A 113,696-nucleotide genomic window follows, 5' to 3' on the forward strand; every position below is an offset into this window, starting at 1 on the left:
GTTATAATATATTTGTTGAAGTAGATGAAAAGAAAGAAGTAAATTCAATCATGATTGAATTAAATATGAAAATAAGATATATTTTTAAATTCTTTTCTTCAGTATGATTAAAAGTTGAAATTTTGGATTCTTTTATGTTTATATTTCATAACTGAAATAATGTGTGAGGGCGGAAACCAAACTTAAAACATTAACCACCACATGAGCTACAAATTCCTTGTAAAATTGGATGTACAAACAAAATGTGTGAAGTCATGCATCTAGAAGGCCCTTGGCTCTTTTGTTTTCACCACAGGATCAAAGCAGCAAACAAACAGCAGCATTTGAAACGATGGCATCCTCATTTTCTAGTGGACTTGGTCAAGAAGGTAATAATATGTGGTATCTTCTCCCATACATGATACATGACACTGTTTAGTGGAACAAACTTGCCTCTTTGTTTATATGACAAATGAGAAGAATCAAACCTTGTTGTTGTTGGACTTAGCACAACCAAAAACCTTCATGAGGCCAATCCCATGATATATTGGATTTATATATCAACGTGGTACTGCCAAAAAAAAAAACAAAAAATCTACATTTCATAGCCGCATCTATAGTTAATAGGTTCAAAGTATAATTGTATTGGTCCAATATCATAGTGGATAAGGTATTATATTTCTACTCATATCTCCTAGGTTTAAAACTCCCTAGTCTCTTAAATTATTGTAATAGTTTAGAGCTCTTAAATTAAGTTCAAAGTATAGTTGTTTTATGATGCGAGATTTGCACATAAATCGGGAGATACATTAAGTGCTTGACCTAGAATTTTGTTCATATGGGGCGTAATCGGGTCAAATGCTAAGACCATCTTCAACTATATATTGAGCTAAATATGTTAAGGTTTGTAAGAATTTCTCAATAATTTCATTCTATTTCATAAGCAAGATTATATTGTAAGATATATTTTGAAATCATAAGAACATCAAGATATTAGGATCACAAATTTAAAAAAAACGGAATTACAGTAAATCTATTATTATGAGAGGTACTCATAATCACAATTACATAATTTATGTCCCACCATAATAAGTCTTACTAGATAAGGATTACGTAATTGGTCAATCAAAGTGAAGACTTTACTATTCTAGCCATATTGGGGTTGTAAGATCGCTCGAATATCAAGTCACTTAAATAATAAGTTAGTCAAGAATCAAGAGATTGATTGACAAGTCACTGATACTCATAAGTATTTCAATTTAGATTTAATCTATCTTTCCAACCAAAATTTTTAAAACACTAGCATTGAGCACGATTTCAAAATGGTGCCCTATCAATTAAAAAACTTGTCGGACCTGCCAGAATTGTCTTCTAATCCGATGAGACTATTAATGTTAAGTGTATCCGACAAGAGAAATCATGGCGGATTAAGCCTTTTTCTTGGCGGATTAAGCCTTTTTTTAACGCAAGCAATCATGTCGCTTCACTTTTCCGCCACTATAACCATTTCCTATCAGATTTTACCTAATATTTGACAGCAATAACCTTTTCTTGTCGGTTTTATTTGTGCCAGTAATGGGTAGTTTTGTAGTATAGTGGTTTATTCTGCTTAAATCAACATTTTCTTTAGTCATCAATTCTGATTATGATGATCATTGTCTTTCAAGACAAAAGTTAAAAAAATGGCATCAATTTACTAATTGGTCATTTTGGTCACTTTCGAATAACAAATAACATGTTTCCATCTTTTGAGAACTTTATTGTTTCATATCAATAACAACATACTCTTGTGTCTGATTTAATCTTTTAAGAATCATTAAGTATCAACAAAACTAATTATTTAATACCTTCTAAATGATTGTTTTGAAAAATTAGAATTCTAATTTATATAATAAGTAATTTTGTCACAAAGGGAATTAGTATACGTAGCAAATCATAACCTACAACTAACATAATTTCAATTGGCAAAAGCTATTGAAAACCATATGTATTTCGTGTATTCCATGTTTTGACTATGCTATGCGGGTATTTTCCTTGTAGTTTGTTCTATTCTCTGCAACTCAACTATATCCATGGTATATTTTGGAAAATCAATAACAAAATAAGTAAATGTGTCAATCTTTTGCCTCAACTTTATCTAAGCTCAAAACTAGGATTAAAATTATAGTTAAAATGTTGATGTTTTTGAGATATCTAAATTAAGTTTTACTTTAATCGACTATGTTTTAAAATTAAAACATAAATTTTGAGTTTGGATTCTCTGATTAGCTGTTATTCTGATTCATTTTAATTGGTGACTGGACCAAATAATAAACACTACTACAAAATAGAGCTTTTATGACACTTATTAAAATTTTTAATGACATTTTTTTATTAAAAACGTTATTAAAATAAATCGATGACGCAACTAAAAAAACCAACGGGAAAGATTTATAAACGCAACTAAAATAAAAGACTGGTATGCGAATTCATCAAAACTTCCCAACCCTCACGACTCATTTGCTCCACTACCCAACCCACTCCCAGTCTCCCAGTCCCAGGCCAACTCCCAGATAGAGAATGAAATATCAACCCTCACGACTCATGGCGGAAGACTCCCTGTCTTTCTATCTCTCCCTGTCTTTCTCTCTCTGGGACGCCCAGAGTCTTCATCACAGAGTCTTCATCACGAACACTCACTGTCTTTCTATCTCTCCCTCTCTTTCTCTCTCTCTCTGGGACGCCCAGCCTTCATCAACCAGATTGATTGTCTTCCCCAAATTTCACTCAAAACCTAATTGTGTAAGGTAAGTTTGTTGGAATGGTTATGGGTTTTCTAGAAAATAATTTATATATTAATCTCTTTTGTGAAGTTGTATGGATTATTTGGAGCTATGTGGCTGGACAGATTTTAGTTTAGCCTTGTCATTTGCTAAAGTAGTTGTTGTACAAATTGTAGTTGAGATTGATTATTTGATTTGATTTGGTTAGTCATTGCCATGATCGTTGTTTTTTTTTTTTTTTTTTTTTTAATAACTTTGTCATCCCCTTAATACCAATTCTGAATTAGATTAACTATTACTTTTATCTTCTTGTTTTTTTTTTAATCTTTAGATTGTGTGTTCTTGTGGGAGTTGGTGCTTATAGCACACCACATGTTTGATAAAACTCCTCATAAGCTCTGTTTATGGTCTTATGTGACATATGAACTGGACATAATAACTCGTGTTGGCTAATAGCAGTATGGTGTCTATCAATGCATTCAATTGTTTGTAGGTAGACAGACACACATATCTAACCCACAAGTGCACATTGGATAAATGAGCTTTATGTTCAGTTTGTCTTGAATTCACTCTCGTCTATTTATACGCTGCTATACACACACACATATGTACATGCAAATCTATGTGCACACACACAATACGTGACCTTTGGCTTGCATTTACTATAGCTGTAAATAATTCAAGAAGTAATAAATTCTTTTTTATCTTTAGCCTGCATTTACACACACATACGTACTTGACCTTTGGCTTGCATTTACAATCTGTTTTAGATGGATAAATCTTGGATGTCTATGGATAGAAGATCACAAATGTATTCTGAAGGGGTTGAAAACTTTTTGAATTATGCGATGCTTCACGCTACTGATATTAACTACATACGTTGTCCGTGCCTAAAATGTGGTAACATTAAATCAAGGACGGTTAAAGAGATAAGAGAGGATCTCTTTTTCAATGGTATAGATCAAAGTTATTGTACATGGTATTGGCATGGAGAAGCTGTTCCAGATAGTAAGAATGAGAAAATGAGTAATCGGGAAGAAATAGTTGAAGATAACATTATCGGGATGGTGGAAGCAGCTTATGATCATTTTACGTCAAATCCTAAACAATTTGAGAAGTTGTTAGAGGATGCAGAGAAGCCTGTATACCCTGGTTCAAACTTCACAAAGTTATCAACCTTGGTCAGATTGTACAATATAAAAGCAAAGAATGGGTGTAGTGATAAACTATTTGCAGATTTACTAGAATTTTTAGGAGTTTTGCTCCCACAGAAGAATGAAATACCCCCCTCTGTGTATGAAGCAAAAAAAACATTGTTTTCTCTCGGAATTGAGTACGAAAAAATACATGCATGCCCCAATGATTGCATCCTATACAGGAAAGAGCATTTAGATGCAATTGCATGTCCTACATGTGGTTTTTCTAGATGGAAGGTTAACAAAAGTTCTAGGGAGCCTAGTAAGGGGGTACCTGCAAAGGTACTATGGTATTTTCCCCCTATTCCAAGATTTCAAAGAATGTTTTATAATAGCAAGACAGCAAAGAATTTGATATGGCATGCCCAAGATAGAGAAGTTGATGGTAAGTTGCGTCATCCGGCTGACTCTCCCTCATGGAAGCTTGTTGACCACATGTGGCCAGAATTTGGTGATGACCCAAGAAATCTCCGACTAGCAATTTCAACAGATGGGATTAATCCCCATAGTGCTTTAAGCAGTAGATATAGTTGTTGGCCAGTGATTATGGTCACTTACAACCTTCCACCATGGTTATGCATGAAGCGAAAATTTATGATGTTAACACTGTTAATATCCGGCCCTAAGCAACCAGGTAATGATATTGACGTTTATATGGCACCACTTATTGATGACTTAAAAACTCTATGGGAGATTGGTGTTGAAACTTATGATGCATACAATAAGGAGAACTTTATGTTAAGGGCTGTGTTATTATGGACCATCAATGACTTTCCTGCTTATGGAAACTTATGTGGGTGTAGTGTGAAAGGATACTCTGGATGCCCTATATGTGGTGATAGAACATCTTCTAAATGGCTAAAGTTAGGGAGAAAGGTAATCTTTACTGGTCATAGAAGATTCCTACCACAAAATCATCATTACCGACAACAAAAAAAACCATTTGATGGTACTCAAGAGTTTGGGTTAGCTCCATCTCCGTTGAGCGGGGAAGAAATATTGCATGAAGTTGAAGGAATCAAAATATCATGGGGTAAGAAGAATGTAAATCTCCTTGGAAAAAGGAAGGTGAGGAGTGGAACAAAGGCAAAAGTAATTGATAAAAAGGCTGATGCTCAAACTCGTTGGAAAAAGAAGTCAATCTTCTTTGATTTACCATATTGGAAGTCACTCCATGTTCGACATTGTTTAGATGTTATGCACATTGAGAAAAATGTTTGTGAGAGTATCTATGGTACATTACTTAACATTCCTGGAAAAACAAAGGATGGCGTCGCAGCCCGGAATGATCTAATTGCTTTGGGTCTACGTACGGATTTGGCACCAAAACATGGAAATAACAAAACATTTCTTCCCCCAGCACCTTATACATTATCTAAGGCTGAGAAGATTTCAGTTTGCAAAGCATTGTCCGAACTCAAGGTCCCATCAGGATATTCTTCAAATTTCAGAAACCTTGTGTCAATGGAGGAGCTGAAACTGTTTAATCTTAAATCTCATGATTGTCATATACTTATGCAGCAACTACTTCCTGTGGCACTTCGTGCAGTACTGCCAAAGCATGTAAGATATGCTATCACCAGATTTTGTCTATTCTTTAGTCACTTATGCAGCAAAACAGTTGATGTTTTAAGGTTAGATGAAATACAAAGTGAGTTGGTGATTACTTTGTGCTTGCTTGAAAAGATTTTTCCACCTTCGTTTTTTGATATAATGGTCCATCTCACAGTGCACTTGGTTAGGGAAGTTCGCTTATGTGGCCCGGTTTATTTTCGTTGGATGTACCCTTTTGAAAGGTACATGAAAATATTAAAGGGTTATGTGAGAAATAAATATCGTCCAGAGGGTTGTATGGTTGAATGTTATATTGCAGAAGAAGCTATAGAGGTTTGTAGCGAGTATTTATCAGGGGTAGACCCAATTGGAATTCCGTTGAAGATTCGTTCACATCATAAAGATGTTGGCCATCCATTATCGGCTGGAAAATTTTTGAAGGCGGATAAAAAGTATTGGCAGCAAGCACATCACTATGTTTTGGATAACACACTTGAAGTGGAACCTTATATCAAGTAAGTTCAACCACTCATACTCATTTATATAGTTTAACTTAGCATTATTTTTTCATTTACTTACAACATTTCCTATCCTTTTGACCAACTCAATGTTAATTATCAGGGAGCATAAGAAATCCTTGATTAAGGAGCACCCCAAAAAATCAAAAAATTTGAAGTGGCTTCAGGATGAACATAATCGAACTTTCATTTATTGGCTGCAAAAAAAGGTATTAAACTCGCATTGTACTTATGTACTAACAGTTTTGTTTATGAACTCAAACTAATTATGCAAACATATGCAGGTTGAGGATGAGCTTAATGTCCCTAATAATCACATATCCGAAACCTTGAGATGGATAGCACATGGCCCTCGAGATGAAGTAACAAAATATTCTGGATATTCCGTTAATGGTTGTAATTTTCACACTAAGTCTCGTGATGATTCACAAGTTACTCAAAATAGTGGAGTAAGCTTAGTGGCCAATACGATGCAAATTTCAAGCGCTAAGGATAAGAATCCTATTATCGCAGATATGACTTTTTATGGGGTGATTCAAGAGATATGGGAACTTAATTATAACGCATTCACGCGTGTAGTATTTAAGTGTGATTGGGTTGAAAATAAAAGTGGCATCAGATTAGAAGAGTTTGGGATCAAATTAATTGACCTCAACAAAATTGGACATAAGTCAAATAGTTTTGTTTTAGCTACTCAAGTGAAGCAGATATTTTACATTGCAGATCCAGAGGATTCAAGGTGGTCGGTTGTACTGCCAGGGCCTCAGTATGATTGGCTACATGATGATGAGCTAGGAGATACTATAATTGAATGTGAATGTCTTACTACTAAATTGCCACCCGTTGAGTCATTTGATGTACTAACTGAGGAGTCTGATGATATCTACATGCGGGATGACTGTGAAGGCATTTGGGTTGAAAATACATAGTATATCACTCAGAGGAATATCTACTCTATTTCATATGTTATTGAATGCTATGTTGAATGCATATTTTAAAATTACATTAGGACTTTATATTTTCTCCATACTTTTGGATTTATCTTGTTTAGTTGTTACTTATTGGTAAGGCTTAATTTTTTAGAGATTATTAGGCTGAGATGAAGTATGATGAAAATGTTTGTGGAAATGGGAGTTGAATTCATGTTGTTATGTTTTTTCGAGTATTGACAATTGTCACTTAGGGAGTATTTGTTTATTGAAATGAACATTGGAATTGAATTGAATGAAGGTTGGTTTTATGATTTTGGAGAATGGTCAATTGCCCTATTTCTTTATTTTTCTTTCTTCCTCAACCAAATATTGGCATGAGCCTATCCGTTTAAGGTTCATTGAAGGAACCAAACATTACCTTTAAGGTTCTTTATATTTCTTTCTTCCTCATCTTACTAATTTGATCATTGTCTTGATTTTAAATGAATCTTGCAGAATATCTTGATGAAATGACAGATTCAGAAGAAGATGAACAAGATTTTGTAACAAGGAAACCAAGAGGTGCAACTCAATTGCAAGAGTTGGTGCAAGGTAGAAGTGATGGGGATCGGTTGGAGGTTGGATATAACAGTAAAGGACAACCGTGTGGACTTGCAGGAGCAAAACTAGCTAGTTTTATTGGTGTTATGGCGCGTACCACAGTTCCAATTACAATTCCAACTTGGAAAGAAGTAGAGTCATCTTATAAAAAAAAGATTTGGGACATGGTCCAGGTATGTCTCCAAAAAATTAAACAAAAAAAAAAAAAGCTTTTACATCTGTACGACTTTGTGAAAGTAATGATTAATTTCTATTATGCATTTGTAGAAAGCCTTTATAGTACATTCAAACAGCAGAGCGGATGTTTTGAAGAGTGCTGCAAAGACATGGCGAACGTTCAAGAGTAGTCTAACATGTGAGTACATATTAAAGTTCAAAGATCAACCTGAAGTCTTAAAGAAACCACCAGAAATCTATGATTTCATTCGTCAGCCGGTATGGGATGAATTTGTGAGGTCGAGATTGACAGAGAAGCATATGGTACGTATATATGATTTCAAAATTAAGTAAGAAGCATTTGGTAAATATTGTGTTTTGCTATTATTAAAGACTAATTATTGAATTGCATTTGATAGAAAATCCATGAAGAACAATCGAGGAGGCGAGCTAAGCATAAGTACCCTCATCGACTTTCTAGAAAAGGCTATGCAAGATTGGAAGAACAAATAGTAATGTCCTGTTTCTTTTGTATTCATTTAATTATCATACAAATAAAAACTATCTGATCTAATTTTGATATGTTCATCCAAATAGAAATCAGCTTATGGAATCACTGCTGACATTGACCGATTAGTGCTTTGGAAGCTTGGGCGTGTTGATAAAAAGGGAAACTATACGAATGAGATGGTGAAAGTACGCGCTGATAAAATAGTAAGTTTTATGTGTAAGGTTGGGAAAGATACTTAATTGATGTATTTCATACTAATGCCAATTGTTATAGGATGAAGTAACTAAGGCCGTTGAAGATGGGACTTTGCGAACGTCTGGTAGTAATGACATATTGACAATTGCTTTGGAAACACCTGAATATTCGGGTCGTGTAAGAGGTGTTGGAACTGGCATCAATCATAAATTGTACTTCAAGACTCCAAGATCCAAAACTCAATCGAGTCAACAACAAATGATGCAAACACATTTGGAGCAGCAAAGTTTACACATTGAGGAGTTAAATAAGAAGTTCAATTTGATTGCTTCTTTGTTAACTCCAGATCAGTTGAGCAAGATGCAAGAGTTAGTCCAATCTAATGTGGTACAGTCCAATCATATTTCTGAGAAAGCTAGTTGCACAGCAAAGAAAGAAAAAAATGAAACATCTACTGAGAAAGTGAAACAGGGTGATCTGGTGGAAATCATGTCTAAGAAGAGAGCGAAACATGACGATGTGCCGGAAATCATGTCTAAGAAGAGAGTGAAACAAAAGGTTAGCAAGAATACTAAAACCATGGATAAGATTGAAGCTATGAAGGTATGTACTAGTCATGCAAGTTTCGTTCTTCTTAACTATAATAGTAGCATGTTAATCTAAGTTTACTTTTCTTAGGTCAAGCAAAAGGATATGCAGGAAATATCTGATTTGAACATCATGGAAAAGACGAACAAAATTGCAAATTCAAACGAAAAAGAAAGTGATATCAAGAAGTATTTCAAGGTACATAGTCATTGCAGTATTTGTTCTTCTTGGCTATTTTAAGTAGCGATTATTAATTTAATTTAATTTTTCAAGGTAAAGCAAAGTGACCAACAGAACATATATGATGTGAACATCAATAATGAGACAAACAAAATTGCAAATTCCATGGAAAAAATATCTGATATCAAGAAGGTACATGCCTTTTATGTCTTCCCTATTTATGCTATAATCCCAACAGTAGTTGATTATTAATGAAATATTTTTTTAAGGTACAACAGTGCAAGCTCGCTATAGACACTGCTAGTAACATTGTTGCATATGGATCAGTCATTCCATTAGACGGGCCAATACATGGAGTTCCACTTGGGCCTATGAATCTACGTGTTTCTATTGATGTAGCAATTAAAGAAGATGCTCTTCTTCCAATACCTAGTTGTGAAGCTGTGAATATCAAACAAGCAATTGGGAGTCACGTAGCTTGGCCACGGCATCTTGTTGTGACAAATGATGAGGTACTCCTACGTCATTTTCTTATGAATATGTGGAAAAAATTATAGTACTAATATGTCTCATTTCACTATATTAATCTATCTATGCAAAGTCGAGAACGAATCCTCCCCTCAGACAAAGATCCCAAAAACAACCTTTGGCTTTACGTTCACTTATGCTCATAGCTCAAAACATGCATAAGGATGTTACAGTGCCTATCATCATGGAATCTGATCTATTTGGAAATGAGCACACAACATTTATTGGTGGAGATGACATCATTCAATTTTGTTCTATGGCTGAAATATCGACTGTTTGCATTTCAATTTACATCAGGTTTGACATAATCTTAAATTTATATACAATACAATCTATTGCATGCAATCCACATTGGGTAATGATAAGATACTAATTGCCTCATTTTTTTGTAGGCAACTTTGGTCAACGTTGAAGAAGAACAATCTTGATGGATTGTTTGGATTTGTAGATCCTGGCAGAATCTCTCAAAAGGCTGGCAGAAAGGAACAAAGATCAAATGCACTGGCTCTTAGATTACAGAACTGCAAAAAAGGACAATTAATTTTTGCTCCGTATAACAAAGGGTTATTAGTACTATGTGTTTTGAATTTTTTGTTCCTAACAGATCAGTAGTTGACCATTGTGTAATAAAGAATGCAATTATCTATGTTTTGTAGGTTTCATTGGTTGTTGGCTATTATTGACCCCTATGAGGAATTAATGTATTATATGGACTCGCTTAATTGGATACAGATAGATCCTGGAATGAAGGACATTGTTGAACTGTAAGTATTTGGATATATGTTTGTCTTTATTTCATGCATTTCAAGATTTGTATATATTCATGTGTTCTTATCCTCTATGTGCAGAGCACTGAAGATGTTTAAAGCTCAAAAGGGAATAAAGGGTCGAAAAAACATCAATTGGAAAGTAGTAAAGGTAAGGAACATTGTGTTTTGACTTTAAATTAATCTGACTAACTTACATTTTATTCTTTTTTATTTGTATATGCAGTGCCCTTTGCAAGAAGGAACTGTAGAATGTGGATATTATGTGATGAAATACATGAAGGAAATCATTAATGATCCAAACTGCTCAATTATTACCAAGGTTAGTACTACTATTACAAAGAGCACTTAAGCGGGTGTATTCGCTACTATCTTATTAGTATTAGTTCTTTGTAGGTAATTTATAGTTCAGGCAAATTAATTTACAGCTAACCATGGTTTTTACTCAAATCATTGGCAACCCATGAAGGAAATCGGCATAACTGAACTAAATTACTTGAATGTTCACACTATTGATGATGAGATGGATTGTTGTTAGCGTGATTTGTAGTGTTTAATTAAAGTTAATTACAATAGAAATTGGAACTTTTGAATCTTCCAAAAGATGCCCAATTGGATTTTAGCTCTTCAAAACCATCCTAGGTATTCGTGTATTGAGTTGATTCAAGTCATCAATGAGTTTGTTTTTTTTTTCTTGTCTGGATTCAGATTCTAATTCTTGATTTTTTTTTTTTTGTCTTCAATAAAATTGTAATGCTAGTCTATCTTTTGTTTACGTTTGAATGTGATAAATAAATAGGTTCAGAGCTGATTTTGTTAAGCCATGTTGTGTTTGAGCTTGGTGTTATTTACCATCAAGATGAGGCCTTTAAAGTTTAAATCTTTTGCTAGACCGCTTGACGTTTTATTAGCTCTATACCAAGTGGAAAAAAAAAAAACACATTAGCGAAAAATACGACTAGAGAACCCTTGTTCTTTCTGGGCTAGTTGATGCTAATTGACCACCTCCTTATTAGTTAAATGATTGAAATTAGTTTTTGTCCTGACATGTTCTCTTTGGTTGTGATTTGTTGCAGTTCAAAGAAAAAGCTACATACACTCAACATGAAATTGATGCGTTAAGAATAGAGTGGGCTGAGTATGTTGATGACTTCATCCCAATAGATGAAACACTAGATTAGCTGGTTTGTGAAATTTTAAATTAAGTGAACTTATAGTTTTATTTTAGTAGGAAACTCTACGCATTATATTGTCTTTTGTAATACTTTGGTAGTGGATGAATTACAAATTTATGAAGCAATACTGTTTAATTTGAGGTAAATATCTTGCTTCTTGGATGAATTATGTAAGTCTTCTTATATGTCATCATACATATTTTAGGACATGTATTGAATCGTTTATGACACGCTTTGTGTGTCGTTGGTAATATTCAATGACACTGCAGTGCTATGGTAAATGACGCTATACAGATGTCATGTTTACTATACCATGACGCTCATTCCTCTGTTTATGACACATATTCTGCATCTCAAATTGAAATAGATGACACGCGTTTTTAATTCAATGACGCTTGTTAGGTGTCTCTAAAAGCTATACATGACACTGTGTGTATGTCATGATTAGTATATCATGACGCTTATTCCTATGTTTATGACACTTATTTCATGTCTTAAATGGTAATAGATGACACAAGTTCTTAATTCAATGACGCTTGTTAGGCGTCCTTAAAAGTAATACATGACATTCTTTCAACGTCATTAAAAATATCTTTAATGACACCCACAAAGATGACGCTAAACCCTTGTGTCATTAAACTTTTAACATGACCCATAAAATGCGTCATGTATGTAAAAATTTGTAGTAGTGAAAGAAGACTTCTTGAGGCATACATTTCGTCAAATTATTTATAGACATGAAATATTTATATATTTGTAGTTTTTCAAAACTGACACAACTGCACAGTTTCTTAGTGCATATTATGTTTTTGACAAATGCATGTTGAGCGACACACCTATGCACCACAAAATGACCTAATTTTGTAATATTAACACATATGTGAGTCTTCTCACATATTAAGGTATTAATAAAAATCCGGGTCATGCATATGTTTTTTATTTATGGAACTTTTATTTCTAACCTACGTTCAGGAAAAAGTCTATGTTGTTTGTTCTTTTCGTCCAACTTACTAGCACTTTTGGTTGTTAATTAGACATTAACACAAGCCTATATTTTTGTTATATGAAAATCAATTCCTCTATTGTATTATAACCTTGCAATTTTGAGGAGTTTTTGCCCAAGTGGAAGAAATAATATTTTATGGGCTTCACACTCATCAAATTTAAATGCATTTAATGATCATGTTTTTGGTAGATAAAACATACATTATCATATTTGTTTATACTTTCTTTGTTATATGCAAATTGACATTGCAGGAATTTTCAAAGACCATACATCTTTGACGAAGATTTAAGGTCGAAGCACTATTATTGTTTGTCAATATTGAACTGATAAATACAATATGACTAGATTCATATCCAAGAAAAAATTAATGAGTACATTCTGCTCAAAACTGTTTTGCTTATTAATTCTTGTTTGTTGTTTAGGAAATTGAACTTGTGATTTATATGTTATTGATGAATAATTAATCTGCTCAAAAGTGTTTTCTTATTTAGTCAAACTATAAATCAATGTATTGTTAAATATAAATTGACAAGATTGTATATACTTCATTTGCTCAGAAGTGTTGAAGTTATGTATGAATGCCCTTGTGTTTTGTGTTTTAACTATGAAAACCCAATATAATTTATGTCTAAAAATGATTATGGAATTATATGTTTTTATTGCAATCAGAAAACATTGACTTAATTTTTTGTTTCTGTCAAATGTTAGATGAATAAAATTGACCATATGATTTTGTATAGCCTTTTAGTCACTCACTTCCTTGCAATATCTGCATAGAGATGAAGTCAACAAAATTAGTAGTTGATATTGAACCCTCAAAGTTCATAATCATGGATCATTTGGCTAATGCTTGATTAGTGGGAGTGTTTAAGAGGTATGTTCGTTATTTTTTTACTCTTTTAATCAGTGGGAGCAACTATGTGTTTACCTATGTAGTATTGTTTCTTTTAATTAGTAGGAGTATGAAATTGCCTTTTGTATTATTAAATTGAAGGGTTAGTAACTGATGGCTTAATAGTAAACCTTTGTTCATAAGTATTAATAAGAGATTCTAAATTTGTAAACAATTAAGTTGTATTTTACTTGTTCTCTTATCCGTATATCAAGTTTTACATTGACAAAAAAGTTGGATTTTGTTACCAACATTATTGAGTTCTTTTATGAACTAATTTTATTATGATTACTGTAATTGAACGCTATCTTTGGTGCCCTAATGTTTTTGGCAGCATATATTATTAATTTGAGTGTGGATGTGATTACATAGTACTGATACAGTAGAATTCATATCAACATTTCTATAATTTTGCATTCAGGTTTTTAGTGACAGTTCTTACAAAGGTTTTGGTTACAGAATTTTGTAGACTCAGTTATCACTGTTATTTTGGTTAATTTGGCTAATTTTGTGTACAAGTTCATTGAAACTTAAGTGGAAGAATGTAAGCATAATTATGAGTATCAATGCTTTTCAGTCAATCACTTGATTCTTGAGTGACTTATTATTTAAGTGACTAACATTCCAGTAATCTTACAGCCCCAATGTGGCTAGAATAATAGTTTAACTCTGAATAACCAATTACATAATTCCTATTTAGTAAGACTTGTTGTAGTGGGACCTAAATTATGTAATTGTGATTAAGAGTATCTGTCATTAATAATAGGCTTGACTTAGAGATATCCTAGCAACTATATAAGGTTATCCCTGTTCTCACAATAATTGTTCTATTATGTGCTAAACCTTATTCATAGCAAGAACATATAGTTTGGAGACAGTAGAAGATATTCTTATGCATGCGTTGATCCCTCTTCTACAAATAAGTTAAATGTAATTGGTTTCTTGCAATTCGGTTTATTGAATTTGTGATCTTAATGTCTTGTTGTTCTTATGATTTCAGAATATATCTTGCATGTATAGGATTACAATATGTGTTACATATAGTAACTACAAGTGAAAATAAATAACCTAAGACGAATAAGAATGGACTCACCTTAACAAAATAAGAATAGAGGACAACCTCATCCTCCTCAAACCACATCATAATCAGCTTCTTTCCACACGCCAAAACTGTAAACATCACTTAATTCCTACGGCGCCGCCCTAGTCACAAACTCAAATGCCAAGTACCCCCAGCGCCCCAACGACACATGTTGTGTTAGGCACTGCCCCGTGTCGATACAATTTCGCCATCCCAAAAAGCCTCCCTCTTATCTACTCGTCCCAAAAAATATTGCTCAACTTAATGTCTTCGTGAACCACCATCTGGTCCAACCCGTGGTGGAGATAATTCAACCCATCTGTCACATCCGCCAGCACACACTCCCATTTCACCCACCCAAAATTGTCTTTGGCTTGCAAAAATCCACCCATCTAGGCTCTCGCTGAGCAAGCAATTGTACACTAGCATCAGCTCATTCCCTTTCTTACATCAACTTTGCATTTAGACCAAGTTCTTGAGGTACAGCCTCCTAATGCTCGCGATTTTCGCCATGAACTCCCCCACCCCTTGTGACAAGTCGTGGTTGATGCACTTAACGATGATTGCGGCGACTTTTGATAAAGTTTCCTCACTCAACTTATCGTTCAAGAATTTGTGTGGTTCTAATCTTCAATCTCATCGATTTCTACAACTTTTGTCGTGTTCTTTCGCCAATACAAGTAAAACTCAAATGCTAAATCAATCCAAAAACTATACCAAATATTGAATCCCAACAATCGCCACATATAACAAGGAAGAAGACGACGAACCCAACTGAAAACATGAGAACTCATCGAGACACTCTCTCTTGCAACGCCGGCATCACTAAAACTCCAAGCTAAAACCCGTTGGACTTGATTGACTCCGTTTTGGAAGCCAAAAACCCTACAAACATCTCGGCCAATACTTAATTTGCAATCTTTGGATCCTTGTAAGTGGGGTGCATTTCTACTCACCACCTTCTATGTGATGGTAATGTTCACCACCCTATTTATCAACGTTGGATGAGTTTAAATTTTGAGATTTGTGTCTATTTACTACATAGATCTAAACATTTGATGAGTTTAAATTTTGAGATTTGTGTCTATGCACTACACAAATCTGAAATTTAAACTTATCTAATTGTTATAAATAGGGTGGTGAGTAACACCATTACTTAAGAGTGGTAAGAAAACATATTCCCTACAAGGGTAACAGTCCCAATATATAAATTAGGGTACTCATATTACTACTCCCAAATATCATGAAATACATACTTTGCTATCATTAGTTTTTTTTAGTCTCACTTTCACACCTAAAGTTAAGTCTTTTTCTCCCATATTCATACTTCTGTTAGCATGGACATCATGGCTTGGTAAAATGTGACGTGGCGCTTGACTAGACAATGACTATGCAAAAACATAGTACTGTTGGCTCCGCCAAAGTGTACGAGATGGTTCAAGTTGAGATTTGAATTAAATTCCTGCCAAATTATTTTTCTTTTTTTTCAAAAATTTAAGAGCAGAATATGATGCTGCATGGACAAAAACCCAATTCCTGCCAAAAATTTGAAATGAAAATTTTGCGGGGCTTTCCCTATGCCTCTGTTCAATAAAAAAAAACAAGAATAAACTATAATTCCTCAAATTTAGGGTTGAACCACCACTTTCACAACAAGTTGGAAGATCCAAAAGATCAAGAACAAGAAATATCAACTAGCACAAATAAAGGGCAACTAGAGTATCAACTATCAACAACAAAAAATATCACAACTCCACAAATAAATATCAAAACTTCAATTGTCATGAATTTAAAATACAAAAGAACGGAACTTTAACAACTAATTCCAAGTTCCACAACATTCAATTCACAAACATTCATATTAAATGTGGAGTAAAAAATAATCAAGAAAATTATGGTGGTACGTGGACTTTTGGGTGAAAATGACATAATTACACTCGAGGCACAGCGGGATTCCCACGCGCATGCAATGGACAATAACGGCTCAATCAATGAAAAGTCAAAGGTGATCAAAATGGTATTTATTCAAATCTCTCTCATATTCCTCATCAAATCCTTATCCAAAAGGTAACTCCCAATTTTCCTATTCAATTTTGGTTTAATTGCCAATTGCAAGATATTGTTTCACATAATATCTTGCAATTACACACACAATTTGACCATATATGGCTAGCCCCTATTTTCCAAATCGATCATTCCCCTATAAATAGCCTTATTCTCCCACTAAAAAAAATGTTATTGGCACTCCAAAAATCTCATTCTACACTTCTCCCAACTGTATTTTTCTTTCTTAATATAGAAAGTTTAGAGTGTAGAATAAGATTTTTGGAGTGCTAATAACAATTCCCAAAAAAAAAAAAAAAAAAAAAAAAAAAAAACCTAAACCACCATTTGGGGCATATATAAGTATCTTCGAAGGCGATCGCGACGAATTGATTTTCGTTTCACTAGGGTTTGGTGGTGATGGAATTTGGTTTTGGGTTTAACTTTTGGAGTTCTACTTTTGAGTGTGGGAAATTAGTTCCAACGTGTTATTTCTTTAATTTTTATTTTGCCAAAAGAACATTTTACTTTTTTTAATTGTTTCAGTACAACCATCGTCTAGTAAAGCGTCATGTCACGCTTCAACAGAGTCCTTAACGTCCAAGTTAATGGAAGTATAAATCAGGAAGTAACACGTAACTTTAAGTATGAAAGTAAGAGTAGTACTGTTTGGATCAAAACTTGAACTTTGAGCTCAAGAAAGGAGCTGGCCCAAAAGGAGGCCCGAAGGGAAAGACAGTCGAAGCTCAGTCAAAGCCCAGAAAGCAGAAAGGGCATTTTCTGACTTGGTGCAGCTCATGAAGACCACATGCTTACCTACCCAAAGGCCAAGTGGTATAGACTGACCAGCTACACAGCCCATAAAGTACTTTATGATGGCAGTACATGTAAAATAGATGATGAGTTATCACCCTTCAAACCGTATTCGGGCAAGGTTGCTGCTACAGGAGACCAAGCCGAGTTGTCTATATAAGAAGAAAGAAAACCAGGAATAAGGACACTCAATCAAACAAACAAATGCAAGCACAAACTCTGCTCAAAGCCAGATTTGCCTTCAAAACGAAGCTGTAGTCAGCCCAAGCCTTCATCCCTCTCGGCACAAGCCTTCATCCCTCGCGGGATAAACCTTCATTTAAACCCTTGTAATAGCTCTGCTACCTTGTTCAACCTTGCTGTAGTATCGATTCATCTTTTGTAAATCTCTCTCTCTCCCTGAAGCTTTCATACCCTTGATAAACCACAAAGATAGGAACCTGCAAGACGACCAGGCTTGCCCGACAAGGTTAAACCTTGCCCGACCTTCTTTGTTTTTGTCTTTTCATTCATTAGCCTAGCAATATGTTGTATACTTCCAGTTATATTCAAGTTATTTCCAGCAAGATGACTATTAAAAGGCTTTCTCAGTACTTGGATCCGATTTGAATATATCTTCAGTGTTCAAACCAGATCCAAGTCCTAAGCCCTCAGGCATGTAAATCTGATTAGTTAAAAGTCTTTGGCCTCAAGGCATAAAAAAGAACCTTATGTGGACTTAACCCATCCACGACAATCCTTGATAAACGAGAAGTCCGAAGTTACTTGGGGCGCAAGTAATCGACCTACCTCTTAGTCTTATTTCTATTACATTATGATTATCATATAACGCTTAAGCATGGGAAGGATTCTGATAGGAAGCATCAAGGCCTACACCTAAGGCCCCACGAAGGCACCTATTTGGATTCATTCCGTTCTGCGGTCTAGAACGTTTGAGTATAAGAACGAACTCTAATAGGAAGCCTCAAGGCCTACACCTAAGGCCCTACAAAGGCACCTATTTGGGTTCATTCTACCTCTCGAACTCGGGTAATCATAAGTATAATAGTTATAAGACTCATGCATTCACAAGAACAAATATGATGTGTTCGAGCACTGGTTTAGTTATTGATAGGAAGCCTCAAGGCCTACACCTAAGGCCCCATAAAGGCACCTGTTATAACTAACACAGTTTCTCGGGTATATACATATACAACCAAAACTCAACATCCATTTCACATCTGCCATACTAAAGATGGCAGTGGCACGCCTGAGCACTTAAAAGTTAACCTTGATTGTGAGCCTCAAGGCCTACACCTAAGGCCCCACAAAGGCACCTCTCAAAGTTAACTATGTCCTTCTCTTTCAGCCTTGCTCGATGAGCCTTGCCCGACAAAGCCCGACAGTGAAGCAGAAGCCCGACAGCAGCCCTCAACCGGCGCCAACCTCCCGGGGAGCTGTGTGCTCATCGGCCAGGAAACATCCCTGACGAAAATTCCTGACGCGAACATAGTTTTGGCACGCCCGGTGGGACTATACACTTTGTGATCTTGCCCGACAGAGGGTTTCTCTCTCCCTTTTTTCCTACGAATGGCGGATCAATCAGGAGATCCTTCTTCCCCATCAGGACGAGTGGTCTTAGAAAGTCCAACCGCATCTGAGAGATCGGAAGGAAAGGGAACTAGTGAAGAACTACAAGCTACTATGATCCAAGTACTGAAAAGCATGAAAGAATCTCCTTGGAAACCAAGGGAGAAGTGAGTAGGCTCTGTACATTAACAGGGAATCTACATAGAAGACTTGATCTAGAGTTTTCTACTCCAAAAGGGGCTCAGCAAAGTGGGATGAGCCAAGTCACCATGAGAAGTGAACCAATCATTCCCTTATTCCTACTATTAGAAGAAGAAAAGGATAAGGGAAAGAATAAAGTGGTTCCTGAAGGGAATCAACCTGTGATAGAGCTAGTTCTGGAAAAAGAGCCTCCCAGCTTCCCATTATTATCTTTTAATAATAGGAGGCAGAGCGAACAAGAGAGAACGAAGTATGGGATGCCTATAATGATAGGGGAGACTAGTAGAAAGGAAGGCACCACTACTTCAGATAAACCTCCACCTTACAGGCCACCCCCGTTGGCTAGTAAGGGAGTGGGAACTAACTGGAGAAAGCCCGAACCAAGGAGAGAAGCAGGTACGGGCAATGACCGGATCCCAAAGATCGACACTGCTCTCATCGGTCATGATGATAATTCAGCTACTCAGTAGCTGAGGGAAGAATTGGCTGAGCTAAGAAGGACAGTAGCTCAAAATGCTCAGCCGCGGGCTCGCCCAGTGTTCAGGGTCACTTACCAGAAGCCTTATCCTGAATATATTGACGAGCTCAATCCATTCCCTCTCAACTTCAAGATGCCTGCATTCCCAACGTTCACAGGTGAAGACAGTAGCGTGTCCTCCAAATACCACATTTTCAAATTCTCCAATCATTGTGTGGCATATGAAGGCAACCCAAATTATAAATTGAGGTTGTTTGGGAATTCATTGGCGAGTTTAGCATCTCAGTGGTACTCTCTATTACCCCCTAATTCTATTGCCAACTGGGGGCAAATGGAGATGGCTTTCCACGAACAGTTTTACAGAATAGAGCCAGAATTGACTATCAATGACCTTGTTGAAGTCAAACAATACGATCATGAATCTACTGAGGACTTCATGATGAGGTTCAGGAAAACAAGGATGAGATGCCAATTCCCCGTCAACCAAGCGCAGCTTATATCAATTGCTCAAAGGGCTCTAAAATTACCTTTGAGGAAGAGGTTTTATGATGCATAATTCAACGAGCTGCAAGAATTGGTAATTGCTGCCACTAAGTATGAGAGGCTGTTGCAAGAAGAGCAACAAGTGAAGCACACTTCCAAGGTCCCTCCCTTCTACAAAAACAAAGCTACAATTCATCGTGTGGAAGTGGGAGAAACCAGGCCAGAGCGTGAGGATGGCCATGATGAAGAAAACATAGATGTATGTGCTGCTGAAATGACTACACCTTTCAAACCACTGACGGTAAAGGGGCTAGTCCAACCTGTCAAAGATCAGAAGGTCGTAATGAACGATGGTGGTTTCGTCCCCATGAAACCACCCAAGTACCAGAGTTATTCGTTCGATTTGGCCAAGGCATCTGAGATCTATGAAGAACTGGTACGGGCAAGAGTAATTTTGCCCGACAATACCAAAAAGATACCCAATCCAGAAGAACTCAAGGGGAAAAAGTATTGTAAGGTGCAGTATACCTTCAACCATTCCATAGTTAATTGTGTCCAGTTTAGAGATTGGATACAAGATCTTATAGTGAAGGGAAAGCTGTTACTTGACTCGCCCCAAGCCAGTATGATGGTGGATACTAACCCTTTCCCTGAGGCTCTTATCAATATGATCAACCTCATTTTACAAGAGCCAGGGTCACCATTTGGTACTGCAGAGAAAGAAAAGGGCCCAGGTTGTCCCAACACCTCTGCATGAATAAAAGTGCCATGAAGGGGACCAAGATCAGGTCCTAAGATTGGTGTTATCGAGGGAAGTAGAAGAAAGAAGAAAAAAGGGGGCAAAGAGTTGCCCGAAGTCAATTCAAACAGTACCAAGAGCAGAGCAGAGGACAAAACACATGTTCATTCCAATAAGAAAGGGGTTACAAATCATCCTATTCTAAAAAATTGACATCTTCACTCAGGGTCACTATTCGAGAATGATATGTCTGCATAATAGCAAATATCCTACTAGGTTCGGCCAAAACAGTATGGCTATTTACAAGTTGGGACCTAGTATGCTCTTACTCCGAGTTTGACTTCTCTACTCCCTCAATTTGGTTTTCAAGGGTATCCATAAGAGTTGCTTGTTTAGCTTTAAGAGCAACCAGTTGTTCCTCCAACTTTTGAATTTCAGAAGTAACAACTTTAACCCTTTCTTTGGTCCGCAAGCTTTCGTCCATCAACCGATCAACTTGAGTGGAGACGCTTGACTCTTTCTCCATAAAGCATCTTGCCCGATTAGCTTGTCTATCAGCTCTCTGGTATTGCTCCCTAAGAGCCCTCAAATTCTCAAAGAAAGAGAGAAAGGAATCATGCTGAGGTTTTGATAGTCGACCAGTTTTGAAATACTCAGTTGTGACCTTTTCTAAATCACAAAGAGCCTTGAGGCTGAATAATGCAGTAAAGTCCTTCCTCGCCCATTCTTGGAAGAATTGTTGTTGTTCTGAAGAACTTGAGGTCGCTGAAGTATGTCTTGAGGATCTCAACCTTGTCTCAAGCCGCCCAAGTGCTTCAAAAAGTCTGGGCAACTTAGCAAGGTTTGGGGATGCAAAAGGAGGAGGATCCTGCACTGCGGCTCCCTCTAATGGAGTAATGCCAACTGGGGGGGCAATCTATGTATGCCTGATCTTCTCAATTCCAGAAGGGGGAATCTTAGTACCTCCAGAAGATAAATGAAGACGGGAGCGTTTTGATTTACGGACCAAATGAGGGGGAGAAGTTTCTTTTGGAACTTGCTGCAAAAAACCAAAAGACCAGGTCAAGACAATCTAAATACAGTTAGAGGCAGAAAGAGGCCTTGGAGAGAAGAAATGTACCTGACTCAGCCCTGGGGTTTCACCAGGAAGAGTACTAATTCCTTGTTGGCGGGAAGATTCTTTACCACCAGCAAGAGAGGATCGAGCTGCACCTGAACCTGTACCAGTGCCCTAGAGATATCCAGAGACAGTAGTAATTGTTAGTAAATAAATTGTAAGAGGAAAACAAGAAGAAAATATTCCTATACCTGAGTTTGGTCATGAGGAGGAGAAGGAGGTTCATCAATATCAACTGTCGGGAAAACAGATACCCGCGAGATTACTACCTCTGAGGCTACAGGAATCTCGGGAACTATGAGTTCATTATCTGATACCATTAAGGGAGGAGGTGGCTCATATACCGGAGAAGGCTGCAGAAAACATGAGCGGGAGTTAATTTGGAAGCAATATACGGGATTTCAATGTGAAAAGAATGGCTCACCAAGTTACTGTCCTCATCCACGAAGTGCAACATAACTCATGTAGATGGATCAAATTAAGAGGAAGGAGTTGCATCCAGAGCAGTAGAAGAAACCACAGACTTCAGAGGAGGGCCATGACTAGGCAAGGAGGCAGATGCCCCAGCCTAAATACAAATAGAAGAAGAGAAAAGATTCAGGCATTAGGTCTAGAAATTTGAGAGTTATCCAAGAATTAGCAAGGAAGAGAAAGCACCTCTGAAGGGTTAACCTGGGAATGAGAGAAACTTGTCTCTCGGGCAAGTTGTGGAGAGGCCTCGGGCGGAGAGAGCTTTTCTTTTCTTGCATCCTGATTCAAAGTAAACAGATTTTGAGTTCTGTGAAATGAAGAAGGGATGTGCGGATAAAAAATATAAATCATACCTCGAGTTCTTTGAGGACGGCGCTTTGCAGTTCTTTAGCCTTTTTGAGCATGGCAGCTCTTAATGGTTCCTCCTTAGAAGCAATGATTGGTCTTTTAGATGCTTGAGTTCCTGTTTTTCAAAGAAAACAAGAAACAGTTAGATAGAGGAGAAAGGTAGCAGTTTGATAAAGGAAAGCATAAACTTACTGGAAAATTGTTGCTTCTTTCTGCCTGCCTCAGGGACTGGAGCAGATGGGGCTGATGACTTAGGAGAGGCAATAGTTTTTGCTCTCTTACTCTTTCTAGTAAGAGTTGGTCGTGTGGTTTTGGGTAGAAGTGCAGGATCAGGATCTGAAGCCTTAATCACAGCCGCTTTCTTTCGCTTGGGTGTTTTAATAATCGCCTCGGGTGTTTCTTCAACTCCTGAATCCTCAAAGGATTCTGAGACATCCACACCTTCCCCAGCTTCTCGTCTTTCAGCCTCTGCGGCCGCCCCATAGAGAACTGCAGCATCAGCTGAGTCATCCTCGGACTCAATGGCTTCTGATTCAACATCCTTTGGGGCTGCAGGGTCAAACAAAAGTAAGGATATAAAGTCTTCAGAAGGGAAACAGAATCAGGTTGAAAGAAAAGTACCTATCAGAAGTGACCGATTCTTCTCTTGGATCATCTCCTTCCAATGTTCAAGCTCGCCCGAGCTGGGGTATGACTTAAGAGAAAGTTGGTTGAAAAGGCGGTCATGAGTCTCTTTTAAATCTCCTCCATATTTCTTGGTCCATTTGTCTTCCCACCAAGAAGAAAAGAGCGAAGTACATTCAAAATTAAGAACGATGGACTGTCGGGTCGCTTAACTCATTACGTCGAGACTGCGACAGGCAGCTCGGAATGTCACCTCAGGTGGAGTTAGTAACCGGAATGAAGTACCACAATGGATAGAGTCGAAGAACGGGACAGGAATGGCCTAAATCCCAACTGCCTGCTGCAAAAGTTAGGATGGTACACCTCCAAACCTCGGTCATATCTATTACCCTGAACTCCCCAGGCCAGGTCTCTCAGTTGAATGCAGCTAATGAATTTCTCCCTGCAAAATGGAGTAGCATCTTCGCCAGGGGCATCTTGAAAAACTTAGTCAGAAAACCAAGGATATCTCCTCAAGACCGATGCACCCCATTCTAAGTCTGATCGAGTCCTACAAACTCTGAAGAAGTAGAAACAGGCAAAGGTGGAGTGGTCTATTGGGGCAGCTTCAGCCAAGACTCGGGCAGGGGCCACACCCTCCGAGAACTCCAAATTTGCAGCCCGAAACTCTGGGAAGTACCATTGAAGCCAAGTTTGTATCATCCATATAGGCCCATTCAAGTTGGTTTCAAATGGCTCGCCTTGAGTCATTTAAAAAAGGAGATGATAAAGATGGGAAAGGAGGAATGGACCTGTAGCTACGTCATCAAAGTTATGAAGAGCTTCTACTAAGGGGATCCATTCAACCCTCACCCCTTTAGACTTGTTGGGAAAGATATGTTTGTTGAGCCAGTATAAGAGGAAATACATGTGCTCTTAATCTTTATCAACCCGAGAAGAGCCCGCCCCAAAATTCTCCTTTACAAAAGGAATGAATCCTTTGAAGGAGGTCCCATAACTCTTGAAAGTTGCAGAGTTATAGTTCAAAGAAAGGAAGGTAGTAGATGAACTTGAGCTTCCAGTGGTAGAGGACGGGACCCAGTCTTGAGTGACGTCCACTATCATGCCTGAAGGCCTTAAACCGAAAACCTGGGCCATGTCAAGGATGGTTGGACACATGGGGCCCATACGGAAGTCGAAAGTATTTGTGCCCGAATTCCAGAAAAGGAGGGCAGAAACAAGCAATTCGGGCTTGGGAGTGATGGAAGTCTTCGAAAGCATGATTAATTCGTAAATACCATTATCCATCCATCTCTTCTTAAAAGTGGGCTCTAATTCATCAATCCACTGAGCCCAGACAGGGTCGTTCATCAGAGGAAAGCCTCGTCGGTATGATGACCATTTGGATGAAGAGATGCCCGACCTAGCCGAATAGGGATTTGGGGAAAACCAATTATCCCTGGGCATGTTGCTTTCTACCACTGAAGGGTCCCGAGAGATCCAGGCGAGAGACCCAATGATTGTGCCCCATGCACCTCAAAGAAAAGCTCGGAATATAAACCTGCCCGAGGGCGATGCAGCCCGTTGAGTAGACAACGCAGAGTGGCGATTCCTTCGCCAGATTCATAGGAGGGTTGGGTTTGGCTAGATTCCGAAGCCATTTGATGAAGTTCGAGAAGGAGATACCAAAGAAGATGATGAGGGTGAAACCTCAGAGAGGGATTTCTTGCTGTAAACACAGGGGATTGGAGAGTTCAAACGCAAGGGATTCGTGGGTTTTAATAAAAGAGCTTTTTCAATTAATATTAGCGCCTGGAATTCCAGGCTAAATATTGATTGAAGGGGGCACTGTTTGGATCAAAACTTGAACTTTAGGCTCAAGAAAGAAGCTGGCCCAAAAGGAGGCCCGAAGGGAAAGACAGCCGAAGCTCAGTCAAAGCCCATAAAGCAGAAAGGGCCTTTTCTGACTTGGTGCAGCTCATGAAAACCACTTGCTTACCTACCCAAAGGCCAAGTGGTATAGACTGACCAGCTACACAGCCCATAAATTACTTTATGATGGCAGTACATGTAAAATAGCTGATGAGTTATCACCCTTCAAACCGCATTCGGGCAAGGTTGCTGCTACAGGAGACCAAGCCGAGAGTTCTATATAAGAAGAAAGAAAAACCAGGAATAAGGACACTCAATCAAACAAACAAATGCAAGCACAAACTCTGCTCAAAGCCAGATTTGCCTTCAAAACGAAGCTGTAGTCAGCCCAAACCTTCATCCCTCTCGGGACAAGCCTTCATCCCTCGCAGGATAAACCTTCATTTAAACCCTTGTAATAGCTCTGCTACCTTGTTCAACATTGCTGTAGTATCGATTCATCTTTTGTAAATCTCTCTCTCTCCCTGAAGCTTTCATACCCTTGATAAACCACAAAGATAGGAACCTGCAAGACGACCAGGCTTGCCCGACAAGGTTAAACCTTGCCCGACCTTCTTTGTTTTTGTCTTTTCATTCATTAGCCTAGCAATATGTTGTATACTTCCAGTTATATTCAAGTTATTTCTAGCAAGATGACTATTAAAAGGCTTTCTCAGTACATGGATCCGATTTGAATATATCTTCAGTGTTCAAACCAGATCCAAGTCCTAAGCCCTCAGGCATGTAAATCTGATTAGTTAAAAGTCCTTGGCCTCAAGGCATAAAAAAAGAACCTTATGTGGACTTAACCCATCCACGACAATCCTTGATAAACGAGAAGTCCAAAGTTACTTGGGGCGCAAGTAATCGACCTACCTCTTAGTCTTATTTCTATTACATTATGATTATCATAGAACGCTTAAGCATGGGAAGGATTCTGATAGGAAGCCTCAAGGCCTACACTGAAGGCCCCACGAAGGCACCTATTTGGATTCATTCCGTTCTACGGTCTAGAACGTTTGAGTATAAGAACGAACTCTAATAGGAAGCCTTAAGGCCTACACCTAAGGCCCTACAAAGGCACCTATTTGGGTTCATTCTACCTCTCGAACTCGGGTAATCAGAAGTATAATAGTTATAAGACTCATGCATTCACAAGAACAAATATGATGTGTTCAAGCACTGGTTTAGTTATTGATAGGAAGCCTCAAGGCCTACACTTAAGGCCCCATAAAGGCACCTGTTATAACTAACACGGTTTCTCGGGTATATACATATACAACCAAAACTCGACATCCATTTCACATCTGCCATACTAAAGATGGCAGTGGCACGCCTGAGCACTTAAAAGTTAACCTTGATTGTGAGCCTCAAGGCCTACACCTAAGGCCCCACAAAGGCACCTCTCAAAGTTAACTCCGTCCTTCTCTTTCAACCTTGCCCGACGAGCCTTGCCCAAAGAGTCTTGCCTGACGAGACTTGCCCGACAAAGCCCGACAGTGAAGCAGAAGCCCGACAGCGCCCTCAACCGGCGCCAACCTCCCGGGGAGCTGTGTGCTCGTCGGCCAGGAAACATCCCCGACGGAAATTCCTAACGCGAACAAGTACAACGAGAATTATGCTATAAATTAATTCGAATAATGAAATAAGAATAGTTTATTAATAATCACTAAAGCACGGTAGTTCGTTGTTCTTAAAACCGAGTTATCTCCCCCCTAAAGTCGTACTGCGGTGCCGTAGAGACAGTAAGTTACGGCGTCCGGTCTCCAGAAGATAATCTAAGAATACTTGGTGACACTCTGCATGGCTATAGCCTATATATTGCTGCGGGAAAAAAAAAAAAAAAAAAAAAAGCCCCGTTGCTAAGAAAGAAATGGCAAATAATGCCATGGTTTGACTGTAATTCAATGACAGTTTCGGTTGAATGTAATTGAACAAACTCAACTGAAAATATTTCCTATCTCAACAAAATAGTAATAGAAGATGGGAAGCGAATATAAATATTAATTATGAAATACATAGTGATGCTCTTAATTGTTTGAGCTTTAATCACTTTGAAAAATGGGGTGTACTAATGACGTGTGAATTCAAGCATCTAGATGGCCTGGGTTCTTTTGTTTTCAGTTCCGAAAATTCCTTCTGGGCTTTTCAGTCTAAATTCTGATTCCTGAATACACGAAGTAACCACAGGATCAAAGCAGCAAACAAACTGCAGTATGTGACAGGAATTCAAGTGTATTTTAGGTCATCTGAATTCTAAACCCACCATATCTGGGAAGTAGTACAAAAAGCTTTGTAAGGAAGGCTTACTTATATCCAGTGGTTTTGGTCAACAAGGTACATAAACTCTGGAATCTTCTCCCCACTCATGAAAGTGTTCAGTCAAATGAAACAAAGTTCCTCTTCGTTTATATGACAACTAGGTAGAAACAATACTTCTTGTTAGTACAACAAAAGCTTTTGTATGGCTACAATTCCATGACTGGATTTATCGATGTGGTACTCATAAAATATAATTTCTCACAGCAAAATCTATTGGTTCGAAGCACAGCTGCCATAAGAGAGGAGATTCTCACCTATTGTCAGGATATGTCCAGTGGCGGACTCAGATATGTCATGCAGGTCATAATGGAAGGCAATTTATACGAAATGAATTTATCACCAACTATATTCCAATAATACAATGATTTGTGTTGAGAAACTTACACATGTTATTGTTTTATCGAGATAAGAATGTCACAATAACAGTAAATCCGTTTTATCTAAGTCTTGAACATCAAAGATGCAAAGGCATCAAAGCACTTTCTAGTCGCAATGGGGTTCAATATTTAAGTACTAAAACCGTCTTCAACCATATATAATGGGCTAAAAAGCACAAGGGACTGAGATTAGTGATCAATATTATTCTTGACCACTTGGTTGTATAGATATTATAATTAAGGGCGTGAATTGTCAATTTAGTTCCTAAATTATCACCAGAGTGAAAATTAGGTCTCTAACCTATTTTTTAAGAAAAATTAGTCCTTGAATTATTAAAATCTACCAATTACATCCCTAATTTTTCGTCAATTTAAAGCACGTTAGTTGCATGTGATACACATTGGAGGGTACATTGGTAATTTTTCATAAAAAATAGTGTATGGAGTTAACTTTAGAGAGTAAATTAGACATTAGATTCGCAACTTATATGAAATGTTAAGGGCTTATAGGCGAGAAAATGATTGTATTATACTCTAAAGTGTGTCAAGTGATTTAAGTTGACGAAAAATTGGATAAAATAGCTTTGAATATAATAGTAGTGGTGAAATTAGCAATTTTTAATGAATTTAGGGACTTATTTTACCGAAAAAAATAATTGAGGAACCTAATTTTCAACTAAAATGGTAGTTCAGAGACTAAATCGGTACTTTACCTTATTATTAAAGGTTGAACACCTTGATTAAGTGCTGGCACATACCCATACTTGGCATAGTATAGGTTAGAAGAAGTTAGCGACATGCTCACGTGATGAGTGCTATAAGGACATGGAAATGTACCCGTGACGTTCAGTTTAAGCTGATTATCCTTAATTATGTATTTCAAACTATTTTTTTTTTTTTTTGTGGATAGCACCGAGTAATCTAGCCTTACAAACTGAGTGTTAATACCTTATGCTCTTTGCTTTGCATGCTTGCTTCTTGTGGCTTTATACTTTGATCTACTCACAACTCAAGCAACCGTTGTTAATCGGGCTCGACTTGTGCAATTGTAATAAAAGCAATTTATAACATACTCGTTTGAGTACTTCATGTTTATGAACTAAGTTGGAGTCACTGAACATGGATAAGATTTGTAGCTTAAATGGAGTTGAGAAGAGATTTTTGCATGTGTAAGGCGCATTGAGTTAGACTCTCATTCATAAAGTTTGAAATTCATGTTTACAAGTATTTTCCTTTACAAGAGTCCATGCAATGCACGGGATCGAGAAGAGGTACTTTTGTATGTGCCAAGAGCATTGCGTTGGATTTTCACATATGAAGTTTGAATTCATGTTTCACACATACATTTCTTACAGTGTGATGTAATTTTCCAGTTTCAATTGAGAATTGGAGCCCTTGTTCAATCCAAACAAAACAAAACTTGTTGTTAAGTCACAAATGATTGTTTTTCTTTATTTTCCGTTTAGAAACAAATGAAGAGGAAGAACCCGACTTTAACAGCAAATCCTTGAAACCAAAGTAGATAAAATTCTCCCGTTTGGTGAGAGGTCTTCTTTCTCCTTGAGAGCGTTTCTCTCCACTGTGTGAGAGTCTCAAAACTTCTAATTTCAGTTTCTCTCTCATTTGGTTCATAGGTTTTTCCACACCCTAGTTGCCAATAACCCTAGCTGCAGCCTGGGTCGGTGGCACCCCTGTGCCTCCTCCTTTTTCCTTTGGCTTGTTTTCTATATCCCTTTTGGATGGTTCTTGTTTCTCTGATGTATCCCTATATAGATCTATGATATTTCCTCTTGGACTTCCCATTCTACCCATGCCTTCGACTAGACCTTGTAATTTCTTACACGACCCGTTAACCCGACATGAAAGGACACGAAAATAAGGGGTTTCGGATCAACCTGTTAACGAGTCTAGTTGTTATCGTGTAACTCAATAACATTTCGAGTCATTATCGGGTCACCTGTTAAGAACCTGATAAGATATCACTTGCCAGATCTAGACATTAGACAGATCATTTCTTGCATCACTCATTAACCCGACATAACCCTGTAACGAATCAAGTCGTTATTAGGTCACATTAAGAACTCGTTAAGATAACGAGCTTGACACGACACAATCGTTAAGATAATAGGTATAACTCAAAAACGAACACAACTAGTTTATCAGACGTACCTTCGACATCCATTTCAAAAGTGAACTTTCCATAAAAGAAGGTTTGTTCATGCACATGAAGGTGCAAAGAACTTCAGTTTTGGTCTTTGTACTGCCATCTTCCATTGCGACTGCTCCAATGGGATTGAATTCCTATGTGTTAGAGTTTCGATCTAGAAGATCCTTGGGTGACGGGGTTTCGATTAGTAGTACGTAAGCTTGGCAAACAGGTCGTGTCAGTCGTGTTCGTGTAACACCTGTTATCTTAACGAGTCGTGTCGTGTCACACCTGTTATCTTAACGGGTCCTTAACAGGTCGGGTCACTTTAAATATAATGATGTTTCCTTTGGAACAAGGACTTAAGTATTCACTTGAGCTATATTCTCTATAATGTCCTCATCCGAGTAGTTCTTCAAATGGCAGGTGGGAGGCTTTTCCTGTGTTGACGAAATGTAAACTGCTTGGAAATTCCTTTCAAGACTGTCGCTGGTCTTGGACTCCAAGATCAGCCAATTTGGCGGCTGATTGTTTGGCGTCGCGTAGAAATAGGGAGATGTGTGATTTTACTTGGGTCAATAGGCCTCCATCTTCCTTGGTTCATGTTTTATGTAATGATGGACTCCCTTGTCCTCCCTGAGTTTGCTTGGTAATGGGAGGGGGGACGCTGGTTGTTGTTTTGTTGCGTCTGTGTCTCTCATCCCCTTGCATTACCAGGTTTCCTCTGCTGTTTGCCTTTGGGTAGGCTTCTGTTGTTCTTGTGGCTTCTGTGCCCTGGTTAATCGATTCCAGTTTCTTCAAAAAAAAAAAAAAACTACATTTCAGGTGTCGCACCGCACTTGGAGCATGGCGTTGCTTGGGCCATTGCCCGTGTTACTTCAAAATTAATTCCATGACTAAGTTATAATATTGTTTCAATGTAAAACAACCAGGATCTATACCATGAGATCAGACAAGTTTGACGGTTGGATCGTTGAAATTAGTTTCGTATAATTCGTATCCCATGAAGTTCAATGGTGTGTGTATATATATTTATTTATTTATTAAGTAGATTTAAATCTATTTATTTTGTATGTATAATTATTATAGTTTTTAGGGGTATAAAATTTATTTTAAAATTTAATATATATATATATATATATATATATATATATATAACTATTATAGTTAATATTTTGGGGTTATAATTATTATAGTATATATAATTATTATAATTATTATAGTTAATTTAATATATATATATATATATAATTATTATAGTTTTTAGGGGTATAAAATTGTTAAATTAATATATATAATAATTATAGTATTTTTTAAGGGTTATAAAATTATTAAATTAATATTCTGCTTATCGTGTATCGTGTTACCCACGTGTATACCCAAACCAACCCGTTATCTTAACAGGTGCTTATCGGGTTATCCGATAACGACCCGTTTCGTTATCGTGTCGACCCAAACAGCTGTTAATTTCGTGTCGTGTCGTGTCGGGTTATCGGGTCGTGTCAGGAATTACCACGCCTAGTAGTACGGCCTTCGTCAGGAAAGCATGGATTGTGGTGACCTTGGGCGTTCGCTGGCTGATTTACATGGGGTTTAAGTGGCGGGTCCTTCAGTTGGGTGTTTTTGCATTGTATATGGGCCAAGGTTATGTTAGTATTTTGCTTGGGTCTTTTGGAGGTGGGTTTTTTTTTTTTTTTTCTTTTTTCTTTTTTTGCTTTTTCTTTTTGAAGTATCAATAACAATTCTTAAAAACAATTTTATATACTAAGAAGTCCAATTGAATCCATCTAGCAAAAATTTTATGGTGTATCAAAGAGATTTTGACTACTCAATAAAAAAGTTAACGATTAAAATATCAAAACATAAAAGGAAAATTTTTATTTTGCACAATAAACTTTTTATAATTAAAAAAATACACTTATGAAGAATACAGAATAAATTTTTTTTAAATACTAATAACAATTACCAATATTAAACTATAGCACGAATTATAAGAATGGCGTAGCAAAAACAAAAATGCAGAAGCAGCCACCTTCTGAAAACAATGCCAAATAAAAAATTAGGTCAGAGTATCCAATGGGTTTGCGTTATAGTAACAAAAAAAGCCCCCACACTACCACAAAAATCAGAAGACAGGAAAAAACACCAAAAACAGAAGAAATTTTTGGTTGTACTCGGTAATAGATATGCTAAGATTATGACACTTGTCAATATATAATGGTTTGAGTTAGTTGTGATTGTAGTTAGTTGAAGGGCAACATAGACATTTGTAGTTGTAATAATGGTTAGTATATAACCATAGTGTAAGAGTCTGTTAGCATTCAATACAAGAAATCAAAAGCTTAACTTCCTCTCTCTTTCTCTCTAAACTCTCTCTCTCAACTCTTTCTTTCTTCTGCTAATTCGCATAGCTCTATTGAATAGTTATGATGGTATCATCGTTGAAACGGTTCATCACCATTCCGACCCTTGGCGTGCGTCCACTACTCTGATGGTCCTCTATGGTTTTCTATTCGTGAAGAAGTTGTGAAGAAGTTGTGGGGGTTGTCTGTGAAGAATTTTTTGGGAATTATCTGAGTTATTGAAGGCCTTTTAGATCATTGCCATAGGTGGTATTGTTTCTTTCATATTCTGTAATTCAGCTGTTTGTCCGTAGTTCAGTATGGGATTTTATTGCATCTTGGGTAATTGGTGTATGCAATTTGTGGTTGAATTTGGAGATGTATGCTTTCTGTAAATAGTTGGTTTCTGTGAATAGTTGAATGATTTGAGAATTTGTTCAAAGTTTTGTGATTTTGTGAATTTAAACTGCAATTTTGTTAAGAAAGTGTCATTCTTTCTTGAAGTTGTTATCTTTGTGTGTTGAATAATTGAACGAATTGGGAGTTTTTGTTGAATTCAGACTACAATACTGTCAAGGAAGTTTCATTCTTTCTTGAAGATTAAGAAAGTTTCAGTCTTTCTTGAAATTGGTGTCCTAGTGTGTTGAGGGACGGTGTTGTTATAATTACAATACAATCTTGGAGTATTTTCTTTAGGATATTGGTGAGAATGTCTAGTTCAGTAGTCAAGGTGGAGAATTTGTTGGGTATGGTTACGATAAAATTAAAAGATGATAATTTCTTGAAGTGGGCTTTTCAGTTTATGGCTGTTTTGAAAGGTCACAAGCTATTTGGTCATTTTGATGGTACTACTATGTGTCCATCGAGATATGAAATCAATACAGAAACTGGGGTAACTAAGGAAGTAACACAAGCTTTTCTTGATTGGGAATCGACTGACATGGCTTTACTTAGCTTGCTGTTAGCAACGTGGTCTGATGAAGCTATGGAATATGTGTTTGGTTGTAGAACTACATGTGAAGCTTGGTCTAATCTGGTTGATAGGTATGCGTCTGTGTTTAAGTCAAGGGTGAATCATCTGAAGACAGAGCTCCATACAATTCAAAAAGGGTATGATTCTATAGATAAGTATTTGTTGAAATTGAAAAGTATAAGAGAACAACTCAGTGTTACAGGGGAGTTTGTATCTGACAATGATGTAATGATAGCTGGTTTAGCTGGTTTACCAAAAAAGTATGCTATTATTAGGACTGTTCTTTTAGCAAGAGAATCATCAATTACTTTGAAAGAATTTTGAGCTCAACTTCTTGGGGCTGAGAAATAACTTGAAAGGGAATTGTCTTTGTTTCCACAACATGTGTCTGCTCTTTATGGTCCAGGTTCTAGTTCTACAAACACTTCATCTCGATCTTCTGGTTCATTTTCAAATCCTCAAGGGCACAGTCATATTCCTTCTGTGATTGCAAGGATTATTACTCCTGGTGCTTATAACTATAATTTTGCGCTTGTTCCAATGTCTCAGGTTCCAATGCCTCAAGTTCAAATGCCATTTCCTCCAGAAGCTTATGTTCCTTTCGATTTTGCACTGATTCAACCAACTCCAATTTTTAATCAAATGCCATATGGTTATGGTTTTGTTAGGGGAAATAACTATAATTCTGGTCAGATATTTCCTACAAATGGGTCTACACATAAGGGAAATAACAATTTTAGAAATACTGGTGGCTACAAAGGAAAAACGTTTAATACTGGAGGTTTTAAGGGCAGTAATGGTAGTACTTGGTCTGGTAACACTCAGAATAAAACTAATGTTGTTATTAAGTGTCAGATTCACAACAAAATGGGTCATACAACAGTCAATTATTTTCAAAGGAACAATGGATCTTTTTCTCAGGGTTTTTTGCTGGAACGTCAGATTTGTGGAAGATGGGGACACTCAGCTCTGGATTGTTTTCACAAAGGCAATTACTCCTACCAAGGACAACCACCACCTCCTTCTCTAAATGTCATGGCAGCACATCAAACATCATAGACTTATCCAAATGATTCCTGGATTGTGGATACTGGTGCATCTCACCATATAACTGCAGATATCAATTCTCTGACTCAAGTGCAACCATTTGAAGGTTCTAACAAGATTATTATTGGCAATGGCTCTGAATTGTCAATCAAAAATATTGGATCCACATCTCTTAACACAAATTCTCATTCTCTTGTTTTAAAGAATGTATTACAAGTGCCTAAAATTGCTAAGAGTCCGTTATTTGTTAAACAATTGTGTGCTGATAATGTAAGCTGGTTCATTTGTGATGAAACTCGATTCTTTGTGCAGGACAATAAGACAAGGGAGGTATTGTATCAAGGAAAGAATAGGCCACAAGAATTGTTTCATATACCAGTTGTTCATTAGTCTCAAGGTTTGCAATTAGTTTATCAGAATTCAAATGCTTTTCTTGGTCAGCTAGTCAAGTCAAATGTGTGGCATCAAAGGTTGGGGTCCATCACCTGTAAAATCTCTAGAAGGGTACATATATTATGTAACATTTGTGGATGAATATACAAGATTTGTTTGGATATATCCTCTATGCAATAAGTTTGATGTGTTTACAATTTTTGTACAGTTTTATCATATGATAGTCACTCAGTTTGGCATAAGAATCAAATGTTTTCAAAGTGATGGTGGAGAAGAGTATACAAGCAACTCTTCTAATGGTTTTCTGAAATCTAAAGGAATACAATAAATGATCTCTTGTACTTACACCCCTTAGTAGAATGGAATTGCTAAGAGGAAACACAAACATATTATTGAGACAATTTTCACATTGTTGACAATTGCTGGGTTATCTCCTGAATTCTGGTATTTAGCTTGTGCTCATTCTGTGTTCTTAATCAATAAAATGTCGTGTCAGTCTTTATCAATGAATTCTCCATACAAGTTGTTGTATGACAAATTTCCAGATTTAACTGCATTAAAGATTTTTAGTAGTGCAATTTATCCTTGGCTTTGACCATATAATTCAAATAAATTGCAGGTGAGAACTGAAAGATGTGTATTTCTGGGATATTATATGGGATATAAAGGTGTTATTTGTTACAATATAAATACCAAGACATGTGATTTTCGATGAAACTGTCTTTCCATTTCTTCTGAAACAGTGTGATAAAACAGTGAGACAGTCAACAGCACCATCCACTGTGTTTATTCCATTTTCTAATCATACTGTGAATGAAGATACTCACATTGACTTAAGGACAAGTTCAACTCACTCAGTGAATGAACTCAGTAGCAGTTCTTCATGTCTTGGTAATGATAGAGATTTTACTATGAGAGATCAAAGTACAATTGCAGAAAAGACTTCTTCAAGCCATACTCTTTCTCAAGACATTGATACATCTCCTTTGCTTCATGTCATGGATCCATCTCAACTTTAGGTCTTACTTCCTATATCTCAATGTTCTTCCGTACATAGTGGTTCTCATAGTGTTGTGGATCTATCTCGTAATGTCACAACACCTACAGGTATACAAACAAGACTACAGACAGGTGCTATATCAAGGAAAAATTATGCAGCACTACTTGCTACATTACCAAAGTTGCATTCTTTACAGGTGACAGATATAACGGATACTACAGAACCTATATGTCAGATCAATGGTTTTTCTTTTTTGGCTGATGTTCATGAGATTGAGGAACCAAGGAGTTATAGAATTACTTCAGGGATTAAACAATGGCAACATGCTATACAAGATGAGTTTGATTCCTTGAAGGCACAAGGAACTTGGAGACTGGTACCTCCACCATGTGATAGGGCAATTATTAGAAGTAAGTGGGTGTACAATGTTAAGAAGAATCTTGATGGTATGGTGTCAAGATACAAAGCAAGACTGGTTACTCAAGGGTTGAGTCAAGAGCAAGGGTTGGATTTCTTAGAAACATTTAGTCTTGTGGTGAGACATAGAACTGTGAAGTTAATCTTGGCACTAGTAGCTCAATATGGGTGGAATCTTAGGCAATTAGATGTTAAAAATGCATTTTTGCATGGTGATCTTAAAGAAGAGATTTATATGAAGCAGCCACAAGGTTTTGTCAATTCAAAGTACCCAAATTATGTCTGCAGACTTGTTAAATCCCTATATGGCCTTAAACAAGCTCCCAGAGCTTGGAATTCGAAGTTTTCTAGTTTCCTACCTGCACTTGGGTTTACTACATGAATGTTTGATTCCAGTTTGTTTATTAAAGTTGACAATGGTGATATTATATTACTATTGTTATATGTGGATGATATTATCCTAACTGGGTCTAATCCTACAAAAGTTCAGTCCATAATTACAAGTCTTGCTAAAGTATTTGATCTCAAGGATATGGGACAACTTACATATTTGTTGGGACTACAAATTCAATATGAAACAGATTGTTCGTTGTTAATTAACCAATCGAAGTATGTAAAAGAACTTCTCAAGATAGAGACTTGCAAACCTACGTCTACACCCGCTAAGCCACATAATTAGTTGCTTGTAGATGAAGGCACACCATTTACAAATCCAACTCATTACATGAGTATTGTAAGAGCTTTACAATATTTCACGTTTACTAGACCTGACATTGCACATTCAGTTAATATGGTGTGTCAGTTTATGACCAATCCTACAGAGCTTCATTATCATTTGGTCAAACAAATATTGTGATACTTACAGGGAACTTTGACTTGTGGATTGAGGTATACTAGGTCTTCTGAGTTCAACATTTCAGCCTATTCAGGTTGGGCTGCAGATGTTAACACAAGAAGGTCAATAACTGGCTTTGTGGTATTCCTAGGTTCTAATTCGATTTCGTGGCAATCAAAGAAGCAAACCATTGTTTCCAGGAGCTCAACAGAAGCAGAATACAAAGCTCTTTCACATTGTGCTGCAGATGTGTATTAGATAAGGTCATTACTAAAAGACATTCATCAACTTATATTAGAACCTCCATGTCTGCATTGTGATAGCTTTTCTGCCTTAGCATTGACTTTGAATCCTGTGTTTCATTCTTGAATAAAACATATTGACACGGATTATCATTTTGTCCGAGAGAAAGTTCAAAAGGGTGATTTGAAAGTTCAATACATTTCAACTGAAGAACAAGTGACAAATGTTTTTACTAAGGGACTTCACAACCCAGTTTTTATTCGACACTGTCACAAACTTAGTCTAGGATCACCTAGTTAAGTTTAAGGTGGGAGCAATAGATATGCTAAGATGATGACACTTGTCAATATGTAATGGTTTGAGTTAGTTGTGATTGTAGTTAGTTGAAGGGCAACATAGACATTTGTAGTTGTAACAATGGTTAGTATATAACCATAGTGTAAGAGTCTATTAGCATTCAATACAAGAAATCAAAAGCTTTACCTCCTTTCTCTTTCTCTAAACTCTCTCTCAACTCTTTCTTTCTTCTGCTAATTCGCACAGCTCTATTGAATAGTTATGACTCGGAACACGATTAGTATATCACATGTTTTATAAGTGTTGAAAGTTTTATTATTTAAGTTATTAATATTTTAACACAAACATCTCATCACTTGTATAGCGATACATAATATACAATCCCATATTCCGACGACACTAAAAAAAATCTCTTCGAAACCGGTTTCATGATAACGGATTAGGATCCTATCTGGATTCTCTTTGTGAGGATCTAAATGATCAATCAATCGTATTCATTCATTATATATCGTACGACCAAGAATTATTTTGAATTTTTTTTATTGAAAATTGAACACAAATAGTATTTAACGAAAATTAATAACACCATGTAAACAAACACAATCAATTGATCATCTAGATCCCTACAAAGAAAATTCAGAGATGATCGTCATTCACTAGAGCGTTTGCTTTAAAAACCCGAGAACCGAGACTCGAGAACAGAAACTGAGTTTTGTATTCAATCCATTGGCTGGCGTTAAAGACGCTACTAATAAAGCTGTCCAAATGGACCATGTCCATGGGGTGTTGCTCATTACTCATGCCTCATCAGTCTTAATGACCAAGAAATACGCACAAGTAGAACTACAAAAACACTAAACAGACAATAAATATACAAAAAAACCTGCAAAAATTAATTTGGATGAACGCTACACAGACAATAAAAAGTACTTAACTTGTTTTATATTAAGGGTTTATGTCCGTTTAATGCGTAAGGTTATATAAAATTTTGTAGGCAGCTTAACTTCTTTTTTTAAAGCACAACCCTCATTTTACACTAATTGGAAAGGAAATTTGTTTAAACTCGGAAATTAGCGGATTTAAGAAAAAGTTTCTAACTACTAAAGCTTCTACAACTTACTTGTAGTTAGCTAACTTACATGAAACGAAAAGGCCAAAGTTACTGCATCTCAAACCAATTATGTGACACTGAAAAACTAAAAACAAATGGTTTTGTGTTATACGACGTGTTATCAAGACATTTTTGGTCAGTAATAAAATATGTGTAATGCTACACTTACTACATACATACTACAGTTCATACCACCCTTCTAATAAAACTAAAGTTCATCAGTACATGTAGATTTCATTTCTATTAAAAAGATATTACAAATATAATATAAAAAATATGATAAAAAAAACATTTATACTTCCTATAAGCTTTTATTTACTTCATATTACATTATTGAACCAAAAATAGATGTGTTTCCTGAAAATTACGTTTTCAGAAACTACTACGTTCATAACAATAAATTTTGACGGATCACATTATATTTTGACAGATTAGTTAGAGCGATTAAATATTTTAAACTAAATGTGCAATTCAAATGATGTGATTATTTATGATTGAATTATTACTTAATTATTAATTAACATGCTTATCTTATATTGATAATGCATCATTTAGTTTGCAAATTTAGTTTAAAATTTTGATCGTTTTACCCTGTTTTCACTAATCCAGCTGCCAAAAAGAAAAAAGAATTAAGTGAGACTAATAATTAATTAATCACAAAATACTGGGTGAGCATGAGTCAACTATTCCCAACCTTCTCGTCTTCCAGAAACACAACTCCGGGTCGAGCTTCTCCGCCGCCGTTCTCGCCGGCTCCGATTTACACCTCGTCAGTATCAGCGGCCGACCCGACCCGACGAAATCCCAGTCTTTATCTTCGGTGCTCGCCGATTTCGCCATTCTCTCTCGAATTTCGCTCTCCAATTCCCTGAAAAATTCCAACTTTTCTTCGCTCTCCGATTCCAATCTCGATTCCTGACCCGAAATCGACTCCCCTTCTGACGTAGGTTTTTGTTGTGCCTCTGTTTCCTCGGCTCTCACCGGCGACCCCCAAAATCTGCTCGCCAGAGACGACGTCCTGTACGGCGCAGATCTGCATCGGGTTAACAGCAAAGCGTTCTTCGGCGGCGTGGAGGCAGAAGAAGAATAGACGAAAGCTTTGGCCTTTCTTTCGAATTCTTGGTCTTCTTGTTCTTCGATAAAATCTTCCTCATCTGAACAACCTTCAATTGGGTCTTCAAATTTCGATTCAATCTTTGGTGGGTCCTCTTTGATTTCGCCTTTTCTACAAAAACCCAGTTGAAAAAACGGTACCCATTTGCGCCAAACGGGTCGAAAAGACTTGGCCTTGATTATCCCGGAAAAATGGCGGCAAAACAGGGCGTTTGAGATCCATTTGCACCTTCGTCGGGTCGGAGCTCCGGTGGCCCGTCTGGCTCCTCCGGTCCGCGAACCGCCTTGCTTAGATGACCGCCGGACTCGGACTTGCCCCATGCACGTGACTTTAGGAGAAGACGGCTCTTGGGTTTCGACAGCGGCGGCGGCGGCGTTCTTCTTCCTCACGAACATTGGGCTCGAACGCAACCGGCCTCTGCTTCTTCTCCCGACGTTGGTCCTCAGAAACCTCACCAACGGCGGCGGAAACTTGTCCGTCCGCCCCGGACTCGATATGGGTTTTGCAGATAGCTTCATTTCCGTCCGAACCCAATAACAATCCGAATGAACGATGGATTTGATTTGCTTCCTCAGGCTTTTGAGATTCAGAAGAAAGAAAGCTGCTTTCTTTCTTTCTCTTTGGGGAATGGGTGACTGGAGAGCTCTGTGTGTAAGCTTCCGATTACTTTTGTTTTTTTTTCTTTGAATTTTTTTTGTGTCTGAAATTTGGTATTTTAATCTTTGAACGGATGGGTGAATAGTGGTTCTCACTCTCTCTCGGCCAGTTTTTTTTTTTTTTTTTTTAATTTATTATTATTTTAACTGTTATTTTTTGGGGATTTTCGATTTTGTGGAAGCGTACGCGGTGCAGTGGCCATGTGAATGAAATATGGTGCATACGTGCTCTACATCTTGATGCAACGTGGACCGTTGGATCTTGATGCTGAGGTTGTCCACTAAGATGACTTTTGCTTAGCAAAACTATTGAATAGTGATCGATAATGATATGCCTATATTTCAAGGCAGAAATCATTACCTATTAGATTTATGTGTGAACGTTGGATTTTTGGTTGTAAGAACGCGTACGCAAAAGACAATATAGTTAAAGCTCAACCAATAACAAGTTAAATACAAGTCTCCGTTCAAATTCTATAGTGTTTCAGGTATTTGTATTTCATTTTTTTAAATTGATCATTTTTAATAGGAACCCGATTATCCGTGTAAGTGATGCGCATATTTGTCCAAATTAGAGAGAATTAAGATGTAAAGCTCGAATTAGATTGAGGTTGACAACGAGTTTAACCACAAAATGTCACCACTTGAGTAAGTAATATTGATCTATGACAAAACCTTATGGTGGATTTGTGCTATTTAACCTTTCCAATTAAAGATAAAGACAAACATATGAATCAAAACAAATCACTCCAATATGGTAACCTACAATGAAAACTCAAGAAAATTGCTCTTTTGAAATCAATAAATCCAATCACACGATGTTAAATAAGTTAAAACACATGACTGACTAGCAATACACGATAAACTTAAGATACTGCTATCTTAGAATTCCGATTGCATAAAGATGTATCTCCTTGATGGGGAATCATAATTATTGTGTCGAAAGCCGCCACTCCGACACTACTTTTTTTGCAAGAGACTCAAAACGTACACACAAAAAAGAATAATATTTAACTACTCAAACGATGAGTAAGACTTCCTATACAAAACGGTTCGTAGTCGATTCTTACAACTTCGTGTTTATGATCAGAACCGTTCATGTTATAAATCACTCAATAAATATCGCTTCTACAAAAAAATCAATTAAAACTAAGGCTATTTAATCATCGAATTGTATAAAAACAGATAAACGAAATTGGTCAAAGGGATTTGCTACAATAGAATGATCAAACAACTTTAGTTTTAATTTTTTTTTTTTTTTTGCAAGGATGATCTTTACAAAAAGATTCATAATATAAACGGCTCAGATTATAAGAACAAAGCTCTATGATTCGAACACAAAGAGTTTTGTGTAAGAATTTCTACTCATCTTTAAGTAGCCAAACATTGTTCCACAAAAAAAATCATCTTCGATAGGAAAGGGAAAGGCAAACTCTTCCAACACGCCACTCAATGGCTCCACTACATTTCCTATCGATTCTCTCTCTGCGACCACCACCGCCACTAGAGTTTTCATTAGTCTCACACTACACTTTTTCACTTTCCCATCTCTGCCCCTACCCAGTTCATACCACCCTATAGTCTCATCAGGTGCAATATAGTAATTCCCACGTGACTGGGTCTCCTACCAAAATAATAATAGGAACTTTATCGAAAAGCTCATTTTACTGTTTACTTTAACGAAAAATCACATTTTTACACTAAAAATCAATTATGATATCATTTACTTTACCCTTTATTTTATCTTTATTGTTAAAACTTAAAGTTTTCAAATCATTTTTATTAATTTTCCTCCTAATATAAGCATTTGAGAACTTAATATTACATGTGGCTGCAGAATGCAAGAAAAAGCAACTGCCAAGTTTTGAGACTGTTAACACAGGAAATGTAGGGTGCCACAATCTGTACTAATAACTATAGCATTTCATACAGCACAGGAAATGTAGGGCTCTTATGATTTAGATCGGTTGATTTAGATCGGTAGGGCCTACACGACGATAAAATTAGTGAATTCATACCTTCACACATACCCCTATGCAACAAAAGATACTTACCTACAACGGCATTAAGTCTTATACGAGACAGTTTCATCATGCATTGTAACTGCAGGATTCGGAACCAATAGGTCGTTTCATCCCAACCATTGGTTTTGTGGACTCACATCCCTCCATGTTGCAGTTCCATTCAATGCTCTGCTCTTGTCCAATGCATGTCTCGTTTTCGTCATCTGGGGAACAATGTTTTGTGTTAAGAGTGCTGGAGAAATATTTCATTGCCGGATAACCAAATAGAGCATGAAAATTTAACTAACGAAAATGGGAAAGGTCTTGAAAGGCAAATATGAATTCTTGCCTGAGATATTTCCAAGAGATAACTCGGTTAGGCGTTTAACACAGTCCTTCAATGTTTCAAGTTCAGTTTCTTTCTGTTGGAGTTTTGATTGGGCTGAATGCAGTTCAGATTCCAGCTCCACAATTTGGCTCTCCTGCTGTTCAATGAGCACATGGCATAGTTTCTGATCTAGTTGAGCTGGCAATACTCCGTGGAACTGCTCAGTATCCAAACCCTGTCCCTCTAGGTCATGAAACCCTTGAGCTGTAACTTCAGAGACAATGTCCTGAAATGGTATTTGAAGGGGAAAATCAGGTAGGCTGGCATAGCGTGAATGTCACCATCTAGGCATTTACAACAGCATTTTCCATTTCATTCGTAGACCAACAAAACGAACAAAATTACAATCCTTGACTAATCGTAATATGGAGAGTTTGAACGTGAAGTTCACCATTTAAGCATTAACAATAGCATTTAGCCTTTTCACTTGTCGACCAACAAAGGGAACAAAATTACAATCCTTATATCAAAAAATGATCAAGTCATATACAGAGAGTATGATTGCCAAATTTTGCTACATCAAATTTGCTACTTAAAATCATAGCGGTGATTAGTTTTGAAGATTGTGCAATCCAATAAGGATAAAGTTGTTATGTTCTTGGTAAATAATTAGGACAAAGTGTTGGTTCAGAATCCATTATATTTAACTCAGAATGCAAAACTGGCATCCAAACATTTTCAAAACACTACTAAATTGTATAACCTACACTTGATCATCAAATGTTAGCTGTAGATTTTAGCACCAGCAAAAGGCACACCTCTGTAAGGTAAATCAACCTATTTGAAGAATAATACAATGACCTTAAAAGACTGACCTGGCCCAGATTACTCAATCCATCATGGCGAGGAGTATCCATGGCACACCATGGAAGTTTTTGTAGTTCAGACTCGAGTTCTGCTTCCAACTGATCCATGTCCATAACCTCAGGATGTGGCTCCTGCTCTTCTGTAAGAACACTACTAGCACATTCACCATCCTCAGATACAGTAAAACTGGACATTTTCATATGACTGGGGCCTCTGTTTTCTGTACTTGACTTGTTGAGTTCTGGCTGAGTAAGCGTGCAACTAGTTGTATTGGCTTCACCTGCAGAGCCCGAAACTTGCAGATTTTGCGGTGATTTTCTTTTATGAAGCTCAGATTTTAACTCCTGCACAATTCTTGCAGTCTCATCCATAGCTGTATTCAGCTTATTGATCTCAACTTTTCCAGCAGACATCATGTACATGATCCCAACATTAAGTCCCCAACCAAATAATGTTGAATCTGAATAGTATAAAACAAGAAGTAGATTGAAATGTTAAACTCCTAGAATCACGAATATTATGTTTGTAAATTGTGACTCTAAAACAAAAACAGACTTAACAAAATCATCACAGGCTCACGCCCAAGGAAAAGCTTCTAGAAGACTACTACAAAAATGCTGATCAAAACTTGGATACCAATTTTGCATTTCGAGGATGTGTGGAGTTAAAATCGCAATATAAAGATCAAACGCTTTCATGGTTTCAACTTTTAATTAGAATTTCAGGAGCAAACTTCAAGGATCACCTGACAACTATGACCACCTAATCATTTGAATTTGGAAATTACTTCGGACTCAACCGTTAATATAAAACCCTATTTAATCATTTGGCAACAACTTAAGCACCATCAGTAAGAATTCATATAAGGCTGCGGCAGCCAGCCTGCAGAACGTAACCTACTGGAACTTGTGCAATTAGCTTATCTGAACATGACAAACAGAATTGCAATAATATACAATCAGCATCACCGCCTTTTTGCAGGAAATACGAATATGTAACAAAACAGAACCTCCAAGACCATAGCCCTATGTTTATGTTGAAGTGAAATACTAAACAAATCACCACATGAGAGATTTCGATATGTTTAGATAGGCTTTGTAGCAAAACAACAACCGTGGTCCACCGAATGCTTTCTCAAAAGCGATTAGATGTCAAATGAAAATTTTAAGGCTCATCAACGATATTCAACACTAATCCGATAACCGATATACAAGTTCAGAGAACTCTACTTTTCCAATGTTGATTGTTGGGTAATGATGGATGACATATGCTGTAAAGTATGACTTCAAAAACGATCAAATATAACAACAAAAACTTTCCAAAAGAAAGCTTTTCATAAAATCCCAAATTAAAATAAACCCAGAAAGCAATCCAGGGCCTACATTGTGGACACTGATGTTGAAATATCATAAACAATTGGGAGATTTTCTCAGCAACCAAACAGAAGCAAGAAAGAGAGGGAAAATCGCGAAGCTAACCTTTGGAAGAAGACGATCCACATTTGGTAGCAGCTACATTCTTCCCAGTCTTCCTCCTCTTCAAGCAAACTCCAACACCTCTCCTTGCAGTCCTCCTCTGTTCTGTACCGTTAGATCTCTCAGCCTCAGCAGCAACCCCTTTCTTCTTGATCGAACCGGTTCTCTTCCTCAACCGGAACCGCGTCCCACTCCCGCCGCGACCCGACGCCGCCTCGCTCGAAAACCTAAAGATCGTCCCTTCTCGTTGCTCCTCGAAGTCGCTGGTCTCCCAGGGAGGCGGCTGAGACTGAAATGCCGACGCGACGGAGAAATTGTAGGGGCCTGTGCAGGCAGTGTCCTCATTGTGATCGGCGGGCGGATCGGTATCGGCGGTGGGTTTGAAAAAGATGTGTTTTCCGGCGAGGAGCCCTGTGGAGGCCGCAACAGCTGCGGCGAATAATTGCCACATTGAAAAAGGCACTTCAGTCTTCACTGTGTCTCACACTCTCACTGGAACTGAAGAAATGGCAGCTATCTCTCTCTCTCTCTCTCTCTCTCTGCAGGTGCAAACATTGTAATTACCAATTTACCCAGCGTCGCACCTACCTCCACGAGGAGCGTTGCCCTGTCCGCTTTCGGACCTCTCTGGTGCTCCACGTGCTTCCCGCTTTCACGGGCTGTCCGCTGTCGAGTTTGGGAAAACAATTAATTTGGTTTCCTTTTTTGAAAATTTTCCAATCTATTCAAATTTAAATGTAGTCATTAGTCAGCACTGAGATGTCAACCCAACCATCTATTTAAATTATATTTTATAGACCTTTTAAGGAGAGGGATACTCTTTTTTTTTTTAATGGAAATTAGTTGTAGAACCCACACGACATTGAACTTCAACGATCCAATTGGTTTAACGGGAATATGGCTGCCGATTGGTTCCTAGAGCATTCACAAATTCATGAACCATGCAATTGGAAAAGTGTGCTTAACAATTTACGCAACTTGTATTGAATATTGTGTGCTGAACAAACATGCAAAAAATTACCAGCACACAGTAACTCAGGCCTCGTTTGGTACGTTGAACTTCCAAGTATCACAACCTACTATATTTCCTAATGCAGAAGAGCAGTTTAAACTCCCAAACGATGCGTCTAACGAGCTTATAGTAAGAGACACTGAGTAAAACATTTGTCAGTTGATTGAGTTTTTCTTAAACATGAAAGACATTGTCCTCCATGGCATGGCACAATGATGAAGTTTATCAGATGAAGGAACAAAGAAAAGTTTTCCAAGGAATTCCATCGGAAGTCCGAGTTCCGAGTTGTATGAAGTCGAAAACATAAATTACTGCAGTAGTGCTGATAAGTGAAATAGTGTTGTTGAGCCTACAAGTTACATGTGAAGCAACTAGATTATGATCCTTAGAGAACCATAAAACATTCACAAATTCATGAGCCATGCAATTGGAAAAGTGTCCTGAACAATTTACGCAACTTCTATTGAATATTGTGTGCTGAACAAACATTGTAAAAAATTGTCAACATAGGGTAAGAATCTCAACTATAACAGTCCGTTCACAACGCACTCTCTTCTCTAATACATAAGAGCAGTCTAAACTCCAAATGATCCGTCCAACTGGCTTCTAGTTTAATTATTTTTCGAATCAAGCAATACAAACGGAATAGTATCTCCTCCATACAAGTAAAATCCGAATAATTAGACAGAAATCTTGAGCAACTTACCTGGAAAAGAGAAAAAAAAAGAGCATTTAATAATATAAATGTGAATATCAAAAGGTTTAAATTTTAACCACAACACAGAGACGCAGAGCAAACATTTGTAAAATGATGGAGAGTTCTGTAACATGAAGGGCAATTGTCCACATGATCGAAAGGGAATAACATAATATTGCTTTGTCATCCATGGCACAAGAAAGCAAAATTTAAACTATGGAATCGAATGGATAGGGGGGGACTCAACAACTTCCAATTTGCTAGTCTGTGATATATGTTACTTACTATGTAAGATACGCAAGTATATATTTATTAGGCATCAACACATTGTCATTCTCAACAAAACCTAAAGTTTCTTCAACTTGGATTTTCTGATGTCACTGTTTCTCATCGTTACAGATGACCATGGAAAAAATTTAAAGTTCCGCCATTATGTCGTTGATACAGACCTACCTTGTCACAAAATTATCTGGATTGTGGGATGCCATTGGAAAGAAAGCAGCACTGACAAATTTCTTTAGTAAACACCTTAATAAATAAACAAACAAAATGGGCTGTACTACAGCATTTCACTGTTCGGACAAATGTAGTTTCTTAATGGATTATGGAACATAACTTTCAGCACTCTTACCCTAAACCCTACACCATAAGTGAAATTTCGGAAAGCTAGTCTAAAGTAGATTGAGGATCAGGGCGGTGGGTGGGATAGAAAGGTAGATGATAATAGAGATTCTTTATCCAACTCTGTTAAATTGCTTGGAACCAATCTTTGAACAATAAACACATACACTCAATCCAAGTAAAGAATCTCCATTAAAGTTTAGAAAAGAGCATGAGAATGGGTGAAGTTGAAGCCCCATTACAGCATACAAACTATATCGAACAGCCATGATTAAGCACATTTATAACTATGATCTCACGAGTTATGACAAAGTGAACCAATTTCCTCAAGACAAAGACCTCCTTCAGGAAAAAGAAAACCAAAATACAGAGGACAAGAACGAAAAACTAAAGCTACAATATCTTGCAGTTATAAGTCTATATAGAGGTATAGAGAAACTGCCTCCGCCAATTGAAAAAATATACACTCTTCCCCCAACCCTACTATCCCATGAACAGTTATAAATACTAAGTCATTAAGTCAACTGTGGGTAATAATTTTAAGATCTAAATACGCATTTCATGTCAGCTTTGCAGCTAGACACCCTCTAAAGCTAAAGGGCTGTAGGGTGTTCTCTGAAGCTTTTCTTTATAACCCCAACAGGGTCTTCTCTGAAGCTTATCTTTATAACCACATAGATAACGCATTCACCAAGTATTTTGTCACAATTTCTATGGGATTAGATTACAAATAATTATATTGTGTATCGTCATAACTTCCCTACCTAAAGTCCCCCCTCCCCTGAACGGTTATGATTCCAACTTCCTCAAAACTCTAGGAATATCCTTTGAAACTTACTTCGACTTAAATTAACACCAAAACCGACAAGGTTTGCACTTGAAAAATGGACAGCATAGCGTTCAAGCAACAAAGCCACAAAAATTCAGGCGCAGTCCATAGCAACAACAAAATGCTAGAAACCTGTGAGCCCCTCTTCCCTAATGTTACCCAAATCACTACTTGATCAACTAATCAATAAAAATGCAACACTCAATTAAGATAATGCAATGACATTCCGTTCAATCATAGCTCACCAAAACATATAACAAACGAATATATCTAGCATCTCTAGCATAACTTCCATAGCTCAATTCAGGAACTAAAAACGCACAGAAATGGTTACATCGCACATACCCGAATGAGCTTTCATCAATTCAGTTAATCTTGGCAGCCAGTTTACTCCTCGCATCCCGCGCATTATCATACTCAAACTTCAACACATTGGGTATATGAGAAGTATCCTTGATATAAAAATACCTCCCAAACCAGCTCTCTTCGATCATCGGAAAGCTACGGTAAAGCACAGAGTTCACAACCCAGAACCACACCGCCCCGAGAAACACTCCAAAAGCCGATCCCGCAAACACCTGAGCCACCGTGTGGTAACCCAAATAAACCCTCGAAAACATAGTCAGCAAAGCCAGAACCCATGGAAGAAAAACCACCGCCAACTTGTTCTTGGTGTCCCAGAGCCCAATCCCCTTGTAAGTCAAGAGGGTGAAGTATGTGGCGAAGAAGAACATGTACTGCGAGTGACTCGACGGCCACCCGTGCGAATCGCACATCTCGAGTATAGCGCAGGTTTCCGGCCGAGCTTGCTGGAAGAAATCCTTGATGAGCTCGTTGATGATCTGGGAGATTACAAGGCCGACGAAGAAGAACATGCCCTGGAGTTCACGGCGGAAGAAGAAGTGGCAGAAGAAGCCGCCGAAGTTGATGAATACTGGGACGAGGGAAATCCAAGCGAGGAAGTGACCCAGTTGGTCGCCTCTCTGGTACTGGACGTAAGTCAGCGTCACGGCTTTGAGAGACGCCGAAACCATGGCGGAGGATTCTGCGTTTTGGGTTCTGGATTGAATCCGAGGTTGTGGGAGTTGGGGATTGCGAATGGCGTCTCGCCGGATCTAGGTTGTGAGGGAAAGGATTTTTGCGATGGGTTGGAGTGAAACTGTTTCGTATATGGAGAAAGTTGAAAAACACGTTGACGCGTGAAATTCATTTTTATTTTTTTTATATTTTTATAAAACGGTTGGGAAAGAACCGCCAAGAAATGTTGGGCTCTGTCGGGTGCAGATGGACTTGGTAGGGTAGAAACTGGAAGGCCCAAGAGATTAGGCCCGTAATAGACCCTTGGACCCAGCCCATGAAAGTACGTAAACTAGGTCTTTCTATTTTCTTGTTACCAATTCACCATGTGACAAAAATATTTCAAACGGGTGGTTCACTTTTTTAGCCAATAACATTAATCGATTACATGCTAAATCACAACCAATTCACTTAGATTATAAATTGATTGCAAGGGAGAAGGGTTAGCGTTTTCGTTAAAATTTTCACCGAGCCCACTCCACTCCAATTTCTATAAGTCCTCAAATGTAGGGATTTTTCTACACACTCTGGCAAAGCCCTATACTACAATGGGCCTTGGTCCTCATGTATAAGATCATACGGTGGTAGACCCTAAATATAGGGTACCATTGGTGATGCTCTTATTGTTGTAGGGATCGCAGATGAATCCCACAGGTATAAACCCCTTACGAAGAGGGGCAGTAAGAAGAGCAACCCATTGAGTGCTGTAAGGATTACAGATGATGTAATCACGTTGATCTTCCGAGGTTGATGGCACAGAACTAAGGGGATGTAATCAATTTGAATTTCAAATAATTTTAATAGACTTTTTTTTGTAAGTGTCAGAGTTGTAAGGATTTTAGTGAGTGTAATCAATTTGGATTTCAGATGATTTTAAATGACATTTTTTAAATGACAGCTTTTAAAGAATTTTAATAGACTCACAATTCTATGTGAATTTTGGCAGATTTATATAGATTTTTTGTATGAACTTCTTTCATGAATTTCTTAGGATTTAATTGACTCCTACAACATAAAATGAATTTCTTTCCCAAGGCACAATCTGAACCTCTATTTTGTATGTCTCGATTTATAGATTATCTTTACAAAAATTCAATTCAATCCGAAACTATGTTCCCATTTAATATTCACGATAAAAAATTTCACTGTTTATTAGAACAAAGTGTTTGTCAATTTCTTTGAATCCATTTATATGCCTCAAATATTTTTGATTTGGCTAATATTTTGCAAATAGGATCTATGAGGTGGAACTTGAAAAGTAAACAGTTTGAATCGTTGAAGTTCGATGTGGTGTGGAACTAATCCCTGTTTTTTCAAAAAATGGAGATCTCTTCCTTTATAGGCTCATATATACTGATATGGAATTACAAACGAATCAAATATGTCTTTCCATTTTCTCATTTGAATTTGTGATTTTTTTCAACTGATATATCTTATAATCAAAGCTAACAAGTACATAAATCAAATTTTAAGAAAAAAATAGATGGTTTCAACGAAAACAAGATAATGATGTAGCTTTATCGCTCATTTTGCTCCCTTGCCCAACAGATGGTGCTCCTAACAGTCACAACACTAGCATTATTCATGACTCATTATCCTTCATTCATATTGTTATCATTTTGGGCATCTCTCCACATATTCAAAGTTATATTATATCTCCATTCATTAGCAATATTTCGTTGTTCTTAGGGCTGGGCATGGGTCGAGCCGGGCCCAAATTTGAAGGGATCGAACGGGACCCGAGTTTAAAAGAAATGAGACGAGCCGTAGCAAGTACAACAAATTGTATAACAGAAACAGGACCTAACCCAGTCCGTTTGAAATGGGTCAATTCAGGCCAGGTCCATGGGTCCTCTTTTTTGTTTTTTTTTTTTTGAAAAAAAAAAAATTACAGCTGCATAGAATACAGATTTTCATTACTATGTTCATCGTGCTACTGTGCAGCACAAATTTACAGTTTGCACAACAACACATCCAGACATTACATAGTCCAACATCCAAGTCCATATGTCACGTCCCGATTCCAACATACGTCGAAAATTGACACGTGACAAGGAAAATAATGTTCGTTAAATACGGTATAAGATACAGAATGAAATACTTTAACTGATAACCCAAAATAATGTGAAGGTGGCTAAGTTCTCCACAAAATATTTACAAATATGTACATCCCAGAAAGAAGCATAATCTTTGCTTTACTAAGAACAAGTATGAGGTGCTCAAAAGAAAAGTCCCAAAAGATAAAGTACAATAGTGAAACAAAGGTAACCTAATGCTCCAAGTCTCTGATAACTGCACTGCTACCCCCACCTACAAACTTCTCGGAGTCTACTCAAACCTGTCACCTGTACGATCAGTGCCTACACCATCGGAATGGTGCACCAGGCAAACAACAACCTGGATAAGTTGCGAAGCTTAGGAGAGTGACAATAATATCAAGTATGTGATAATAATGTTAATGTCAACCATCAAACACAGTTTACATATCTTGAATATAAATCATTCATAAGAAATCAATACCAACTTTTGTAAACCTTGAAGGAGTCACCCAGACATCCAGCGGTTCGTCTGAAACCAATCACAACATCTCACAACCATCTTTTCATACAACACAATGAAAAGTAGAGTTAGAGTGACACAATTTGGCCTAAGCTTACACCTTTGAAGTCATCACAATTCAAATTCAATAAATACCAAGGTGAGTACGATCTCGGAGCACCACTCAATGGAATCGCGAAATAGGAGGGATTCCAGACCATCTTTCAACGGAATCCAAGTGGATACGATTCCGGACCCTCACTCAACGGAATCACTAAATACAATACGTAACAATAACTAAATGAAACCCAATTTAGATACGATTCCGAAACATCACTCAACGGAATCGTGGAATAGAAGGGATTCCGGACCATCTCTTAACGGAATCCGAGTGGATATGATTCCGGACCATCACTCAACGGAATCGCAGAAGACCAACAATCAGAATGTATGGCGGCTCAAAGAAATGAGACAAGCACAGGCTACTTAATTTACAAAAACTCCACAAAGGGAGATTAGGCACAATTACAAAATTTAAAACCAATCACCGAAGCGGAAGGTGAAATAATATCGAAGCAACAAATCCCCATCATAATGGTTAACGGTCATTACTAGTCCTCACATTAATCTCAACATGCCAATCATACAAATCAAACCACATTTCCAATATACATGCCACACCCCATTTCATAAACATAAATTGATGTCGAAGTATTGGAATAACAATTCAATAGAACATATTCATAAAACCAATTCATATCCATACAGGATCATAATTATTACAACTTGGTAATTACCAATATCACATATATTAAAGTCACTCACTTGGAGTCCGTGCTAATGTACCCTAGCACGATAGTCAAGGCATCACGTTCTATCACCACCTAACAAAGCACAAGTTCATATTTAGATTTCCTTTGATAATTCACATACTCAAAAATTCTCATGTCTCCCACAACAACATTTAATGAGGAATCGAACTGTCGTTCTAATGTAGGGTCCATGATCTTACGTCATTTGCTTCGTACAATCCAATCACTAGATTTTCACTTATAAGTCCCTAAGGTCCTTAAACAATATCTACAATAGCATATTAAAATCTTGTCTCAATTCAATGATAAGATTGTCAATTGTTAGAATAATCAAGTGGCAGACCTTATCTATAAAATATACAATCAACAGCATTTTCATAAATCGAATGTCACATATCGGAAAATTTGACTTTTTTCCAAAAAGTCTCAAATTTTACAAGAATGAAGATTTCAACAAGTAGAGTAAACTTTATACCTGTGGCCGAGTCCAATTTGGCCAGGAAGGCCCTCAAATTGGCTCGCACCCAACGAAACCCTAAGGTGGGTGTTCTTCAATTCGGCTTCCTTGGTGTTCCAACGCCCCAACCACCAGTTGGGTCTTGTTCTTGGGTCCAAGGGAAGTTGATTAAGGGTGATGGTGAATGGTGATACTCTCCGGAATGGCAATTCGTCGTCGAGAACCCCTGGGTTCTCCTATGGAGTTCTACATGAAATAGACCTTAAAAATCCTTAATTTTTTGTAGAGAGGGAAGGAGGAAGGTAGTTAAGAAAGTTGCAGGTGAAAGAGATAGGAAAAATCAGAAGAGAAATGGTAAGAATTGGCCTAAAATTGGCCGGTTCGAAAATAAAAAGGGTTGATGGTGTGGGTTCACCAAATGGGAAAAGAAAATGTCAACCTCCATTTCTTCCTATTGGTCCTTTCTCATCCTTTAAAAAAATTTGTTATGTCCCCTTTTTAGGCTGCTGACTAACCTTTTTCCACCACCTAAAATGCCTAATTCCACTTATAGTAGCCGGTCCATTAATAAAAAAAAAGTTTGTGTTTAAAATCAACGGTGTGTGTGGTGGAATAAATAAACAAGATACAAAATTTACGAGGTTCCTCTACAATCAGTGTGACTGGAGTACGTCATCAGGGCAGCAGTGGAGCTTTCATTATAATTTGGAATAATAGGAGTACAAAGATAACTCTCTGTTCCTCTCTTTTCTCTCTTCCTCTCTGTTGGAAATGTGCCCTAAAACCAATCATATGATGATACTTTACGGACATTTCAAATGTTAAACTAATCTAGTTTAACATATAAAGGGCAAAGATTATTGTTTGAGCCGTCTCATATAAATGTTATATGCTTAAACGATAAAGTCCAAGGAATATGTGATTGGGAGAATGCAATCTAATGAAGTTAGATTAATGAGACCATTCTTTCGTAGACACATCCTAAATGTTCCTGATCATAGGATTACCAATTGGGCATTGACAGTCCGTTAAGATCAGTACGTACTGTGTCTTCTCTCAGGGAGAGTGACTAGTCTCGAGTCATTGGTGTGTGTGACATCAAGACAAGTACGTAGGTGCTCAATAAGAGAATGAGTTCACTGAACGTGATCAACAAAGAGTTCTTATATTCCATGTCACATGAGAACTCATGGTTGGGATAATGCAAAGTAGTCCTTTGACCTGAGGCATCACAGTTGTCTTGTGGTTAAGTCCTTAATCTTTGATTATGTCTAATTCACCCCCTCGGGGTGTCACGGCATCGTTGGGGTTAAGCCACTTAGCTATGGAGACAAGTAAATGCGCAACAAGGGATCTATAACCTTCAAACAGTTGAGGGAGAATACTCTATGATATGATTTGGAATCTCTGGCCAGAGTATGAATGAGATTGGGGAATGCGTTCCAAATCACATTCAAGGAAATCATATAAGCAAACGATTCACATTGGATAGTAGACATGAGTAAATAAACTATCATACCAAACAATGTGGTCAAGAGTATTAGATTAGAGAAGGACCGTATTGCATTTGTAATCCCGAACTGAATAGGTTCTCTAACCTCTTCTGATTAGCTTGGGTAACCATGACATGCTGCTAGGCGTCAACCATGGTTTGTGGAAGCCCTATACGTGTATAACCACTAAAGGGAGAATTGAAAATTGTTTCAATTCACAATCGATGTAAAATGGTTTTAATCGCCCACTGCCTCGCTAAAAGGAACCTAATGGATCGCACACCATAAAAGGTGGAGATTGAAGATTAAACGGAAATGAGTAAGAATGATTAAATGGTTTAATCATTTATTTATGGCAAGGATTAATTAATATGTTAATTAATCAAACGAATAAGTTCGATAAAGACCTCGGGATAGTTTTGGACCTTAAGGCCCAATGGGCTTCGAATGTCAAGCCCATTGACTTAAGATGTATGACAACTTAATGAATAAAGATTCACAAAGGCCCAAAAGCCCAAAAATCCCAAAGTAGGCCGGCCATGTAGATGAATTAGGGTTTTTGTTCTTTAGGTCACTTATTTGAAGGGACTATATAAAGGACTTTATAGCCAAATATTCATAATGTGATTAAGGGTTTATTTTGGGTGAAAATGGGTGAGAATTGTCTCTCCATTTTCTCTCTAAAGAGGCCAACACCTTGGAGGGTACATCTAGCAATCCTACTACTCCAAGGTCACTCATTTCTTCTACAATCAAACCTTGGTGAAGATACTTAGAGGTTCTCAATTTTGGGAACTAGGAGAACCTATTCTTCCATCCAAATCCATGGATCTAAGAAGTAAGGAATGAAGGCCCTATCTCTTTGGGTGATTAGCCTTTGCTTATGCAAAGAGGAATCTACAAAGGTATTAATCTCAACTCACTTTGTTTTTGAGTTGATTATTGGTTCACCAATCTACTAGGCTTTGAATTTCATGGTAATGTTTTGTTTTTGAGTGCATACAAGCATGATTCCGCCTTTAATTGTTAATTGCATGCTATATGATGTTGCTCAAATGAACATGTTTTTCAAAATAATTCCTTCAAGTGGTATCAGAGCCTAGGTCTAGTAGTTGGTGAATCCTTTTGGGTTTTGTAGTTCATAAGTTTATGATTTAAAAGTTGTAATTGTTACAAGCTTTATTCTTGCTTCTTTGAATGTAAATTTTGTTTGAAAATTTGCCATCTCAAATGTTGTAGATGTAGTTCATATGAGCATGAATATTGGAGCTAAAATTTGGTGCCATGTGTTTTGGGAAATTCGGCCAAATCCAAAGGGTGATTTTTTGGGTTCATGTTTGTCTTGTTAAAATGGTTTTAAAGTGACTTTTGGAACCCCTAAGTACCCTAGGATGTTAGCCCTCTTTTGGATGATAAAAATTTGAGTTTTATTGCATGAAAACATTCATGGAGCTCTTATGGGTTTTCATGGATGTTCTTCATATGTTCTTGATGTTCTTGCCAAGAACACAAAGGTTTGTGTTTTGATTCAAAGTTTTGATTTATTTCATAAAGTTTATGATATATGTTTTTCAAATGATTTATCATGTATTTAAAGTGTTAAATATTTGTATAAATGATGATAGAAACATCAATCATCAAAACATATATTATTTTTATGAAAGTAATTAAAGTGTTAAATATTTGTATAAATGATGAAAGAAATATCAATCATCAAAACATATATTATTTTTATGAAAGGTGAAGCACTACTTGATTGTTTTTGACAAAACTCACAAATCAACACACCCACCACTCCTTTTACTCCCCAAAACCGGCCACTCCCTCAAAGGGAGTACTTTTGGGGCTTTTATGCAATTACATAAAGTTTTGATACTTTTGTGTATTTGTACTTTGACCCGAAAGTTTACGTTTTGACGTTAAGGCCTAAAAACGCTAAAGGACAAATTGTTTTGCTCCTTTAATGAAGTTTTGAATTTATTTAAATTTTGGGTTCTAGTTGTATTTACATGAAGTAGTGACTTTTGTGTTTTTACAAAGTGACCCCAAAAGTTTATGTTTTTGCAATATGGCCCAAAAAGTTGTGGTTATTGCATGATGGCCCAAATAAGATGAGAACAAAATTGTTTTGTCTCTTTAAATGAGAATTGGATTTTCATTTTGTTTAGCTCCACTTAAATCAATTTTATGGATACAAAAACCAAATGAAAATGTTGCATTCAATTAATTAGTTAAAGCGTTAATTAATTAAAGGATGATTATGAACCTAAGCCTAATATAATTGAGCTATGTGAAAGGCGTTTCAAATTTGTTTGAACCATGGGAATGTGTAGATTAGATTTTGGTTGTAATTTGATTTGATCAAATGTTGTAAAAGGGCATAAGTCCTTCTTTACTTTAAGGTAATTTGTTTTATGCAAATGTTGTAATGAGCATAAGCTCATCCTTTACTTTGAAGTATTTCTTTCTTGCTTTATATGATATGCATGAAAATGAAGTAATTGGGTCCAACGCCCCTAAGACAACACGCCTTAATGTTATTAAACGCGTAACTAAAATCAATCTCCATCCCTAGACCGAGATTCAACACAAGGCTCGTGTTGAATCTAAACAAAGGTTCATAGTCATCCTAAGGCCCTAAGGCAACTATATAGTCCATCAAATGAATGCAAACCTTATGTTAGTAGTAACATATACTCTTGCTTTAAAAACCGTTTTAAAAGCATAGTGGGAGTATTATGTACAACTAAAACAATCATATGGACCAATAGTTGTAATAGGACCAAAATTGTTTTAATAGAGATTAAAATGTATGTTTATATGTGATGAGACCAAAAACCCTCAACCAAACCAATATTAAGTTGATAAGCGGAGAGTGCTTAGAACACTCTTTCGTGGCCTTCCACCGTGGTGGGATCCAATCGTTTATGACTTGTACACCGGCTTCACCCTATCATGGGGGAGTACAAAGTGCATGCTTATACTCAGGAGGAATCCATACACATATGATGAGGTGAGTGTAGGCAACGAGGATGGCCAATATCATATCATTGTGAGGCTATTCTTGAACCCCTTCATGAACTAAGCATGGTGGGAAGAACTTAACTAAGTGCAATGGAACCAATATCATATCATTGTGAGGTTACATTCTCTAGAGGCCAAATAAGATGGGTACTTGCATTAGTTGCAAATGAGTAAGCGTACTCTCTCATTATTATTAATGCTAGCCAATATCATATCATTGTGAGGTGGGCTTGGTAATAGTGAGCCTCCCATAACCTACTAAGAGTTTTATCCAAAACTCTCGAATTCCAATGAGGGATATGGAATTTGCCAAAAATAGTGGGTGATGCTATTTTGATTTAAAGACCCGAATCAAATGGCTTAAATTCAATCAATTTATATTCGTTATGTATTTGTTTACCAATATATTTGCAAACGCTATCCAACACTTGACAAATAAAAGCCGAACGTTTAGTTTACGGACTTGGTACTACAAAACCATAGATTGTCTTTAATGGCTTGTAAATGTACCTAAGTAGTCTCATCCTCACAATCTTCCTATTGATAATGTATTATTAGAAGAATATGTTAGAATAGGTCTATCATAAAGAGGACAACACTTTTAATGTCATAATTCTTCAATTACAAATTGTTGTATGAAGAAATAAGAGTTGCTTTGAACAACCCTTAATCAATGCAAACACTTAGTGCTTGTTTCTTTGTTACATGAACAAGGAACTTGAGAAGAAAGCACAAAGACATGGACACTTAATGTGCCATAATTCTTCACTTACAAATTGTTGTATGAAGAAATGAGAGTTGCCTTGTACAACTCTTGAAAGTTTGTAATTATGTTTAGAACATAATGGTTGGTTGACAAAAATAGTCCAATAACATGGACTTATGATGATTTTGAATCATTGGGTGTTGAAGTGTTAAACCACTTAACGAGATGGAAACTAGGCAAGGACTTCACCTTTGTTTCCCTATCCTAATGCTTCACTAAGTTTATTGTAAACTATGTAGTGAACAATAACCACATGCTCTCCAAAAATGTTTGATGTGTATAACACAATTGAAAAAAGTTTCAAGAGAGATAGTGGGAGTTTAGGGACCATGACTATTGTAGTCAAAGGAGAAGTCGAATGAAGAAGATAATAATAACTCCAAGGGAACAAACTTTCTTTATGAAAGGATGGACATTGGAAGGGGTATTTGCAAGAAATGTCTTGCAAATGTCAAGAACACACCTTTCGAAGGTGTTGTAAATTGTTCTTGAAAAGTTCAAAACAGTTAGTTCTTCTACTTAAATGCATGATTCCGTATTAGTAACTATGTTTTACAATCGTTGTAAAAGTGTGACTAATAAGAAGTAGAAGATATATGAGAGAAGATTAGGTGCTTCACATTCGGAAAGTGAATAAAATATAGATCTCTGCGAAAGCAGATTGCACTTACTTCCTCATATGAACTACCAAAGAAATCGGAAAGCCAAAGATCGTCTTTACATTCCAATTTTAAGGAATTTAATTCCATCACTATAGTAGAGATGGATAAATGTTTTGTTTGACAAAGCATTGTTCTTTATTAATCAATGATTGGATTATAGTAATCTAATTGATTGTCTCTATAGTAGAGATAATATGGTAGTGTTAACTGTTTAGAAAATAATGATGCTTAAAACCCAAAAGGTTGCAAGGTAGTGACTAATCCCAACTGAGTTGTGATACCTCTAAAAACATAAGTTATGGGTTGGTGAAAGATGGATGCTTTGGATCGTTAGATCCGGATCCAATACCTTCTTGTTAAAATTGTATAGAGGCGAAATGTTCGAATCTTTATTCTTTTGGAAAGAAGAAAGAATCACAAGGTTGGTGAGGTTAATTCACTTAGATGTTAGTGGCACTTGTCCACGACTTAATACTACTCATGTTATATGACATTCACCGAAGATCACTCTCGGTTGGACTATAGTTTATTTTGAATAAACACAAGTTCGAATACTTTGTAAAATGTTTCAAAGAATTCAAGAAATGTAAATAGATGAGTAAGACGTCTAAAGTATTTATCTCCTTAGATTTGATCCAAGGAAAAGTAACACTTTAGATGAGTCTCTCCTTGAAAGATATCAAGGAAAGAAGCATCATGAGATAATGTATTTCTCCATTAGGAGAAGAACGAACTTGAATAAGATTTAGTTCGTTAGATGTTATCTATTACCCATATATAAGATATATACTTCTAAAACAATATGATTGTCAATTAGAAGATCTTCCAAAATTTTCATAACTCCATAAGATGTAGTTGAAAAGAAAGACAAATCTTAAGCATGTTAAGATTTGGGGTTGTGTGCTAATAAGCAATATTTGTTTGATAACAATCTTGTGGGATATCCTTAAATTAACTTTTGGATATCGCTTCTATAAACCAACTAACAAATGTTGTTTTGTTGGGTAGTTCATTGTAATCCTACAATGTGATTTGCCTAAAAGCAAATGAATGAGAGATAGAACTCAAAGAATGTGTTCTTTGAGAGACAAGAAAGTAATCAACAAATATAACAATCTAGTTCCTATACCAAAAGCTCCAAGGTAGTCGAGAAGGATTTATAAACCGTCTCAGTTGAATGGTTTGAACTTTATGACTATGTCATAGAGTTGCACCTCTTAATTCGAAAGAAATAAGAATGAAAATCCTTATGACTACATTGAGTGTATATATGATACATGCTCAAGGAAATGGTAAAGTACCATTTGACCCGAAATAATGAAACCTTCATAAGCTAATTGGTAGCTTATGGTGATTACAATCAAATAAAATGGTTGACTTTGAAGAAACCATCTTTGAGAAAGTCTTGGTTTCAATTAATTCGAAGATTGCTAGCTACAACTAAATGATGATTCAATGTTTGGACTAAGTTGTAGAGATCCATCCATTGTGGATCTTAGCAAGCTAGTGGGAGCTATTTGCATCTTATGAGAAAAAGATCAAATCGTTTGATTGCTTATAAAGATGTAAATGAATCTTTTGTTTACTAGGTTTACAAAAGATTAGTGAGAGTTAATCATGTTCCTAAAATTTAAAATATATATGATATATTAATTTTGGAAATGAAATGAATTCTTCTTCGTTAAAGTTATGACTTTAAGCATTCTATAAACGATAGAATGTATATGGGAGATATAGTCTATATACATGGGAATGAAATCTATATTGATAGATTTTAGGATATAATTGGATTGTATCAATCCCTAATAATAGACAAGAGATGCTGGGAAGTTTCTCATATGATGATAAACTTCAATCAAATGGACAATTCTAGTAAGACTAAGAAGTTGTTCTTCTCAAATAGAACGTACTCTTTGACTCCCAAAGAAATAATGCGTAAATAGAATCCTTTATGCGTAAGCAGAAAGGTGATTTATGTATTTCATATTGTATGAAAAACATTGATATGAGTTGTACCTAGAACGGTACAAGACGATATCAATACAAGCCCAGGATCAGAACCATGGCAACTGTCAAGTGAGTCCTTAAGTATTTAAGAAATACTAAAGGATAAATTCCTCAAAGATCGAGGAAGAATTAGAGTAACGTAATGGAAGCGTAAATGTATTAGATTATGAATCTAATCCATCATTGGATGTTTCTTCATTACGAATGAAGAAATAAACAGATATCTCTTTATTATGACTAAAGAGATATTTGGATGGAAACATTAAAGTAATGACTTTAGTGTGTTCCATTATGAATGCAAGATATATTGCCATATAGAAGTTTACAACAATGTTGTTTGGATGGGAAAGTTCATTTATGAACTCTCTATTCGGTTCCAACCAAAAAGTGTATGACACTAATGGGGCGATAGCTCAAGCCTGGGAATCAAGGGCTCATCAAGATCCGAACACAAATGAGAGAATGAACCACATGATTGAGAATCATGTATAATGGTGACGTCGTTATTCTCAACGTTGCTTCTATGGATAACATATAGATATCCATTGTCTAGGCCTACTTTTCAGCCATTTATGAAATGACTACAGAAAAGGTATCATCACTGATGACCAATGCTGATTGGCTCTAGTGCAAGTGGGAGATTGTTGGAAATGTGCCCTAAAACCAATCATATGATGATACTTTACAGACATTTCAAATGTTAAACTAATCTAGTTTAACATATAAAGGGCAAAGATTATTGTTTGAGCCGTCTCATATAAATGTTATATGCTTAAACGATAAAGTCCAAGGAATATGTGATTGGGAGAATGCAATCTAATGAAGTTAGATTAATGAGACCATTCTTTCGTAGACACATCCTAAATGTTCCTGATCATAGGATTACCAATTGGGCATTGACAGTCCGTTAAGATCAGTACGTACTGTGTCTTCTCTCAGGGAGAGTGACTAGTCTCGAGTCATTGGTGTGTGTGACATCAAGACAAGTACGTAGGTGCTCAATAAGAGAATGAGTTCACTGAACGTGATCAACAAAGAGTTCTTATATTCCATGTCACATGAGAACTCATGGTTGGGATAATGCAAAGTAGTCCTTTGACCTGAGGCATCACAGTTGTCTTGTGGTTAAGTCCTTAATCTTTGATTATGTCTAATTCACCCCCTCGGGGTGTCACGGCATCGTTGGGGTTAAGCCACTTAGCTATGGAGACAAGTAAATGCGCAACAAGGGATCTATAACCTTCAAACAGTTGAGGGAGAATACTCTATGATATGATTTGGAATCTCTGGCCAGAGTATGAATGAGATTGGGGAATGCGTTCCAAATCACATTCAAGGAAATCATATAAGCAAACGATTCACATTGGATAGTAGACATGAGTAAATAAACTATCATACCAAACAATGTGGTCAAGAGTATTAGATTAGAGAAGGACCGTATTGCATTTGTAATCCCGAACTGAATAGGTTCTCTAACCTCTTCTGATTAGCTTGGGTAACCATGACATGCTGCTAGGCGTCAACCATGGTTTGTGGAAGCCCTATACGTGTATAACCACTAAAGGGAGAATTGAAAATTGTTTCAATTCACAATCGATGTAAAATGGTTTTAATCGCCCACTGCCTCGCTAAAAGGAACCTAATGGATCGCACACCATAAAAGGTGGAGATTGAAGATTAAACGGAAATGAGTAAGAATGATTAAATGGTTTAATCATTTATTTATGGCAAGGATTAATTAATATGTTAATTAATCAAACGAATAAGTTCGATAAAGACCTCGGGATAGTTTTGGACCTTAAGGCCCAATGGGCTTCGAATGTCAAGCCCATTGACTTAAGATGTATGACAACTTAATGAATAAAGATTCACAAAGGCCCAAAAGCCCAAAAATCCCAAAGTAGGCCGGCCATGTAGATGAATTAGGGTTTTTGTTCTTTAGGTCACTTATTTGAAGGGACTATATAAAGGACTTTATAGCCAAATATTCATAATGTGATTAAGGGTTTATTTTGGGTGAAAATGGGTGAGAATTGTCTCTCCATTTTCTCTCTAAAGAGGCCAACACCTTGGAGGGTACATCTAGCAATCCTACTACTCCAAGGTCACTCATTTCTTCTACAATCAAACCTTGGTGAAGATACTTAGAGGTTCTCAATTTTGGGAACTAGGAGAACCTATTCTTCCATCCAAATCCATGGATCTAAGAAGTAAGGAATGAAGGCCCTATCTCTTTGGGTGATTAGCCTTTGCTTATGCAAAGAGGAATCTACAAAGGTATTAATCTCAACTCACTTTGTTTTTGAGTTGATTATTGGTTCACCAATCTACTAGGCTTTGAATTTCATGGTAATGTTTTGTTTTTGAGTGCATACAAGCATGATTCCGCCTTTAATTGTTAATTGCATGCTATATGATGTTGCTCAAATGAACATGTTTTTCAAAATAATTCCTTCACTCTCTTCCTTTCTATCTCTCCCGTGAGAGTCTCACAACCTTCTTCACCTTTCATTCATTTTATAAACAAAAGAGAACATTATTCACTTTACAAATTTTCCACAAATGAATAGTGAAAAACTGTGTATAAATAGTAACAAACTATTCATGTAGGCCATCCACATATTATTCACAACAATCCCCCTTGAATGGCCACAAGTCTTCGATTAACTCTTTAAAATCTTGATCTGTTTTGAATGCTTCCCCTAATGAGTATCTCCCCTTGATTTCAAATCATTTAGGCTGATCGTTGATCATTCTGCTTCAGTCTCTTAGTAAGAAGAGTTTTCGAAAGAGGTGTTTTACTTGTTGTTAACTTTCCATAGGCTAGTTCTTGAACTGGGTTGGAGGGCCTTCTGCTAAACTTCCTCCAAATGTCTGAATTTACTTCTTTTATCTAGAGTTGGACTTGTGATTTCTTGAATGACCTTCGAGGCTTGATCTTGAATGAAATTGGACCATAAGGAGCTTCATGTGGCAAGTGATATTCGGCTTAGTCGGGGATGAATCAGCACGTGTTCGTTGTGCTTGTCTCCACATGCTTCAATGTATCATTTTCACTTGCCTTACTTGTTCCCCTTGTAAAAGTGGTATTTTTCCTGCTTTTCCCCCATGCATGTGTGGCATCTTCTCCTGTAGTATTTGCCTTCTGATGCAGGAGTGGAATGCAACCCTTGCATTTGGATGGTTCATCACTTCTTAGTGACTGAAGACCCAGCTCTAACAACAGTTGAAGATGGCTACTCGAGAGCAATACTAGGTAAGCAATCAGGAAAGGTTCCAGGCAGTCGGTTCCTTACCGGGAGTTTGAGTGGAGGTTCTGACATATTGCTTTCTTTATCCTCACCTTTGCAGGTAAGAACAAGGACAAAGGAAAAGACAAAGAGATTGCATGATATGAGATACTCTTGCTCTCGTCCCTGATGATATGAGGTACTCTTGCTCTGATGTGACTTGTTTTGAAGAGGTATTCTCGGAGAGGAAGAAAACTAAGCATTTTGAGATGCTGTGTTGAAGATGCATTCTCGGAGATGAGGAAGAGTTGGACATTCTTGCAGGTTTGCCTTGTTATGGAGAACAGAAGTCGACATATATAGAGATTTCCCAATAGCAAGTGCTGGTGTTGTGCCTTTACTCTTGTCAGCAACTGTGGTGTAATTAGAACAGTAAGATTTACGCGTTTTCAACTTTGTCAAAGATCTTTGACAAAGTTGCACGCGATATCCAAAAAAGCTGAGATTGCGTCTGAAAAATGCCAACAAACTTTATTCAGGAAAATCTGGCTTTTGAAATTCGGAGAGCGGTGCCACTTCGATCTCTGAACGAATGGCTATGTTGCCTCTTCTTTTATAGAGACATCAATTGTGTTTAAGAGTATGCTTAGAAAGTTGTTGCCTGTAGAAATTTCCCCCTTCTTGCACTTCTGAAATTTTACTTGACCTCCTTTTTCCTTCATCATTTATGAAAGACTTGCCCATCTAACATTTGCTTAGATTTGAGTCTTAAGAGTGATACAGGCGAGCAGTGTCAGGATAACATATGGCACCCGTCCTTCTTATCTTCTAATGGTCTTCTTACGGTTGGGAAATCTGTGATGAAGAATAACATAACTGCTACTGTGGTAGCTAGGAATCTTCTCACTCCAAAGGATAACAGAATCCTTTCAAAACGGTCTGGCGTGTTGGCTGTTCAAAACTTATTGGCTTTCAATATTCAGTGTGTGGGCTCTGTATCCAATATGGGCCAACGCCTACTTGCTCAAACTCGCCAAGTTGAATCATTAATGGCTGAGGTGGCAAGTCTTAAACAAGAGATCAGAGGGCTCAAGCACGAGAATAGAATGTTACATGTTCTTGCAAATAATTACTCGACAAGCATGAAAAGAAAGCTCGACCAGCTGCAAGAATCTGAAAGTCCGAAAGTCGGATTCAAAGTGATCACCAGAGGTTCGTTGCTAGATTTCGAAAGCAACTGCTGCCTTCCCCTTTTGGTGTTTTGCTAAGTACTAGGGTGCCACATGATTAATCTCCAGTGCCTCCTCCTTCTAGGGTACTTTCGAGTACTAAGGCTTCACATGAGCAACATTTGTAAAGGCTCCATCTTGTTTGTTTGTTTTAACTCATGTGTATGTACATATCTGTAATTTCTTGGAGATATTAATAGATAAGTTTTATTTCATTCAATGTATTGTGCTAAATACAATAAACCATATACTTCACTAAGATGTGGTACTTCTAGACCAAATATCAATTTATCTTTACCCTCACGAAGATAAATGATCTTTCATAGTGTCTACATCATTTGAATATTTAACTCATAATCTTCCATCCATATGATTTTTTAATATCATAAACATTATGGATGAGATTTGTGTTGGCATATTGTTCGATATGCAGTTCGAGACAATATTTCTCTCAACACTTTATATTCTTTCTAAACTCTTCGGGAGTTTCAATTCAACTCTTCAGGGGTTCTAATTTAATATCATCAACTTCTTGCAAGAGATTTTAGTATGTTGCAACAATATCATAATGATAGTACTCACTAAGGCAATTTATACCATCCATTGGTATTGAGTACATATTTTATGCTTTCCCTTCCGGGGTTTACTTCAAGCAATTTGAATTCTTCAAGGATTTTCTACACTTCATGATACATTTTCCTTTGGAATTTATACAGTGCAATTTGCTCCCATGTATACTTGAGGGATTTACTTATGGAGATATAATGTGGGCGACTCACAACCCTTCGTATGTAATTCTCCATTCATATGAACTTATTTACAAGAGTATAATTTCAGGTTTCAGTACCTTGTGTCATATCATGTGAGTGTATTTCACTGTATTACAAATGCCCAATGTAACCTCCTTAGTTCAACATCTTTTGGCTATTTATATTCAAGTATATAGGTCCATTTTTCCATGTTCTTACAAAATTGTAATGGAATTGCCTTTCTCCATTTTTGGCCAATAAATTTTGTTGACGAAAAAGAACGGGACTCAATATAAAAAGAATGAGACTCAATATCAACACAGCTCATTGATGAATTTAGCAGTGTTCTAAAAAATGTCCTAGACAGGCTGCCTAAGCGCTGGACGCCTAGCAACCGAGGCGTTTTTGGGCAAATCGGGGAGGAAAAATCGGGTTGGGCCTAGGCGGGCTAGACAGGCTGGGCGACTAGGCGGGCTAGGCAGTTCTATGCGGTCCTAGGTGGCCCTAGACGGTCCTAGGAGGTTTTTTTTATTTATTTTTTTATTAATTGCGTGCTTTTTTCTTTTTTGGTTTCATGGTGGTATACTTATGGAAATGGTGTATCTAATTTGCAAATGATGGATTTACTACAAGTTCATCCAATACTTATGGAAATAGTGTACCTAATTTGCATTTTATCATTATTTTATTATCCATACAAGTATAGTTTTTTTTTAGGTGTCAATATGCACTTATTTACAAGATATATAAGAAATTTACCTAAATCTGCCTAGGCACTAGGCGCTAGCCCGCCACCCGACTAGCGCCTAGTGTTTTTTAGAACCTTGGAATTTAGTAGCTACTTATAAAAACCAAAATTACCATTGGTTATCATCAATCTATGATTCCATATTCTCATGTGCATGTGCATGCATAAAAGCTTTTTATTTCTTTGGATATCCATTGCCTCTTCAAGGGCATTACACTATCTCTTCCAGGATAGTCATAATTTAGAGAATGCGGATCATAAACTCTTCTTGAGCGTTATAGAGCTTGGATTTTAATCTCCACTTCCGGGAGTTGAGTCATTGGAACCTATACGTCTATCATGCTTCATGCATGAGACATCAATATTCCCATGTCCGCGGATCGTCCTTTCTGGGATGTGTATCCATACGGTGACTGTCATGCTTCTGGCATGCAACAGTTATGATTCGGAAATGCAATAGTTCAGTAGTGCCAAATTATTATTCTTTCAAATGACTAAACCTTTTGAGTCTAAAAGTCTACCACGCTTCAGGCGTGCAACAGAGAAATCATTTACTGCCTCATTATATTGTCCAACAAGGATATCAATTCTTGTAGGCACATTTGCAGAAAATATATGTGGTTCACTTTCGTTGCATCATTAAATGCATCTGGCATTTGATTGATACATCGTTGCATCATTCAATTATTCTTACTTCATTTTCATGTGGATTGCTTTGTGAATCAAAATAAGACAAATTCTCTTCGTTCTTCAGGGACGGTCTTTTCTCTTCGTTCTTCTGGAATGATATTTTCTCATCATTCTTCTGGAACGATATTTTTCTCCCCCTAACGGTGGGAAAATTGTCTTATCAAAATGACAGTCCGTAAACCATGCAGTAAACATATCCCCAGTCAAGGGTTCTAAATATTGATTGATAGATAGTGCTTAACATCAAATGCCCAATCAGCGATGATGCTTCATTTCAGTACGTTGTGGCAATGCAATAGGCATATAGATAACACAACCAAAAACTCATAAATGTATAATGTTTGATTGGTGCCTGAACACGAGTTGTACTGAGAAATATCGATGTTTGGTAACTGGTCTCAACCAAACTTAATAGTGAATTATGTAAAATGACATATCCCCATGTCAAAACTGGTAATTCCGTTTTCATAAGCAGAGCGGGGGTAATCAATTTCATCCACTTAATAAATGCTTCTGCTAAACCATTTTGAGTATGGACATAAGGAACTTCTGGTCCTTATTAAATAGTTTGTGGATTGAGACTCATATGTCTTTTATTACAATTAAGTTGAGGCACTGCAGCACTTCAAACTTACGATACTCATCGAGGAATTTCATGTCCTGATCTTCAGGATCAAGGGACTTCATGCCCGATCTTTTTGCATAATGGAACTTCAAGTCCAATCATTTTTATATGTTGAGGATCAAGAAACTGCAAGTTCTAATCTGATCAAGGAACTTCAGGTCCAGTATGTACTTATTGTAACCAAAATAAGTATAATAAATAAATTAAAGCAATAGGCGGTAATTCCAGCCATAGTAAATAAATTGCATTTAAGTAAATAAAGCTTGTGACAAGGGCTTTAATTCAGCACCATTCACATAAATCAAAACTTAAAGCAGTAGGCGGTAAAACCGTCCATGATAAATAAATTGCTTTAAAGTAAATAGAACTTGTGAAAGGATTTTAAACCAACACCATTCACATAAATCAAAACTTAAAGCAGTAAGCAGTAAAACCGTCCATGATAAATAAATTGCTTAAAAGTAAATAGAACTTGTGAAAGTGTTTTAAGCCAACACCATTCACATAAATAAATATATATATTTTTTTTCTTTCTTTCTTTTCTGATGGTACAACACCATCCAAAAGCCTTTATCTTTTTTGTTTTTATTATTATTATTTTTCTTATTCATTCACATGTTGCAACATTCCAATAAGCCTTTGTTCCTTTTTTTTTTTCAAATGGTGCAACGCACCTTTCCAAGAGCTTTGGCCCCATTTCCCCCTTTTTAATTATTATTTTTCATTCAAATGGTGCAGATGCACCATTGTCTTTTTCAGATGGTGCCATGCATATTCCATAAACTTCCCCTTTTTTTCTTTCTTTGTTTGTCTCTACCAGTCTCGAAACCCAGGACCAGATGGGTTGTTGTGGAGGTCACACAAAACCAATTCAATATAAAAAGGCTACCAGAGACTAGCGTTGTTCTTGCATGGCCCAGAGAACATGGCATCGCAAAGCAAGAACTTCCCTACAGAGACATAAATGGCAATGGGGTTGACAGAGGCACAAGAGAGGGAGGCTTAAGTGGAGTCAGTCTTGCCATCATCATCTCAGACAACCGAGTATTCATGGGAGTTCTTGAGATCTGTCAAAAACAACGCGATCTAGGTTTCCAAGTTTGATAAGATTCTTCTAGATCTCTGGAAACCAGTTGTCAAGTATGAGTTTTCTCATCTCATGACGACTTCAGATCGTTGTAAATTTCAATTCTCACCGGAATTCAGTGGGGAGCTTCAGGCACGATGGGAGAGACAGAAAATGGACATACCTTTTATTCTGTGAGATTTTGGCTAGCTGAGGTGAGAGGTAGGTAATGCTTCACCGGATTTATGGCGTTATGCTTTCCACTGACATGGGAGATTCTCGTGCTGATAACGTGTTGTAAAATCAACGGTGTGTGCAGTGAAATAAATAAACAAGACACAAAATTTATGAGGTTCTTGTACAGTCAGTGTGATTGGAGTACGTCATCGGGGCAGCAGTGGTGCTTTCATTATAATTTAGAATAATATGAGTACAAAGATAACTCCCTCTATTATCTCCTCTCCTCTTCCTCTCTTTTCTCTCTTCCTCGCTTCCTATCTCTCCCGTGAGAGTCTCACAACCTTCTTCACCTCTCATTCATTTTATAAACAAAAAAGAACACTATTCACTTTACAAATTTTCCACAAATGAATAGTGAAAATACTGTTCATAAATAGTAACAAACTATTCATGTGAGCCATCCACATATTATTCACAACAGTTTGAGCCTTTTACCCATAAGTGGAAATTAAAATAATTCCCACAATCTATATTTTCACTACTTTAAACGTCCGTAACTATACCGTTATAATTTGGACTCGCAAACGGCTTTCGCCTATGCGTTCGTGGGTTCAAGATTTATTTAAAAACACTAGTTGTAACTTTGAAATGTCACAAAACCTATGTATCATAAATGCCGTATTTTAAATTTAAAGCTTGTTATATCCATACCTAAAGGACCATAGAGCAAAATACGAGGGTTCACAACTGTAAGCTAGTATAATTCAAATGCTCTTTATGTTTCAAGTGTATAAATAAGGCTGCAATCAATACTTTCTTCGTATTCTCGCTGAAATAAGAGAACCACATGAACTCAATGACAAGTACATCTTGAATTTAAAAGAAGCATTTTTAAAGAAAAATACATCATTTTTTTATAAAATGAGGTTGCAATCATTGCACTGCAATGCACAACGACACTGCAACACATATTATAGCAGCACATCAGCTGCACAGATTGAAGAAAAAAACTAATGTTTTTTTACAGCAATTGCGCATCAAAATAGTAGCACAACAGTTGCACAAATTGAAGAGAAAAAAAAAACAACACAGTAGCTGCATAGCATATGCACAAATTGAACACAAAGGTTACGAACATAACTGAGCAATAAAAACTTACATGATTTATCACAAAGGTTACAAAAACAAAATCAAAATCCATAATGATAATAATACCATGTTTTTACAAATCAGATAGTGAGAGGTAACAAAAACAAAGATGACCATAATAATGAGTTTTGACAATAATCAAAACCCATAATGATAGTCAGAGGAAAGCACAAAATCCATAATGAGTATTGACAATAATCAAAACCCATAATGACAGATAGAAGAAAGCACAAAATCCTTACAAATATGTTCTCTCAAATATATTCTACAGAACAAAACTCAAGTGAGAGTATAATTTGGATTTCAAATTTCCCAATTAGAACACATACCTTGTTTACTGATGAAGATTTCCACAAAACAAAAATCAATTGGTCACTGAGTATAGGAATGAATTTGTTGAAAATATCCAAATAGAACACATAAACATAGATTAACTTGAATATGTTCAAATTATGCAAAATATGGGAAGGAATAGGTTTAGATTAGGCAGGTTTAAGCATCAATTAACATCAGAAGTTAAAGAATTTACATGAACTGGTAGTGGTGATAGAGTGTTGGTGGTCACGACTGTGGTGATGTTGTCAAAGAGGATAGAATGAGAATCGAGAAGATTGTTCGTGCCTGGGTTCTCTGAGTCTGGGATGTCGTCGAGGAGGACAATCAAGAAGATCGGTCGTCATCGTGGTCGCCAAACTCCCGACGGCGGTGATGTTCTGGGTAATGGAGAAGATGACTGACATAAAGTATGGGTGGAAAGGAAGGGACACACGCAAGATAAGCTGAAAGAGACGAGTCGAGTCTGTAACCAGAGAAAGTGAGAGAGTCGGTCACTCGAGTTTGATTTAGACATAGGGTAAAAAAAATGACGGTTAAGATTTGATGGTATGTTACTTTTCAATTTCATCCGTTCATTAAAATTACAAACGAGCCGGTCTAGGGCCACGTTTTTCTATATATCTGGACTTGACCCGTCCCTAAAATGTCATTGCCATACCCAGCCCCGCCCCGCCCCGTTTTCCCTCTTGAAAAATTGGAACGAACCCTTTTCTGTCCCAAACCTAGATTACCCGACCCGATCCACGGTTGCTATACCTGTTTACCCACCCCGAATTTGTTCTTGAGTTTGAAAATCTTGTTCAAGATCCTTTTTTAAAATTGGCAGTGATGGAGACGAAAAAGATTGATTATCAGTTTATTTGTCTTCTTCTTCAATTTCTTCCTTCTCTATTTGCCCTACTTCCATTTCTTCCTCCTTCTCATCCACTTCCATTTCTTCCACATCTTCTTCCACTTTCATCCTCTTTTAAAATCCTAATTGACTACACCCTAGTTTTAAAGTCTATTAGAATCTTATCAAATCCTAATTTGAATACTCCCATAATAATAAATAATTGGATTAAGGTCATGTTGGGTTTGGGTTGACAAGGACGGGCAAAGCATCAACCCAACCTAACCCAATAAATAATCGGGTTGAGGTTGACTTGGGTTTGAATGGAGTTTTACTTCATTCTAACCCGCTCGATCGGGTTTGAAACTGAGTTGGGTATGGACAAATTCGAGTTTCCAACCTAAGTTGCACTCATAGTAATAACAGGCACAAAAGACTCAAGGGTATTTTTTTATTTGGGAATTTTGCACAAGTACCACCTGAACTTCAAAGCGTGTGCGCGAATACCACCTGAACTTTCAATTGTAGGTTTTTACCACCTAAACTCTCTTAGTTGTTGGAATGTACCGTCTACCGTTGTTTTCCATCCATTATTCCGTTAAAGCATGTCACTTGTGGGGGGGGTGATCTTTGTCAATTAACTTCATAGGGCTTGTTAGAATAAAATAGCTCTTAAAAAAACTATCCAGGTCAATATGGCACCAAAATTGGAACCATAAGTCAAACCCCCAATTCTATAAAAAAAAGTTACTAGATTTTTGCATAAATCCATTGAGTATGCTATAGTTATGATTGCATAGTCCTAAAACATTTTAATGGCAAGCCAACTGATGAACAATGACAGGCCTCCAATTGTGCAAATTAGGGGACAACTTGTGAACTAAAATTCTGGTTGCTGCTCTTCTTAGAGAGGGTAAAATAATTAGTGTGGTGGGGAAATGATGACTATCCGGTGTTTTTCATGGCATGTAAAACTAGTTTCTTCATCATAGCAATAGATTAATGATTTTTGTAATTCCATACAGTTTAAAAACAACATAATTCACCCATAATAAACTTGTGCTTCATCAACTGTAACAAATAAGTTGTGGCAAATAGCCTTAACCTTGTACCAATAATTTATGGTATACTTGTAAGACCTGTAATTATTACTAAAATTCCATCTCACAGCTTCTTTGAATTCCTTGGAACTTGGAAAAGCCATCCCTAAATCAAACTCTGTAGTTCAGACATCTGTTTCTCTTCTATATTGTCTAAACTTGGGTCGTTTCTTCTTCCGCCTATTCCTTCTCATTAGATCCGGTTCTTCATCACCAGATGAGTTTTCAAATAAGCTTGTAAGTTTTTTTGAGTTGTACCCATCAGACTCTGGTTCTTCTACTCCAATTTGAGAATGTACATCTTCGTTATACCCATCGGGCTGTGGTTCTTGATCATGCTACTCATAATCTAAATCAGCAAGCTTATCGTCAGGCTCTTCCACTGCTTCCAACTCTTGTACATCCACATCCACCAAATTACTTTCTGAATTATATGGTTGAGCATAGCTTCCTCTGTTTTGCACTCTGTACCTGACAATTTATAGCAATAATCAAGAGGTTCTCGGTATCCTAGTGCTTTAGCAGTCATCAAAATCCACACTAGCACCAGAATATATCTTGTGCCATGATGTATTTTCAGCAGTCCATAAGGCTGGGTGCGTATTTTCCAATCAAACGACGCAAGTTATTACAACGAAATAGTCTAAAAAAAACTAAATAAAATGATTAAAATGAAATTCAAGTTTTGATATATTTGTCTATTGCAATTGGAGATTGCAACCTACGAAACTAGTTCAGAATGCAATTAGAGATTGCACTCAATGAAACTAGTACATATTGCAAGCTATGAAAAGGAGCTCAAATAAATTGCAGTTACTGATTGCAATCCATGCCTTCATTTTAACCTTTAATAAATTTAACAGAAAATGAACTCAAATCACAACGAAATTCATGTCTTCGCTTTGACCTCAAATGAAAAAATATAACAAACCCAGCAAATCTGTAAATTTGACAAACCAAGTTATGAAATTAAACTCTAATTATAGACCAAAGAAAGATGTAATATTTACCATAATTTGGGGCTTCCCCAACAAATCTGGACCCTCAATCCATCTTTACTTGACACCAAAATAGATGCCAACAATCAATTTTTTCTTCAATTCTTCAACAACCCCTGCCAATATCAAACATACTTGGTTTCCTTTCTCTCCATGAAACTCTTTGAAACCCTTTATCAGTATTGTTTGTACCATATTTGACCAATCCCGAAACTACTAAGCATCGGTCAACGTTATACCGTCAAAGACCCAGAAGAGTTTCCATCTAACTAGGAGGCCAATCACAGCGCGACACGTGTCGACATCAGAAGCCAATCATAGTGCGACATGTGTCAACATCAGAAGCTAATCGCAACACAACACGTGTCAATGTCATAATGAAACTAGAAACTCTCTTCTATAAATAGAGATCATTCTCTCACAATATTTCCTAATGTCATTTGTATTAAATCATTCACTAGTACTCACTAAAGGAGAGCTTGAACCTATGTACTTGTGTAAACTCTTCACAATTAATAAGAACTCCTATACTCCGTGGACGTAGCCAATCTGGGTGAACCACGTACATCTTATGTTTGCTTCCTTGTTCCTATCCATCTACATACTTATCCATACTAGTGACCGGAGCAATCTAGCGAAGGTCACAAACTTAACACTTTTCTGTTGTACCAAAGTCCCCACTGATTTTGTGCATCAACAAGTTTCCTTCGTATAAAGTGATTTCAAGAAATTTAAAAAGTTAATTGACAAAAATGCCCCCACAAGCGATATGTTTTTTTTCCAGCAAAATGGATGGAAAGTAATGGTATCGGTATGTGGTAGATTCCAACAATTAAAAGTTCAGGTGATAAAAATACAAAATTGAAAATTTAGATGGTATTTGCGCACGTGCTTTCAAGTTTAGGTGGTACTTGTGCAAAATTTCCTTTTTCTTTTACAACAATCCTTGCCAAAATCAAACATACTTGGTTTCCTTTCTCTCCATGAAACTCTTTGAAGCCCTTTATCAGTTTCCTTCGTATAAAGTGATTTCAAGAAGTTTAAAAAGTTAATTGACAAAAATGCCCCCACAAGCGATATGTTTTTTTTCTTCAGCAAAATGGATGGAAAGTGTTTATACCATATTTAAGGCCTCGTATTTAGACCTCATATAAATACTCGGGGGACTTAAATGTAATTATGTGATAAAGAAATGGGCAAATATGTAATAAGTAAGGAGTCCTTATTCTATAAAATGACCCTTCATCCTCACAATTAGAAGGGGCCAATTTCTAAGGCTCCTTACCCTCTCAACGCTCTCACTCTCAGAGCTCTCTCTCTCTCCCTCACTTCTCAGAGAAATATAATACAATCAGTGTGGACGTAGCCCAAACCTTGGGGTGAACCATGATACATCTTGTGTCATATACATTACTTGCAGATTCACGGTCGGATTCACGTTGTACCAAGACCTTCGGTTTTGTGCATCAACATTTGGCGCCGTCTGTGGGAAATGACACGAAAAGCTATGTCAGTTCTCTTTCATTTTTTTTCACCTCCGCCGTGGATCTGCAAAAAAACCGTTAAAAACCAAAATCCCAAATAAATCTTGTCGCACCAGTGGTCTTCTCAGAGACTCCACCAAAGAACAAGCCGCTTGAATTCCCCAACAAAACAAAAATTGCAGTGTCCCAATGACTACAAAATGAGCGACCACAAGGTCGCAGCAACACCGCCTGCACCTGATCACCTGCTACCATCGATCTCAACGAAGTCGCTCCACATTCCCACTCTGAAACTTGGATCTCTACCTCCCTCCAACACACTATGTCAGTCTTTCTCTATCTCTCTGTCTCTCTGTGAGTGTACCCACAAAGGCTCCCACTTCGATCGATTCAGCATCGATGATTTCGAGGTAGAAGACGAGGTCCAACCCGACTTCCCGTTCCCGTATTGCTGCAAGGACTTCGACATCGCGTCCTTATGCTCCCATCTCGAAGACGAGCCCTTCTGCAAATCCACAACCACCTACTGCTCAGCCTTGTCTCAACCGCTTCGATCAATTCAGCATCGATGATTTCGAGGTAGAAGACGAGGTCCGACCTGACTTCCCATGCCCATATTGCTGCGAGGACTTCGACATCGCATTCTTGTGCTCCCATCTCGAAGACGAGCCTTCCTGCAAATCCACAACCACCTACTTCCTAGCCTTGTCTCAAAAGTAACACAACGTTCGCAGCGGCGCCCTCTTCCGCCTACCTCAACCTCAACCTCACTGTGCTCCCCTCCAAAGCTCCCGCAGCCGCCTCTACCGTCACCCTCATCTTAAATTTGCAATCTTTTTCCAGGAACGGAAATTTCGGCTGTGGTGGAGGTGGAAAGGGAGATGGGTTTGGTGGGTTTTTGAAGAGGCTGTTGTTTGGGTCACAGACGGTCATTGTGGACGAGCCTCAGTCTCAAAAATAGGACTCGCATGGGTTTACGACCAACATTGTTGTCCAGCTCAACAAGCTCAGTGGGTTCAAGAAATACAAGGTCTTCGAGATTGAAGCACAAATTCAATCAGAAGATTAAGATTTTGGTAATGATCCAGAAGAGGCAACAGTAGCAGCAGCAATTCAATTCCAGTACGCGACGATTGAATTTCCCTGCCATGAATGATGCATTTTCAGCAACAACGACAACATCATTCCTTCCTTCCTTATACCTCTGATGTGCAGGGCAGTACGAGTAGAAGATTTTATCCAAATTCCAACATTACCTAGCCAACACCGCCTCGTCCTTGTCCTTTTAACAGCATTCAGTTCATCACACAGGTTACTGCAGCAAAACTGGACAAAGCTCAATTTCAACTTTCGAGGTGTTTTTTGGTGATGGTGCTTAAAGTTTTAGGATCAAAACTGACAGCCCCCTCCACGAGGGTTTACATTCAAATAGCAAGGTGTCGTCTGTCTTAGTGCCTTCGACTCCTTAGACAAAGATGATGATCGAATGCTAGTTGGTGTTCCCTGGGAAATGTTTACCGACTCATGTAAGAGGATGAGGATCAACTTGGCACGATGACAGCGCAGAAGATGCCCACCAAGGTTCCCCATCTCCTTTAATCATTGCCTTCAATGCACAGAAGCAAGAAAATCATCAACCAGCTCTGAGAAAGCAAAAGTGGGATAAAAGAAAGAGGAAAGAGCTGGAGAGTAACGTGCAATCCGCTGTCAAGTGGGCATGCTGGATAAAGGAATAGAAAAGAAAATGTAAAGTAAGTTTGCAAAAGCAATAGAAAATCTGCCAGAGAAGGTGGAGGTGGAGAGACAGAGACGCAGTGGAAAGAAATCAGGAAAAGTAAAAGATACCTTGAAAAGCAACATGGGTGGACAGAGAAGGAGCGGGGAAATCAACAAAAGCAGAAAGCAAAAGCAAGGAATAAACACCCCATCAGAATTATGTGATTCACTTTTCTGGTTTTTGTATGATGTAATTTATTTTTCTTATCTTTCGGAGACATCTGTATAAACCCCATTAGAGGGTAAAAAAAACAAAAAACGACAAAGCCTAAAACAAATGGGCTGGCATGTTGTGAAGGGCGAAGGCCCATAAGCCCAAAATAGCACTAACCAGGTCATCAAAAGTACGCCTAGTACTCCACAATTATTCAGCAACCCACCGTTATTACCACCAACCAGGTGATCAAAAGTACGCCCAGTACTCCACAATTATTCAGCAACCCGCCGCTATTACCACCAACTAGGTGATCAAAAGTACGCCCAGTACTCCAAAATTATTCGGTAACCTGCCGCTATTACCACCAACCAGGTGATGAAATGTACAACCTGTACTCTAATATCATTTGGCAACTAGCCATTCATGCCACCAACCAGGTGATGAAATGTACAACCCGTACTCTCCTTCATGCCACCAACTAGGTGATCAAAAGTACGCCCAGTACTCCAAATTATACATGAGCATTACTCATGTCATTCATACATAAACATTCATGAGCATCACTCATGACAATCATACATAAACATTCATGACCATCATTCATGTCAACATTCATGAGCATTACTCATGTTAACATTCATGAGCATCACTCATGACAACATCCATGAGCATCACTCATGTCATCAACATAAATATTCATGAGCATCACTCATGTCAATTAGCTTCAAAAGCTTCATTTACAAAGTTCTAGCTTCAAAAGCTTCATTTACAAAAGCTCCAGCTTCGAAAGCTTCATTTACAGAGCTTTAGCTTCAAAGCTTCACTTGCAAAGCTTCACCTACAAAGCTTCAATGCAGGGTATACAAATATCGTCTCCGAACAACCGCCATTTCGGCCCATACATGGATTCAATTTGAAGTCTCCAACCAACAGACTCTATTTACCGAAGACTTGGGGGACTACATTATGTACCATATATTGGTACCATATATTGGGCCTCAACTGGGCCTCATAAAAAATACTTGGGGGATTTAGCCCATTATTTATGTATTAAGGAGCGAGCTCTTATTCTATAAAAGGGACTCCCTCACTTTTATTAGAGAACACCCATTATTCATGTACTGAGAAGCGAGCCCTTATTTATAAAAGGGACTCCTTCACCTTCATTAGAGAACAACGCCGCCAGCTGAGCAACCGCCCGCTGCGAGCATCACTCATAACCCATCACTTATGTATTGAGGAGCGAGCCCTTATTCTATAAAAGGGACTCCCTCACCATCATTAGAGAGCATCAACTTTAGCCCATCATTCATGTATTGAGGAGTGAGCCCTTATTCTATAAAAGGGACTCCCTCACCTTCAAACGTCACAAAGCCGAGCCAACCGAGGCAACATAAGCCACGAGCCGAGCAACCTCACAGCGTGTGCTACTTCTAGGTGAGCATCATTTCAGATTGAGCACTACCTTATATCGAGCATCGGTTCAAGACAACATCTAGTTACTTCGGCCCATACATGGACTAAATTTCAAGTCTCTAGCCAAAAGACTATCTTGACTGAAGACTTGGGGGACTACTATTTATACCATATTTAGGGCCTCGTATTTAGATCTTGTACAAATACTCAGGGACTTAAATGTAATTATGTAATAAAGGAAGGGGCAAATATGTAATTGGGGGATGAGCCCTTATTCTATAAAAGAGCCTCATCATCCTCACAAGCCCTAAGCCTCTCACCCCCTCTCAAAGCTCTCACATTACAGAGCTCATTCTCTCTCTCTCCCTCAGATAAATACATATTCAGTGTGCACGTAACCCAAACCTTGGAGTGAACCACGATACATCTTGTGTTATTTACATTACATGCAGATTCAGGGTCGGATTTACATTGTTCCAAGACCTCCGGTTTTGTGCATTAACAGAAAGTAACGGTATGTGGTAGATTCCAACAACTAATAAAATTCATGTGGTAAAAATACAAAATTAAAAGTTAAGATAGTATTTGCATACCTGCTTTTAAGTTCAGGTGGTACTTGTGCAAAATTCTCTATTTCTTTTACATCCAAACAATGACGTTTTGACCACATCATCATCACCTTCTAAATACAATTCAAAATCCTCCTTTCGTACATTTCTCTGCTCTTAGGCTTTAAGCTAGTTTCGAAGCTCTCTTCTGCATCTCTAATGGCAGATGATACTATGGCTTCTCATAGAAGAGACCCTATCAAGTCCTCAGATAAGTTCCTCTACGCTATTAGGTTGCTTATAAAATTCGGGAAATGGATGGGAAAATCAAAATTTCAATGGAATTTATGTTGAATTCTGGATTAGGTCTCTGTGATTTGTGGGTTCAGTTCAATTCAGAGTTTGATTATGTAATTTTTCCACCTTTTTTTCTCGTTATCCAAACGGAAAATCAAGCAATTAGATGTTAAGTAAGAACAAAGAGGGGATTACTTGAATTGGGTTCTATTCTTTGGGGGTCCTAAACCACTTAACAATTAATTAGATACAAAAGTTTTCAACTTTTTATCATTTGCCTTGCGAGCGGACTACATGTAATTTTTGTTAATTTTGTTGGAGCTGTATTGAGTTGTTATGTGTACAATTCTAATTGTGTGGAAAATTTAGTTGCCAATGTTGCCGGACAGCGAAGGCGGTAACAAGCAGTTTCTGTAGGAAAGGAAAGAAGAGAATCGCTGGTGCGTGCGAAGCGTTTGTGCAGAGTAGGGATTAGCGGGGATAGTGATGATACGGTTGACGGTGAAATGATCATTGATGAAGAGCAATCCATCTTGGATGCTCAAACTTCTTCAGCAGTGGAAGGGTTGAAGTCTGCGGTTGCATATCAGTATGTGAATCTAGTTCGTCTACACAAATATTGTGAGAATTTTAAAAGAACATCAGGCTCTATTTTGTGAAAACATAAGATATGAAAACATGGAAATCTTCATCGAAAGATACGAAACATAGAGTCGTTCAATGGTTTCTGTAAATCCATTCAACACCATTTGTGTACTTTATAGGGGAAAAGGTGCATTGCAAAAAAAGGTGAGGCCCTTCGTGAACTCAGACGCTTACTATCAAGATCAGAATTCCCTCCTGTTGAAGTTGTCCTTCAAGCTGGAGCAATACCTTTATTAGTGCAATGTTTTTCATTTGGCTCTCCAGATGACCAGGTCCAGCCAATTTTTTGCATAATATGGTTTCTTTTGGTTTTATAAATTCTAATTTGTATATTCAGCATAGACTATTGATAAGTAGTGCTTTTATGGAACTTTTTTTCAAGAAAAAAAAGGAAAGAAGGAACTTTGATGTTATTTTCTGTTAGCTTCCATTGAGTAATTAGCAGCTTTCAGAATTTCGGGTTTCTAAAAACCCATCAAACACACCTATGGAGTTTGGGCACGAAAGTATCACACGCCAGAGAATGTTTTCAGAAATGATTTGGAATTAATAAACTTCTTGAGAAATACTTGAGGATATATTCTGTCTCTTCACCTTTTTTTTAAATTTTAATTTTTATATAATGCAGTTGCTTGAGGCGGCTTGGTGCCTCACGAACATAGCAGCAGGGAAACCTGAGGAAACAAAAGCTTTGTTGCCTGCTTTACCGTTGCTTATTGCTTATCTTGGAGGTTGGTAATGTCTTATGTGCTCCTTTTAGATCCCAGTAACAATTTCTTTCTCCTGTTTAAGTTTCTTTATCTCTGTGCATATGTTATACCAAAATTTTTGGCTCTACACTTTGCATTTGTAATGTGATATTGGCGTAGGTGGTGGTTGTAAGGACCTAAGATTTGAAGTACCACTTCAAAGCTGAGATCATGGCATGCGATACTTAGTGCAGAAGTTTAAGCTATCTGATCAGATGGCTGCTTTTGATATTTCATCTATAATTGCAAGTCTTTTGTAGAAAATAGTTCCTTGCCTGTTGTTGAGCAATGTGCATGGGCATTGGGAAACATTGCTGGTGAAGGGAAAGAGCTCAGAAATATTTTGCTATCTCAAGGTGCATTGTTACCTCTTGCAAGAATGATGCTTCCAAACACGGGTTCAACCGTGAGAATAGCTGCTTGGGCCTATCAAACCTAATCAAGGTGCTAGATTACTTGCCTCGTGAATAATTTTATAACAACATGCACATTTTCTTCATAAGTCAAACTTGTTTGGATTTTGGTGGCCTTTTTGCCCCACTTACCACCATTCTTACCTGGAAATTAGTGTGACATTCAAGGTTCCTTTCTTTTGCACCATTAGTGTGTTTTTCATTTTATATTTCACTGTGTTTATACCATATTTAAGGCCTCGTATTTAGATCTCGTACAAATACTTGGGGACTTAAATGTAATTATGTAATAAAGGAAGGGGCAAATATGCAATTAGGGGAGAAGCCCTTATTCTATAAAAGGGCCTCCTCACCCTCACAAACCCTAAGCCTCTCACCCCCTCTCAAAGCTCTCATATTACAGAGCTCCTTCTTTCTCTCTCTCCCTCAGATAAATACATATTCAGTGTGGACGCCCAAACCTTGGGATGAACCACGATACATCTTGTGTTATTTACATTACATGCAGATTCACGGTCGGATTTACGTTGTTCCAAGACCTCCGGTTTTGTGCATCAACATTTGGCGCCGTCTGTGGGAATCAATACGAAAAATTGTGTCGATTCTCTTTCATTTTTTCACCTCCACCGTGAATCTGCAAAATCTACAAAAAAACTCTAATAACCCGAAAACTTTCTCACCACCGACACACAATCCACCCCAACTCAGCCTCCAACAGGCCTTCACCAACCTCCAAAACCATTGCTCCGGTTTCCTCCACCACCTCTCCTGCCTTCCCCTCTTCAACCCCAACCTTTCTTCCCTCCAAACCCACCTTCAATCCACCTTCTCCAACCTCCAGAATCAAGCAAAACATGCATTTGATTCCGGGTTTTCGAGCTTCAATCTGGTGCATTCTTCTAGCAAGAACCCAGTTTGGGGTCGAATTGGGGTGAGTAACAAAGCCTAGGTCGCCAATTCCTCTGGTGATGAGGCTAAAGCCGCCATGTCCACCGAGTACATCGAAGATCGGCTTGCCGGGGTGCCGATTTATGCTCTCAGCAATGCCTCGGAGGAATTCGTGCTGTTTTCTATTGCTTCCACTAGGAAGTCTCTTGAGCATAATAGGATCATGGACCCCAGAATGCGAAGCGGGTCGAAAGTGGTGGCTGTGGCTTTAAATAAAGTTTTTTTTTCTTTTCAGCTTAAGGTCAATTGGGTAGCCTTTAGTTTGATTCCTGAGTATTCTCAAGTCAAGAATGCGCTTAAGGAGAGGGAAAATGATGGAACTTCTGATGATGATGGCTTTTCTGGTGTGCTAGTTTTCCAGTCAATGAGCTTGGTTCTGAAAAACCAAAGCAAGAGCTACCGTCCAGTATTTTTCAGGAAGAGAGAGAGATGGGCAGAGGTAAAGTTAAGCTGAAAAGGATAGAGAATAAAAGTAACAGGCAAGTGACTTTTTCCAAAAGAAGAAATGGGCTGCTCAAGGAAGCTTTTGAGCTATCAGTTCTCTGTGATGCTGAGGCTGTCCTCATTATTTTCCTTGGTCGTGGCAAGCTCTATGATTTCTCTAACAGTTTAAGGCTGAGCGCTTCGCCGCCGAGGTCGCCCTTAACTACCTCTCCAATCGTGGCCCATCTCACTCTCTTGCCGTTAGGATTCTGGATGAGACGGGGGTTTACAAGAACCTCTTGTAAGAAATTGCTCAAAGGGCAGGAGCTTTGTTGCCGCGGTACACGACCTGCTGGAGGCTCATTTGATTTGGATTTAGTACAAACTTGCTGTGATCTAGGTTTAGTACAAACTTGCCTTCCTAGCAGGAGCTTCGTTTGATCTAGATTTTCGAATGCCTAGCTGTGATTCTTCTTTACAGCAAGTATAGGAAGGACCGTGAACAATGCTCTTACTTCAAACCTGTAGCGCGTGGCCTGCTAGGACTTCCTGCTGGATGCTCAGCTGCGGCTTCGTGCTTTGAGGCCATGACGATGTCTACCATCTGCCAAGAAAAGAAAAAGAAAAATGAGGAAGCATATATACCAAAGTTGCTTATGTCGGTGCAGATCTTATCGGCAAGGTTGAAAGAAATATTCTCGAGGATGGCCCAAGAAACCCAGCTGTGATAGCTGATAATTGCCTGCGCACTTCCTCAACCAATACGGAAGCGTTGTCTGCCATCTGCCAAAAGGGAAAAGAGAAAGCAAAAGCAAAGAATAAACACCCCACCAGAATGATGTGATCTACTTTTCTTGGTAGATGTATGATGTGATTTATTTTTCTTATCTTTCGGAGACATCTGTATAAACCCCATCAGAGGGTAAAAAAAAAAAAAGCCCAAAATAATGGGCTGGCATGTTGTGGAGAGCAAAGGCCCATAAGCCCAAAATAGCACAAACCAGGTCATCAAAAGTACGCCCGATACTCCCCAATTATTCGGCAACTCGCCGCTATTACCACCAACCAGGTGATCAAAAGTACGCCCAGTACTCCACAATTATTCGGTAACCCCCCACTATTACCACTAACTAGGTGACCAAAAGTACGCCCAGTACTCCAAAATTATTCGACAACCCGCCGCTATTGCCACCAACCAGGTGATGAGATATACAACCCGTACTCTAATTTGGCAACTAGCCATTCATGCCACCAACCAAGTGATCAAAAGTATACCCAGTACTCCAAATTATACATGAGCATTACTCATGTCATTCATACATAAACATTCATGAGCATCACTCATGACAATCATACATAAACATTCATGACCATCATTCATGTCAACATTCATAAGCATCACTCATGACAACATTCATGAGCATCACTCATGAAAACATCCATGAGCATCACTCATGACAACATCCATGAGCATCACTCATGTCAATCAACATAAACATTCATGAGCATCACTCATGTCAATCAGCTTCAAAAGCTTCATTTACAGAGCTCTAGCTTCAAAAGCTTCATTTACAAAAGCTCCAGCTTCGAAAGCTTCATTTACAGAACTCTAGCTTTAAAGCTTCACTTGCAAAGCTTCACCTACAAAGCTTCAATGCAGGGTATACAAATACCGTCTCCGAACAACCGCCACTTCGGCCCATACATGGATTCAATTTGAAGTCTCCAGCCAACATACTCTATTGACCGAAGACTTGGGGGACTACATTATGTACCATATATTGGGCCTCAACTGGGCCTCATGAAAAATACTTGGGGAACTCTAGCCCATCATTTATGTATTGAGGAGCAAGCCCTTATTCTATAAAATGGACTCCCTCACCACCATTAGAGAGCATCGCCGCCTACTGAGCAACCGCCTCGCCGCAAGCATCAACTCTAGCCCATCATTTATGTATTGAGGAACGAGCCCTTATTCTATAAAATGGACTCCCTCACCATCATTAGAGAGCATCAACTCTAGCCCATCATTCATGTATTGAGGAGCGAACCCTTATTATATAAAAGGGACTCTCTCACCTTCAAACGTCACAAACCGAGCCAACCAAGGCAACATAAGCCACGAGCCAAGCAGCCTCGCAGTGTATGCTACTTCTAGTTAAGAACCATTTCAGATTGAGCACTGCCTCATATCGAGTATCAGTTCAAGACAACATCTAGTTACTTCGGCCCACACATGGACTGAATTTTAAGTCTCCAGCCAAAAGACTCTCTTGACTGAAGACTTGAGGGACTACTGTTTATACCATATTTAGGGCCACGTATTTAGACCTCGTATAAATACTCGGGGGACTTAAATGTAATTATGTGATAAAGGAAAGGGCAAATATGTAATAAGTGAGGAGTCCTTATTCTATAAAATGACCCATCACCCTCACAATTAGAAGGGGCCAATTCCTAAGGCTCCTCACCCTCTCAACCCTCTCACTCTCAGAGCTCTCTCTCTCTCCCTCACTTCTCAGAGAAATATAATACAATCAGTGTGGACGTAACCCAAACCTTGGGGTGAACCACGATACATCTTGTGTCATTTACATTACTTGCAGATTCACGGTCGGATTCACGTTGTACCAAGACCTCCGGTTTTGTGCATCAACACACTGTGTTTTATTTTGGTTCTTAATAACGTATCACCATCAATGTGGACTTACACATCATCTTTGAGAAGAACTTGCAACATAACATTGGTTGTTAAATATGCAGGGACCTAATCCAAAGGCTGCAACGGAGCTCATTAGGGTTGATGGGTTATTGGATGCACTTGTTCGACACTTGAGAAAAGCGTAAGTTGTGTTTCATAAATCTAAATAGATTGCACTAAAGTTTTTTCATCATGATTTCTTGCCATTAAACTTTTGGATTGCCTTTCCTTATGATGATAGTGTACCATAAACTCGTTTCTTAAATTCAGAGATGATGAGTTAGCAACTGAAGTAGCATGGGTGGTTGTGTATCTCTCAGCTTTTTAAAATCTTGCCACCAGTATGCTAGTGGAGAGTGATGTCCTTCAATTGCTTGTGCAAAGATTGGCTATGTCCAATAGTTTGCAGTTGCTTATTCTGGTAAGGTGGAATCTAACTGTATATATAAGCTCTTTATTGACCTTCTCTTTCTTTAGATAATGCCTCGTGGAGCAACTTTTTGTATATGTATTTAATTGAAGGTTAAAATGGTTTACTGTTTTTAATGCTTCATTTACAGAGTGGTTGTACTAGTTCAAGTTTTCATTCCGTACATCTTATGTTTTATCTTATCTATATGGTTGTACATGTTCCCATTGCAGAAGCCTCCCCCTGGCCATATTTCTTTGGAAATTTTGTACCGTATGTGAGTTGTGTGTCGGGTCCTAATATCCACTTCTGTGCCTTAATAAAAAAGAAAATAAGTTTCTAAGTATTTCTTGACCTATAAGATGTTGCTGGATTTTATCCTGATGATAAAATCTAGGCGAACATTTAAATTCTAAATTTTACATATTTTTATAGGAAAACTAAATTGACAAGGCAATTTAGAGAAGTATGACATGGTTCCATTGTTGAGCCCAGATAAAGGAGGAGGGGGAGGGCGTCAGGTAGTCGACAGCCGGCACTCCACAGTTACGTCGAATCCTTATTACAATGAATCCAGAACGAAATTGCGCTAAAGCTAGGACGTCACCCGTAAGTGGCGCGCTGTGTGGCTCGAGCACAATGATAAGTGAGCAAGGGTCGCTGTATCTCCATCGGCACCCGGATGCAGTGTTAAATGAGCAAGGGGGCCATAGAAACTTCTTTTCGAACGACTCCACTCAAAGTTGTTTGGGAGCATATGCTCCTATCAACTTTACATAGGACACACAAAAGAAGTACTTTGATCCTATTAGACGGGGGATGGTGAAGAAGCTAGGACAGAAGGGTAGAGTTCAAGAGAGTAGAATGCGTTTAGGAACGTGGAATATATGAACCTTAATGGGAAAATCTATGGAAGTAGTGGAAGTTATGGTGAGGAGAAGGATAAATATTATGTGCCTACAAGAAACTAAGTGGGTTGGTCTTAAGGCAAAGGATCTAGAAAACTCAAGGTTTAAGCTTTGGTATTCGGGCACAAATAGAATGAGAAACGGTGTTGGCATCATTGTGGACAAGACCTTGACACAAGATGTTGTAGATGTCAAGAGGGTAGGAGATAGAATCATGGCAATCAAAATTGTAATAGGACAAGAACTAATCAATGTGATTAGTGCGTACGCACCTCAAGTAGGGTTGGATACGAGTTCGAAGGAGAAATTTTGGGAAGACCTTGGAGACTTGGTGCAAGGAATTGCTCAGACGGAGAAGTTATTTATAGGAGGAGATTTAAATGGACACGTGGGCAGGGAGACAGGCAACTATGGAGGTTTTCATGGTGGCCATGGTTTTGGGGAGAGAAACGAGGATGAGGAAGCTATCTTGGATTTTGTAATGGCATATGATCTCTTCTTAGCCAACACCTTCTTTAAGAAGAGAGAAGAACATGTGATCACCTACAAGAGTGGGTCGTCAAAAACACAAATAGATTTTCTTCTAATGAGGAAAGGGGATCATATAACTTGTAAGGATTGCAAAGTTATACCGGGGGAGAGTTTGGCTAATCAACATCGCTTGTTGGTGATGGATGTACATATCAAAAGAATGAGAAAAAAGAACAAGACTTGGAAGTGCCCAATGACTAGATGGTGGAATCTAAAAGGAGAAAAACAAGTCATTTTCAAAGAGAAAGTAATTACCCAGTGTGTGTGGGATAGAGAGGGGGGAGCTAGCCAAAGGTGGGATTCCATGGCTAGCTGTATCCGAAAAGTAGCAAAAGAGGTATTAGGAGAGTCCAAGGGCTTTGCTCCACACCAAAAGGAATCTTGGTGGTGGAATGAGGAGGTACAAACAAAGGTGAAGGCTAAGAAGGAATGTTGTAAAGCCTTATACAAGGATAAGACCGATGAAAATGGTGAAAGGTATAGAAGAGCGAAGCAAGAGGCGAAGAAAGCTGTGAGAGAAGCTAAGTTAGCGGCTTATGACAATATGTATAAGCGACTAGATACCAAAGAAGGAGAGTTGGATATCTATAAACTAGCTAGAGCAAGGGAAAAGAAGACAAGGGACCTAAACCAAGTGAGGTGCATCAAGGATGAGGATGGAAAACTTCTTGCTACAGAGAACGCGGTCAAAGACAGATTGAGAGGCTATTTTCATAATCTTTTCAATGAAGGACATGAAATGAGTACTTCTTTAGGGGAGCTGAGTAACTCAGAAGAAACTACTCATTTTATCGTCGAATCAGGAAGGAAGAAGTGGTTGTAGCTTTGAAGAAGATGAAACATAGAAAAGTCGTGGGCCCAGACGATATACCGATTGAAGTGTGGAAAGCCTTGGGAGAGACAGGTATAGCATGGCTCACTGACCTTTTCAATAGGATTTTGAAAACGAAGAAAATGCCAAATGAGTGGTGAAAGAGCACCTTGGTGCCTATTTACAAGAATAAGGGCGACGTACAAAATTGCATGAACTATAAGGGTATTAAGCTAATGAATCATACAATGGAGCTCTGGGAGAGAGTCATTGAGCATAGATTGAGGCAAGAGACACGGGTTTCGGACAACCAATTTGGGTTCATGCCAGGGCGTTCAACCATGGAGGCAATCTATCTCTTACGAAGATTGATGGAAAGATATAGAGATGGGAAAAAGGATTTACACATGGTCTTTATAGATTTGGAAAAAGCATATGATAGGGTCCCAAGAGACATTCTTTGGAAGATTTTAGAGAAGAAAGGAGTACGAGTAGCATATATCCAAGCTATAAAGGATATGTATGAAGGAGCAAAGACTGCCGTAAGAACTCATGAAGGACAAACCGAAAGCTTCCCCATAACTGTAGGATTACATCAAGGCTCATCCTTAAGTCCTTACCTTTTTGCGTTGGTAATGGATGAGTTAACATGACATATTCAAGATGATATTCCTTGGTGTATGCTTTTCGCAGACGATATAGTGTTGATAGATGAAACTCAGGAAGGGGTAAATGCGAAGCTTAACCTTTGGAGAGAAGTGTTGAAATCTAAAGGTCTTCGCCTAAGCCGATCAAAGACAGAATATATGGAGTGCAAGTTCAGTGCAAATGGAGGCCAAAATGAGTTAGGGGTGAGGATCGGAGATCAGGAAATACCAAAGAGCGACCGTTTTCGCTACCTAGGATCTATCTTGCAAAAGAACGGAGAATTAGATGGAGATCTCAACCATAGAATACAAGTTGGATGGATGAAGTGGAAAAGTACATCCGGCGTGTTGTGTGATCGTCGTATGCCACTGAAGCTTAAGGGAAAATTCTATAGGACGACAATAAGGCCGGCGATGCTGTATGGCACAGAATGTTGGGCGGTGAAGCATCAACACGTACACAAAATGGGTGTAGCAGAGATGAGGATGCTTCGTTGGATGTGTGGGCACACGAGAAAGGATAAGATTAGGAATGAGGATATCCGAGGTAAAGTAGGAGTAGCCGAAATTGAAGGAAAGCTGAGAGAAAATTGGTTACGGTGGTTTGGACATGTGCAAAGAAGGCCTACTGACGCTCCGGCTAGAAGATGCGACTACGAGACAGAGGTTCAGGGCCGAAGGGGTAGAGGAAGACCTAGGAAAACTTTGGAAGAGACTCTAAGAAAAGACTTAGAGTACTTAGATCTAACGGAGGACATGACACAGGATCGAGCACAATGACGTTCTAAGATTCATATAGCCGACCCCACTCAGTGACTTGGATTTTTTTCAAGTCTCCAATCGAGAAGTTTTCCCCACTCGGGAAATTAAGGGAACACTACCTCAACCTACATGCTCCACTCACAAAGCTTCAAGATACAAGCTTCAACAAAAGAAAAATTCAAAGAACTTAGCGAAGAAGGCTTTGGTGTATTTAACACAATACGTTGAAATGAAACAAAGCTTATTTATTGATATTTCCAATAAGTTACAAATATGTACATATACATGAGTCAAAATAAACAAACAAGAGGGAGCCTTCACAAAGGTTGCTTAGGATAAGCCTCAGCAGTCGGTAGAGCCCCAGAAAGAGAAGGCACCGGAGGGGGATCATTCGGAGCCTCAGTACTGGACAGCACCTTAGAAGGAGGAGACATCGGAGGTTGATCATTTGGAGCTTCATTACGCGGTACAGCCCTAGAAAACGAAGGCAATAAATGCCTTTGGAACAAACCCACAAACCTCTGATGATCATGTAAAATCTGACCATCAGATTCCTTCATCTGGTCAAGCTTCCTCTTCATGTTTGTAGCATAGTTATGTGCGAGCCGGTGCAACTGTTTATTCTCATGCTTGAGCCCTCTAATCTCCTGTTTGAGACTCATCACTTCAGCCGCCAATGATTCAACTTGGCGGGTTCGAGCAAATAGGCGTTGGGCCATATTAGACACAGAACCTGCACACTGAACACTGAGAGCCATAGAATCCTTAACAGCCAACTCATCAGACTGTTTGGAAAGTAGTCTGTTATCTTTGGGAGTGAGAAGGTTCCTGGCCACCACCGCAGCGGTCATATCATTCTTCATCACCGAATCCCCAACGGTAAGAGGACCAATAGGGGATAAGAAGGATGGGCGCCATATGTTGTCTGGAGAAGGCGTGGCTGCCTCTTCAACAAGGTTCAAGTCAAAACGACGGTCGAAGGGGCCAGACATTTTCAAAGGTGTTGAAGAAATAAGAGGTCGGATAAATCAAGATCTTAGAAATGCAAGAAGGGAGCTTCTACTGGTGGAGATTCAAGTGTGCTTTGGAACTTAATACCAGCCTCTATAAAAATCTGCACTCAATGGAGCTTCAGAAATCGAAGAGGCGCCTGCTCAGAAATCGAAAAGACGTTTGCTTTCTCAAAAGCTGGGCTGCTCAGAGACCACGAGGGCCGATCTCAGGAAACGAAGAGACGTTTGCTTTCTCAAAAGCTGGGCTGCTCAAAGACCACGAAGGTCGATCGCAGAAATCGAAGAGGCGCTTGCTTTCTCAAAAGCTGGGCTGCTCAGAGACTACGAGGGCCGATCTCAGAAATCGAAGAGGCACCTGCTTTTTCAGCCTTGTCAGCACCTGTCACATGCACACTCAACTTTGTAGAAATTACGGGCATTCTGTCGAAGATTTCTGGTGAAGTAGAAAGCACGTGAATGTTATTGTTCAATCATCCACTTTTCACACGCAACATCAGCTCACGGGTACCACAGATAACTTTGCCAAAAATCTCTGACAAAGTTTAGACACGTGAAGCTTGCAGCTCCCATTACATCGCTATGACCAAGAAGGGTAAAAGAATAGCAAAGAAACAACACTAACAAAGTTTAGACACATAAATTTTGAAGGTCTAGCTACCATATTATTACCTACAAGGGTAAAGGAACAGGACCACTGCTGGATAATTGGAAAGTCCCTGTGTGTCAACCTCTATGCTCCGTGGCAAGGTAGACTAGCAAACAGGCCTAACCTTTACTCACATTCGAGAAAACACTCCCAGTAAGATTGCTTGCTTCAAGATCGAAGAGGCACCGTCCTCTGAATCTCGAGAGCCAGACTCCCAACATGATTACTTTCTCAAAAAACGACGAGACACCGTTCTCCTAATCTCAAGAGCCAGACTCCTAGCAGGATTGCTTTCTCAAACATTGAAGAGGCACCGTTCTCCGAATCTCGAGAGACAGATCCCCGATTGGATTGCTTGTTCGAAAACCGAAGAGGCATCGCTTTCTCAACTTCGAGAGCCCCTTAGATAAAGCTTGTCTGTAATCCTCACACCGCTTTCTCAACTTCGAAAGCCAGATCTTCTTGGATAAAGCTTGTCTGTAATCTTCACACGTAACATCAGCTTTCCAGATACCACAGACCACTTTTTCAAAGTGCTCTGACAGAGTTAAAACACGTGAAGCTGGCAGCTCCCACTACCGTGCTATGACCAAGCAGGGTAAAAGAATAGCATTACTCCTTGTTGTTAGGGAGACTCCTATATATGTCGACCTCAATCATCAACAGACAGGCAGACCTGCAAAAATGCTCAACCCTTCCTCATATCTGACATGGCACTCCCAACGAAACCTCTCGAAATACTTAGCTTTCTTTCCCCCCGAGAATACCTCTGCAAACAAGCTACACCAGAGCAAGAATATCTCATATCATCAGGGTTAAAAGCAAGAGTATCCCATATCATGCTTTTTCCCTATCTTTTCCTTTGGCCTTGTTCTTACTTGCAAGACAAGGAGAAAGAGAGCAATCAGTCAGTACTTGGAATCAAGCTTCCAGTCCGGAACTGACTGCCTGGAACCCCTTACCTAATTACTTACCTGGCATTGCTCTCGAGTACTCATCTTCAACATCTTATGCTTCCCGAGAAGATACCACATCTGCCTGAGGAACAAATAGGGCAAGTGAGAAGGATACAAGGAAGCATGTGGAGACAAGCGCAACAGAACACGTGCCGATACATCCACTACTTTGTCAACAGCAAAAGTATCCCATATCAGCAGGGTCGAACGTACTCTAGATTTGATGGACTTGTTTTGACCCTCAAATTCTTCAGTCGGCCTTATACTCTGGCGGAAACCAGAAAACCCTCCAGCCCAGTTCAAGAATAAGCCTGTGGAAAGTTACTTCTTCAAAAGAAAAAGTATCTCATATCACCTTTTCTCCTTTTCTTCTCTTTATCCTTCATGCTGCCTGCAAGATAAGGAGAAGGATAACAATCAGCCAGAACTCGAAATCAAACTTCTGATCTGAGACTGATTGCTTGGAGCTCTGATTGCTTACCTTGTCTATCACCTCTTTCAGCAGATTCCCTAGCTCGGCGACTTGGGAGACTCCTACTACATGGTTTGTATCGCACTTGACCAAGCCTAAAACTACAAGTAAGCATCAAGTGAAATTGATACATTACCTTTTGCATCTCCACTAGTTAAAGATACCACCCATAGAGGGAGGAAGAGTACTTCCAAAGAAGATGCCACATCTACCTATGAGACAGATAAGGCAAGTGAAGACGATACCACACTTCGGTACTTAAAAGTTTCGTGATTACGAGATCATTCTCCCATAATATTTCCTAATGTCATTTGTACTAAATCATTCACTTGTACTCACTAAATGAGAGCTTGAACCTATGTACTGTGTAAACCCTTCACAATTAATGAGAACTCCTTTACTCCGTGGACATAGCCAATCTGGGTGAACAACGTACATCTTATGTTTGCTTCCTGTCTCTATCCATTAACATACTTATCCACACTAATGACCAGAGCAATCTAGCGAAGATCACAAATTTAATATTTAAGATGATATTCTTTGGTGTATGTTTTTCGCAAACGATATAGTGTTGATAGATGAAACGCAGGAAGGGGTAAATGCGAAGCTTAACCTTTGGAGATAAGTGTTGGAATCTAAAGGTCTTCGCCTAAGCCGATCAAAGACAGAATATACGGAGTGCAAGTTCAGTGCAAACGGAGACCAAAATGAGTTAGGGGTGAGGATCGGAGATTAGGAAGAGTGACCGTTTTCGCTACCTAGGATCTATCTTGCAAAAGAACGGAGAATTTGATGGAGATCTCACCCATAGAATACAAGCTGGATGGATGAAGTGGAAGAGTGCATCCGGCGTGTTGTGTGACCGTCGTAGGCCACTGAAGCTCAAGGGAAAATTTTATAGGACGGCAATAAGGCCGGCGATGCTGTATGGCACATAATGTTGGGCGGTGAAGCATTAACACGTAGGTGTAGTGGAGATGAAGATGCTTCGTTGGATGTGTGGGCACACGAGAAAGGATAAGATTAGGAATGAGGATATCCGAGGTAAAGTAGGAGTAGCCGAAATTGAAGGAAAGAGAAGAGAAAATCGGTTACGGTGGTTTGGACATGTGCAAAGAAGGCCTACTAACGCTCCGGTTCGAAGATGTGACTACGGGACAGAGGTTCAGGGCCGAAGGGGTAGAGGAAGACCTGGGAAAACTTTGGAAGAGACTCTAAGAAAAGACTTAGAGTACTTGGATCTAACGGAGGACATGACACAAAACTGAGCGCAATGGCATTCTAGGATTCATATAGCCGACCCCACTTAGTGGGAAAAGGCTTTGTTGTTGTTGTTGTAGTTATCATGTATCATAACTCAGAGTTCATGTGATGTTTGATGTACTATCGTAAGTTGATCCTTTCATAAGTAGATGACACTGTAATTGCTTTCGGAGTAGATAGATTTTAGATGTTTTTAATATTTTAATGTATATGGATCATACTGACAAATGGGCTCCATCAAGGTGCTAAGAAGTTTAGGCAATCTTATAGCTGGTGATTCATAGACAACCCAAGCTGTTATTGTTCCTGGACATGAAATCACAGGCTAGTGCATTACTCCTTTGATGGGAAACTGTAATTGTGATCACATATATATACAAGACCATTTTCGTTGCCTTTTTTGTTTTTCGTTTAGAAATATAAGACAATTTCATTGATTTATGATGATGAAATTTTCAGGAAACATAATCGAAGTCCTGGTAAAATGTTTGAATAGTGAGCACCGGGTTTTGAATAAGGTATATAAGCTTGTTGTTAATGTTATGAGGTGGATCTTTTACTCACCCATGCTTATTCAAAGTTCAACCATTTATGTAGGAAGCAGCTTGGGTGCTATCTAATGTTGCGGCTGGTTCTGTAGAGCACAAGCAGTTGATATATTCAAGTGAGGCGGTGCCGGTGCTATTACGCCTCCTTTCTACAGCACCATTTGATATAAGAAGGGAAGTAGCGTATGTACTAGGCAACCTCTGTGTGTCTCCTATTTCACCTACAGAAGGTGATGGAAAACCAAGCTTGATTCTGGAGCACTTGGTTTAACTTGTTGGTAGAGGATGCCTCGCTGGTTTCATTGATTTGGTTAACTCGGCTGATACTGAAGCTGCAAGACTAGGACTACAATTCACGGAACTGGTAAGCAAACATCTGTGAAACATTGGGTATAGAATACGGTTCATAGAAAAATTGATTATGTGACTACCGAATGGTTCATTAGGTACATTTGTTGTTGTCATAAATGTTATGAAGTGGTGCACCGTAAATTAAAGTTTGCCACTCCCGAATGAATAATGGAACTCCTTGACAACTAAACCACAGTATAAATCCTCTATATTGCTTGTTCATGCAGGTTTTGAGAGGGATGCCGAACGGTGAGGGCCTAAAGCTTGTTGAGAAAGAAAATGGGATCGATGCAATGGAAAGGTTTCAGTTTCACAAAAACGAGGAGTTGAGAAACATGGCGAACAGTCTGGTGGATAAGTACTTTGGAGATGACCATGGGCTTGATGAATAGGCAGACTGATGTAGGAGTTTCCAGTGGCTTTTATCTTGCATCTTTCCATGCTTGTATGCCATGGATGATGTATTGTTGTAAGAGATGTACAATTTTGATGATCAAGTGGCTTCTCGTTAAATGTGAGGAATGGAATACAATTTATGATTTGTCCTTTGGTTATAGAGATTTCAAATTCTCGTACATGATTGAAGAGATTCTTACAATTTTGTCCACAACAATTCTTATTGTTCCCAAAGAAAATATTAATTGTGCACATTTTTCTCTTCTTATTCCCGCTCAACAATGATATTGAGTTGGCCGTAGTTGAGGTGCGAAACCAATTAAAATTGGACCGAATGTTCCACCAACATTTGAAATTTGGTTAGTGTATCTAATGCCAATGCCCTCGGCCACACTCTGATACGTATCAAATATCCACTGCTGGAGTGATTAATGGCAGATTACGAGGTTTTCTTCAAATTTAAAACTAGAGGTTTTGGGTTCGAAACCCGCTATTTGTGTGGAAGCTAGACTTGTGATCAGGAGAAGGTTAAAATGCATCTGTGAGTCTTCCTAGCCCCTGAAAAAGATGAATAACAGTGATTTGCCACCAATTGTCCCCCTTTTCAAAAAAAAAAAAAAAATCCATAATAGGGTATCGTAACCATCGTCAACTTTTTTTTTTTGGTTCTATTGACTATTTTTGTTCTGTTGACTTCTTTTTTTGGCCCTCGAAACTTTTGGGGGTATATTTGAAAATTAAGAATTTGGATTGTAATTTCTAAATTCAAGGTTTTCTATTTTGTTTCACGATGAAAGCATGAACTTATAATGGAATGGGCATGCTTTAGGCTTTGTTTGGGAGGGGGACTTCCAAGTCCAAAGGGATTGATGTCTTCAAATTGTAAGAAATAAACTACAAAATGTAACTATGTTAGATATAGAAGACTAAAAGGCACGTCATAAGCATTGCAAAGACATGCGAGATATATTTGCAAATAATAAGTTTTGGACGAAGTCATTTACAAAACCCTAATGCATGTTTTTGCAATAAGTATGTGGTGCATTTTAATGCCACTTTGTAATGTATTTCTTCGTCACTTATCTAAATTCTTTATGACTTGGAAATCACTCCTCCAAACATAACATCTTATTTCAATTTCCATTTGATGATATGAAAGAATATATATATAGTTTATATATTATTTTAGTTGTCGTATCCTTGTCGTCCCATGTCCATGCAACATACCAGTTCATACCAAAAAAATGAGAAATTTGATTTAAGTCAATAAATATTTTTATATTTCAGTATAAGTGAATGATCATTTTATTTTAGGAAAATTAACAAAAAAGTTTTAAAAAACTATAGTTTTAATGAAAAATGATAAATAAAGGTGTAGTGAATAGTATCAGAGAAAGGTAAAAATGAGGTTTTTCATTAAAAGTGGACTGTACCGAGAGTGTTTCGTTAAAACTCTCTTTTATTTTCTAGTATAGGCTAATAAAAACAATTATCCTCTACAACTAAGGTTAATAAAAACAATTATCCTATACAACTAAGGTTAATAAAAACAATTTCCTCTCCAACTAAGGAGTGACAAATCTAGGATTCCACCTTTGGGAGGCCTAATGTTAAAGTTCAAATTTTTTAGATAGAAATAGAGCACAAAGCTCGCAAAAAATTCAGTTTATTAATTTAGGTATTTCATCGAATGCTTGGTGGTCTTGTTGTTGTAAGTCGAACCATGTTATGCATATGTCAACAAATATTGACATTACCGAAGCAATATGATAAGTGTTATCAAGAGCTTTTTATGGAGTGATGTCGAAATATGCTTAATGAACATTATATAAATCACTTAGTGAACACAAAAGGAATCCATACCAAATATTCGGAGTGTCCTACAAAAACTTTACATGTGTGTTTCCCGGCCTCTGGGTGGTTTTGGGATCACCTTGATCTCAGTGTACATTTGCCCTTGCAACTAAGGTGAATTCCCCCTTCTTTATATTTCTCTTTAGACCCTAATAAAAAAGCGCGAATATTGACTGACTCAATTCTAATATTCATAATATTTTGTGACCTATAATAAAATCCCCCAAAATAAAATTACGTTAATGCAATTTAAAGTAACTATATGGGCAGAGATATCATTTTTAAAACGTTAAAGGATGTCCATGTAATTTACCTAAAACAGCGGTTAAGGAAGCACTCGCGGGGAAGAGCAAAAGCCAAAGGGTTTAACGAGCGACTCATAAACCCGCAAATTGTAACAGAGCTTCCACTCATAAACCCGCAAATTGTAACAGAGCTTCCACTTCACCGCTGCCAATTCGCCGCCTGTCACCCGTCGCCTGTCACCCGCCGCCAGTCATGGAAGAAGGCACTTCATTTTTGTTCTCCGGCGTCAACTTCAACCGGAAAAAGTTTGCCACGGACTTCTCCAGATTCCAGGTCCGAATCTTCTCTTCTCAGAAAAGCGTATCACGTTATTTATTTTTCGGTTATTTGTCAAATTAAAATTTTGAAATTTGATTAAGAAGAACAAAGAGAGCGAGAAAGTGGTAGAAGATTCGAGCTTGTTGGAAATTCCAAAATCTGAGGCGGAGGTGGAGGCAGAGAAGGAGGAGCCAGTAGTGCCGGTTAAGAAGAGGAAGCGGAAGGGGGAGGTTTCCGGTAATTTCATTGTTTTTGGTGTTGAATTTGTATGCTTTGAAACCTAAAAAGATTTATTTTTTTTCTTATGATTTGTTTGACTTTGTGATGGCATAGAGGGTGTGGAGGGGATTAGTGTCTTTAAGACCTCAAAATCGGCGAAGGCAGCGAAAGCGGGGAAAGAGAAGCCTGGCAATGAAATCACGGAGCAGAAGAAGAAGTTGAATCGGCAACTCGAGGTTCTGCTTCTTGTTCCTTCATCTTTTTCGTGTTTGTCAGTTTCCTTGTGCTTAAATTAAAGTTGATTTTATATGATTCAGCGGGATTCGCTGACGCGAAAGAAGTATAACATTCATGTGTCCGGGAATAACATCCCTTCACCACTTGATAATTTTGCAGACTTATCCTCAAGGTATTCCTTATTTTCTTTTTATTTTAGTGTTTCTTAGGTAGGATATGTATAAGTATTGCCTTTGATCTCGAACACCGAGGATTCATATGTGGATATTGTTGGTTTTGTGAATGCCTGGATGGATTTTTTTTATAAGTTCTCATTTACGAGCTTGATATTTTCCTTAGGAGCATGATAAAAATGAGAGTTTTTAATCTTTGATTATTTCCAGATATGGATGCGAGCCATATTTACTTCAGAATTTGGCAGAACTTGGATTTAAAGAACCAACGCCAATCCAAAGGCAGGCTATTCCAGTCCTCTTATCTGTATGGTCTCTTACTTATGCTATCTGCTAAATTTTACATTGTTTTGTAAGAGATCACCGGGTTATATAAGGCTTCAGTTTCAACAGTACTTCAGCACGGGTTGACTTTTGGTTTTGAAAGATGTCCTCATCGCCTTTGTCATCGTTTTTTATTAGGGTCGAGAATGCTTTGCTTGTGCTCCAACTGGATCTGGAAAAACTCTTGCTTTTGTTTGTCCCATGCTAATGAAACTTAAGGTATTGCTCATGCATTCAACTGTTTCTTTCTCCAAATGTTGATGGCTGAGATTTTCTGATGAAATTTTTTCATATAACTAGCATACATCTAAGGATGGTATCCGAGCTGTTATTCTTTGTCCAACACGTGAGTTAGCTGCTCAGACAACCAGAGAGTGCAAAAAGATGGCAAAAGGAAATAAATTCTACATCAAGTTAATGACCAAAGAGCTTGCAAGAAATGCCGATTTTTCAAAAATACGCTGTGATATACTCATTTCTACTCCACTTCGGTTACGGTTGGCTATCCGGAAAAAGAAGGTTGATTTAAGCAGGTGCGTATGATGCATATATTCATCTTTTGTTCATAGAAAGTTTGAAACTAAAAGATGCTGGTAGAAACAAGAAATCATTGTGTACAAATGAAGATTTTTGCAGTAAAAACGATCATTCTTATAGTGGCTCATTGGTATTTTCTCCTCATAATTTTTTTGTGTTGTACAGGGTTGAGTATCTGGTATTGGATGAGTCTGATAAGCTTTTTGAGCTTGGCTTGTTAAAGCAGATTGATTCTGTGGTCAAAGCATGTTCGAACCCTTCAATTATTCGCTCCTTATTTAGTGCTACTTTACCTGATTTCGTTGAGGAGCTTGCCCGCACCATAATGCATGATGCTGTTCGAGTTATCATTGGCAGGAAGTGAGTTTGACTTTATCTTGTTGAAAATCACGAAGTGGTTCCCTTTAATTGCATCAGTGGTTCCATTGACTTGCATCTTTTCTTTGTATGTTTCCATACAGAAATACTGCTTCTGACACTATCAAGCAAAAACTGGTCTTTGCTGGAAGTGAAGAAGGGAAGCTATTAGCACTTCGTCAAAGCTTTAAGGAGGTATGCTTTGTTGGTGATAGAGGCAACATTTTGCTTTTAAGAAAGATTGGTTATATTTACAACCTCTTCTAAATAACTGCTTCAGGATCGAGTTCAAAGATGATATGGAATACAAGTCCTCGTGTATCAAATAGTATTCCAAGGGCACTTCATACAGTTTCTGACCTTGTGTTAATTGAATAAGGCCATTATCTACTGTAGGTCCTGTCCTGGAAATACACAATTGATAGTAAAGCACAGGAGAGGCAATTTTGAAAATGCTACAAGATCTATCTAGATAACGGCGAAACAAGGAATTATGTGAAGTTAACCAAATGTTATTTAATATCCACCAATTATCTAAGTTCTTAGAAAATTTAATCTTTGTAATTGGCATTTATGTTTTGTTAGTTAAACATTTCCAGACTTTCAGCTGGATCGGTTTGATGTGTTGACCAATTTCTTGTTATGCTTTTATCTTGTTAGTAGAGTCTGAATCCACCAGTGCTGATATTTTTACAAAGCAAGGAGCGAGCTAAGGAACTCTACGGAGAACTGTTGTTTGAGAATGTAAGAGTTGGTGCCATACATTCTGATCTGTCACAAACACAGGTAATTTGTTCCCAATTGTTATCAGATGATCAACCTTAAGCCTTATATAGTCTACTTATGTCGGCACTCTACCATTCCACTCGACATAAAGGAAACCTTTAACTGATGTTAAAACTTGATTATGCACTTGTTTTCATGGTATCATGAAAAAGGCCGGGTCTGGATATCTGTGTGTTCTGAGGAGGTTTGCATGGAAATAAGAACGAACTTGAATTTTGACATTTTCTTGCTATTTTACAGTGGATTGGAATTCCATAATTAATACTTGGGCGCACTTCATTTAACATTAGATTCCACTACTACTATCATGCTTGATTCCCTATGTTATATGCGTTATTATTTCTATGTACTTGAACAGTAATTTCAATCTCCTTTATACTAATTATAAATTGGAGTGCAGCGAGAAAATGCTGTAGATGACTTCAGAGCTGGAAAAACATGGGTTTTAATTGCCACTGATGTTATTGCTCGGGGTATGGATTTCAAAGGTGTCAACTGTGTAATTAATTATGATTTTCCAGATTCTGCGGCTGCGTACATTCACAGGATTGGTATGCCTCTCCTTGTCCCTATGATTGTAACCTATGTACATGAAATATGGGATATGTTAAACAAAAGATATAATGGTCAGTAGTTTCTTTCAAAAAAGAATTCTATACAAGAAATATCGTATATGGTTTAAGGGAATGTATTAATAGAAACTTCAATCCGTGATTAATTTGGAAGACTATCGAACAAATATGACGTTGGTTTTTGGGTTTGTTTCATAAGACTTATTTTTGTCAAATTGAAGTACTTTTGTTGTTAACCAGATCTTGAACTCTGCAAATTTATGCATGAATATTTGTTGTGCATCTTTTGCAACTGTCTTTTATCGTTCCTAATGATTATGTTTAGGGCTTTCAATTGCTCGTTTGATGCCTATGGAAAATTGTATTACGGTGTATGTGATTTACGTAGTCATTGATTGTATCAGACAAGTTTCTTCACGTTATTGCTATAACCATTTGAATTGGTTTTCGGGGAATGATTTCACGAGCTCACTGAATCTATGTTTGTAATTTTTCTGTGAAGGTCGGTGTGGACGAGCAGGGAGGAGCGGAGAAGCTATTACTTTCTACACAGAGGCAGATATTCCATATCTACGGAATATAGCTAATGTGATGTCAACATCAGGTTGTGAAGTTCCGTCTTGGATCATGGCCTTGCGCAAACAGAAGTGGAAAAAACACCGACCCGGAAGAGAATCGATATCAACCCAACCGAAAGATGAGAAGGAGTAAAGCAATTGTCATATCGGCAACCAGATTTTGCAATTTTGATTTGGAAGTCCTCAAAGCAATCATTTGTTATCGATGAGTTATATTTACAAACTGAAGAGTTTGGGATGGTGTACGGATCGAATGTACAAGAATTATATTTACAAATTGAAGTCGAAAACAGAGTAACATCTATTTTATTCAAGTTATGAAACAACCCAAAGCTCCTTTATCTTTTTAGCCATCAATAAGCTGTTCGTAATTTAGAAACCCAGTTTGAATGTTGTGGATGTGAAGGAAAATGTCGTTTCGTCGTCATAATGTTTTCTTTTTTCTTACTAGCATCCATCTGAACGGTCCAAGTTAGTTTCAGAAGTCCATAACTGCGTCCCAAGTCCATGCTAGTTTGAGTTTTTGCAGTCAAATGTATGCCGGCAGGTCTAGAATTCAACAACGAAACATCCTCCACTAAAGGTAGCGTGTCCTTTGGTCGCTAGTAGCCTAGTACACCCATTACACAGTTGTAGAAGAACTAACACAAGTGAGATGGTCGATACAACAGGGCAAAAAAATTGAAGCCTTAAGCGGACTTCTCGCTCCAATGATAACTTTACCTGCCGGAGTTCGATGCCCGTCCTGTCATCACGTATCTTTTTATAGTTCATAGTTTTAAGCCTCAAAACTTTGGAACGTGAAAGAGTGCCGCTGTGTACTACCTGGTGCTGCAGGTCTGACTGCTACCTTGTTCTCCAGCTGCTCCAATCATTGTTAAGGGTCTAAGGATTTCCTCAGGTTCTGAGGACACACTGGACACAACCACTCCCTTAGCTGGGGACTGTGCCTCCCTACCTTCTGATCGAAATGGGGGCTTAGATCATAACTTACTGATGCAATCTTGTTTAGAATAGAACTTTTAGATGATCCTGGTATCGCTTTCCTCTTGTTCCGGAAACTATAATTCAACATTGCTAATAGAAGCCTATGCCTGAAGTGGTTCATAACTATCATCCAGCATCTGCAACCACAACTCCTCTAGCATTGCATATATTTTACCTTTCTCAGGATGCAGGCAATCTTCAACAAAAAAATACATGGGTCCTATTCTTAACCTCAATCCAACTCTGCCCCGGAACTTTCCTGACATCCCTTTCTCTCATCAAGTTCCTTAACCTTGCAACATCATCCCAACTGCCAGAAGAAGCATGGATGTTGCAAAGCAACACAAGAGCAGCAGAATGGGTAGGATCTAATTTTAGTATATTCTCTGCTGCCCGTTTTCCAATCTCAACGTTCCCACGGGTTCTGCAGGCAGCGAGTAGAGTCATACATACCACAACGTCCGGTTCAAATGCCATTTGCTTGATGAATGCCTCTGCTTCATGTAAGCATCCGGAACGTGCAAGTAAGTCAACCATGCAAGAACAATGCTCTATTGTCGGTACAATCCCATGCTCGGATTCCATGGTTTTATATACTTTCCACGCTTCCTCTACCAGTTCGATATGACTGCAAGCAGTAAGGCACCTACCAGTGTAACTTCATTGGGTTTTATGCCCAATTCCTTCATTCTTTTGAAAATGTCAAGAGCTTCCTCTCCATATCCAAACTAAGCGTAACCCACGCTAAACTACTCCACGAGACAACATCTGGATCCTCCATCCAGCCGAAGAGCTTTTGCACACTTCCAATTGATCCACATTTTGTATACATGTCAATTAATCCATTGCTGACAGTAACATCAAGCACAATCCCACTTTTTACAGTAAGGCAACGAATCTGATTCCCAACCTCTAGAGATGCTATATTTGCACAAGCTCCAATTACATTACCCAAAGTAATATGATCAGGCTTAGTTTCAGAAATACGCATTAAATTTCGTAAATGGAAAACCTTCCCCGACCTGGTTGTGCTGCATGCATGCGGTAATAATAGCATTCCAAGAAACTGAATCAGCGTGACTTCTTATATCTTCAAACACAAGAAATGCATCATAGAGATTTGAACACTTTGCATACATTGTTAGTAAAGCGTTGGACACAATAACGATAGAATCAAAGGCCCCCTTGATAATGTAGGAGTGGATCTGCATACCCTGATAGAGCGTTGAAGGGCTTGTGCAAGCAGTAAGTATTGGGAGAACACTAACTTCATCGGGGATCAGTCCCTTATGCCGCATCTGAGAAAAGAATGATAATGCTTCATCAGAATCTCCAGCATTCGAGAATCCTGAAATAATTGCATTCCATGACACTAAATCGAGCCTGTCTATCCAATAAAACACTGTTCTTGCAGATTCTAAATGCCCACATTTTGCCTACATGTCACAGAGTGAGCATCCGGCAAATATGTCTCTCCCTAAACCAAATTTTGTGCACATCCCATGTATTTGCTTTCCAAATTCTGGTTTAAGAAGGCGGCCACACGCACTGAAAGCACTCCCAAATATAAACTCATTCGGCTGGTAAGCTCCCTGACGGAGCATTTCTTTGAAATGATCCAAAGCTTCTTTGTCAAAACCAAGCTGAGAAAACCCTGCAATCATCGAACCCCAAGAAATCAAGTCCTTAGTCGGAACACGAGAAAATACATCAAAGGCGTCCGCAATTAGACCAAACTTTGTGTACATTGAAGTAAGGGCATTTTGTGCAATAGGGTGAGAACCAGTCTCTGATTTTATAACATGGGCAGGCAGCTGTCTCCCCAACAGTTCATTCCCCAGACCTGAACAAGCTTTTACGACGCTTCCAAAGGTGAAATGATCAGGCATACAACCCGACCTCAGCATTTGGAAGTAATATTCAATGGCTTTATCCTCTTGACTATTCTGAGAGTACCCAGAAATCAGTGAAGTCCAAGAAACCACATTTCTCTCATACATTGCATCGAAAACCTTACGTGCATCCGCGAACGACCCACATTTTCCATACATGTTAAGAATGTGGATCTGGAAAATAATGTCCGGGTGGTAATTGGAAGCCAAAATATGGCCGTGGATTTTCCTGCCGTGTTCGAGAGACCTGAGAGACGAGCAAGCAGAAACCAAATTTGTGTAGGTGGTGGGAAATATTGGGAGGTTCGTGTTCGTTTGCAAAAACTTAAACGCTTCAATGGCATCTCTGTAAAGCTTTTGCTTGCACAAGGAGATTATGTAGTCGTTGCTGAACTTTTTGTTTTAGAGGTTTGGTGAAAGAGATGGTGGAGGTTGAGTTGGTTGACTTTCATAGAAGGTCAACGGCAGTGGGGGTTTTAATCTTGGGAACTTTATCGAAAAACTCCTGGTACTGTTCATTCTAACGAAAAACCATATTTTTACACTAAAGTCAATCCTGGTACTATTCACTTTACCCTTTATTTTGTCTTTATCGTTAAAACTCAAAGTTTTCAAGCCCTTTTCATTAGTTTTCTTTAAATCTTTTACCAAACCAGTTCCAGAAGCTTGAGAATGAGCCATATTCACATTTCCAAACAGTAAAGGCCTCAACGAATGGCCTTCCGGTGATGAAGTGTCGATGCAAGTCACATTTGAAATACAAAAACTACAAAAATTATAATGGATTTCAAGGAATTCGAATTGCTAACGATGTTCAGATGAAATTTGATTCAGGTAGTCATACAAAAAACTTGTTCTTCTTTACAAAATAGCAAAACGTAATTTATCCTCCACCAAGAAGGGGCTTCAGAACCAGGTGTTATTTATACTCGGACCTGTTTGCGTTACTGTCACCTGTTAATTTCCTATACCAAAAGATATTCTTACACCCTCACCTTCTCCGCAGCTTCCTTAATTTGTGCAATGGTAAAAATGCCGAAGAAATCATCATCTCTGATTCCATTGATTGCGGCAAGTGCAACATCATCGACACTAACAGGTGGAGCCAAGAGCAGATCAGATGCTGGAAGAGAACTCAACGGTTTGGTAAAGTTTTCGGTAGCATTAATAAATCTTTCCAATGGTTCACCTATCAAATCCAAAGGAATCTCAAAACCATCCACCCTCCGTTTCCCGTATATGAAACCAGGTCTAAGCACGATACCTGCGGAAGTTGGAATTACAAAGAAACGTTGGGAGAGAAATACAGGAAACAAATAAATATGAGGGGACGTGACAAAGTTGGAATTATATATCTTGCTTCAGCCAATAAAATGGGAGTCAATGAAATAGAAGTGATCAAATCCAGAAAAAGTATGTTTAATTAGGTTTGCCAGAAAATTAGTGAGTATTAAATTAAAAAAACTACTACCTCGTTTTGCTAGTTGATCCAATATAGCTGAGAATTCCTTATCATCCTAAATGAATGGGCCGAATGGCTTCAAAATAATAATATATTCCAATTATTTAAATCACTCATCTCCCTCGCTTCTTTAGTAAAGATAATAAATAGCCAATTCTAGACAGTCCTCACATATAGTCTCCTAAAATTTCTGAAAAATGAAAAGGAAAGACAAGAGTTAGGTATTACCAGAATTGGGATATTTGGAGAGAACCTCTGATTCAGCTTTTCTCTTTCCTGTGAAGTACCCAGATGAAAGCAAAAATGGAGGTAGATTGTAATCATGCACTGAGATCAAGATAAACTTGGGAACTCCTGCCAAAGGAAAAGAACAAGAAAATGAAAGCCATATATCTCAGCCGTCCTCTGCAAACAATTGTAGAAAGAGTAGCATAAAGCGACCATGGTATACATAATGAGAAATTAACATCATTGTTCTAGTCAGGAATATACTGATACATTTACATCTAACGAGAATTTTTCAAACGCACCAATATGTAACTTGTAGAAAAACTACTCTTTTGGGTCCACCAGACAATATGATGGTTCATTTAAGTGTTCATTTAAGTTTTCATTCAAATAGTCCATGCAAAAATCAACAAAATCGAAGATCGATTAGCCATTTGATTATCATCATGATCACTTCAGTGTTTTTACCAAAAAAATATAGTTTCATCTGATTATTTGAATAGTGTTACATGGCTAATTGAATTTTTTTTATTTTTTCGATCTTTAGCATGCATAACCTTGGGGGACCTAAACCGTTCATATTATGGAGCCTGGAACCCAATATGGGGTTAACACAAATGATTTGATTTATTCAGTATGTATTAGGTCATAGTACTGTGCATTTGAGAATTTCCCAACATATACTTTGACCTACGGCTTGACCAAAGTCAGACCTCAAATTTGACAGTCTCCCTGATTCAAATAATCTGCTTTCACAGAAATTGATAAGAAGAATTTCTAAGCTTCCTTTAGACATTCCTATTGGAGTGCTAGCTCTCATGGGAATACAAGGGCCGTAGGCAAGGTATCTTACAAATTTTTCTTCAATTTTTGATAGCCCTATGTCATCCTCTCTATTTTGACTTACAAACAAAGACTCAAAGTCCTCAATTCTAACAAAAACTGAAGAAATATTACTGCAACTGATAGATCCAGTGCCTTGTCACGGAGAAGTGATACCAAAGGGTACTAATGAGATGGAATGAACAAAAGAGAAAAGGAAGGGAGGGGTGAGATAGAAGCTTCATTACAAAGACGAGTGAATCAAATAATAAAAATATGAAAAGAAAGCAAAGGGCTAATTTACTGCAATGTGATAATTGACATTGCTACCGTAATCCTTCGCAGCATTAACAGCAACAACATTTGCCTCCCCATTAATCCTTTGCATCTGTTCCTCGCTGCCAAAACCACCAATGGTTGAAACCACAGTGGTGGCCCCGATAAGTACTTCATCCCAGTTTACATAGAAAACATCTCCTGCATAACAAAACTTACTTCAATATATGCATCCATTGAAACTGCAGATATATGTACCAATACTACCAGCCAGTCCAAGATTTTCATCAGCTTGAAGCAACACAAATGTGACATGCAGATAAACGACGCTCAAAAACTCTAAAACAGAACCAATGGCTTCTTCAAAAAGAATAAGGCCACATCCTTCTCAAGTCTCATATCATATTCACTTCAAGCACATTTTAAATTTCCAGACCGACAGTTTTACATGCATCAGTTCTTTTCTCCATTTATCTTTATCATTAACATCAATAAGTTTCTTTTTTCTTATCAATGGCAATTAAAAATGGAATTTTCACATTTTTTGTTTAATTGCAGTTTCTAATAATAACTTTCAAATCACAGCTGATAGAATCTTAGTCACTGAATGCAAAATCAGTAAAAGCAATGTCGTAGGAACACAACGGTTTTAAGCTCAAAATTTAACGAAAGACCATAGAACAAAACAAAAACCCCGATATTGCAATACTTCCAATCATATAATTGTTTTTCCCTTTCGGAAATCCTAATCGCAAAAGGCAGACCTGATTTTTGCATTTCTACAGCAGCAAAATGAAGTTTGAAAGCAGAAAACTTGATTACAGCATTACATGGCAAGCAAGCAATAGAAAAATGAAGGTTATAGAACGTGACATACCTGGCACCCAGTTAACCTGATCTATCCACGCACCGGAGTAAGTAGGACGCCCTGACCTGTTAAACCAAGCAAACATTTCAGACACAAAAAATCAACCAGAAATGAATAGATGCAGGCCAAGTGACAAAAAAAAAAAAAAAAAAAAGAATCAATTTTCAGCACCTGCTCACGCCAACAACCTCTATTCCTCTGGATACCGCAGCCTTGCATATAGCAGAACCAACAAAACCGGTGCCTCCTAACACAACAACCTACTAAGACAAGAATATATCACAACATGTACTTTCTTTGTTTCTAAATAATTGCAACCTACTTTACTTTTATTTAAGATTATTCTACTTTAAACTAATCTAAACCGCTGGAGGGGAATTTGAACTCGAGTGCATAGCGGGAGCATATCCGCTCTAACCAATGTGGCTACGCCCGCAAATACATATCACAACATGAAATTACAGCTGAGGAATTGAAAATTAAAAAGCAATGTCTTAGGCTTACCCGTTCAGGTTTAACATCGGCCACAACGTCTATTGTGGCGGAATTGAAATCCGTCTTTACATTCACCTCTCCATATCTGCATTTAACACTGAAGATAAAGCAAATATTAATCACAGTTTATACAACCGAATTCTAGAGAGAGAGGGAGGGAGAGAGGACCGGTGGTGGAAAAGCGAGGTGGGTTTGGGCCGGGCGGGGAAGAAAGCTCCGGGAAAAGAAGAGGGGAGCGTAGAAACGGCAGGGAAGTGCAAAAACGACGACATTTGACTAGAACCAGATGACGGTCACTCAGCTCTGAGCTGGGATTGTTGTCTGCTTTGACTTTTCAGGATTTCCGAATTTGGGGAAGAAGTAGCGGTAGCCGGCAAACGACTGCAGAGAGAGAGAGAGAGAGAGAAGAAAGATGGTGCAAAAACGTGAAGTGAAAATGTAGAGGGGGGAGACTGAAATGGTTAGGCCCAGAAAATCATGTGGCCCAACTGGGTTAGGCTCTATTTTTGGACGGATGATATCATTGACGTGATTTATTTGTAATTATTTAAATAAAAAAAAAATGATGATTTAATTGTAATTGTTTAAATAAAAAAGAAGAAAAAAAAAAAGAGATTAACAACGAAGATAATCCTACTTTTTTTTGTTGAGGCCGATATAGTTCCAGTCCATTTGATTTTTTATTTTTTTGGGGTGTTGGAAGCTCCACTTATTTACCCAAAAAGGAAAGTAGTCAAGGAGGTCGTACTTGGGCTGGACTGTTGGGTATGTACGATCTAATTCAATTCGGTTCGGTTTGCTGGTAAATAAAACCGATAGTGAGCTGAATGGAATGACCGGTTTGGCTTGGTTTTAGTTCGGCTTGACGAGTTGTACTCGACTTAGGCTTTAACCCATTTGATTTTTTTTTGTTGGGTTTGTTCTAATCACTTGAAGCCTAAACTTAAAAATCAACTATCCTACACGAATTTACAAGTAATGCTAGGTAAATTAATTTTTTAGACCACATTTACAAATCATGGAATGTGTCGTCAATAGGTAATAATCACGTTAATTTACAATTAAATAATAATCTAATCATCAATAACCACATTATATGATTTACAAAATACGATTTAAATATGCCTCAAAATTCATATTTAGGCCATCTCTAAACAAGGGTTGGCCAAAGGGCTCGTTTTAGTCCTCTGGTCCTCCAAGATATTAATATTTTAATGAACAGTACAAGGCTATATTTGCCTCCGTCTCCAACTGAGGGTCAAAGGGCCAGATGACTAGTTTTAGCCCTATCACAAAAAACCATGTCCAACCGAGGGTCAAAGGGTCATAGGGCCAAACATAATTTATTATTTAAAAACTACAACTTAAATGTTGTTTAAGTTTCATGTTGTTAAATGTTTTTTTTATGTTGTATAATTTTTATGTTGGTTAATGTTATTTAATGTTATTTCATGTTACTTAATTTAATTTAATGTTATATAATGGCTTAGGAAGTTATAGGGAAAAAAATAGAATTAAAAAAATATATTATAGGAAAAAATGGAATTTTAAAAAAAATATATGAAACAAATTTTGTAAAATAAAAGTTATAGGAAAAAAATAGAATTTAAAAAAAAATATGAAAAATAGAAGTTATAGGAAAAATTCTGTAAATAAAAAATAATAATAAAACTTTTAAGTAATACATTTATATTAAGTAATATGAACGTATTCCTATCGGTTAGAACCGACAGGATTTCCATTTTTTCTGGCCAGCCCCGGGCTGGCTGGCTAGCTGCATGCAACTAGCCCTCCAGCCATTTCCAATTTCGTGGGGCCCTCTTAGATTTCACAGCCTTGTGGCCTAGCACTTGGTTGGAGACGGTTTTCAAGCTATTTTCGGCCCTCTGGACCCTTCGGTTGTATATGGCCTTAATGACTGGCTTAAATCTAGCATCCACAAGTTTAGCCACAGAGAGTTTTTTTCTTTTCTTTTCTTTTTTGTTTTTTGACTGTGCTTGATGTGAAGCACAAAATAATCCCAAAAATCTAGAAGATGACACGTGAGTTTTTTCTCAAGAAAGACAAAAATGGGCAGAGCTCTCAAATACTCTCACGCACGACTCAGCATTTCTGCAGCTGACTATGATTGATCAAGGCTTCCCTCCTCGTGGTGTGGAAAAGTCAAATGCATTAAAGATAGGATTAATTACTAAATCCTATCTTTAATACTTTCTCAAATGAAGATTAACTCTATCAAGTAGGAAATCCCTACACAATCAATCATGAATACTTTCATCATCATCCCACGTATTATCTCCTAATTAATATCTTGCAATTTTTTTATCACTAGTCATCCAACGGATGACACACTTGGGACAATAGGATGCTGCCATGAATGGCGCTTGGAGTCAAATTGGTTTAGTTGGTTTTAAATGGATTTTCTCTATTTGAATGAAGGATGAGATTCGGTTAATTTAAGATGAAATTTGATTTGTTTGTAAAGGTTGGCAAATAACTAACTATCTAACTCACTAACACTATCGCTCTACTCAATCTTGCTGCCCATAAAAGACCTTGTTTACGACCAGCAACTTCTGGTTGCAAAACTGAAGAATAGCCTATAAGTGTGACCATACATAAAAAAAAAATTAGTCATAAACTAGACAACGTTGTTTTTATATAACAAAATTGAGAACTGAACTGGTTAAAGCTAAAATGAACTTTTTCAATTTATTTATTCGGTTTGATTCAGTCTAGTTCACTAATTCAAACTCCAACTCCTACTAAACCAAGTATAACTAGTACTCATTCATTTTTAGCTTAATGACATCTATGCCCCTTAAAACTCAAATCGAGTCTTGCGTATTAAAAGATTAAACTCTTCAAATTAAGAATAAATGTACTAACTAAAAAAGAAAAAAAGGTCTTCCATGAGTTTGAAGTCTTTTGTATGGTATTCAATGTGTGGTGGCATCAATGTTTGTTGCTTTCAATCAAAACGTATATAAGGATTGAGATGATGTTTTAGTTTAACGGTTCCTTCAAATATGAGGAATGGGTACGTGGTAGGTTTAGCTTAACAAGAGTATGAAAAATGAGTGAGTTGTTAAGTTTTAGCTTTCAGCTAAATCTACATCAACAATCAATCAATAGGTTTAAGGGGGTGTGCTAGCAAATATTCCTGAACTTTAGCTCATATTTAGTTTTTGTCTGTGAATTCTTATATTAGTTTCTTTCATCCTTCAACTTACCTCTCCGTTACATGAATGGTCCTTTCGTCGAATCTACTCTCTTTTCCATCAAATTTGAGGGCATAGTATTCTTTTCATATGAAAAAAAAAAAACTAATTTATTTGAAAAAAGAAGAAGAAGAAGATGAGCTCCCTAAGGTTAAGGAGGAGTTCTTCCTCAAAATACTTTGTGGCCTATTCAAAGAATTTTTATTTTAGCACCGTTCTTATTATAAATCACTATGTAAAGATCATCTCTGTAAAAAATCAATTAAAACTAAGATATCGTATAGTCAATCTTTAAAGAGTTCCGATCATAAGCACGAAGTTCTATGAATAAGTCACAAAGTGTTTTAAGGAGGGGTTCCTCCTCAATCCTTGAAGAGCCAAGTTTTTCTCTTTAAAATTTATTTTCTTATTTTTTGGATGAATTAGTATGTTATCCCTCAACTTAACAGTAAAGTTGACGGAGTTAATGAAAATGACTACTAGTGCAACAAATGCCATAATTCAAGGACGAGAGAAACAATTAGTAGAGTTCAATGACAAAAACTAAGCTCGTGGTATAGATGAGAGCTTTGCTACAACTTAGACTAATTTAAATATGAGACTATCTACAATACATATTTAATAACATATGATGTTTGAAGTGAAATTCCAAATTCTATACCCTAGCTAGCATCGGTTGAATTTTTTAATGTTTTAATAGGACAATGTTGTCACTTAAAACTATGGTCTAGTGATATTTTTCTTTATTTGTAAGTAAGAGGATTTATGTTTGATTCTCACCAAAGACGAATTTAAATCACATTATTGCTAGCTCATTGTGAAACTAAGTCTACCTCTCACCTTTAGGGTAGATAATTTTATTTATAAAAAAAAATTGAAAAAAAGATAATCTTATTCACACATCCATTTTGATCTCTCACACCCTCTTACTAATTTTTTTGTCATTGATATTTTTCCGTTCATTTAATATGACGATTAAAAGTTAAGTAAAATGTGTGAGAAGTAAAAACAAGTGTGTAAATAGCACTATCTTTGCAAGACACACGTGTTACTTTGGATATTATGTTAGTCCAAAATGTTCTTATCAACCTTATGATTTGTGACTCGTGAATCATGATGATGGCAACCAAATTAATATTATTTTCTTTCTAAAATTTTCTCTGACATCCCAAACTAGTAGAATAAAGATAACTAAATTAAGTTTACAGAAGTTTACACGAATGAAACTGATCAGAGTCTTTTAATAAATAATAGCGATAATTCTTATTTTTTGAAAAAAAAAGATTAGTTGTGAGATCCATACCATATCGAATTTCAACGATTCGACCTATTTATTTTTCAAGTTGCACCTCATAGATCATTTTTGCAAAATATTAGTCAAATCGGAAATATTTGAAGCTTATAATTTAGTTCAAAGAAATTGACGAACATTATATTCTAAGAAACATTGAACTTTCATTGTGACAATTAAATAAGCAAATGATTTCGGATTGAATTAAATTTTTGCAAGGATGATCTATGAATCAACACTTACAAAATAGACAGTTCGAATCATTAAAGTTCGATATTGTTTATATTAAAATTGAAGTAAAAAAATTTACAATGATTTCTGACCGCACGATGAACGGACGTGATTGGAGGATCCCTGGGATCCTCACAAAGAGGATCAGGAGATGATCCTCATTCTTTTTTTTTAACATCTCTT

At 37.8% G+C, this 113,696-nt stretch overlaps 8 protein-coding genes, 1 long non-coding RNA gene and 2 pseudogenes across 13 annotated transcripts; 5 read left to right on the forward strand and 6 right to left on the reverse strand.

Moving 5' to 3' along the window:
- Nucleotides 1-3,550: 3,550 nt before the first annotated feature.
- On the forward strand, nucleotides 3,551-6,938 carry LOC139195036 (uncharacterized). The gene is made up of 3 exons (XM_070820215.1): nucleotides 3,551-6,006; nucleotides 6,113-6,218; nucleotides 6,294-6,938. Exons 1-3 carry the CDS (start codon nucleotides 3,551-3,553, stop codon nucleotides 6,936-6,938), a joined length of 3,207 nt encoding a protein of 1,068 aa, XP_070676316.1.
- Nucleotides 6,939-8,031: 1,093 nt separating this feature from the next.
- LOC139195037 (uncharacterized) lies at nucleotides 8,032-10,072 on the forward strand. The gene is made up of 8 exons (XM_070820216.1): nucleotides 8,032-8,061; nucleotides 8,117-8,209; nucleotides 8,295-8,393; nucleotides 8,482-9,006; nucleotides 9,082-9,189; nucleotides 9,265-9,363; nucleotides 9,441-9,683; nucleotides 9,773-10,072. The coding sequence occupies exons 1-8, from the start codon at nucleotides 8,032-8,034 to the stop codon at nucleotides 10,070-10,072; spliced, it is 1,497 nt and encodes a 498-aa protein (XP_070676317.1).
- Nucleotides 10,073-10,332: 260 nt separating this feature from the next.
- Nucleotides 10,333-11,696, forward strand: LOC139195168 (uncharacterized). Its single transcript, XM_070820337.1, has 4 exons — nucleotides 10,333-10,463; nucleotides 10,548-10,617; nucleotides 10,693-10,788; nucleotides 11,543-11,696. Exons 1-4 carry the CDS (start codon nucleotides 10,333-10,335, stop codon nucleotides 11,645-11,647), a joined length of 402 nt encoding a protein of 133 aa, XP_070676438.1. The 3' UTR covers nucleotides 11,648-11,696.
- Nucleotides 11,697-38,416: 26,720 nt separating this feature from the next.
- LOC103427544 (uncharacterized) lies at nucleotides 38,417-41,138 on the reverse strand. Of its 2 annotated transcripts, none has more exons than XM_070820570.1 (2): nucleotides 39,594-41,138; nucleotides 38,417-38,631 (listed from the first exon to the last, which is right to left on the reverse strand). In XM_070820570.1, exons 1-2 carry the CDS (start codon nucleotides 40,529-40,531, stop codon nucleotides 38,586-38,588), a joined length of 984 nt encoding a protein of 327 aa, XP_070676671.1. In that variant the 5' UTR covers nucleotides 40,532-41,138; the 3' UTR covers nucleotides 38,417-38,585. The 2 variants fall into 2 exon arrangements, with proteins under 2 accessions (XP_070676671.1, XP_017185650.2); XM_017330161.3 differs by lacking the exon at nucleotides 38,417-38,631 and adding an exon at nucleotides 39,114-39,508.
- A 754-nt stretch (nucleotides 41,139-41,892) lies between these two features.
- Nucleotides 41,893-46,095, reverse strand: LOC103433269 (uncharacterized). 2 transcript variants are annotated; one of them, XM_070820572.1, is made up of 5 exons: nucleotides 45,346-46,095; nucleotides 43,876-44,327; nucleotides 43,022-43,286; nucleotides 42,724-42,896; nucleotides 41,893-42,293 (listed from the first exon to the last, which is right to left on the reverse strand). In XM_070820572.1, exons 1-4 carry the CDS (start codon nucleotides 45,791-45,793, stop codon nucleotides 42,760-42,762), a joined length of 1,302 nt encoding a protein of 433 aa, XP_070676673.1. In that variant the 5' UTR covers nucleotides 45,794-46,095; the 3' UTR covers nucleotides 41,893-42,293; nucleotides 42,724-42,759. The 2 variants fall into 2 exon arrangements, with proteins under 2 accessions (XP_070676673.1, XP_008369733.2); XM_008371511.4 differs by lacking the exon at nucleotides 41,893-42,293 and having other exon boundaries at nucleotides 42,435-42,896; nucleotides 45,346-46,092.
- A 695-nt stretch (nucleotides 46,096-46,790) lies between these two features.
- Nucleotides 46,791-49,702, reverse strand: LOC103433268 (lipid phosphate phosphatase gamma-like). The gene is made up of 2 exons (XM_070820573.1): nucleotides 48,847-49,702; nucleotides 46,791-47,060 (listed from the first exon to the last, which is right to left on the reverse strand). Exon 1 carries the CDS (start codon nucleotides 49,533-49,535, stop codon nucleotides 48,867-48,869), a length of 669 nt encoding a protein of 222 aa, XP_070676674.1. The 5' UTR covers nucleotides 49,536-49,702; the 3' UTR covers nucleotides 46,791-47,060; nucleotides 48,847-48,866.
- A 1,931-nt stretch (nucleotides 49,703-51,633) lies between these two features.
- On the reverse strand, nucleotides 51,634-53,705 carry LOC139195169 (uncharacterized). Of its 2 annotated transcripts, XR_011579803.1 has the most exons (3): nucleotides 53,404-53,705; nucleotides 52,942-53,000; nucleotides 51,634-51,938 (listed from the first exon to the last, which is right to left on the reverse strand). It is a non-coding gene; the product is annotated as an uncharacterized lncRNA (long non-coding RNA). The 2 variants fall into 2 exon arrangements; XR_011579802.1 differs by lacking the exon at nucleotides 52,942-53,000.
- A 26,164-nt stretch (nucleotides 53,706-79,869) lies between these two features.
- On the forward strand, nucleotides 79,870-95,535 carry LOC103408341 (importin subunit alpha-9-like; annotated as a pseudogene).
- Nucleotides 95,536-97,735: 2,200 nt separating this feature from the next.
- On the forward strand, nucleotides 97,736-102,066 carry LOC103419292 (DEAD-box ATP-dependent RNA helicase 57-like). The gene is made up of 12 exons (XM_008357405.4): nucleotides 97,736-97,972; nucleotides 98,062-98,194; nucleotides 98,291-98,412; nucleotides 98,494-98,585; nucleotides 98,797-98,893; nucleotides 99,049-99,129; nucleotides 99,211-99,443; nucleotides 99,613-99,807; nucleotides 99,909-99,999; nucleotides 100,468-100,590; nucleotides 100,991-101,141; nucleotides 101,665-102,066. Exons 1-12 carry the CDS (start codon nucleotides 97,892-97,894, stop codon nucleotides 101,871-101,873), a joined length of 1,608 nt encoding a protein of 535 aa, XP_008355627.2. The 5' UTR covers nucleotides 97,736-97,891; the 3' UTR covers nucleotides 101,874-102,066.
- A 640-nt stretch (nucleotides 102,067-102,706) lies between these two features.
- LOC103419301 (pentatricopeptide repeat-containing protein At3g53360, mitochondrial-like) lies at nucleotides 102,707-105,018 on the reverse strand (annotated as a pseudogene).
- A 382-nt stretch (nucleotides 105,019-105,400) lies between these two features.
- On the reverse strand, nucleotides 105,401-109,265 carry LOC103433266 (uncharacterized protein At1g32220, chloroplastic). 2 transcript variants are annotated; one of them, XM_008371508.4, is made up of 7 exons: nucleotides 108,939-109,265; nucleotides 108,780-108,867; nucleotides 108,447-108,535; nucleotides 108,285-108,340; nucleotides 107,462-107,608; nucleotides 106,310-106,435; nucleotides 105,401-105,883 (listed from the first exon to the last, which is right to left on the reverse strand). In XM_008371508.4, exons 1-7 carry the CDS (start codon nucleotides 109,040-109,042, stop codon nucleotides 105,603-105,605), a joined length of 891 nt encoding a protein of 296 aa, XP_008369730.3. In that variant the 5' UTR covers nucleotides 109,043-109,265; the 3' UTR covers nucleotides 105,401-105,602. The 2 variants fall into 2 exon arrangements, with proteins under 2 accessions (XP_008369730.3, XP_028956937.2); XM_029101104.2 differs by having other exon boundaries at nucleotides 108,780-108,855; nucleotides 108,939-109,239.
- Nucleotides 109,266-113,696: the final 4,431 nt, after the last annotated feature.

This window comes from Malus domestica, chromosome 04 (assembly GCF_042453785.1).
Source record: "Malus domestica chromosome 04, GDT2T_hap1".
NCBI classification, from domain to species: Eukaryota; Viridiplantae; Streptophyta; class Magnoliopsida; order Rosales; family Rosaceae; genus Malus; species Malus domestica.

Coding starts and splice junctions, on each gene's coding strand:
- LOC139195036 (XM_070820215.1), top strand. CDS start 3,551: ATGTATTCTGAAGGGGTTGAAAACTTTTTGAATTATGCGATGCTTCAC. Junction 6,007..6,112: donor GAAGTGGAACCTTATATCAA/GTAAGTTCAACC, acceptor GTTAATTATCAG/GGAGCATAAGAAATCCTTGA. Junction 6,219..6,293: donor TTTATTGGCTGCAAAAAAAG/GTATTAAACTCG, acceptor AAACATATGCAG/GTTGAGGATGAGCTTAATGT.
- LOC139195037 (XM_070820216.1), top strand. CDS start 8,032: ATGATTTCAAAATTAAGTAAGAAGCATTTG. Junction 8,062..8,116: donor AATTAAGTAAGAAGCATTTG/GTAAATATTGTG, acceptor TGCATTTGATAG/AAAATCCATGAAGAACAATC. Junction 9,190..9,264: donor ATATCAAGAAGTATTTCAAG/GTACATAGTCAT, acceptor TAATTTTTCAAG/GTAAAGCAAAGTGACCAACA.
- LOC139195168 (XM_070820337.1), top strand. CDS start 10,333: ATGCAATTATCTATGTTTTGTAGGTTTCATTGGTTGTTGGCTATTATT. Junction 10,464..10,547: donor ATGAAGGACATTGTTGAACT/GTAAGTATTTGG, acceptor CTCTATGTGCAG/AGCACTGAAGATGTTTAAAG. Junction 10,618..10,692: donor TCAATTGGAAAGTAGTAAAG/GTAAGGAACATT, acceptor TTGTATATGCAG/TGCCCTTTGCAAGAAGGAAC.
- LOC103427544 (XM_070820570.1), bottom strand. CDS start 40,531: ATGAAGCTATCTGCAAAACCCATATCGAGTCCGGGGCGGACGGACAAG. Junction 38,632..39,593: donor TGTTTCTGGAAGACGAGAAG/GTTGGGAATAGT, acceptor GTGTTTTTGTAG/TTCTACTTGTGCGTATTTCT.
- LOC103433269 (XM_070820572.1), bottom strand. CDS start 45,793: ATGTGGCAATTATTCGCCGCAGCTGTTGCGGCCTCCACAGGGCTCCTC. Junction 44,328..45,345: donor TGGATCGTCTTCTTCCAAAG/GTTAGCTTCGCG, acceptor TATACTATTCAG/ATTCAACATTATTTGGTTGG. Junction 43,287..43,875: donor GATTGAGTAATCTGGGCCAG/GTCAGTCTTTTA, acceptor ATACCATTTCAG/GACATTGTCTCTGAAGTTAC.
- LOC103433268 (XM_070820573.1), bottom strand. CDS start 49,535: ATGGTTTCGGCGTCTCTCAAAGCCGTGACGCTGACTTACGTCCAGTAC.
- LOC103419292 (XM_008357405.4), top strand. CDS start 97,892: ATGGAAGAAGGCACTTCATTTTTGTTCTCCGGCGTCAACTTCAACCGG. Junction 98,894..99,048: donor CTATTCCAGTCCTCTTATCT/GTATGGTCTCTT, acceptor GTTTTTTATTAG/GGTCGAGAATGCTTTGCTTG. Junction 100,591..100,990: donor CTGATCTGTCACAAACACAG/GTAATTTGTTCC, acceptor ATTGGAGTGCAG/CGAGAAAATGCTGTAGATGA.
- LOC103433266 (XM_008371508.4), bottom strand. CDS start 109,042: ATGTCGTCGTTTTTGCACTTCCCTGCCGTTTCTACGCTCCCCTCTTCT. Junction 107,609..108,284: donor TCAGGTTAACTGGGTGCCAG/GTATGTCACGTT, acceptor TTTGTTATGCAG/GAGATGTTTTCTATGTAAAC. Junction 105,884..106,309: donor CTCCAAATATCCCAATTCTG/GTAATACCTAAC, acceptor CAACTTCCGCAG/GTATCGTGCTTAGACCTGGT.